This window comes from Rhinolophus hipposideros (assembly GCF_964194185.1).
Source record: "Rhinolophus hipposideros genome assembly, chromosome: 24".
Taxonomy (NCBI): Eukaryota; Metazoa; Chordata; class Mammalia; order Chiroptera; family Rhinolophidae; genus Rhinolophus; species Rhinolophus hipposideros.
In genome coordinates, this window is record NC_138070.1 from 24206432 (window position 1) to 24317173 (window position 110742).

General features: G+C 44.7%; 4 protein-coding genes and 1 pseudogene across 10 annotated transcripts; 3 read left to right on the forward strand and 2 right to left on the reverse strand.

Annotated features, from left to right (window-relative positions):
* The first annotated feature begins 38925 nt into the window (after positions 1-38925).
* Positions 38926-45447, forward strand: NRGN (neurogranin). Its single transcript, XM_081037093.1, has 4 exons — positions 38926-39108; positions 43745-43971; positions 44189-44206; positions 44642-45447. The coding sequence occupies exons 1-2, from the start codon at positions 39094-39096 to the stop codon at positions 43964-43966; spliced, it is 237 nt and encodes a 78-aa protein (XP_080893219.1). The 5' UTR covers positions 38926-39093; the 3' UTR covers positions 43967-43971; positions 44189-44206; positions 44642-45447.
* Positions 45448-45695: 248 nt separating this feature from the next.
* Positions 45696-59186, reverse strand: LOC308492276 (endothelial cell-selective adhesion molecule-like). Of its 3 annotated transcripts, none has more exons than XM_081037094.1 (14): positions 58956-59171; positions 55375-55562; positions 54127-54328; positions 53775-53930; positions 52402-52533; positions 52049-52175; positions 51703-51830; positions 49854-50015; positions 49339-49502; positions 48570-48777; positions 47602-47760; positions 46535-46654; positions 46278-46422; positions 45696-45885 (listed from the first exon to the last, which is right to left on the reverse strand). In XM_081037094.1, exons 1-14 carry the CDS (start codon positions 59023-59025, stop codon positions 45753-45755), a joined length of 2094 nt encoding a protein of 697 aa, XP_080893220.1. In that variant the 5' UTR covers positions 59026-59171; the 3' UTR covers positions 45696-45752. The 3 variants fall into 3 exon arrangements, with proteins under 3 accessions (XP_080893220.1, XP_080893221.1, XP_080893222.1); XM_081037095.1 differs by having other exon boundaries at positions 45698-45885; positions 49854-49991; XM_081037096.1 differs by lacking the exon at positions 49854-50015 and having other exon boundaries at positions 45698-45885; positions 58956-59186.
* Positions 59187-62296: 3110 nt separating this feature from the next.
* Positions 62297-92637, reverse strand: MSANTD2 (Myb/SANT DNA binding domain containing 2; the record flags this gene model as incomplete). 4 transcript variants are annotated; one of them, XM_081037976.1, is made up of 4 exons in its annotated part: positions 62297-64946; positions 68465-68525; positions 70078-70333; positions 92148-92633. In XM_081037976.1, 4 exons carry the CDS (start codon positions 92616-92618, stop codon positions 64094-64096), a joined length of 1641 nt encoding a protein of 546 aa, XP_080894102.1. In that variant the 3' UTR covers positions 62297-64093. The 4 variants fall into 4 exon arrangements, with proteins under 4 accessions (XP_080894102.1, XP_080894103.1, XP_080894104.1 ...); XM_081037977.1 differs by having other exon boundaries at positions 62303-64946; positions 70078-70177; positions 92148-92637; XM_081037978.1 differs by lacking the exon at positions 62297-64946 and adding an exon at positions 67464-67577 and having other exon boundaries at positions 92148-92618.
* On the forward strand, positions 74465-86787 carry LOC308492606 (endothelial cell-selective adhesion molecule-like; the record flags this gene model as incomplete). Its single annotated transcript, XM_081037779.1, has 4 exons — positions 74465-74476; positions 85216-85417; positions 85614-85841; positions 86714-86787. The coding sequence occupies 4 exons, from the start codon at positions 74465-74467 to the stop codon at positions 86785-86787; spliced, it is 516 nt and encodes a 171-aa protein (XP_080893905.1).
* A 3649-nt stretch (positions 92638-96286) lies between the features above and the next one.
* Positions 96287-106977, forward strand: LOC308492315 (small ribosomal subunit protein uS2-like; annotated as a pseudogene). Its single transcript has 3 exons — positions 96287-96307; positions 99585-100324; positions 106963-106977. The product of its transcript is annotated as a small ribosomal subunit protein uS2-like (transcript).
* The last annotated feature ends 3765 nt before the right edge of the window (positions 106978-110742 follow it).

Below are 110742 nucleotides of genomic sequence, written 5' to 3' on the forward strand. Positions count from 1 at the left end.
AAGATGGTGAAACAGCAGCTCGATCTGTAGCTGGGCTGCGGTGCGACTGACTGCCTCAGCCAGGTAGAGCATAATGCTCATAATACCAACATGGACCAGGGAGCTGTGTCCTCCACAACCAGACTGAGAACAACAATGGCTGCTCGGAGTTGGGGGAGGGGGAGGGGAAAAATCTGCCTCGCTGTATGTCTTCATCTATCACGCCTGCACTTAGTCATTTACTGAAAAATGTATTGAGCACAATTCATGTGCTGGGATTTACTGGTGAATATCTGTTCTTACATTCAGGCAGCTGACTGCTTGTATTATTTCGCTCTCCAGAACAACACAGAGTAAGGCTAAAACATCATATTTGAAAAAGAAAGAACGCTATCATAATATCCTAAAGACTCTTTTTCAGCTAAAACTTCCCACATTTCTTTATAAATGGTAGTATCTTCATCAAAAAGTCGCCAACCTTTTCTTTGTCAGTGAACCACTCAAGTCCCACTGCCTTATTTTTAGAAAGTTCAGTCTGTCCTTTTTGAGGCACCCCCTACCATTGAATATTCAGGAAACTGCAGGGTTCCTCTCTTCGACCAAAAGATACAGTTCCCTTCCCAAAAGAAAATGGGGAGAAAGTGGGTTCTTATCATTTAATGAATGCTGTTGCCTTCTACCACAATATGTAGCGGAGGCCAGCAGGCTGATGTAATGTCCTGGCTGGTTCAGATTCCCATCTGCACTGCAGTGCACGTCCCAGACTTTGATTCTAGCATTATACCTCTCAGTTCACAGTCACACGGCCACTGTTCCCCAAAGCTCAGTAACATGCCTGGGTGACTGTCTTGAGGAGCTTCTCAAAACAGCCAGATGTTATACATAACAAGAGGTCTCCTGCAAACACTTAGGTTCTTGTCTTAGACTTTCTGCAAAGGAGTGTTACTTCAGGTGCCACATGGCCCTTCCCTGTCACTGAACCCTTATCAGGCTCCACAACAGAAGTTCACTCAAGTATTCGTCACTTAAATACAGATGATTTATGCCAATGCTTTCGGTATTACGGCATTCATTCTCTAATCTCTCCTCAGCTCTGGGTAGTCATCCCCTTTCCAAGGTCTTGATGGCACTAGAGAACTGCATGCTAGCTAAACACAAGTCTCTAATATCCACTGGACCCTTCCTGCCATCCTTAACCAAAGGAAAAAAAAAAAAACTCTCCTCTGAGATTCCAGCTGCTCATTCCCCCGATTGCATTCAAAGCACCAGCCTGCTTTTTCTCCTCAAGCAAAGCCATCCTGTTTGGGGGATTATCAACAGGACCCAGAATTAATGTAAAGACTTAGCTTCCCTGTCCTGAAATGAAGACCAGAAGAGAAAAAGATTTTTTCCCCCTTGGGGGAAAAAAAAAAAGAGGCCAGTTAATTTTTTCAATAATTGTTATGCATGTAAAAGTGATTCACACTGTGCATTCCAGTACACACACACACACACACACACACACACACATCTAGTGGTGGTAATGCTTTTGGTGAAGGAGAAAAAGGAAGAGGAGAAGGTAGGGAGGAATGGGTGTGGTATTATCATAACACATAGGAATAGCACTTACTAGCTCTTCTGGTTTTCCTTTTATCTCTCTGGCTGCTCCTTCTCAATCCCCTTTGCTGGTAACTCTTCAACTTCCTAACTACTAAATGCCAAAGTGACCCCAGGCCCAGCCCTTGGACCCTTTTCAAGGGACCACACTCACTTGCTGATCTCCTTCAGTCTCATGGCTTTAAAAACCATCTACACACTGATTACCCCCAGGTGTATACTTGTATCTGTTTGACCTTCTCCACTCCAATTCCAAACTTGTATATTCAATTGCCTACGTTAACATCCCTATTTGGATGTAAGCAAACTCAGACTTAATATGTCCAACAACACGTTATTGCTCCTGAGAACAACTGATATTACCCCTCAAATCTTTAATTCCCTTTGTTTTTTCCCCATCTCAGAAAATGACCATTCTATTCTTCCGTTTGCTCAAACCAAAAGCCTAGAATTCATCCTCAACTCCTCTCTTTCTCTCACACCCTATTTACAATCTATCAGCAAAATCTGTGGGCTCTATCTACATAACATACTCAGAATCTGAACACTTCTATTATTACTACCCTGGTCCTACTTGCCATCATCTCTCTCATGAATTATTGCAATTACCTCTATACTGGTCAGTCATTGCCTCATTGCCACGTTGATTCTGCACAACCCATCCCAAAGTGAGGGATTTAAAAAGAAACAATTACTTTTTCTCATGGGTCTGTGGGTCAGAAGCACTTTAGCTGAGCGAGGCTGGACTCCAGGCTCGAGATTAGGTTCAAGTCTGCTCTAAGCTGAGAGTTTGTAGGTTGGCTGGGGAAGGTCCGCTTCAGGCTCTGAGTCCAAGGATAAACTGCAATGCCTGTGTCATGTGTCCTATTCAGAGCCCATGCTGAAAATGCTACCTATGGCATGCTCTTCTCATGACAGAAGCACAAAAGCCAAATGGAAGAATATTTCAAGCCTTTGCTCATAATACGTTCACTGACATCCCATTCACCAGAGAAAGTCATTTGACCCAGCCCAAAATCAAGAGGTGAGGAAATGCACTGCTTATCATGCAACCATAGGGAAGGTCTCATGTATGCATACTACTACCACAGGGCAGTGAGGAATTGTGAAGAACCAGTAATGCACTCTACCACAAGTCTGCTCTCTGGGCTATAATTATTCACTTTATTTTTACATGTAAAACACTTTCACACCTATCCCAAGACTCCTAAAATGTCCATCAAATATTTGAAATACAGGATCTACGTTAGGTCCAGATATGGCTCTTCCTGATGTAGAGACCTATAAATTAAAAGAGCGAGTAGGTATCTTCTTCTCATACACCCAACATACAACAAATGATGGACAGGAACAATATAGCCACACACAAACAATACTCTCGTTCAAAAAGGGAATAATGAAAGCAAACCACATTCACTGGTCCATAACAATTACTAAATCCCACTGAGTGAAGGTATCAGGTTTTTCTATTTAGGAGATGGGGGATAATGTTCCGTGATTAGGCATTGGTTCTGCTCCCTTAAAATAACTCTCCAGTCTATTCTCCATAGCTCTGGGTTCTACAGTCTGGGAAATCATTTTTTCCATCATCTTCCTTAGACATTTGGAAAGGGCATTGGAAAACATTTCCTTCTTGTTGGATAAATGGGTTTCTCAACCTGATTCCTGCCTGTAGAAAACTTGAGAGCCCAAGGTCTGCTTGTGTCTTACACACCTTCAGTCTCTTTTAGTTGTTGTTAGTTCTTTTGCCCATAGACTTTTCTTAAAAAATTTTGTGAATTTTCTGTGTTTGACTCCAGTCATCTCCACGTGCCAAAAGCTGCACCTACAATTTCTTTCAAGATATGCCTCCCCCTTTCTCTCTAGATTTAATTCTGTTAAAAGGGGTAATAAATTGGAACCAATATTTCAATATACTAAAGCCTCATAACTGTCATAAGTAGTCTCCCGCCTCCACCTTTTTCCACTTTCAACAGAGCAGCCAGAATGTCCTATTAGTTTAAGTCACATCATGTCCTTCCTCTCCTTAAAACCCCCCAGTGGCTTCTCATCTCACTCACAGTAAAAGCTAAAGTCTTCATAATGGTTTGCAAAGTTTTATGTGGATGTTGCCGCCTGTTACTTCTCTAACCCTTTTCCCTTATCTTTTTTTACTTTTCTCCTTGGTTCTGAACACCATCTAATATATATCTTGTTTACTGCCTGCTTCCTCCTGCTAGACTATATGCTCCATGAGGATTGATATTTGCTATTTTGTTCACTGCCTAGTACCTTTTGTACATGCAGCAGGAAAGAGTGATCATTTCTAGTGGCTCATACAGAAGTGGGAGGAGCCCTAACAAATATCTTCTTCGATCAAGTTAGCTTTGATTGGGTTATATATGTAGCCATCACTTAAGGAATCATTGAGATCGGGGAAAGAATATACTAATTAGCTTATGCCTATCACCATCAGAACTTATCTCTGGAGCAGGGGGTTCAGTTCTGCCCAAAAAACCTGGCTGAAAGTCAAGAAAGTTTGAAGTCCTTTGCAGGAAATAGAGTAATATTGTCAGGAGGAAGGGATCGTGAATGCTGAGTAGGTAACCAACAAATACCCAACACAGTACTTTAATCATCACATGGCTTCTCACTGAACTGTTTATTAAATTATTTGTCAAAACCAAAGGCTAGGGAAGTATCAAGAACGAAAGGAAAAACTTAAAACAGCAAATGAGGGGTTAACAAACATGGGAATGTAGAGATTTGAGTGGCCTGCCACATAAATTGCTATGTTAATACTGCCCCTTGGAGTTTTGCAATGCGAACAGGGCAATCTCCCACAAGAATGAGCTTTGGGGTCTAGGAGAGTATGAAAAAGCAAGTGAGAAAGCACTTAAACAGTTTTTAAAATATGTGTGAAAGTTGCTCTGTGGGAGGCTAAGTATGAGAGTTCATGAAACGTTCCTATGAGCACTGTACCTATAGAAAAGGAGTCTTCTGTCAAAATCACCAATCAGCCCTTTTTAATAACTATACGTCTAACGTAATCTGGAGTGACCTGCTCTCTGTTGCACTGTGATAGGAGCTTAGTCAGTGTCTCTGCGTGAGAGATAAACCTAAGATAAGAATCTGAATGGTTGTTGTCCTTCTGCCTCCAAACCTATGACATCATTCACTTCTGTTATCATCCTCAAGCCAACGAAACAGTGACTTCCCCAATTTGTCGATAAAATTAGCCCAGTAGTTTCTTTCTATTCTTCAAAACAATTTCAGTTTTCTAATACTTGGAAACATTTCACCAGGTACATTATTTCCTTCAAACTGTGGGTTTTCACCTGTGAAATTATTCCCATGTTCTTATTTTATGGGAGGGAGAGGAAGTTATACAGGAGCCACGTACTAATTGCCTACAGGCAGCTCTCTCGGCCTGGGGGTATTTCTAAAGAGCAGGTCACGCATGTAAGACCAGTACTTTGGCTCCTCATTTTCAGTCCTATTTTCCCTCTCCCGTGTATCTGTAACGAACATATAATGATGACCCACTTTGTATCAATTTATGATGTGGATAAACTCATTTCCAAGCTGAAGAGCTTATGACAAATATAGCTACTGAGATTGACAATTATTTATGCCTTGAGGCTCTCAGAAGACACTGAACATGCAAAATACAATACTTCAGAATGTGAAATTATTTTTGTGAATGAAATGTACTTGGGAGTAAGCAGTCTCCGTTGGGCAGAGCCAAAAAATAAAAGTCTTCTGGATGGCGATGTTGTCGTTCCTAAAATCTCAAGAGCTCCCACACCCATTGCCAATCACCTTGGCAAAGGATTGTCAACACTCCCAGACCAAGAGATCACCATGGGCAATGTATAAACATCCTATCCCAAAGGGTCAGATATAATGGAGAAGGTGTGAAGTCTGCCATTATTCTATCCCTGAAGACAACTGTCTCAAAGGCTTCTGACCAAGAACTAATGCATTTTGTTACTAAGAAGTAGGGCTCAGTTTGATAAAACAGGCATTAAGCCAAGTTTGGAAGCTATCAGAAAAACTTGGTTTTGACATCCTTGTATCAATAGGAAATATGCTGGCCTGGAGACGTAAGAAGCAATTGGTAGGGGAAAATAACCACTGTGGTGCTATCCCAATAAAGAGTTTAGAGTCCCTGGCTTTTAGATTGTTTGGGTAATGTGGTGAAAGCTGTGGTATGCTGCCCAGACCTGCCTCCACACCACCCCTCTTTTCCAGGACTAAAGGAATTCCTTTCTAGGAATTGCCTTCAGCATTGAGGAGCTGCCTCATCCTGGGTTTTACCCTCCCTGGAGGCAGTTTGCATCTAATGACTAGCCACTGCCATGGTACAAGGGCTTGGCCCCTTGTCTCAAATTGAGACAACTCTGCAGGGCCATCTCAGCTCTAACCCTACCATAGGATTTATCACAGTTCAATTGCATCCTCTATCCAACTCTGCTTCCCTACCATCCTTACAGGTGTTGTCCCAGAATTTACTTTCCAATAAACCACCTCTACTCAAACTCTCAAAACCATTAGTCTCAAAAACCATTCCCAGGAATCTGACCTATGATAGGTAAGTTGAAAATCTCTGACATATCTGCACATTTAAAAACCTTTTGCTTCCTCTAATGCCATCGATATAAAAATTCAGTGACGAGCATACCTGCTGACCTGGGGTTAATCTATAACAGAAAAAAAACATTTCTCTTACTTCTCTAAATGAATTATAATTACCAAAATTCCAAATATTGGGTTGGTGCAAAAGTAATTGTGGTTTTTACAATTACTTTTAACCTTTTAAAACTCAATTACTTTTGTACCAACTGTCGTGCGGGGCGTCCGGCGGGGTCTCAAAGCTCCCCCTCCCCACATAAGAACGCAGGACATGGCGAGGCCAAAAAGGAACACCCACGGAGCCATAGGTAGGGAAGTCATACCTCTATGGTCTCACTGGAGGCTGGGTTTACACAACGTGCGACCTGCTGTCCGCTTTGCTGCCAACCGACCAACTCTCCTCGACTCTCTTTCACTCTCCTCGGCTCCCCTCCGTAGCTGCGGCAGTTATATCAGTGGCCAATGGCTTAATGGCTACAGCTGATGGCCATCCACTATCCGAGCCAGCACCTCTCCACATGAGGCCGAGAGCCTGGAAACTGCTTTCTGGGGCTCTGTCCCCACACCAACCTAATAGTAACACTATGGAATGAACTGTATCTGCTCCAAAATTCATATGTTGAAGTCCTGACCCCCAATGTGATGGAATTTGGACGGGGGGCCTTTGGGAGGTAATTAGGTTGAGATGAGGTCATGATGATGGTGTCCTTATGATAGGATTAGTGCCCTTATAAGAAAAGACACCAAACTCTCTCTCTCCCCTGACTCTTTCTCTGTCCCATCCTCCCTCCCCCCATTAGAATGGAAGAGCTAATGGTGAGGGCTTAATATTCATTGATTATCAGATAATAAAGTGAGAGTAGAGTAGCAATGGTTACTTACCTACCACTTTGAGCCTTATATCAGATTCTTTTGGAGTGACCATTTCTTGACTATCCAGTATCACTTCCACCTTCTCCCTTTCTGCTAGTACCTAGGTTTCCTTTTTGGTTTCTACCCTTTGTAAACACAGACCAAATGTTGATCCAGCTCTAGAGATAAGTCCAGATTGGCTTAAGTCAATCAGCACCTTCCAACCCCAGCAGGCTTTCATTGTTTCTGGACCACACATGTGATGTAAGCCCAGCTAACAGCTCTCAGCCAGGGGAGATTTCACCCACCTACCCCCAGAAGCCTTTTGTCAACGTCTGGAGACACTTTTGGTTGTCACAGCTCCCTGTGGGGAAGAGTACCATTGACATCTAGTGGACAGAGGCCAGGGATACTTCTTAACATCCTACAGTGCTCAAGACAGACCCCCCACAAAGAAAGAATTATGCAGCCCAAATGGTACTCGTGTCAAGGGTGAGAAACCCTGAATTGAGCATCAAAAAGTCATGGAGGAGAACAAGCTTTAGAATAAAACTGACCCAGTAGGAAGGAGGGGGAAAAGACAGAAAGACATGTATCTATTCCTTTAGTGATCATGTCAGTGATCTGCTGAATCCAAGGAATTTCCACTTGTATGAGCCAATTAATCCCCTTTACTTCGAATAGTTCTCAGCTGTAACTGATATTCTTCTATATTTGTGAGTCCTGTATAAAAGAGTGGAAAGGAGAAATATAGATATGAAGACAAAGGAGAAGAGAGGAAAAGACACAAGCCAGTGACTGCAGGGAGCAGCAACCAGAGCTGGAGATGCAGAGAAAGACAAGGTGCTTTCTTTCAAAAAGACACCAGTTGGGTCTTTTTGACCTACCATTTGGGAGTTACTGGAATTAACATCATAGAGGAAGAAAGATCCTTTCCTCCAGGGAACACAGACATTCATCAGGGAGGTCAGACATACATTCACAACAAGAGTACAGAAAAGATAGAAAAAGAATTTTTTAAATATAACACAAAAAACACAAACCATAAAAGAAACATCTGATAAGTATGCTCACATTAAAATTTTAAATTTTCATATATCAAAAAACACCATAAGCAAAGTGAAAAACACAGCACAGAATGAGAGGAGGTATTTGCGATTCAAAATGCATAAAATTAACAAAGGATTAGTATCCAGAATATAACTCCTACTCAGTATGAAGCCTTTGCATAGGAATGGTAACACTAAATTCATGACAGTGATTATTGTGGGAGGAATGGAGGATATCAAGTATATATACATATATATATGTTGTTTTATTTTAAAATCTGAAAGAAATAAGACAGTGAATGAAGATAAATAAGACAATTTAATGAAGCTAGGTGACAGGAACATGAAGATTTTTTATATTATCTTCTGTTCTTATCTATATGTTTAAAATGTTTTACAAAAAAATCAGTGAATTCCTGCAAATAAGTAGAAAAAAATTAGAAAAATGGGCAAAAAAATATATAAGCAGAAGAGGAAATCCAAGTCCAATAGACATATGTAAAAAAGATGTCCAGCCTCCCACATAAGAAAAACATAAATTAAGCAATAGTGAAATACAATTTCTCATTCATAGATTGGCAAAAGCTAGAAGTTGGACAATACTAAGTGGGTGTGGTGGAACAACTGGAACTCGCTTATACTGCTCTTGGGAATGAATGTGAATTGGCACAATAGGTAATAAACTTCTTGATGATAAGTGTATACCTGTTAGTGTTTAAGAAGGTCAACGTACAATACCCTTGTCTTCCCAACTCAAATTCCAAACCATTTGAAGGACACTAAGGGGAAAAATTAGGATCAAATGGTAGTGTTTAGAAACAGAATATTCAGATGGGACTCGAAATGAATTCGATCAGTAATTAATATAGCTCAGAAATAGTGCGACTATCTCCCACATATAAATACAATTGCTGCTGTATTTGGACTTGTGTCTCCTCATTTTGGAGAGAGAATGAGAATGGTTTTATAAGAAGGTGGAAACATAGTGTTCATTCTGTTGTTGTATAGAAGTTTAAATATGCTTAGCAGCAGCGTGCACATGAATCTGAGTAGCCAAAAAGATAGACTATGCCAGTTATTAAGATAGTGTCTCTCAGTCTCAAGCCCACCTTCTAGCTGGCTTTGCGACACTGGGCTTGGGCTCTGCACACCACATTTCTCCTTTTCCAGCTGGATCTCTTTGGGGATCTGACAACAAAGACCATAGGGAGAGACTTCATGGCAGGAGCAGAAGGAGGGCACATGCTCCTTTCTGTTTAACTTCCTGTTGGCTTCCTCTGCCTGTCGATGCCACTCAACATTGCTTCTTCCTCACTTCAGAGCAGTTCAACCCAGAAGTAGCTGAGTCCAGCTTTCCAACTCTCATAGCCAGCCTCCTCATGCTCCCTCAGAGACACCAGCCCCAACCAAGCAGTGCTTCTCCTCAGAGATCTGAGTTTCAACTCGCGGAGGCCCTTTCACTACATTTCTAGGTATTAGTAATTCCAACTTCTCTTTGTTCTTCCAAGCCTAGGAGTGGTAGCTACTTCCTGCAATTTCTAACTTCATAAAAACTGAGTTTTCTCTTTTAGCTTTTTCAGTCAGTCACCATATTAACAATTCTTTATACCTGATTAACAATTCTTTATAATAAATTCTATCTGTTAATATAAGTATAGTGGTTTCAGTCCCCTGATTAGATGGTGACTAATTCTGATAGGAATTAGTTGGGTTTTTTCTCTGTTTTTGTTTCCGTTTTTTACTTAGAAGGGGGGATTGGAGACTTCTAGATTAAGATAAAAGATGGAACATATGCATCTAATTCTGTGTCCTTCAGAAACGCCATTAAAACAACCAAAAAATGAATTTTTAAAATTAAGACATGGTTCGCACAACAGGAAATGAGATAAAATCAACAAGTTTTGGAAGATGTTAACCAGATTCTTCAGAACACAGAGAGTGAAACACCAAGCCTCACGTGAAGAAGGCTGAGAACCAACATAATTTGCACCACAAATTAACGAAAAGCACAAGAATAGGCAGTATCTGTTAGCACTGGAACAAGAAGTAAAAGAGAGAGGGTTAAATTAAAGAAAACTGTGTAAAAGCTGTTGGAGAAGCAGCGAGATCCTCATTCATTTTCCACCTCTTACCACTGGGAACCTACCCCACACTCCATCCTCTCAGAGCTCCAGAGGTTTACAGTCTAGAGAGAATAGATTAGCCGCTAGACCGGGAGATAGCAGGCCCATTTGAGGACAAAAGCACCAGGTCCCAAGAAGAGTATGAGTGGCCATGTACATACCAAATCGCGAGTCCAGAGACTTCCAGCCCTCTTTCCCACTCATCCCCCAAGTATAGGTAGAAAGATCTTAACTTTCCAAATGAAATGATGGAAAGTCCTTCTCTGAAGAGTCTGACCTACATAACTGATATTGGGGGTTCTCAACAAATAGCCCATCAAATCACTTTGAAACTCAAAGTCAGCAAGACTATCCACATGATAGAGAGCATGACACAATCAGCTTTTTGGTTCCTCGTTCTTAACAAAATCACTCTTGATCAACCAAGGATTGTAAGACACAGGCATTTGGGCAAAGTCTCTAACATAGAAAAACAGAATTTAAAACAATGTATTTAAATGAACTTTATGAGACTGACTCTATAGGGAGAAGAAGTCTTCAAAAAAAAGTGTCATTGATATCCTCAGAGAAAAGAGATATTACATTCAATTTTTTAAAAAGAGAAATATTCAGAAAATGAAAAAAAGGGGGGGAGGTCTGAGAATGGTGGTAGAGTTTTAAAACTCAGTGGAATTTGGCATTTCTTCAAAAAGTAAACCGTAGAATTGCCATATGACCCAGAAATTCCACTTCTAAGTGTATACCCAAGAGAACTGAAAACATATGTTTACATAAAATCTTGTACTTGAATGTTCATAGCAGCATTATTCATAATAGCCAAAAAGTAGAAACATCCCAAATGTTAGTCAACTGATTAATGGATAAACCAGATGTGGTATAGCCATACAATAGAGTATTATTTTGCCATGAAAAGGAAAGCAGTATTGTTACATGCTAGCATATGGATGAACCATAAAAAGACTATGCTAAGAGCAAGAAACCAGACACAAAAGGCTACATACTGTATGATTTCATTTATATAAAATGTTCAGAATAGGTAAAGCCATAGAGACAGAAATTAGATTGGTGATTTCCAGGGGATGGGAGTAGGAGGGAATTGGGATTAACAGCTAATAGGAACAAGGTTTCTTTTGGGAATATTGAAAATGTTCTAGAATTTGATAGTGGTGATGGTTGCATAATATAGTGAATATACTAAAAATCACCAAAACATACACTTTAAAGTGGTGAATTGTATGTTATGTGAGGTATATCTAAATTTTAAAATGCTATTAAAATTATACTCAATAGAAGGATTGAAGGACAAAGTTGAGAAAATCTCCCAGAAAGAAGAGTAAAAAGACAAAGATAGAAAATAGGAGAGAGAAAATTAGAGATTTAGGGAAAAGGAGAGCAAGAAAACAGGATAGGTTAAATTATTATTTTTTTATTAGCTTCAAATGCACAAAACAACATACTGATTAGACATTTACACCCCTCACAAAGTGATAAAATATGTAGCTGTTACTATACCATTGACTATATTTTCTATGCTATACTTTACATCCTGTGACCATATAGGATAGGCTAAATTATTAATGAAATAATTCTAGAAACATTTCCAGAACGGAAGGACATACATTTACAGATTGAAAGCACCCTATGAGTGTCTATCAGAACAGATGAAAGTAATTCCACTGCAAGGCACATGGAGAAAATTTGTGAATATTTGGGGACCAGAAGAAGTTTCTACTAACTGAGGGAGAGATAAGAGAGAACAGGTCACACATAAAAGATAAGAGGTCAAAAGAATTTCAAACCTCTCAATAGCTACACTGAACCAGAAATTTATTTGAACTTCTGAAGGAAGTCATTTCAAACCTAGAATTCTCTATGCCACCAAACTATCATACAAGTATGAGGGTAAAACAAAGACATTTTCCATTTTCCCTTCCAAATCGTCATCCCGCTTTGTGCACCAAGAGAACATTTTAAACGGCCTGCCTCAATGGGCGCCCTTGCCTTCTAGGTTTGAGAATAAGAGAGCAAGGAGATAATATTTATCCCGTTTGCCTCCCTCCTCAGTTTCTATGGATTGTTTACCCCTCTACCAAAGGCTCTTGTCAAACATCCTCTCCTACAGTTGATCTCTCAGGTTCTAGTAACTTCTTCCTTTCCTTGAACCTGTAAGCCTACCATCAATATCTCCAAGGATCTGCCCTATCTCTTGTTGGTTTTTATTTATGCTAGTGTATCAGCTAGTTACTGATACACTAATACTGCACATTCATCACTCCAGGGTCTAATGTCTTAAAGCAGCCACTTGTTCTTCTAGATATGCAGGTCAGCTATAGAACTTGGCTGACCTAGGTGGGCTCAGTTGGACATCTTTACTTCATACTTTGGTAGCTAGAGCAGCTACGCTTCACACTATAGGTCTATGGGGCAACTCTCTTCCACATGTTTCTCATGCTCCTTGGACCAGTAGGTATGTTTCTCTCATGGTGGTGGCAGAGGCTTAAGAGAGCAAACAAAAGCATCTGATTCTGCTTAAGGCCTAAACTTTGAACTGGCCTGCTCTCACTTCTACCCACATGACATTGGCCAAAAAGTCTTATGACCAAGCCCAAATTTGAGAAGCAAGGAAGTATAGTCTACCCACAATGAGGACGTGAAAGGGTATATAATGATAAGTATGAAGAACTGAACTCAATTGTTCAATCTATCAGCCCTGCCTTCATCTTTATAAACAGTCCCTTTGTTAAATCTACTTCAATTACATTATTTGAATGTGCCATATGTTGCCTTACAGGCTCTAGGCTGGTGTAACAATAGATACCAGGAAGGGCCAAAAATAACAGACCTCAAAACAGGATCCTGATATTCTATTGTTCTCATGTTTTAGAAGCACACAACTAATCTCCTTACCAAGTGAAAATGATTTAATGGCAACGCATGGCATTCAGTGGCATCACAGTGACTCAACTTATCGTTAGTGGTGGCAAGGAATAAAGTTCTGGTGGAGGTAATAGAAATAAAGTGACTGTGATACTTAGTCACCATGGTGACAATAGTGATTACAAAGATTGTGGAGTCAGCTGGCTGCTTCCGATGCACCCAAAGAGAGTAAACAGGGAAAAGGACATATTTAAAGCCTTAAATACCCAACTCTGAGCCAGGTGGAAATGAGAAAGTCTCGATAGTAACATTAAAGGACTCCTCCTGTAGTCTCTGGACTGATATGGATGAGGATCAAGTCTAGATAAGGATTTTAATGGTCGTAGAGTTGCAAACCCAATTAAATACTCAGATACTTCCGTTTTAGTCTCTCACAGTAATCTGAGGGTACTGACGGGAAAGAATTGGAACTCCAAGATATGTGATAGAGACATTTGTGCAGGAACAGAAGAGACTGGGAACTTGAATGCTCAGATCCTCTTAAACCTCCCTGAATATCCTGCAACCCCATTTACATTGAATAAAAACATTTCAGTGATGGCACCCAGGAAATTCTACTTTCCTCTGAACCCACCTTCCCTACCCTCATTGCTTCCAGATCCTCAAAGAGAGTTAAATGGCAGCATAGCTCCGATTGTAAAATATAAGACCTGGGCCTAGAGGAGATTGACAGGATGCCAAAAGAGGTGCAGGACTTCATTAACTTGTATCAATAGGAGTTTGGGGAGCATGTATTTAAGTGGATTCTAATATGCTTATACCAAGAAAACCGTAACTTAAGACTTGATTAGCTAATTTTTTTAAATGAGTGCACAACTGAGAACTAGGATTTAATGCCATTGTTTGAACACTTGGGAAGTGATATCAATAGCCCACTAGGTTGGTCAATCTCAACAGTGAGCTACAGCCAGTAAGTTTGAAATGCCAGAACTTCCATGGCATACTATAGACAGAGAAGACGTCTAAATGCTAAAGAACACAACTGAATCTATTACAAGCAACCTGCTCGACCACCCCTAGCCATATTCCCTCAGGAGTTCTCAGAGGATGCTCCATTCTTTGGGGTATTAAGAAATGAATTGAACTGACACTAATCCTAAAACCTGAAATGCCACCTTCGTTCATTAGTCAGAGTGTGAAAGTCAGGCAAAAAGATGGAGGGGCCTGCCTGTTGGCTCAGATGGTTGGAGCTCAGTGCTCCTAACTCCGAAGGATGCCGGTTCGAGTCCTCATGGGCCAGTGTGCTCTCAACTACAAGTTGTCGGTTCAACTCCTTGAGTCCCGCAAGGGATGGTGGGCTGCGCCCCCTGCAACTAGCAACGGGCAACTGGACCTGGAGCTGAGCTGCGCCCTCCACAATTAAGACTGAAAGGACAACAACTTGAAGCTGAATGGCACCCTCCACAACTAAGATTGAAAGGACAACAACTTGACTTGGAAAAAAGTCCTGGAAGTACACACTGTTCCTGAATAAAGTCCTGTTTCCCTTGCCCAATAAAATCTTAAAAAAAAAAAAGATGGAGTTTTCATCCAAGTCCAGTGGGGCCGTGGATCTATTTCATGATTCCCAAGTTTCAGAAGGTATATTTGGAATAGATATACTTAGCACCTAGAAGAATCTTCTTATTGGTTCCCTGATCTGCATAGTGGGGTCCATTATGGCCAGAAGAGAGGTCTAGAACTGCCCTACCCCACTTCCCACTTCCCACCAACACACTTTTCACTATCAAGCTAGTAACCCAAGGGCAAACCCACTATCCTGGAGGAATTACAGAGTTAGTGCCACCATTAAAGATTTGAAAGAGGCAGACGTGTGATTCCAACCACATCCCCATTTAACTTCCTTCCTGGCTTTTCCAAGATGGTCTTGGAGAATGGTTGCAGATTATCACACACTTAATCAGTGATGCCACTTGCAGCCGATTATGGATGTGGTAACTTTGCTGGAGCAAGACAACAGGAGCCCTTGAAAACTGGTATGCAGATATTAGGCTAACACATTACCTCCCACTCCCAGTTGGTTGCATCGACCCACAAAAAAGAGGCACAATGCTTGGCAGGACTCTATGGACTTAAAGGCAACACACCCCATATATGAGTGTGTTGCTCCGACCCATTTATCAGGAAACTCATCATAAGGCTGTCGGTTTTCAGTGAGGTCTAAACAAGAGAAGACTTTGCAACAGCGGCTGATTGAGCTATCCTGCCACTTTTAATTGTATAGGACAAAGCTGGTCAATGGTAAATCAATAGGGTGGGTACTAAATCCTCCACAAAGATTATTTTGCACAGCTATGGTCAAGGAAGGCTTCTTGGGGGAAATTGATCATATGTCGGAAAGGAGTGGTGAGTCCATCCTAGTCAGGGAAACAGCTTAAAGCCTCATGTATTTGCATTTAGCTTTGTTTCCAAAACGCCCAGTCTCAGGAAGAAGTATCATTCTTAAATTAGAAAGGTCTCATGAAGCTCAGAGTTCCCTGTCGTCTGGTGACACAACCAGGTCTAGGGACAATGGGTGTGCGGCTACCCAAGTTCTTCCAAATCCCGAGGTGATCTTGAGTGTTTTAAGACTTTGCCAGCAGTGCCACCTCTGCCTAAAATGATATCAGGCAGTGACCCCAAATGAGGAATGTGATGTCCTGGGTAAATCTGCACAGTGCAGTGGCTACGGCCTCTCTTACCTGACATATCCAAGGATGGTTTTTAAAAATTGTTTTTCAAAAAAGAACAATGCTGGAGGTATCACACTGCCCGACTTTAGCTTGTACTACAGGACAACAATAATCAAAACAGCATGGTATTGGCAGAAAAACAGACACGTAGACCAATGAAATAGAATTGAGAACTCAGAAATAAACCCACATAAATATGGACAGACAATTTTTGACAAAAAAAGCAAAAAACATACAATGGAGAAAAGACATCCTCTTGAATAAATGGTGCTGGCAGAATTGGAAAGCCACATTCAAAAGAATGAAACTGGACTGCTATCTGTACCATGTACCAAAATTAATTCAAAATGGATCAAAGACTTATGCATAAGACCTGAAACAATAAACTGCATAGAAGAAAACATAGGTACTAAACTTACAGACTTTACTGCATAGAAGAAAACATAGGTACTAAACTTACAGACTTTGGCTTCAAAGAGCATTTTATAAATTTGACTCCAAAGGCAATGGAAGTAAAAGCTAAAATAAATGTATGGGACTATATCAAACTTAAAAGCTTCTGCACAGCAAAAGAAACCATCGACAAAATAAAAAGGCAACCAATTGAATGGAAGAAGATTTTTGCAAACAGTTCTTCTGATAAGGGGCTAATATCCAAAATATACAAGGAACTCATGTGACTCAACAACAAAAAAACAAACAACCCAATTGAAAAATGGGCAGAAGACCTGAAGAGACATTTCTCCAAAGAGGACATACAAATGGCAAATAGACATATGAAAAAATGCTCAACATCACCAATCATCAGAGAAATGTAAATAAAAATCACAATGAGATATCACCTCACCCCAGTTAGAATGGCTTTCATCAACAAGTCAAATAGTAACAAGTGTTGGAGAGGCTGTGGAGAAAAAGGAACCCTCATACACTGCTGGTGGGAATGCAGACTGGTGCAGCCGCTATGGAAGGCAGTGTGGAGGTTCCTCAAAAAATTACGAATAGAATTACCATATGACCCAGCAATCCCTCTCCTGGGTATTCATATTCATTGCAGCTTTATTTACGGTGGCCAAGACATGGAAACAACCAAACGTCCTGCAATAGACACTTTCTCCAAGTTGTGGTATATATACACAATGGAATACTATTTGGCAGTAAGAAAAGATGAAATAGGACCATTTGTGACAACATGGATGGATCTTGAGAATATAATGCTAAGCGAAATAAGTCAGACAGGAAAAGCAGAGAACCATACGATTTCACTGATACGTGGTATATGAAACAAACACAAAAGAATAAGACAAACAAATGAAAAACAAAAACTCATAGACACAGACAATAGTTTAGTGGTTACCAGATGGTAATGGGGGGGTGGGTGGGAGATGAGGGTAAGGGGGATCAAATATATGGTGCTGGAAGGAGAACTAACTGGGTGGTGAACACACAATGGGATTTATAGATGATTTGATACAGAATTGTACACCTGAAATCTATGTAATTTTACTAACAATTGTCACCCTAATAAACTTTAATTTAAAAAAAAAGGAAAAGTAAAAAAGAATTACTTTTCATTGTACGAGGTCAGACAATTAAGTTTGAGAACTCTAGTTCTAGAACAAGTGTTAGATATCTCATTGCTAAAAATCACTATGGTCACTTTCAAAGTACTCCCCTTGGGAAGCTATGCACCGACACTAGCACCTAGTCCACCCTTCAAAGAAATTTTGAAACTCTTTTTCTGTAATGGCCATCAGAGCTGTCATCGTATTACCCTCGATGTCCTGACTGTCATCAAAATGTCTTCCTTTCAATATTTCCTTTATCTTCCGGTAAAGGAGGAAGTCCTTGGGGGCCAGATCAGGTGAGTAGGGAGGGTGTTCCAATACAGTTATTTGTTTACTGGCTAAAAACTCCCTCACAGACAGTGCCGTGTGAGCTTGTGCATTGTCGTGATGCAAGAGCCATGAATTGGTGAAAAGTTCAGGTCGTCTAACGTTTCTTTGTTTGTTTGTTTTTAATTTATTGAGGAATATTGGGGAACAGTGTGTTTCTCCAGGGCCCATCAATTCCAAGTCATTGAACTTCAATCTAGTTGTGGAGGGTGCAGCTCAGCTCCAAATCCAGTCGCCCTTCTCAATCTTTAGTTGCAGGGGGCTAAGCCCACCATCGGAGGGAATTGAACAGAAAACTCTGTTGTTCAGAGCTCAGGCTCTAATCAACTGAGCCACCCTACTGCGGAAGGGGCTAACTTTTTCATGCAGCCTTTTTCAGCACTTCCAAATAGCAACTTAGTTAACTGTCCAGTTGGTACAAATTCATAATGAATAATCCCTCTGATACCAAAAAAGGTTACCAACGTAGTTGAAAACAAGTTTGCGAACTTAATATCCGACCTCATATAACAACCACTGTGCTCTGAAAAACAGACTCCTTCCTCCGAGCAGAGTATGGCTGTCCTAGAGGTGGTTTCTCTCTGGGCTCTTCCCTACCCTCTGCACTCAGAGGCCAGAAGGAGGGGAAGCATGGAAAGGGCGCCCTCTCTAGCTTTGCCTTCCCTCTGGCTGCAGGCGTGGCACGTGTTCCCATCTCCCTGACAGCTGGGAGGGTCCAGCGAACCGGCAGTGGATACCAGGTCTCATTTGGGAACCAGTAGAGAGGAATAGAGACACAGGCTGCAGTCCACCCCCACACCGCCCCTGCCCTTGCCGGGATTCCTCCCGGGAGAAATGGATCAGAACCTTGTTTGCCAGTGAGTGGGGCGGCTGGCCCGGCAGGCGGGAGCGCAGTGAATCCCGGCAGAGCGCCCCCTTCGTGGTGGGGGTGGAGGAGATGGGTTTGGAGAGCTGCAGGGGTCTGGCGGCTGAGCTCCATTCCTGCTCCTGCTCCTGCTCCTGCTCCTGCTCCTGCTCCGAGGAAAAGGGCCAGGCTTTCCAGTGCTGCCTGCGGACAGGGCAGCACCGCCTTCCCTGAGGGTCCCCAGCTCCTCGCAGCTCAGGGACAGCGGGGGACCGAGGGGACAGCGGGGTGGCTGCGCATGCCTGGTCAGGCCCAGGGGAGCGAGTGTGAAGCCCTTAGCTCAGGGGCTGTTCTGGGTGGAGATGATTAGGGGGAGGGGGTACCATCAGGCAATGCAACCACTTCTTTCTCCTCGAGCACACAATTGTTGGCGGCGGCGTTTTTATTGCCGTGGTTAGCACGTGGCAGCTCTCCCCTCCCTCACTGTACCCGGAGCAGCCCTCTCACAGCCCTGGCCGCAGGGACATGTGCCTCGGCCCTGCCCCGCCTTCCCCTACCCATACCAGCGACGGTGCCACTGCGGAGAGAGGCAGGCGATGCTAAGGTACTAATTGTATTAATGAAAACGGCAAACACATCCTTTCCATCTGGCGGCACAAAAGGAGAGGCTGTTTGGGGAGCAATTACCCACTATTAGAGAGCGGAAAATATTTGTCAGGTTTAGCCATAAAATTAATATCCCCAATTACTAGAACCTCACTAATGAGAAGAATACAAATTGCCCTTCCTGGTTGCAAAAGGAAAATCCTGTCGCATAAAACCCAAAGAGCCATGTTTCTCAGGAATCTGGGCCTCTGAGACAAGCACTTGCATGTTTGGGTGTTTAGAGTAGTGAAGCTGGGGACGATATTCGATGGTTGGTCACGTGTACCCTGACACCACGCACTGGGGTTTTGTGTGCAGGAATGTCGTCTGGAGCCTGTGCTTCCAGGACTTCCGAGGGCTCTGGACCATCCCCGGACATGCAGAACCAGTTGGCCAACGACCTCAAGTCCGCTGGCTACCCGTCACTTTTCCCACACCGTCTGTGCAGCCTTCCAGGTCTCCTGCAGCAAGTGGTTGTAGCCCACTTATGGCCAGATATTTCTGTAATTTCCGACATTTTTTTTCCTTCATGAAATTTGTATATAGCAAAAGCCGAGTTTGCTTTAGGCAAAGCATATGCTTCATATTTATTGGAATAAGTTTTCCAGTTCCTTAGCATTCTGTTCACTGATATTCCGTATGTTAAAAATATCTCTGCGTTTTCCCCTGATACTCAGTAGTAGGCAGCCACAGTTTTTCTTTATAGTTTTTCTGGTAGAAACCAGAACCCACTCTCTACGGCCCAGGGGAGTACGCTGAACCTTTGGAGAGGATGACCTGATTTCCCAGCCATGAAGAGAAATTTGATTTTCTTATTCTCCACTAGCTTCATGGATAATGATATCAGGCAGCCTGATTCCAGGGAGCGAAGACCCTTATTTCGGAAATGAAAAAGCTAAGGCCAAACACTTTGTCTCCCACTTAGGGATTCTGAATTCTGATTCCTCTTGCAAGTCTACAATGTGTTCAGTGTAGGAAACTACAAAAGAGGATCTGAACACTGCAGTGAGTATGGGACTCAAGGAGGTTTCGAATAAGCTCAGCAGGTGCACGCTTCCTGAGGGGAGTGGGCTGTAATCCCCTGCGGACCTCACATGCTGAGCCCGCAGCTATAACAGGCTCTGTGATTTCCCAGAGGTCCAATGGGTAAGCCATCTTCCCTGCCAAGCCCCCAAGAGCCAGGGGGAGCTACTGTCTCAGCAATGGGAAATGACTTTTATGACAACTCCAGCAACAAGAGAACAATGGATAAGCCAAAACTATTCACATTTAAAAAACAGAATTTGGAGTTAAGGGTAGACTCAATGTCCAAACTCATATGCGTGTGTGTGTGTGTGTGTGTGTGTGTGAGAGAGAGAGAGAGAGAGAGAGAGAGAGAGAGAGAGAGAGAGAGAGAGAGAGAGAGAGAGAGAGAGAGACACAGAGAGAGAGATAAAAGCAGAGAGAGACTGAGATGGTGGGGTGGGGTGAGGAAATGTTTACAACTAAGAGGCAAGAACAAACCACTCCTTGGAGGAGACCTCAGTTGTATATGCTCTCTCTTACCTGCTGAAACAGTGGGATAGAAATGAAGTGGCCAAGAAGGTCAAGGCTGACTTTCCACTGTACGGGCCACAGAGGCCTCTCAGAGATCTCCTGGGAAGATCTCTCAAATCCACTTCTAGGAGTGACTGCAGCTTGTTGTCTTGTCTGGCCCAGGAAGCTGTCCAGACCTGGGCTGCAGGCCATTGTCGGGTCAGGTACCCTCACAGGACCCTGACCTATCTTCTGTGGGCCTGACCTCAAAGGGAGTCTGTAAGCAGCTCAAACTTAGGAACGTTCAAATATCCTTTTGTAAGCTGGTTTTCTTTCACTTAAAATGCCTTTTCTCACATAAACAACGTGCTTGTTTATTTAGTGCCTACTCGACCAGGTGCTGGGAACACAATGGCGAAAAGCAGACATAGAGGTTATATTCCCAAATCAGTCCATAAAAAAAGCTATTTAATCAATAATGAAGGCAAACTAACTTTTGTGTGTGGGAGAATTATATTCTGAACTCCATCTTGGGCTACCTGGAAAATAGCATTCCCAGTCTTGGCAATAGCGGTTGCAGTTCCCACCTGGTCCCCAAGCAACTGCAACCACAAGTAAGAAGCGCAGAAAGCACTATGTGTTGAGTATGTCGGGCTGTGCTAGCACCTTATGTACAGCTATGAGGTATGACTCCATGCGACAGACACAATTGCTCTCAGTTTACAGATAGAGAATCCAATTCTCAGGAACTAAGTAAGTTGCTTAAGATCATACAGTGATTTTTTTTTTTTTTGAGAGCCCACTGGCCCATGTGGGAATCGAACCGGCAGCCTTCGAAGTTAGGAGCATGGAGCTCTAACCACCTGAGCCACCGGGCCAGCCCAAGATCATACAGTGATTTAAACGAGAATTTGAACCCAGGCTGCTGACACCAAAGACCATGTTCTTTCTTCTAGTCTTCAACTGACTGCCTCAGCTGGGGCTTTGGCCAAGGCGGGGCAGATTGGGAAGGTGGAGACTGAGGGCACCTTTCCAGGGCTTTGGCCACGGGGAAGGGGGTGGTACAAGGAAGGGAAGCATGCAGATTACACAGATCATTTGTAGTCAGGGGTTCTGAAATGGGGCTCTGAGTACAACAGCCATTTCCCCGACATGGTTGTGGCTGTGATCCCCCCGCTACCTATCCAGGAACTCTCAGGATTGACCATGTACGCAAGTCACCAAGACTCGGCTGGAACTAAGAACCTTTTTCTTCCACTGTGTTTTCCGGGGCAGATGTTGTAGGAGACTGTCTGGGGCACGGACTTCTTCCGGAGCCAGGGAGTGAGGATTCCAGGGTTCTGTTTCAAGTTCTACCATACTGGGATGTGTCCCCTAGAGTACGTCACCCCACCTTCTCCAGCTTCCTCCTATGTAACACAAGGTGATGCTCTTTGTCATGCGGAGCGGCCTGCGGGGTCTCTGCTCCCGCTCCCCACATAAGAACACAGGACATGGTGAGGCCAAAAAGGAACACCCACGGAGCCATACATAGGTAGGGGAGTCATACCACTATATTCTCGCTGGCGGCTGGGTTGGAGACACAGGAAGCAGGAGCCACGCCGTGCGCAACCCTCACTCTGCCGCTTGCAGGCTCAGCCACCATCTTCTTGCTAGCTTCCATTTTCTGCTAGTGTAGCCACCGCAGTTATATTAGTGGCCAATGGATCACTGGTTACAGCTGCCGGCCAACTAGCCACAGCTGATGGCCATCCGATCACAGTTGATGGCCAGTTACTACCTGAGCCAGCACCTTTCTATGTGAGGCCGAGAGCCTGGAAACTGCTTTCCGGGGCTCTGTCCCCACACTCTTCCTCCCCTTTCCCATTGAGAGACCCCGCAGAATGCTATGCACAGGGACCGCCAGCAGCTGTGTGCAGCCTGACATCCTTCTGTTTCTGCTTCCAGCCAATGCCTCTCTCATTGTCAGACGCTCACTTTGCGTGACATTTCACAGAGGTGGCTACCATTTAGCTCTCACATGTCTTTAGACTTATTTGATTGCCTAAGATGACTGGGTTTCTCCCCTCCCAGGCGCCCAGCAAGGTTATCATGGCTTCTAATTGTTTAGCTGTGTACAGAGAGCCAACAAGCTTCAACTTAAAATGGAGTGAGTCTCGACGTGGGCATCTGTTTTCTAGTTCTACCTCTGTCACTAATCAGATCTGTGTCCTGGGAAAGTCACTTCTCTGAACCTGTTTCTTCACCTGTAACAGAGGAGATTAAACCAAGTGTCTCTAAGAGTCTTTGCAGTTTCCCCGTTTCAGTCCCCCACCTAGGCACCTGAGTCATCTTACGCTTCCTTATATTTCATAACCTTAGGAATGACAAGGATCCAAGGGTTGATGCAAATAGAGACAGAGAGACAAATCCAGGCCCTTCCCTGTTGTGCACCAGATTGGACCCCTAGCGAGAAGCACCATTCCAAACACTGCCATCAGGTGCTGACTTAAACCAGCGGGGAGGGCTGTCTCCCCTGCCCTGCACCTTCTCCCCAGCGCACAATCCTTTGCCCCAATCCAGGTCATGGAGGGTTTCTTCTGCACAGCAGGTGGCTTCCAGCCAGAGAGTCTGTCTCTGAAATTAGAGGGGCAAAGCTGTAACGGGAGACTTCCTCACCTCAGCCACCCGTCTCAGTCCCTGGACAGTTTTGCTCTGCTCCACCAGCCCTGCCCTGCGTAGGCTGGCTCCTGTTGCTAGGAGAACCTGACCATTTGCATTTCCGCTGCTTTTATTTAGATCAGCAGCAGCACTGCTGCAGGAACACAGGGTATTTTAAGAAAGACAGAAATGGGAAGTGTGAGGGGAGCACCTAGCGTGGGACCTCCTTCCCAAATGCCTCCAAAACACTCAGACCAAGGTGGCACCTACCCTGCCCCCTTCAGGCCTCTTTCCTCTTCTTCCGGAATCAGTTCCATCTCCCAGTCTTGACACCTTCACGAGCACTTTTAAGGACAGAAACGAAACAACACAGTATTCTTCCAGAAAAAGGTCAGGCCTTGGGCTCAACCTAACAGGCACAGAGCACCAGTTTCCCCCTGTGAGCACAAATAAATAGAAACGCTTCTAGGGTCCGCAGCAATTCTCCAGCCATGCTGAATCTCCACAGACGGCTCATGTTTTCTCCTTTCTCCTTGCCGCCTTCTGTCCCAGTCACGGCCTAAAAGATGGGGCTTGACTTTTATTTCAAGGCCTTGCACAAATCAGTGTCACCTTCGCAGATCCCCCTCTATTCTATTAATCTCTCCCTCCCCATTCTAAAAATACCGCACCTTATCACAATTACCTGTGTTTCAGACGTGTAGTCTTCTACCGTCTCCCCCACCTGACCATGAACTCATAGAAGCCAATGTCCCCGCAATTTTTATTTTTTAATCCCTTTCTTATCTCTAGACTATTTCATTCACAGTAGATGCTCATTAACACTTTTTAAGATTTGTTCATCTGTATCAAACCCATATTGAGCCCTACCAAGAATTGCATATGATAGGTTATCACGAAACAGACTCTTATCTTTAAGAAGCCCTTAGCCCAGTGGAGGAAGACAGGTAACCGACTTTAAACAATGTGAAGAATGCTGTAATGAAGATATGTTCAGAACTGCAAGAACTTTCCTGAGGCCAGGGTGGAGGTGGGGTGGTGCATGAGCAAGAGAAATCGGCAATGGTTTGTGAAGAGGATTAGAAGTCCACGTGGGATGGTCCCTCCAATGAGATGAAACACCTCATGCACAAAGATCTCAGAAAAATGGATTGAATTGAATTTACCACCAGGTCCTCAACCAGTGGAATCTCACACTGGCTTAGTTCACCTCTCTTGATACCCACACCCCAGACCCATCCCCATTTGCATCTTTCCTTTAGAAGTAAAAATGCCTTCCCTCTCCTCAGCTACTGAGTCCAGGCTGTGGGAAGAAAAGTGCGGCCAGGAAGAAGGTAATAATGAGCATAATATAAACAAAGCCATTCCTAGACACGCACCACAGAGCCCCCTGTACAGCCACATTCCTCAGTGGAACAGGCACCCATTTATTCAGCCTCCTTTCAAACAGCCACTCTTGTCAGAGGCTAAGCCTGCCAACCTCCCATGGGTGGACCAGACTGTGGACCAGTTGTGACCTCAGGAGTGGCTGATGGGACTCGCGACAAAGTAGGCACTTAGATGCTCAGCCTTTGTCTTCAGTCAGCTTTGTCTGGGCAGTGAGCAAGGAAACCTAGAGAGATGGTAACTTCTCCCCTCTGGATAAGAGATTCTTGACCTTTAGTGAGACAGAGAATGTGGCAGAAATTCCTAGTTGTCTGCCATTCTCTCCTTTTCTCATGAACAAAAACACTGGTTTTATGTGGAGCTGCAACATGGTCAGTGAAGGGCCGTATTGCCCTCTCTTGCAGGTGGGTGTGGACAGTAACATGGAAATGGATTTCTGGGATAGCTCATTAATACGGGGACAGAAAATTGGAGTCAAGCTTTTTTGTCCCCTTTTCCCACTCCACCTTTCTCCTGCTTCCTGCCTAGAAGACAGATGTTAGGCTAAGGCTCTAGCCACTGTCTTGCACCATGAAGGATCCTCAAAGATGGGTACCACTTGCCGATGGTGACACCGTGGAGCATTATACCAGCTCTGACAGAAATTCACAACTCTCCCCAAACTGCTGTTCAAATGCACACACGCAGTTTTGCAATTTCCAGGGTTTCATGAGCACCAAAACTAATACACCCCGGGTTAAGAAACCTGCTTTAGAATGTATGGTGCCAGGCGGGTGCCAGACTTATGGGCAGGGGGCACTTGGTAAGTTATGTAAACGTCTAACCACTGTGCTGTACACCTGAGACTAATATAATATTGAATCTCAACTGTAACTGAAAAAGGAAAAAAAAAGAACCTTGCCTTAGAGATGTATGGAGAGCCAGCTCTACCCCAATTTCTTAGATCATTCTGGTTAAGGTGGGGAGAGACTAGGACTCAGTCGTGACCGTCCTCTGTGGCCTGACAAGCCCTCTTCTTCCCTTTGGAATTCTAGCACCAATCCCCTCCCTTGCCTCATTCCTCAAATGGTTCTGAAGCAGGGCTGCCCATCTCCCTTTACCTCCTCTCTCCTTCCCCATCCCCAGCTATTTACCCTGGGCTGCCAATCCCACTCCAAAGTCACTTTATACCAGGAAGAAAATTAACATTTGTGTTGGGACAGAAAGTGACACTGCTCAGCTCTCACTGTCATTCTGCTCTTAATTAATATTTAACTTCAGAGAGATTGTGTAGCAGACGGAAGTGGCTGATGGGAGCACACAGCCTGGGCTGGCTCTCCTTTTCAGCACTGCCTCACTCACTTCCAGATCCTCTCCCTGTACCTTAAGGCTCTGAAGGACTGAGGCAGGCACACGGGAAATAAGGATGAGTGGCAGGGGACACCCCTGAGAACCCTCTATTGTACTTTATGAATTGGATCCCTTGGATTTCTTGTCTAGAGAACCCTTCTGCCACAAAATGAGAGCAGCTGGAGACCAGAACCTGGTTCCCAGTGCCCAGAGCTAGACTCAGGCCTGGCCTGCTGGGAAGGATGAAGAGACAGGCGAGGGGGGAAGAAAAGCAATGCAAATGTGCCCCTCAACAGATTATATTTAATGCACTATTTTTAGTTGCCTTCAATCCCTCGGGGCTGTCAGGGCGGTTGCAGCCCCACTCCCCCGGGAGAGGAAATGACAGGCATTATTACCCAGCCCAGAACACTGGTGCAGCGCGTGGTGGGTGGGGGAGGTGCTGACTTGCCAGCTCCAAAATTTGGAAACAACTTCCAATGGAAAATTGGAAAGATCAGGCTCCGTACAGAAGGCCCACAGGACCCCCTCCTCCATTCCCAGCCAGCCTGCCAGACCGTCCCCAAATACATGTCCACTGGGCTCAGACCAGGAGTGTGGGAGTCTCCTCAGTCCCCAAGCATCTTGAAAAGTAGGTTATACAACACGCCTCATTGCCAAGTTCTTCCTTCTCTCTAATCTTAGCCCTGCCTTCGGTCTAAGCCCATTTCCCCTTGCTTGTCACCATCCTCCAGCAGGAGAGCCCTACTTTGTCTCAAGAAAATGATTCTGCTTCCTCTGGGTCTTCTCTTCTCCAACCTGAGTCATTTCAGTTATTTTAACCTCTGTACACATGTCATGTTTTTAGCTCATCTCCTTGTCACTCCTCGAACCCTGCTCTAAATATATCTTCAAGTTCCTCCTTGGAAGCTGAACAGACACTGGACCTTCTCCAGCTGAGCATCAATTTAAATGGAAGAACTTATCACATACTGTCTTGAAGAGGTTTGCTAGATGTACTGGTTTCCTTGCCTCTCCACAAGACCAAACTCTCCTTACATATCACATCCTCTACTTCTGTGACCCCCCTCACGTCCTCTACACCCAGCTAAGTGGAAGGCTTACAAGACATGGTACATACATCTTCATTGGGTTTAAGTTTAAATGAGATGCACATATGAAATTTTTCAGCAAAGCAGTTATCAATTACTTTCTAAATTATACAGTGGTAACTAAGTGGTAGCTTTTATTGTGGTGCAGGCCAGACCTCTCAACACTCTATGGTTTAGAATGCTCTAAACCATAGCATTCTATTCTATTCATTCATTTGATAACTATTTACTGAGTGCCTACTATATGTCAGGCACTATGCTAGATGCTGAGATGTCACAATAAAAGACCAAATTCTGGTTCTATCGGTGTTCATAGCCTAGTGAGGAAGAGGGGATGTAAACAATTACTGGGCAGTATGGTAACTGCTAGGAAGGGGCCAGGAGAATGTGGACAAGGAGGGGATTGACCACAACTCCTTGCTTCCTGTTTCCACTTATTTGGCGTTGATGTGGACACGTTTAGGACTGCCAGCATCCTGTCTTAGGCTTGACCCAGTCCATGTTGTCCTGGAGTATTTGTCAGTAAGTTTTGCACATACCCAAGAAGGGCCATGCAGAACCCTCGGGATATGGAGAGAGAGAGAGAGAGAGAGAGGCACATTCTCTTTTTCTTTGATAGTTTTGGGCCTGTCTGCAGCCTTCTCACCAGTCTGAGGGTCAATCTACACAGAGAGACTTTGGGGGAAGCACTGCTGAAAGATGGAAAAGGAAACAGACCTCACAGTACCGCTCTAAGCCCTTGTGTCCAACCCAGTTAAGTAGAAATCCTTGTTTTGCTTGTTAGTAACTCTCGAGAAATCCTTGTTTTGCTTGTTAGTAACTCTAGTAGAAAACAGAAGCCTGGAAAGAGTCCTCAATCCCAAGAATGCCTTTCCTGAAGGGGAACAGCGGCATAGAAAGTTGTGGCCTAACTTGCAAATTTAGAATAATTTGTCTGAATAGCTCCATGACTCTAAGATACATAGATCGAGGACAAATTCTAGGCAGGGAGAGGTGGCCAGATCATACAGTAGCTGTGGAGTGAAATCCCAGCTCTGCTGCCTACCAGCTGTGTGACCTTGTGCAAGTTCCTTAACCTCTCTGTTTCCCCACATGTTCCTTGCCCATAAAGCATGGATAATAGTATTTGTTTCATTGGACTAGTGTGAGCATTATATGACATAAAGTACTGAGATGGGCATACATTACTTAGTCAGCCCGGTCTGAAACAATCCCCTTTCTTTTGTGGAACTGCTCTTCCTCCACTCTAAACAAATGGTTCTGGAGGGCACAGCTAATCACATAATCCAGCTGCCCACATGGTTGTGCCACAGGTTGGGTCAATTATAATACTTCATCCTCATAGCCACAGGGATTGATTGGTGCAGGGATGGGTATGTGGCCCAGGTCTGGTTTATCAGACACCTCGCCTGGGAATTTTGAAATTATTATTAATGAATTTGGGACTGAAGAATGATATTTCCTCTTTGGTCCCAAGGGTATAATGATTTAAGTTCAGAGCTGCCTGCGGCCACATTTCCCATATTATGGAGATGACTGCATTATGCAGAAGGAAGCAGAGACAAGGGATAAAAAGGGAAGAGAGTCTTGATAAGATTTTGTATTACTAAATCTGGTTGTTTCTGAAACCCCACCTCCGCCCTTGTACCTCTACCCTTGCAGTGAATTGTGCTGACACTGATGGAAGTTGGGTTTCTATTCCTTACAACCAAAAGAGTCTTTTTTTTTAATTGGGGAATATTGGGGAACAGTGTGTTTCTCCAGGGCCCGTCAGCTCCAAGTAGTTGTCCTTCAGTTTAGTTGTGGAGGGCACAGCTCAGCTCTAAGTCCAGTCACCGTTCTCAATCTTTAGTTGCAGGGGGCACAGGCCAGCATCCATGTGGGAATTGAACTGGAAACCTTGTTGAGAGTTTACACTCTAACCAACTGAGCCATCCGGCTGCCCCACAACCAAGAGAGTCTTGGTCAGTATGTCATAGAGTGTAAAGCAGATTGGACATAATAAAGGTTTGGCACAGAAAGTGCCCCCAGGAAAATGGTTTAGATCTCCCAGATTATGAAATCTCTAAGTTAAATTCAGAAGTCCTTGTATACATGTACTGGTTTACAATAATGATAATGGATAATCATAAGTGTCCTCCAGTGTCCCAGAGGTTTCTGCATATGGGTACAAGCCATTCCTAAGTTGTGCTTAAAAGTAATGCCCATTTGAAAGGAGACAAGCCTATTTTAGCCAAAGAACTGGCAGCGAATTTTTGTCCTGAGGCTATCCAACCCTTCAGAATATCAGCACTACTAGATGGGTAACTCACGTGCTGTCTGAGGAGCCATGTGCTGAAAGAGCGCTAAAGGCTGTACAAACAAGAGATTCTGGATGGAGACCCGCTCTGCTTTAAATCTCTCTCCTTCCAATGCCCACTTAGGAGGGTTTTATTTTGATTGAAAGAGGTGGGAAGATTCTTCATTGGGTGGTGTGATGTGGTTAATCCCAGTTCTGTTAAATACGTTCATGTGTTGATGATTTCTGCCTACAGAGCTAAACCAGGGGTCTGTTGGGTGGACGAAGACCAGCCTGTCACTGCCATTTAAAAGGAATCCAGGTTCCACCACTTATCATTTTTTAAAAACCAGTAGAGATCAGCCATCTGGCTAGAGATAAAATGCCCAAATCTACCCAGTCCTCATCTATCTGAGTTCTCATCTCTGTCATAAGGAATTTTCCTTAATCGTCAGTAAGTCTAATTATAGCAAGCCCACACACCAGACATGGGACAAGTGGGAGAGGGTGATGTGACTGAAATGCTGAGAGAGACCAGGGGACAAAGGATTTGAGCGTGACTGCAGGACCTATAAATGGTCACTTAAAATCCTCCAATGGTTTCTTCAATGAAGCAGAGCCAGTCTAGGACAACCAATTGGGAAGGCAAGCTTCACAGGATCGCATAAACTCGTGTCCGAATTGTCAACTCTTCCAACTTAAAATTCTCAGGGTCTGTCAACAAAAAATCCAGGAAAATCACCTACACATGCAGCCCCAATATCGTCAGAATGATAGGTACACTCGTCTGACACACTCGAATACTTCTTGTATCATTATGGCTTGTTAGAAATTCATTCTTGTAGAAAGCCTGAATGATAATGGCTTAAATATGCAAGTTGTTTCCCTCATGATTTTAGCATTTGACTTCTTGCTTCATGTCAAAAGATAGCTGACGCAGCTCTAGACTTCAGGTCTGTATTCAAGTCAGAAAGAAGGTACACTGGTGGTGCCATCCACGTCTGCTTCCTCCTATCCAGAAAGCAAAAGCTTGCCCAGATTTCTCAACAGAAATCTACATATATCTCATTGACCACACCTGGGTCTTGTGACCAGCCCTAGCTGTCATAAAAGCAAAGAAAGGGGAAACAGGCTTAGACTGATTATAAAGCATTGTCAGGTACAAACTCATGACTGCTCCAACAAAATTACCATTCTGTTAGCAAGCAAGAAGGGGCGGAGGCATGGATATTGGCTGGGTAACTAACAGTGTCTGCCATGATGGTTCTACATATCCTCACATAGTATCCCAAATGTAGGACTTTCCTGTTATTTGAACTGACGTATGTTCAGCAAATCATAAAGTAGCGCAGCTCAACCATGCTGTTCTTGGTAGAATAGAAAGGACAAAGCTTTATATTCTTTCACTTCTGAAGAACATCTACTCCATAGAATTGTGTCTAAAGCACTCTCTCTTCTCTAAGGACAAAGCTTTATATTCTTTCACTTCTGAAGAACATCTACTTCATAGAATTGTGTCTACTGTACAGATCTTTGATTCTGATCACCTGTCGAAAGACTATTTAAATACCTTAAGGCTTCAGGGTTAAAAGGACAGACTGGTTTTACCTAGCATGCCTTCTCTCTAAGCAGCAGGAACATTTCCATTAACAGTCCAATCCAAAAACAGCTCATGTTCCAGCACTCCCCACCCTCACGGCACTCCAACACACAATCCCACGGCAGGCAAAGCAGAAATAACAAGTGTATCAACCTAAATAACTATCAGTACTTACCTAGTAGACTTAAATGCTCCACCCAAAAGACAGAATAGCAAAAACTTGTAGTTATTAACCCTTGACGTTCCAGTGCTTCAGTCTGACCAAAAAGGAAAAAAATAAAAAATACAGTCAAACAAAATAAACATTTTGTTTTGTCTAATCCCAAGATTAGAGCCAGAGTTAATCTGTGTAGATCTACTCAAAGACATTTGACCAAATGACCAAATTCTGCGTCATGATCTAGACCCAAGGTTGTGTTACGTGTCTTCCATGTTGAGTGGTGCCCTTAAGGAAGCTTCCTCTTGCAGGTGGCCTGCCACTCAGGCCCTCCAATGGCTGAGTTCTCATATCTGTTCACCTATATCTTGGATGATAGACTGCTGGGACAATTCTGTCAATATTTCCTTCCTTTGGAAGTCCAAAGGTAAGAGACCTTTCCATACCAATACTTACTGTCCTCACAGAAGCTCATATGAAAATTCCGTAGAAGACAATGGTTGGTAACACCATCTTCAGCCACGTGGCTAATCTTTATTGGTTTAAAGAAAGTGACAGATGTTAGGCTCTTGATTCCTTATAAATGGCAGTGGCAGGCTGGTCTTCCTCTACCCAACAGGCTACTGGTTTGACCTGGTTGGCAGAAGTCATTACCACATAAACTTCAAGGGCGTTGGGGTCAAATATGTCAGACCACCCCAATGAAAGAAACTTACCACTTTTTAAAATAAAAATAAAACCCTCCAAGATTATCAATGGAAAGAAAGACTCCAAGAGGGATGGAGCACCAACAGCACAATCTTGACTTGATCCCTGAGAGCCAGCTTCCTGTGGAGATACCTCACGTAGGAATGCTGCCACCACGTTGGCTGTTCCACGTTGGGCTCTCTGGTCCAAGACTGAGTGCAAAACCCTTCCTTAAATGTCCCCTTGCATAGCTGAGACAAAGTTGAAATGCTTAACTAAAATGACGGAAATAATAAAACGGAAATAGAAACAGTAAACTAGATAAAATCGTTTCCAGGCATGGCTCCTTGCCAGGCTATCAGATCCTGTCATGTTCTCTCATGCTGCTCCCACGAAGCGGGGCCACTTCGTGTGTCTATAAACATGTAAATACTTGACTACACATCTCAGCTTTTCAGAGTTAAAGGACTGAGACCAGATGCACAGATTGCTTGCCTCCCTCAGGCCCACTTACTGAATTCTTGTGGGGCCTCTGGCAGAATCATAGCCCACTGCAAACTGGATCACACCTGACCACAGAAATATGAACTTTTCTTTACCCCTTGCTCCCTGATGATAATATTATTTATTCACCCCCTTATTCAGTCCATCATTCAAAAAATATTTGTTGAGTATCTGCTATGTCCCAGACATTGTGGTAAGGCTACAGTGGTTAAAAAAAACTTTTGTTTGCTCTAATCTCTTTCCTTTTGGAGCTGTCAGTCTAATGAACATATGCTTTAAAAATAAGTATTAAAGAGTCCTTATCTTTCAGAGACACTTAAATATGAATGAAATGATAATGGGGAAAATCATTAGGAATATAAATTAAATAAAGTTGGTGATGAACTGAGAATTATTGAATGTGGATACAGTGGAGTTCAACATACTACTTTACCTAGTTTTGCATGTGTTTAAATTTTTCTGAAATAAAACAAAAGGTTGAAAAAGTATTAATACCTGGCAATAATTGCTAGATGCCAAATGAATGTCAGCCATGGCCAATGGATCCAGAGCCAAACCACCACCTCAAGCTCTCAGATTAGTGTCAAACTGGAGGAGTGTGGGGGTAAGCTACTGACCACATACACACACTCCCAGAGACGCTCGTCCTGGATGATTTCAAGATGGTCTCCTTCTCCTGGATAAGAGTTTCCCCCTTCTGCCCTGAGGTACACAATGACGGGGAGAATGGCCTGAACTTCATTTGACACACATTGCTGGTAGAACCAGAAATTTCTTTTATCTGACTATCTAGCTCAACCACAAAAGGAGAAAGGATCTAAAGAATAAGATAAGAATTATACCTTGTGTAAGTCTTTTTATTAAAACAAACATTTGTCCGGACCAAAATTGAGGTAGTTATTAGGTTTGTGCTAGAATTTATTATTAAAATATTAACAAAATGGTTGTTACCTTGTCGTAAAAATGATTGTGTTGGTCCAGTGTTCACAGGTGGGATGTGCAGGCCCAGTAGATACACACATTACTTGGCCATCACTAGCTTTTATTCAGAGACAAAGGTGGGCGAGCAAACTGACGAAAAGGAAGTGAAGTGGTATAGAACAAGTAGATGTTTGGGGCAATATAAGAACAACTTTCAAACCACATCCATGACTTTGGACGACACTGAGACACAGAGCAAAAGGGGGTGGAGGTGGACACCAGACACCTAGCATACCAGTCGGAGCGAGGGGTAGGTATATGTTAGAGCTCCAAGGAACAGCAGGGCTGTGGAGCAAGCGTGAGCACCCATTTAGTGTATACGTGGAGGTCCTGGCAGTCTGCAAAATCACCATAGATTAAGTCAGGATGCTGAGTTTTAGACATGAGGGGAAGGATATTGGGATTGCTGTCCCCAGAGCCTTTCTGAACTGGGGTAGCATAAGCTCACAGTGACACTACATGCCGTGGCTGGCTCACAACACTTGCCCTCGTTTCAAACACCCTTCTGCCCATCCCCAGCCCCCTCCACTTCTCCAAGTCCTATTCTTCCTCTAAACCATCTTCAACCAGGAAGCCTCCCTTGATCAACCAAATTCTAGGCATTTCTCCCACATCTCACCTCCCATAACATTTACTATCTGCGTCATTCATTTGGATCTATCATTTATTACTGTAGGAGATATAAATATATTTCATACATATATACATAAATATGTAGTTATACAGATATATGTATATATGCACGCATATACATATATACATCTATCATCAGATTATAAGACCTAAGAGGGAAGAGACTATGTCTGATTTGTAACCGCTATAACCCAGTCCGTCTAGCCCAGCACAAGTGCTGAGAGTAGTACACAGCCATTTAGAGATGAAAACACACAAAATTCAAAGTCAGAACTCTGGCACTTTAGCCCTAGTCTTTACTAGAAGTCTAATACTGGACAAGTCACAAGTCCCTTAACTTCTCCAGGCTTGTTTCCTCCTCAGGAAAGAGGTTAAAAATAGTAATAACCCTATGCTAAGTGAAATAAGTCAGACAGAGAAAGACAAATATCATACGATTTCTAAAGAACAAGATAAAGGAACAAACAAAACAGAAACAGACTCATAAATACAGAGAGCACACTGATGGTTGCCAGATGGGAGGAGGGGGTTGGGGGGCTGGGTGAAAAAGGTGACGGCATTAAGAAATATAGATTGATAGTTGCAAAACATTCACGGGGATGTAAAGTACAGCATAGGGAAAATAGTCAATAATATTATAATAATTGGTGCCAGGTGAGTACTGGACTTATTGGGATGATCACTTTGCAAATTATATAAATGTCTATCTATTACTTTGTACACCTGAAACTAATATAAAATAATATGGAATATCAACTGTAATTGAAAAATAACAAAATAAAAACACTAAAAAATACTAAAATACTAAAATAACAAAAATATACTTCTCAAGAGCACAAATTAAATCATGGATGTGGAAGCACTTTGTAAAACACTAGGTATTCAGATTCAGGATAATGTTATTCTTTTTCTTTTTTTTTTTTAGATTTAATTGGGAAAGGGGAACAGGACTTTATTGGGGAACAGTGTGTACTTCCAGGACTTTTTTCCAAGTCAAGTTGTTGTCCTTTCAATCTTAGTTGTGGAGGGCGCAGCTCAGCTCCAGGTCCAGTTGTCATTGCTAATTGCCAGGGGCGCAGCCCCCCCTCCCTTGCTGGAATCGAGGAATTGAACTGGCAGCCTTGTGGTTGAGAGCCCACTGGCCCATGTGGGAATTGAACCGGCCTTCGGAGTTAGAAGCATGGAGCTCTAACCGCCTGAGCCACCAGGCCGGCCCATGTTATTATTCTGCTCTGAGGTTTAATCTGGACTCTTCCATTTAATGGCTGTGTAGCCTTGGGCAAGTTACTAACACCTAAAAGCTCTCGCTTCCTCATCTGTAAAATAGGCGACATAATGTCCGCTCACTGTGTTGTCGTAAGAGTTAGACGAAATCACATACACAGTGTGACTTGCACAGCACAGGGCACCCCGTACTCACTCAGAAGTGTTGGTTCCCTCCCCTGTCTTACCAAACACGTTGTATTAAGCCTTCATATTGTGTCCCTAGCAGCACCCTGCACACACAGAAGGTCAGAAATATTTACTCTTCGGGATAATGCTGCTGAAGATAATGGTGCTGATGATGATTAATAAGGGCTATTGTTGAAGATGAATTATTAGTTGCTTAATGTCCAGCAAACTTGATTTTACATTTGAATGCATCCGTTGAGCTGTGTGCTTCTCCCCCTCTCCTTATGACATGAGGGTGAGAGTAGGAGGCCTCCAGTCTGGCAGAGGCCCCTTTAAAAATGTGCCCAGGCTCCTCCTCTGCCAACCAACTTGCTAAAAATATTACTACAGCAAAAGCTGAAATATTTGCACAGAAAACTGAATTTCCTGATACCCCCACCCCTTCCACTCAGATGGGTAAAATCCTGACCTAAAAAGCCCCCAGATCAGCTCCACCAAAGGCACAGGACTTTTCTGATCATGGAGTCCCTCTGTGGGCTCGAGCTGGGATATTGTTTTCAGAACATGCCCATTCTGAGGAGAGGAAGCCACAGCATTGGCAAATAGCTTGCCATGTGCTATGCCTTTTCTTTCTGCTTACTAGGACCAACTCTCTCCAAATCCCCTCCATCTGTCCCAAGAAGGTTCTACATGGGACCCCAGAACTAACCCATTTTCACTAACCCATTTTTTTATGCTCTCGTTTGCCTAACCACCACCTCCTCTCTGGGCAGGGGTTTCTAGTCAGTGTCCCTCCTGCTCTGTGCTCCCTATTGGATAGACGCCCCCCCACCCACATGTCCAGCTCTCTCTCTCTGACCTGGCCCTCCGGAGCTTATCTGCCTTCCAGGCCTGTAGGCTTTTCCTTTAGTAGCTATAGGGGCCAAGAGCTTTTGAGATTCCAAGAGTGAAGGAGAACAATGACAAGCCCAAGCCCAGCTGGTTAATAGGTAATATTCCAAAAGCTGACTTTGGTACCCAGGTACCCTAGGCCAAACAGTCCTCTGTGGGGAATGACATCTGGCATTGCTCTGTCAAGGTCCAGAGCTTCATAGAGTGAAGCAGCCTGCTCCTCAAAGCAGCCAGACCCAGGCATTCTGTGCAGCCCACTGTCCCTTTTCCTAACTCATCCATTCCAGAATCCAAGGCTCAGAGTTCCACCCAGCCCATCTTGCTGACACACCCTGGTCACCTGGTCCAGAAGAGGAACCCCTTACCCGGGGAACATATGTGCCCTTGATGTGTGGCGGAGGAGCGGACCACTTCTGCAGACATCTTTGGATGTCCTTGTGCGGCAACGCGACCACTGTATTGTCTCTGCGGATGTGTGTGTTTCTGTGCCTCTGGGTCTGTGCGTGTGTGTCATTTAAATGAGATCGTACGTGTTGTTGCTCCTGCCTCCTAATATTTGAGTTCACGAGTGTCTGTCTTCTCATTCTGGTCTCTGCCTTCCTCCCTATACTCCTTTTCCTCACCTCGGAGTCTGCCCATCCCCCAGGGCAAGCTCTGTGGCCAGTTCTGCGTAGGCGCCTCAAGTGGGCTGTTGCTGAAATGTCTGTTTTGCGGATGGAACTGACAGTTGCCGTACCTGTTCTCCCAGGGGCCCGCCAGTGTTTAGACACCCTCGCCCCACACAAAGGTGTCTTTTAGGAAGAGGGAAGGGCTGTGCTGCCTGTGTGGGAGTTTGTGGGGAAGCGCGTTGTAAGATATTCCCCTACCCACCCACCCTTCAGCTCTGACCAGCAGGAAGAGGGCCCAGAGGCAGCGCAGGCTGTAGAGGGATGTTGCCTAGCAACTTGGGAGACTTTACTGCAAACTCACTAAATCCCGAATTCCTCAGCTCTAATTTGGGAAGAGAAAAGCTCAGTCCAGGCCTGATATCCACTCTGCCCCCAGTTTCCTCCTTTTTTTCCTCTCCTCTGGATTCTGGGGTTGAAGTCCAACGGGAACTGGCAGAACTTACGGGCCCAGATGTGCACATCTTTTAGGCAAGGGCCTGAGTTCCCCGGATATCCTGCCAGCTGGTGGAGGTGGGGAATGGGGGATGTGCCAGAGGCAGATGGGGGAACAGATTTTCAGTTACAAGGTGGGTGGGTCCCAAACAGGCTGGGAGAGACACCCCTACACCCCAAACCCTGGAATCCCAGCCAGCATCCAGCTCATTTGGGGGGCCCAAGCTGCCTAATCCTGTCCCCATCATGAGTGAATTTACCACCACTGGAATTTACCTCCCATTCTTTTTCCCTTTAGCAAACAAAGACCACGGTGCAAACGGTCAAAGCTGTGGGTTCATTGCAGTGCTGTTTCAGGACCCCTGTCCCTAGCAGAGCCCCAGGGTATGTTCCCCTCCTTGCTCTGCTTCAGTCAGCAGACCAGTAGCAGCCATCCTTTCTTCCTTCCCTTCCGTGAGACCTGAGCTGGGAAAGTCTCTCTAGTTTTCTCAGAAATGGCCCATCCCATCCACTTAATATGCAACACTACCAGCTCTAGAACCTTGACAGGTTGGGGGAGGCTAGAGACCACAAAAGTGACAGCTGCTCCTCTTAGAGGCTCCTCCCATGTCTCCCCTTCCCAGCCTCTCACCAAGCCCACATCCTTCCTTCACCATGGACCCAAAGAACAATGAGTTCAGATACTTTCCTATACTGAGGTTTAGAGTATTCTTCTCCCCAGGTGGCTAGTTTTTGTCTTATTCTGAAGCGGTGGATCAAAAGGTTAGGCAGCGTCTGGTATGGGGAGTGGGAGGGAAGGGTGTTTTTACCAAGTCACTATCCATGTAGAAACACATGTAAAGTGGGCATTGTGCACACGTGACTTGGTCTGTTTGGAGCAGGGCATACAGATAGAGAATAGATATGTAATTCTGACATTTCTGGTAGGGTGATTGCTCTTGTAAGCGCACGCGTTTGTCTGCATTTTTCTGCACAGTGTAGGTCTGTGTAGTTATTTTTGAAGGTTGTGTATGTAGTGTGTCTGCATGTTGAAGTGCACTTTTCACTGAGCCTGGGAAATCATATACAGGAGCTTTTGTGTTTGTGTGCCCAGCACCGGGTTATGCACCGACAGCGTCCTCCATTCCACAGCAGAGTGGTAACGGGACTTTTTAACCGCATGTTTTGGGGGCTTTTCTTTGAGGACTGAGGGGGGGGAGAAAGCTAAAGGAGCCCTCTTCAGGACTTTGGCTAGGTTGTGGAGTATCGGGAGGTGGTAAAGGTGCGCGTTTTTCTGTATATGGGTGGGAGGGTGTTGTGCCCAGATGTGTTTGTGCCCGGGATGTCGGGGGTTTCCATCTGCCAGGCAGTCTGCCGCCTCAGCAGCAAGGGGCTGGGTTTGGGAGGACGCGTGTGTAGGAGGAGTGGATGGAAGTGTGCGGGCGGAGGGGTTGGGGCAGGAGCAGGAGCGCGGCGAAGAGGGCGTGGTCATCCTCCAGTCTCCCCGCCCATCCTGCCCGAGGTGGCTCCTGATTGGCTTCGCGACCGCAGGGCTCAGGTTACATTCGCGAGCGGAGCCGAGCGCGGGAGAGCTGACCCCAGAGCGCTGCGGAGGGCTCGGCGCGGGTCCGCGGGCGCCGGTCAGCCGCGGAGTCCCTACCCGGCACCACACAGACCCAGCCCCGCCCTGCGCCAGCTCCGCCCAGCCGAGGACCCTCAACACCAGCATGGACTGCTGCACCGTAAGTTAGAGTGCTTGGGGGACGGGCACCCAGCTCGGTCTGGGGCAAGGGCTCTGAGAACCCCCTGGAGGATGAGGGAGGGAAGTGGGTGCAAAGACCTAGGAGCTGAGACGTGGTGGTAGGTCGTGAAAGGGGCCCGCCTGACTTGGAAGCTCTGGGAAAATGCATCCTAACTCGCGGGGGCGTCTGGGCGCCCATCCGCCAGGCAGTCTGGGTTGGACTGGGAGCTCCGCAGGGCTCTGCAACACGGAAGGGTTAGAGGAAAAGAGGAACTTCCCCTAGAGAGACGCTGGAAACCGGCTTCTTTCCCCTGGCTTTCGGCCCCCACCCCATTTCTCATTCCTCTGCCGCCGCCGTCGCTGGGCAGACTGCTCGCTCCTCCGGACCCTCGTGCCCTGTATGGCTCAGGTGGGATAGTCAGTTCATATTGGTTAGCTTCGTAGTGATGATGGGCAGCAAAGAGCCTAGTCAGTGTGGTTCTGGGGAGGAGCTGGCTCGGCCCCCAACGCCTTCTAGCCCTGGATGGGGCTGGGTGACCGACCGAGAGAGCGCCCTGCTGGCGAGGGAAGGAAGTGTCTGCAATTTGCCAGCGCCCACGGAGACCGGGATGCGCAAGTGCCTAACGCCAAAGTAGGTTGCTGTTAAGGCGCCTGGCTCACCAAAGGAGTACAATGATCATACATATAGAACATTTATTATTTTAATTATTGATTTTTAGCCCCTACGTATGGAGGAAGGCTACTACAAAATCCTTGCATTATCAACCATTCAGTCAACCCAGCTAATAGTAGAAGAGCTTATGTCTTTGCCTGGTCCCCACCCCCCACCCAATGGCTTACAAAAGAAAACAAAAAGTGAGATTTGGGAGGAAAGGATAGCCCAGATTATAAGAGATGAGACTTCCTTATGTCTGAGTACCAAGAGGCAGAAAGAACTTACAGGCAAATCGTTGTGGTTATTATTATGATTTTAACTCATATTAATATCAGTAATAGTTGTCAATTTGTGAATGCTTACCAGATACCTAACACTTTATATTTAATTATCACAATGGTCCTGTGAGGTAGATATTATTTTCTCCATTTTACAGATGTGCAAACTGAGGTTTAGAAAGATTAAATGATTTGTCCAAGAAGGCCCAGCTTCTAAGTGTAGTGTGGAGGCAAAATTCGAACATAGCCTTATCTGATTCAAACACTTTACCACTAAATATTTACTATTTTTCCTTATTACAAAGGTAATATGCTCCTAATAAAAAATGTAAAAACTAAAGATAAGTATAAACAAGACACATGTTAATCATCTACAATCCTACCCCCTGGAGAAAATCCTGATAAGATATATTTCCAGTCTTTTCCTGTTTGTTATTCTCCAGGAAGCCATTTTTGGTTGTGATAGGAGGAATGGGCTTTTAATGGAGGTTCTTGGGCTTCACTGAAGAAGAGCTCCATTATTTTATAAAGTAGAGAAAGTAAGTGCATATGTATATGGTGGGGGTGATATTGCTGGGATGGTAAGAATGATGGGGAAAGGAAGGCAGGAGGAATGGTCAGTGGAAAGAGGTGAGAGCGCAAAGATTCCAAGAGGCCAGGAAAGGAATGCAATTTGTCTCCGATGGTTACCTGCAGGAGTTAATTAGGGTAGAATGTTGGGTCCCTGCCTATAGGCCCTGGTCTGCCCTGACCATGCCTTGAGTGCCTAGGAAGCCAAACTGAGTGATTGGTAGGCATGGTTGGAATGAGTGTCTCCTAAAAAAAGGAGAATCTTTCCGTTTTTTACAAAAAATACAGAAGAGGCAAATACACAATTATCCCAGTGGCCCAGAGCCCTGGGATACTTCCTCCAGTGCATTCTGGACATATGAGCCTTACCCTTTTAAGCCCTGTCCTAAGTTGTCAGGGCTAAAGGGCTGAACAAGAGACAGCACCATTGTCAGACTGCACGGGGGGGCAAGAAGAGACAGAAAGGGTAATGGGGCAGAAGGTTGGGGCAAGGCTGGAACTGAGCATGTTTCTACTCCACCCCCTTCTGTGGAGGACTGCGCTCAGTGCTGGAAGGGAACTGGAACTTGTGGGGAGAACAGTGCATCTGGGAGACCAGAGGCAGGTCCCTTTTCATCTTTAGTTCTGGGCTCTCCTTGCTGACCATCTGACCTGTTGTTTGGGAAACACCTAGTTCTGCCTTATTTCCTTTTTTCACCTTGGTAAGGAAGCTCAAACAGAAATAATAAGAAGAAAACAGATCAGCTTTTTTTTTTAAGAGACAGCTGTTGATGCAAATGTACCAGTTGCTGATTTGCATAGCCATATATATATATATATATATATATATATATATATATATATATATATATATATGACTTTTCTGCGTCCACTTAATATGAAAAGCAAATAAACCTTGGCGGGCGTGGATCCCACTCCTTTCTTTTGCTTAGGCTAGTTGACTTGGTCCAGCTGAACTCATAGAAGTAATTACCTGCCCTGAGGCAGTGGTTAACAGCACAGGCTTCTGAATCTCACCACTATTTGTCAATTCTGTGACCTTGGGTAAGTTACAAAATGACTGAGACTGTTTCTTGACCTCTAAAATGGGGATTAAATGGGGTAATGTGTCCAAAGTGCTTAGCACAAGGCCCAGCATATAACAAGCAGTAGGCAAGGATAATTCTTAAAGCTTTTAGGATTGGGGAGCTGAAGGAGACTATTTATCTAGGTCAAGTTCTAGTTGCAGCTGAGGAAACTGAGACCCTCAGAGGTGAAGTGATGTGCCCATTTGGGACCAGAAGCCATGGCCCCTGTTTTGCCCACCAGTGCACTTTACATTTCCATGCCCACCAGTCCCCCAGAAGCTCCTCAGTTCATTCGGAGCTCTCAGGTCCACACCATCTAATCTTGGTTTTGGAAAGCAGAAGCCCAGACACCATGACCCTTTCTGAATTCCTTTTACTCTTCCTCCAGTTCTGCCTGTGGACAAGCCAACTAGCAGCTCTGCCCTGAGAATTCAGCTGGAGGGAGAGGGAGCCAACACTATGGGAGGAGCATTGTGTTGGGGGTGGCTTTGCCTGTTGTTCCAGGTTTCCATTCTAGATCCAGCTGGGGTGGGTGGTGACAACAGATCTGTCTTAGCGTGGTCGGGAAAGAAACCCCTTCCTCCTCTCAACCTCCACAGCTGTGGGCTGAGGAGAGGTGGGTCAGGAATGGTTTCTTTGATCATCGTCTTCTTTTGAGGAGAAGCTTCACTGTTCCCTGAGAATGTCCCAAGAAAGGCGTGAGCTCTGAGAATCAAGGAACCAAAAAGCGTTGTTTTGGTTTATAGGTAGGGAATAAGATGTCAGGGAGAGAGCACTACACCAAGGAAAGACAAAAAGTGTTCTGGGCCCTCCATAATCACACTGGTCTCTTCGTAGCTCTTTTTAACTGCATTTAACTTAATTGTGGGCATCTTGAGCACACACTGAAGAACTCTGAAACCCAGGAAATGAAGACAGCCTAGGGAAGCACAACGAGGGAAGGCATTTGTAAACTTGTATTTAGGCATCTGAGGTTTACATCTGAGCTCCTGGGGCAGAACCTGGTCGGGGTAGTGATCCTGAAGCCCACTCATACCCATCCCACTTCTGTGAACTGGATGGGGAAATGAGTAGAACTAAATGACTACGTGAGACTTTGGTCATCTCATGCCCAGGAAGCAAAACACAGTAAAAGCAGTGGAAGTCTTCAGACCAAAAAATGAGAGCAAATTCCTAGAAGACGGGGTCAGACCAAAGGAGAAATGTCTGTCTGACTACATAGTAACCATCAGCATCCTAGCCCACGTTAAGGCTGTGAGCAACACCGGCGGTGGAGGGGTGGGGGGTGGGAGCTGAGGTCCTCTCCAAGCCAGAGCCCTGCCTCTGAAATCAGTACCATCAGTTCCCTGCCCCTTTCTACTTTCAGCTGGGGCAGGCTGTGAGAGAAACAGAAACCTGGGGCATGGGGATGGGTCCGTTACTATTAGGTTGAAACATATGAAATTGTTTTTACATAACCACTTTTGGCCTATAAAAACAACTATTTCACATCAAATTATTATTCAAAAGAATTGTAGTAATAGCTACCATTTATTGAACAACTAGATTGTGCCAGAAACTTTATGCATATCATGTTTATTCTTCCCCACAACCCACAGAGGTAGATATTATCCTGATTTCAGAAGGGGCCCTTCTGAGCCGCAGATACCTCTGAGGATGGGGAAGAGGCAGCCACGTCCAGGAGCTCCGCCTGTTCACTTTGCTCCTCCAAACGCCCCTCCCGTCCGCTCTGCTGCTCCCTCAACCCAACTAAAGGCGATGGGCCCTTGGCTCAGGGCTGTCTGGCTGCCTTGCATGGCTTTCTTGGATCCCACCGCAGCATGCACTTCTCTTTCCTGAGTTGGGAACGCAACTGTGTCCACTTGAACCTGAACCTTCCTTTTTACCTGCCCCTCCCCAGGAAGGACACAGACACCAGCACACCCACCATGCCTTAGCCCTTTTCCACGCCCTCTCTGCAATTCCCACTCGCGTCGCCCTCGTCTCAACCCCCAAGGCTCTACTCGAACCCCACTCTCGCGGGGTCTTGGCCCAGCCACCCCACAGGTATCCCTGCCCCACCCCCAGGAGAGCGCCTGCTCCAAGCCGGACGACGACATTCTAGACATTCCGCTAGACGATCCTGGTGCCAACGCTGCCGCTGCCAAAATCCAGGCGAGTTTCCGGGGCCACATGGCGCGGAAGAAGATCAAGAGCGGAGAGCGCGGCCGGAAGGGCCCGGGCCCCGGAGGGCCGGGCGGAGCTGGGGGCGCCAGGGGAGGCGCGGGCGGCGGCCCCAGCGGTGACTAGGCCAGGTGAGCGGGTCCTTCCCCAGTCCCGGGCCCGCTGAGAGCGCCCGCTGCTCCGCGGAAGGAGCCAGGAGGACGGGGCGGGCTCGGCGTGGAGAGGGGTGCGGGGAGCTAAGGTTGGGGTACTGTAAATCCTAGACGGGAGGTGCGGGGCGCTGAGGGCGCTGCGGACCCGAAAGCTCACCTGTTTCTCCTCCCTCCCTTCTGCACCCCCGGATCGAAGAATTGAGCATTTTTTAAGGTAATGGATACGATCCCGAAGCGGCGGGGGGTGGGAACCCTGAGTGGGAGAAAAGGACCCAGTCCCCACCTCCTTACCTCTGCACGCCATCACCACGCCTCCCAACCGGGGGGAAAGCACCCTGCGCCTGCTGCGGGGTGTCTGATACACGCCAGAGGCGGGCTGCGACGGGGACACTAATGGCCCGACACAGATACGCAGTCACCCCGTTTGGCTCCGCGAGCCTGGCGGCGGGGAGGGTGTTCTAAGAGCACCACGGCACACACACGAACCGGCTGCGGCTCGGTTCGGCTCAGTGGCTCGGGGTGGGAGGGGTGCAGGGTTCCTGGGGACCCCCCCACCCACCCCCCGGCGCTCAGGCCAGGGTATCTCGGTCCGGGAAGGGGGGGAGGAAGTACCGGAGAGGGCAGGTGCTCAGACCTTCTCTGTCCTCAGTTCCGGAGGAGAGATGGATGCCGCGTCCCCTTCGCAGTGACGAGACTTCCCTGCCGTGTTTGTGACCCGCTTCCTCCCACCAACCTGCCGGCTTCAGGAGCCTCCCTGCGTCCCCAGAGACCCTGTACCAAGCAAGCTCCGTGGAGGAGCCTCTAAGTCCGTACCCTTTCCGTTAGTTTTCCGCTCTCGTCCTGGAGAGCCCTTCCTCCCCACCCTAGCTCCAAACCTGGCGCTCCCCAATCGTCCTTCTTTGCTGCTCGACCCTTTCCCCGCACCAGCATGCAGCTCTGCCACCGCAGCCTTGCGCTCCCCTGCGCGCACCGCGGAGGGCGCCATAGCCTCTGCGTCACCGGAGGACAACCACTTAAAACAACCACCACCAAGTCCTTTCGCTCCAAGCGCAGCTAAAGGGGGCGCCCTTTGTCTTCGTGCTGTTCCCGCTCCCGCCCAGCCCCAGAACTTTCGATCTGGAGCGAGGAGGGAAAAAGGATTTGTATGGTGTCGGATACCCCTGGCTCGGATGGGAAGGAAAGTTTCCATTTCACACACGACCCCAAGCCTGCCTGTAATCCGCCCTGCCCTCTCCCGAGCACACCGTGAGTGTCACCCTCCCCAGCTCTCTTGTTATGCAAACGCCGAGCGCAGGGAGGCTCGGTGGGAGGAGTCTGCCGTGGCCCCACCCCTGCCCTGCTGGCCCCATCCCGCCGGGCTCTTGGGGCTGTGGCCGGAAGGTTTTTTAATCTCCGTTTGTGCATGTGACCGTGCTGGGTTGGAATGTGAACAATAAAGAGGAATGTCCAAGTGTTCCAACGGTGCCAGAGGGGAGGGTGCTTGGGTGCACAGGGCCACCGCTGAAACTTGAATAAGTCTCCTTTGACCAAACCAAAATGTAGAGGGGTAGGGGGAGAGGAGGGACCTCGGTTAAAACCCACCCTTTGGGGCCAACCAAGACAGCATCACCTCAGGGATTTGAAACCCATTCCTTCCCTTACTGGTAATACTCCTTGGGCCACCTAGAGGAATTTGCTATACTGGCCGAAAGAAGAGGAAGGCAATGTGGTACCCAAAGGCTTTAATTGTTGATATTTCCCCTTAGGGATCAGGAGGGAAATTAGACAACCATAGGCAGCTTGGACTTGGTGGTCGTCACAGTGCTGGCAGAGGGGGGCCTCTCCAGGAGCCCTCTGCTGGAATCAGCCCTCACAGAGGTTTGTTCGGAAAGCCCAGGAGCCATGGCGTCCTCCCTGACAGATATAAGCACATTCTTAGTGAAGACTGGAGGCATCCTTCAGAGGACCCCCTCACCCAACCCAGGGACTTTTACACCTTTCCACGCCTGAGACTCATTTGTGGAACTTGGGTTGAAATGAAGATCCAAGCCCCATCATCTCCAAACACACACACACACATTCTACTTCAGGATGGGTAGGTTGTGGCCTGAATCTCAGTGTTAAGCTCCACCTGTACACTGTTCACACACTCAAATGGGCTACACTGCCACCCTCACCACCAAATCCCAGGGCTGAGCAGCGCTCCCTAACACCCCAAAGATGTCAGAGTTGGAGGACTGATATCACCTACCCTTACCCCAAGCCCTTTCCTCCCTCTCCGCACCACCCCCCAGCCTCCTGCTCACCGAAGGTCACTACCCCCATGTGTCTCCGAAGGCCTCTTCCTCCTGTCTTTCTGGAACCTTATTAGGCAGAAGGCAGCGATGGACAGGAACAGCACGCCCAGGAGCGCCCCAATCACAGCCCCGGCCACTCGGCCTTTGGAAGGGTCTAAGGATACACAGGATCCTCAGAACTGCAGATCCTCCTTGGCCCCTCAGACAATTTCATGCAGCCTCCACACCCCAGGCCTGCCAGCATGGCCTCTGCCCAGTATCCCTACCAGTCACAGAGAGAGTCAGCTCACAGGACGCACTGCCCATCTGGTTGGTAGCCACACAGCGGTAGGTGCCCGAAGAGGCCAGGGAGAGATTGGTGAGAATGAGCTGGCCAGACACCTCATCTTAAGGGTAAAGAGGAAGTGTTCCATCACTCGTTTGACTCACAGTGAGCACCTACTATGACGAAAGCATATTTCATTTTATCCTTACAACCATCCTGTCAGGAAGGGACTAACCTCATTTTATTAGCGGAAAACTGGCTCAGAGAAGAAAAGCAATTGTCTGGAGTGACCCAGAGAGGAAGTGCCAAAGCCACTGCAATTTCGGTGCTCTTTCCACCCTACACAGCTGCCTTTCCAGCGAAGGGGGAGACCGCCCACGCATGTGCACCCGGTTCAGAAACTGGCAATGGAATTGGAGTGGGGTGCTCACTGGCTGATGTCAAGTTTCTGATTGGGGTAAAGGCTTCATTGCTAGAAACTATCCTCTGGGATGGTTCTAAGCCGACCAAGTGCTTTTCTAGGTTGCTTGCCTTCCCTTTGAAGACAGAGCACACATCAGGAAGTGACCTGCGGGCTCTCTGGCTTGACAACGGGGTTGGCTGGGGCTGGGGGGAGAGACAGGGCACTGGAGCCAGCACAATGGGGCTGAGAAGCCAAGGCTCTTAGCCAGTTATACACTTCCTCCAGAGAAACTGACAGAAGGATCCAAGATAGTCTGTACTACTCTGCCTCAGTTTCCCCTTTAGGAAATTAGGAAATGATTCATGATCCTTAAGAAATCCCCCCAAAACAGACAAATGGGAATCATAGAATGCCCCTGCCTTCCACTCTCTTCCAGGATATCAGGAGTACGTTTAGCTTGAGAAATGCTCCCAGGACCATGCAGTCACAGACTGTTCAGGAAGACAGACAGGAGGGACCAATGCAGGCACCAAGGACGGAGGGAGAAGGTACAGCGTGTGTCTCATACCCCCAGGCATGGAGCTGGTACTGTGGATGTGTGGGGTGTAGAGACCAGCTTTACCAAGGTCCTCAGTCCCCTTTTCTGTGATGCTCTTAGCCCTTACCTTGCATCATGCTGCCAGCAGAAGGTGTAGGAGAAGATCCGAGGCGGGCCCAGTTGTACACTGGCCTGGGGGCTCCCTCGGAAGAGCTACACCTCAGTGCTGCAGAGCCCCCCACAGAGATTTGACCAGTCTGACTGCACAGGGGGCTGCTGGGCGGCACTGCAAAAGTCACAGAAAGAACAATCAGCACTGTTCTAACCCCATATCCATTAAGTGCTATAGATTCCCTGCTTCAATAGGCCTACCAAATAGTGGTCCACTTCTGTTCATGTACCACTGCATCCCCAGGAAATGATTTCCACTACTGGAAATTCTGATTATTAGAAACATCTTCCTCATGTGGAGCCATAATCTGTGTTAATATAATATCCACCCATTGGTCCCAATTCCTGCCCTCTGGGCCCACAAAGAGAAATGAAAAATCTCTCCTCCACAAGACAGCCCTTCAGATATTTGAATGCAGCTCTTATACACCAACTACTACGTCTTCCCTTTTCCATCTAAACATCTTCAGCCTATGTAATAGTTTTTCTGTTTGCTCATCTCTGAGCAGGTTCTAGTGTGAGGTGAGATGAAAACTCTGGACACACTGCTGATGCTTAGTTGTAGGACCTTTTGTTCCTTTACTGGCTACTCCCTTTCTCTGCCACAGACCTGGGGAGGGACAGAATCTGAGCTACAAATGGGAGGTTCCTCCAAAGGAGGAATATGTTGGGGATATGATTCAGCCCCTATACATGGGACCTTTGTTACTAGGGACTGAGGGAGGAGCACTCTTTAGGAGGGTGAAGCAGGAGTATGACCATCTGGATTAGAAGAGTTTGGGCAGGAGGTATTTTCCCTTGGGGTCCCTAGCGCAGTTGTGTGCTTGGGCCAGAACTCAGCGTGTGGGGGATTTAGCAGGACCAGTGCAATCATACAGGGTATGTGCATGGCTGGGTGGCTGGTGGGTCCCCAGCTTGCCTTACCTAGCACAGTAAGGTTGATTAGCCCCAACCCATTGGTGTAGAAATCTGGTGGGTTGTTAACATGGCAGAGGTAGGTTCCAGTATCCGAGGGGTGGACATCAGTCAGTTTCAGGGTGGCCACCCCTGTTGTGGGGGGATTCTGGAGCAGGCTGGCCCGCTTTGCCTTAGAACCAGTTGGATACAGATGTCCACTGGTGAAGTACAGGATCTGGGGGAAAGCAGAAGACACACATCCACACCTTTTCCTGCCTGGCATCAACTCTACAGTCCTTTCTCAAAAGGGCCCCTTCCTTACACCAGGCAGGGAAGCTGATACTCTGTAGCCAGAACCGTGAAGGTCTGTCTCTAAATACCATTCCTTCCCAGGTGCGAAATGAACTAGATTCATTGCTTTCAGCTAAGTATGGCTCTCAATTTGGAAATAATAATAATAATCATGGAAGGGGCAGCATTTTATCCTTTCACTCACAACAGCTGAGCATCAATGGCATTATTAACTGAAGCTGGGAAAGCACTAACACAGGGGAGTTGCATATGGGAGAGGAAGGTGGGTATACACAGCCATACACATGATCTGGGGTTATGCAGACTGCGGGCCTAAGAAGATCTAGAAAGAGTCCACTTATTTGTTTATCCAAGGATACTGATATCCCTATGCATTCTCGGGTTCCTGTGCCCTCTTCTTGGGTGGCCCCCCTGTTCCTGCCTCTCCAGGCCAACCTGGCCACATGCTGGAGGACCCCCGCCCCCACCCCCACTTTCAGCTCACGGGATGGGACTCAGAGATGGGCTTCCCAGGCTGCACAAAGCTCCACTCCAGGACGAAGGTGTCTGTCACCGACGTGCTGTAGCTGCAGGTCAGCTCTGCAGTCTTGCCCACTGGCGTACTCAGGGGCTCGGCAGGCACATGCACCTCCACGGCTGGTCCTGGGTCTGGGGACGCACCACACCGACAAGGGCACTCAGAGGGCCAGCCAGGGCCCCAGCCCCAAATTCCCTCCGTCTGGCGCCTGCCCCATCTGGTTCCCACAAGGAAACTGGGGGCTCCCTCCCCCCAACGCCACCCTTCTCGAAACCTGAGGTTCCGGGAGGGAGGAGCCCACGTCATGGTCAGGTTTTGTGGGTGAAAGGGCCAGATTGTCCAGGTATGAGGGTGTGTTTGTCGGGGAGAGGAAAACAATGGCCCTGCGACTGGCTTGTGCGCCCTGTCCTCGCCCTACCGGCCCTGGACGCCCCGTCCCTGGCCTGGAGCAGTCCCCACTGCAGCCCGAGCCCCCTCCTCACCAGTCATGCAGAGCAAGCCCAGCAGCGCCCCGCACAGCAAAGGCCGCAGGAGTCGGGCCATGGCCGCGGCCCGCAGTCTGTGGTCTGGTATCCCGGTCAGGAAAGAGAAGGTGGCGCCCACAGGGCTGCCTCCTCGTGCTGGGCAGGAGCGAGACTGCCTATCTCAGAGCAAACAAGGAGAGAGGCCGGCTCCCACAGCGTAAGGAAACGCCTCTCCCTCCTCCAGGCCCAGTTCTGGAACCACTCTAGCCCTACTCCCTTTTTCCGTCCTCCTCCCCTCAATTTCTGAAGCTGTCAGGCCCTGGGTAAAGGGCTGGGCTGGACTGGAGGGACTGGAAGGGAAGGGGTCAGAGCTGCAGCTCCACACAGGAAGTTCCTGGAGGAAGAGGTGGAAGAGGCAGGCGTATGGACAACTTGAGAGCTGGCATACGGCATCACCACTTTGAGGCTGAAAACCCTTTCTGACCCCTTCAGAGATTCTTGTTCCTTCCAAGCGCCTCCTCTTCTCTCTCAAATCCCTTTTCTGGCACTTTTATCACCACTGGCTGAGGTAGGAGTCTCCATGGAAACTACAGCTTTCTCCCCACTCCCAGCTCCACTCCCCTTTATGGGCAGAGAAACTGAGACTTGGAGGAGCCCCCCACCCCTTGGTAGGAAAGGGCAGGGCAGCGTTGGGGCACACACCTATGCCACATCCTACACCCAGCTCTTCTGCACTACCGGGGGATCACGGCTGGCTGGGCAAAATGTGTTTGTTAAGCCTTCAGTGGTCTGGGAGAGCCCCAGTCAGGTTCCTCCCCCAGCCCTTGAAGAGGAAGCGGGAGAGTAAGTACACCTACAGCAAACTGCAAGCATTCAGGCTCCAGCAGAAAGGGTGCCAATTTCACCCCCTTGGGGCTCAGAGTGGGTTAGAGTATCCCCAGCTTCCAGCTCTTTGTGCCTTTCCCGGACCATCTGACAGCAAATGACCCTTTTAAAGCTCTAGAAGAGCTATCCTGGCCAGTAAGGCGGAGACTGTGTGAAGAAGCTGGCCTGGGTACACAGCCCAGGTAGGGGACCTCTGCATCATCTTTAACTACTCTTGGGAATTTCGAGTTTGAAAAGATGATTTGATTATTACTTTCCATACAAACACAATGTATCTTTATTAAAATTTGTAAAATAAAAACAAAACAAAACATTTCAAGTTAGTTTAACAAGTATCTTCCCTATCCCTTGCCCCAACAAAACCCAACCAAGCCAGCAGGACAGGTTATATTAATGCAGGGAGCTGAAGAGGGAAGGAAAGATGGTGTTAGATAGGGGTAGGGTACAGGTCAGGGGGCCTGGAGGATTCATTGACTGGCAGACCCCAAAGGAAGGGGTGGGGGTAGCCAATCTCAGCAGCATTCCTCTGCAGTTTTAGGGAAGCCCCTGGAGGGGATGGGAACTCTTCCTAATTCCAGGTCCATTTCCTCTTCTTCTACTTCCTGGAACTTTGGGTCTTAACTGAGACTCAGTTTACCCATAGTAAAGAAAGGTGGGGGCAGAGGACTGGAGATCTGGAAGGTAGCCACCCTCCCAGACTCAGGCCTCCATGCTAGGGTGACCCCTGTAGTGATCCCTATAGGAAGGAGAGAAACCAGGTGGCTCTGCCAAAAATGTCTGGGCCATCACACCAGAGACCCAGCATGATTCTGGGTGGGTACCATTACAGGGACAGCACCCATACGGCTCAGAGCAGAGGAAGAGACGCCACCAGGGTTGGAGGATGTTGGCTGAGAGGGGGGTCCATCTGTCCAGGGAAGCCTTGGTGAGGACCCAGCCTGACTGGTGAGGCTGGGTGTGGGGGTCGATGCATACGTATTACCAGGCTTAGGAGGGCCGTGGGGTGGCCTGAGGGCTCGTGCGGAGGTAACAGAGGAAAGGGTCCCGTTCTTGGAGAGCGTGTCTGAGGCCTTGGGCCAGAGTAAGGTCCGGGGAGCGGTGGCATCTTCCCTAGTCACCAAATAAGCAATGAAGTCAGAAACGGTAAAGGGGAACGTTTTTACATGCCTTGTCTTATTCTCCCTTCCCCCCACTTCAACTCTCCTCTCCTTTAAAATCTGTCCATAGGAATGATGTTTCAGCCACTGCCCACTCTTCCATGAGATGAGAGCTGCTTGTGTAAGGGGAGCTAGGAGAGCTGAGTCTGGGCAGAGACCAGGGATACTTACTTGATATTGTTGGCAGGCTCCTCTATGGCCTTGTCCCGGTGTTGGTACAAAAGGACCAGTCCAGCCAGCAGCCCCAATCCAATCAGGGTGCCCATAACAGCTCCTGCAATCACCGAAGCCCCAGGCCCTAGAAAAACCTTGGTGTCAGAGAACACCCAGCTGTTCCTCACCCCTCTCCAACCCCACTAGCCCACCGCCACCATACACGCTTTCTCTTTTTCCTTATTAAGAAGAGGTGGCTGTCAAGCAGAAAATGGTCACTGACGAAACATTTGTACAAACAGTAGACCAGGACATTCCTCTCTTGCAACCCCACCCCCACCACTGACCAACCTTCTCCTAACCACACTTACCAATTGACCTTGTGCTCACTTCCAGGGTCACATTGCACTGGGCACTGCCCACCTCATTGTGGGCCTTGCAGATATAGACTCCAGACATGGAAGTGGAAAGGTTTTTGAGGCTTAAAGACCCACGGATGGCATCTGTGGACACAATTTAGCCATCAGGCCAGGGATCCTCTTTCCCATAAAAAAAAAAAACAAATCCTGCCCCTCCTCTGGAATATTCTCTTTGACTCTCTGGGAGACTCAGCCTGATGAGGGAAAAGGTGTGACAGCCAGCACACTGGGTTCTTCTCCCAGTTGCAGAGCTGCTAGCCCAATACTGCTCACTATTTCCACTGATAGCATCCCCAACTGATTGGGAAAAGAGGCTGAAGAAGCGATACCCAGAAAAACCAAAACATGATTTTTACTTTTACTTCTCAAAGGCAGAGAACTGTGAGAGAAAGAACATTAGGAATGAGAAAACCTGGGTTCTAGAATCGGCCGTGTGACTAAGCAAGTTACTTGCTATCCCTGGGTCCCAATGTCTTCATCTGTGAAATGGAGTAATATGTATGACCTGCTAGATAGTGTTGAAAGGATTATATGAAACAATCATTGTAACAATTAAAGTTAATTGGCTACTTAGTATACACCAAAGACTACATGTTCTTGACATGTACTAATTTAGGAAAGTTTCACAAGTCTATGAGGTAAGGACTATGTAAAAAAAATAAAAAGCTTTTGTTATCAAAGTGCCCAAATAAAAAGTAGAAAGAGGGACCAAATGAAAATCCATATATCCACCACCTCGACTTAACAATTGCTCACATCTAGCTACACTTATTTCATTTCCCTTTCTCTTTTTTTTCTGGGATATTTTAAAATAAATGCTTAACCATGAATCTCCAAGAAAATGAGGACACTGCCCCATTGCCATACCTGACAAATTAATAATTCTCTAAAAGCATCTAATATTCCAAACTAAAAATGTTCCATCAACTCTCTCATTAAAATTGAAAAAGAAATGTTCCAATTGCCCCCAAATGACTTTTATAGCCGGTGTGTTCAAATCAGGGTTCCTGATATCCTGGTTTTACAAATGAGGAGATGGAGGCACCAGGTCATACAGCCAGTGAGCAGCGAGCTGGAATTTGAATGCAGATTGCCCAGCTCCAGAGCCCCCTTTAGCAATATAGTTATAGAGCACCGTGGAAGCACCCAACAAGGGGGTGCACCTGGCAGGCTCTTACTCCAGGCCCCCACGCCCTCCCCCACCCCCCTCCTCTTCCTCCCTGGTACCTTTCAGCATTGCCTTCCCTTCTCACCCCAGTCCCTCTGGTACCTCTCATCGTCCCAGACCCCAGCTACAGTCTCAGCTGTCTCCGGAAGTCCCTCACCTAAAACCGGTGCAAAGAAAACCTGGGCAGATGGGGGTGGCCGCTCCCACTGGTATTGAGCAGCCGGCTTACTCCTCGGGGACTGGCAGCTCAGGGTCACGTTGGTCCCCACATGGGGCGCTCCCAGTAGGTGGCAGGATGGGGGAGCTGGTGGCACTGGGGGAGGGGACACTGGTTAAAAACTCACACCCAAGAACCCAACAGACACACACACCCCCAACTCCCACACGTATACCCTCTGTCACTCCATTTGCCCCTCCTCCAACCTTCACACTCAGCCATTTAGGGGAGAGACCTGCCTGACCTCCCCTGGGGGTGGGGAGGTGTTGGAAAGTGTGTGCTTCTCACTTACCCAGTACATTGAGTTCTAAAGTTTTGCTGCTGTAGCCCCTGCTCAAGCCTTGTCTGTCTTGCACATTCACAAAACAGCTGTAGGACCCGGAGTCTTTCTCCAGGAGGCCCTGCAGCCGCAGGGACACATTCCGGGAGGGCATGGAGTAGACCAGGGATACTCTGGGTTGGCTTGACACGGTTCCATTGATGTACGACAACACCTGGTGTGGGCATAAGGCCTCCCCGTTATTACATGCGTGCACTGTGCCCGCAGGCTCAGCCAGTCCCTATCCCTTTTTATCTGTACCAGCTCCCCATTCGACCCTATCTCCTTAGCCACCCTCTTACCACACCCCAGGTCTTCTTCCCCAGAACGGTTCTTGATCCCCTCTACATTGTCTCTTCATCTTCCCCTTGTGGTGTTTAGAAAGTTGGTATAATAGGTGAGGGTAATGTAAGTAGGGGTTATGTATGAAAGATACTTAGATTGCAGGGGTAGATGCAAGATTTTAAAAAGATCTTTTATCTTCTTTTTCTTGAAGATGCTCCCTCCCCGCCCCAAATGAGTAAATCCAGGCCCTATGAAACCTGGATTTACCCCTGCTGTCTTAAGTCTATTTCCTACATACCCCCTAGTTACCAAATGACCTCTTGAACACTTTCTAGGGCTTCGAAGCCATGCAAGTAAGGGGCTCTGCAAATGAAGTGTCCTTGACCTCTGGGTGCGTCTGACTTTCAGTGTAATGTCAAAGAGGAGGCGAGGTGGGAGATGTGGGAGGAATCTGCCCCTTGCCTCTCAAGGTGGGTACAAGAGGGAGTGGGACAGATAATCATTTGGGAAGTGGCCTGTGGCAGTGTCCAAAGCAGATAATGAAAACTTGAAGATGTTCAACTTTTAAAAGTTGTGCGATACTCACACTAATCCTTCCCACCTCAACCTCTAATCATGGATTACCCACCCACCCCCACAGCAAAATAAAATGCCTCTTCGCTTTTTAGTGTTTTGTGTGCGGGATTTCTAGGGAAAATTGGGGAAAAAAATTCTTTTGGGACGCCTTCAAGATCGGAATAAAATTGAACTGGTGAGGAGGGCTCTGCTTTCCCCTGAGAACTCCTTCCTGCCCGGCATTCCCGAGCCGAGCCGACCCCCAGCCCCTCACCCTCCCTCCCTCCCCTCCCCTCCCCACCCCACGTTGCCAGCTGTCAAATATTCCCTCCGTCCCCACGTGGCGCAGATACTCTGGGCTAAGACGCTTTCCTCCCTCACCTGGTTCAGTTCCTTCCTTTCCTGTTTCAAGAACCACTGCAAGGTGAGCACCTCCCACGGCTGGGCCGAAGACACCTCCCCTCGAAGGGTGTACCACGCCGGGAGAACCACTTCCGCTCCCTCCACCGCCTGCAGCCTGGCGAGGCCCGCGGGCACCTGCAGCTCAGGCTGCACGCGCGCAGCGGTCGCTGGGGACAAGAGCGAAGCGGCGTGAGCGCGGACCTGCCCCTCCCGCGGAGCAGGGGGTCAGGAAGTCCCGCCAACGGAAAGGACGCCCGCGCGGGTCCGGCCCACGGAGGCTCGGGTCCGGCCCACGGAGGCTCGAAGACCGGCCCGGAACCCTAACTTAAGTGCCCGCTTCCTTGTCACCAGCGCTTGTTCTGCGCTTCTCCTCCCCTTTACAGACCCTCAGGCCATGCCTGGGTTTGTACAGGGGAGAGGGACACATTTCTGTGTATTTATTTGTATCCAGAGCCGCAGATTTCGGAGCACCTAGAAGAAGGGGCAGATTTCCAGCAAGAAGGAGAAGACAACCAAGACCACGGGCAGGCTTCATACTTTTGGTGCACGCTCTCCGTAGTCCACTTGCTCCCCTAATTTACCGGGGCGGGAGCCCAGGATGCAGGGAGTGGCGACGCTGGTCACCATTTATGTTCCTCGCCCCCCTGTTCTCCACCAGAGGGAGGGGCGGGCGGGGTACCCGGTTACCCGCCGCGGCTTCAGGACCGGCCGGAGCCGGGAGCCGCCCAGCGACCGCCGTTCGCCGGACTCCCGCTTACCCCCGACGCCTGTGCGCCCTAGCAAAGATGAGAGTGGGACCCATGGCAGAGCTGGAATACGAATGAAGGTCCCCAACAATCAAGTACAAAGATGTGTCCGCTGTCCAGGAGGTGGACTGGGTTGTTGGTTTCAAGGAGGGGACTATCCACCACTGCTGGCACCGTGATACCTAGGCACACGCACTGTTAGCCCTGCGAGGAGGCAATGGAGCACCCGAGTCCTAAGCCGTACGGGGTAATAACCTCGGGCTCGTATGCGGCCGGGCCTGAGGATGCCGCCCTAGGCCTCGGCCTCGCTCCTGGGCCGCGGCCCTCTGCAGCGTCCCCTCTCTGCAGCGTCCCCTCCGCGTGGTGACCAGGCGGCCAACGCACCGGCAGAAGCCGCAGACAGACAAGGCTCCTGCCCTCCTGGAGCCGGGCTGAAGGCCTCTGAGGCCAGGATCGGATCAGCCAGGATGACAGCCACCCCCATCCTTTCCCGCTGCGTGTCTTTACAGAACCCTTACCCCTATTCCTAGCCTTAGGAGCACCCCCCTTCCTATTTCCTGGCGGATCCCTGAGGGCCAGGCAGGAAACTTTTGCCCAGCGATAAGCTAGAGGACAATGACGGGGGAAGGGGGGCACAAAGCCGGAGGCTCGACGGGCGGAAATAACCGCCGCCTCAAGGAGCCCGACGCCTCCGGGGACCCCACCCCCACCCCACTTGGAAAGGCCGAGCCCGGAGGCCCGGAGGCCCGCGCGGGCGAACGATTCTCCCGGCCTTTCGGCTGCGCTCTCGGCGGCCAGGCAGTTGTTAAAGGAAACCTGCTGTAGGTGCCCTCAGCGACCTACTCCAGGTCCCCATGTATAATTTCACTGTGCAAAAGGTAGGAGGGTGGTTAAGCTAGATAGTAATGGACACACTTCAGGGCAAATGCTCCCTGTCCTACCCCCCAGTCAGAAACCAGGAGCTGAAGTGGCTGGAGGCTTCCGCCCTGGGTCCCGGGTGTCCGCTGGAGCAGAAGCCCCCAACTCTTGGTTTCTTTCGCTCCCAGGGTCCACAGTGGGTGCCCTCGGGAGAGAAGCGGGTAGTTGGGTCAGGCAAAGGAGACGAGCAGTGCAAGAAAGGGACCCTCTGGCCCACTCCCCAGAGTGAGGAAGCAGGCAAGGGCCGAAGGAGAACCAACACGGACTTGCTCCCCAGGGCTACTATTTTTAGTCTCCCTCTTTCTCTGAGAAACTCCCCCCGCAGGCTTCTCACGCCCCAGGGGCAGCAGCGCTGAGCCACTGAGGATCGCGGAACAGAAGGGCCTCCCCGACAGCCCGGGCTGGCAGAGCCCAGAGCCCGTGCCTGCCCCAGCGCCGTGGTCCCGAGCGCCATTTAACCCTCGCGTGGCCAGGGGAGCTCGGCGTTGAGCCTGGGCGGTCAGTATTAAAACTGAAGCTGAGTTAGGAAAAAGGAGGGGTTACAGGAGAGCTGCAGATGATGCCCAGGCGGCCAACTCGCATTTTTCTCCCTTGCTTGGGAGACCCCCAACAGGAAGGAGGATGGGAGAATCGGGGGACAGAATACAGAAGGGAAATGCTGAGGTTGACGTTGGAGGGGGGAGGGGTACTGGAGCAAGTTCACCAAGCCTACAGCGGCAGGGAACTGTCCAGGCTTTGGTGCAGCTAGTGAGCTGTTCTTGAACCCCACTATGTCGGGGGACCCCAATACTTTATGCCCCAATACCCTTGCAGCACAGACCAGGCCAAAGGGGACACGTTGAGAGAAAGGCGCTCCCATCTCAGTCCCCATCACTATGGCTTAATTTCATTCTACATTTTTCCAAACCTTACTTACCCTGGCGACTTCCACTGCAGAGAAATGAGTTCAAATTGACCTCATCTAACCCACCCTTCACCCCACTTGGGATCCTTGAAGAAAGCCTGGGAGGTGGCAGTAGAAGAGGCTTAGTTTCTGCTGGGTCCTTTTCTCCCGAGATCTCACATTGGGCCACCCCCTGGGAGCTCCTGGGTGCACCCAGTTCCTGGGTCCTCCTGGAAGGCTGTAACACTCCACAAGCACTTGCTCCAAGGAGGTGCCCTTCCTGACTTTCTGAGGCCCTCATCTCTATTTCCTTTGTCCCTTTGGCTCTGGGAACCCACGAGGGTGGCGGACCTCTGGGGGGGGTCACAATCTGCTCCTCTAGGCATTCAAACCCCTCCCCCCATTTCCTGTATCCTAAATGACCTCAAGGTCGTGCTTTTGGGGCCCCTCCCTTGATTCCCAGGGCAGGAAGCAGGAGGAGGGGGCAAGAGGGAGGATCCGGGCTGGGGAATTGACGTGAAGTGCGGGTGTTAAGCGCGGGACCAGGGAATTCCCCTGGGGGCTCTTGTGCATCAGCTTGTGTGTGGGGTGGGGGCGGGGGAGGAGCAGGAGTTAAGTCCTTAAGCTCTTTAGCCAGTGTCTCATCTAGAAGCTCAGCTCATCCAGCTCTGCTGGGTGGAGGTGGGGAGTGGGGGTGAGGAATGGTTCCAATAATTCACCCCAGAGTTCTACCGGTTGATGCCCTAACCCTCTCCACCACACACACACCACACCCTAAGTGGGAACTGTCCCCAAACATTGGGGATAGAGTCAACACCAGCAGTCATGCCCTGGGTGGGAGGGTGTGTGTGTGTGTGTGTGTGTGTGTCTGTGTTGGGAGAAGGGGGCAAGAGTCAGAGGCGGGAGTCGCGTACCACCCAGTCCTCATCAGGCCCCAAACCACCAGCTCCCTCAGGGTCGGAGTCACCCCATCTCCCATCTGAAGTTCCCTCCTGGTCCCAGGTTTCACTCACCGAGGGCACTCAGCCCCAGGAACAAAACCCGCAGCAGATTGGTCGCAGAGGATCCGGGCAGGGACATCATGGCCTTTGCTGGCCCGGATGGAGTCAGGGGCGCCGGCTCCGGGACGCACCGACCGGCAGGTGCTGAGGCCGCGCGACAGCCAGAGTACACGCAGGAGTTGGGCCACTAATACCGAGGGCGGCTCTAGCCAGAGTCCGTGTGTGTGTGTACGCCGGTGGCAGGGTGGGGACCGAAGGGGACAGGGGGCGGGGCATTCGAGGGGGCGGAGAGGTCGCCGTCTTTGCGGGCGGGGCGCACGAATGACCCTCCTCGCTCTCGGACGTCGGGACCTCGCAGCCTCCGCGGTCAGCACGCAGGGTGGGGTCGGGTGAGCCCGGAGCGCTCGTAACCTTTCCCTGAGGCAGGGAAACAGAAGGATCCTTATGGTCACAGACAGTGTGGCCTAAAACCTCTCCCTCCGCTGGGTGGGCGGGAGAAGGACGCAAGGGAGGGAGGTTTGGGGATTCCCCGATGTCCAGGGGCCACCCGAACCCCTACACCCCTAAACAGCCTGGCTCTGGCCTGGCTAACGGGCTCCATGCCTAACCCGGGAGGCCTTCCTGAAGGAGGAAGAGCGGAGCCGCGTTTTCCCGGGGCCACTGGCTCTCCGCAGTGTGGGGGGGCTGGCAGGAAAGGGGCCAGAGGGCCTGGCGAGCGGACCCCGATTTTCGGCCCGAAACGACCCCTTTCCTAGGGCCGGGGTGGGGGCTGGGCCGCGGGAGCCGCGCGGAGGAGCGGGTAAAGGAGGGGGGGTGGTTATAGCCAGGCCCCGCCGGCCGCTGTCGCGCCCGAAGCCTAGGGCTGCCCCGGGACGCGAAGGAGGCGCCGGCGTAGGGACGAGGGGACCGTGTTCATCTCTGGGCGGCGAGGGCAAGGTTCGCAGCAGGTTCTCGGGGAGGCGCTAAACCCAGGCTCGAGGGTCACTCGGTCTTGTGCCTCGTCCCCTGAGCTGGGGCAAGATTGGCGTGAAGACTCCTCGGGAGTTGAGCGGGAAACTGAGGCAACGAGAGCCGTGTTCCCAGTTGCTTACCTCTGCAAACACCAGCCCATGGCCTATGCTGCCTGGGGAGGAGGGGACCGCGGGGAGACCTGACGGAGCCCCTCCGAGGCTTTATTTCCCGTCTTCACCGTCCCCACCTCTCCTCAGGCCCGCTCTGATCCTTATTCCCAGGACCAGATCTTCGCGCGAAATTAATACAACCGCCCCTCTCCCGCCATCTGCGCCCCCTGGCGGCCACGGCCCCTGACGGGAGCACACGCACCTGTTCCTGCCTCTCTTTTCCAACAGCCAAAACAAAGATGCTTCAAACATCCGGGCCCAGCTCACGCTCCACGCAAAGGCCACGGAGGGCAGAAAGCATAACCACGAATTCCTGGCGCTGCCTGTTCTGAGTGGCAGTGGACTGGGAAGGAAAGCAGCCAGGCCTCCTGAATTCGTTTATTCCAAACAGTTCTGTTTTAACGTTGAGTGTGTACCTTGTGCTCGTACTGCACACAGACCCTCCGAGCTGCTTCTTCCTAGCGTGACTTGCCTGGCTGCTCTTCAAATACCTGCCAGGCAGTGGCTTTGAAAAATGCTTATGCAAACACTATACTACCAGTGCAAATCATGGAATCTAATACTTGGCAGCTCAGTGGCCGCAAAGGCAACAGAAATAGATAACTGCCAGTCTCATACCTTTATGCAGCGACCTACAAACTTGGAATTGTGAAATAGACTGTGTGTGTGCGCTGATTTGGTTTTTCTATTCTATCACACTCATATTTTTCTTGACTTGAGCCTACATTGCAAACCACCTCTTGTAAACATCTCTCCTTTGTTTCCAGACCAGGGTTAAATCACCCCAAATAAGTAATTCCTTCCCAGAAATGCAGTACAAAGTCTCTTGGTTGTGTATCCCAGGAATACCAAAGCACCTACACAGGCTGTGCTCATCCTTATTAAGTGCTACTCGTAAGACAGAGCCTCAACACTCACTCTCTGTAGCTAACTTTTCCTTTAGAATTCGGATCCCAAATAATCTGCAGCATCAAAAGTAAAGCTGCAACCCAAGATCTGTAGGTGGTCAATGTTTCCAGGTGACACAAGGCCCGTCTGTTCAGGACTCTCACTGCCCTCACCCCAAAGAGCTTCCACTGTCTCCTATTCCATCTACTTCTCCTGACCCAAAGGCAGGCAAGTGGTAGTAGTTAGCAAAGCAGCTCCATTACCTCAAGTTTTGCCAAGATGCGTTTTAGGGTAAACATTGCTCTCTATTCTTGTGTAAAATGAGAACATTGGCACAGATGAACTGTGAGTGACATGTAGCGTGCAAGAGATAAGTTCATAGTTCCATATTGTAAAAGACTTAGCATTTCTTCCAGTCATACTTCATCTTATCTCTTGTACAGTGTTTTCTAATGCTGATTCTTATCTGTGAATATAGTGTCTCTATCCCTTTGTATCAGTTATAAAGCTTCATGAAGGTCTACATAGTCCACGTTTTGTTTTTAGCAATGCTCATGTAGTTGTCTGACACCCTGCTGTCCTCTTTTCTAGAATGTTCTGACCAAAGAGACTGTATATTCAGTATCGGCAAGCTACCTTCTTTCCAAGTCTCCATTTCCCAATGCTTAGCTTGGTCCTCTTGCCCTACCTCTCACCCATTCCAAGCCCAATGTGAAATCATGGACTAGATCAGTCTTTGCAGTCTTCCCCATGCTTTCACAGTGGCCTGGCAGTACCCCATTTTCAGTAATGTGAGGTGGCTCTAACACATCTCACTCAATGTCCACAAAACACTCTGCCACAGCTACATACCCAACAGCAATGGAAAGTGGGATCAAGAAAAAAAAATGCACAAAGCATAATGTTAGTTTTGGGGTTGATCAGTGGCAGAGTTTTAGGGATGCCATGCAGTATTCCTGGTAATAATGCTTTTTCCTGCAGCACTCAGCACTGAATACTGTGAAAGTATTGCTACAAGACGGTCAATGGAGCCTCAGCCTATAGGACTATAATCCTAAATTCCAAAGAAGAGCAAACACATGACAATTTCCTCGGGCCCATAGCTGTAGACTGGGCCCAAGGAGAAGGGGTGCTACACTCAAACATTCCTGAATATTTATACACGTCCTTAAGTAACACGTTTTTAGCAGCTCACTTCAGTAAACAGCCAACTCCATAAACCTAGACTCAAATGACATTAATAAAAATCATCTCCATGATTATAGGCTCTCTAACCATTAGATATGTAAGCATCAACCAACCAAGAGGTATCAGTATGACAAAAATCACTGATTTGAGACCATTCAGGGAGCGAGGAAAGAATATTTTTTATTAATATGCAATTTTATCTTCTGTAGTATAGAAAAATGGAGAGAATTGTAGCTCGTTCCTAGATTTGCAGTCCATTTAAAGTAGAGCACCTGAGAGATGTGAGGGAATCACTGAAAATAAATAACCAATCGACCAAGTCCCCACCGTGACACCAAGGTGATCCCTGACTTCCCACTAGCAAGCTGCTCTTACCCAAGAGTACTGACCTCTAAGCGGAGTACTGGATGAGCCGCAGCAATCTCGGAAGGATATAACCGTGGTAGGTCCCTGCCTAATGAACTGATAGCTCACAATGTCCTCTGCTATGGATCACTTAAAAACTTCTTTAGATGTTTCTATTGGCTCTTCTCTCCTTTTAACATGCAGTATGATGACACTGATTTCTTCACTTTACTCCTTGAGAGCTGCCCCTGATTACTTAGTGTGAAAATGAGGAATGAAAGTCTCATACAGGGGCGGACGGGGTGGCTCAGTTGGTTACAACGCCAGCTCTGGGCAACGGGGTTGCCGGTTCGATTCCCACATGGGCCAGTGAGCTGCGCCCTCCGCAACTAGAATGAAGTCAATGAGCTGCCGCTCAGCTCCCGGGTGGCCAGATGGCTCAGCTGACTCAGCCACAAGGTTGCCGGTTGGACTCCCACCAGGGATGGTGGGCTGCGCCCCCTGCTACTAACAACAACAACTGGACCTGGAGCTGAGCTGCGCCCTCCACAGCTAAGATTGAAAGGACAACAACCTGACTTGGAAAAGTCCCGGAAGTACACACTGTTCCCCAATAAAGTCTTGTTCCCCTTCCCCAATAAAGTCTTTTTTAAAAAAAAAGTCTCTTATACATTAATGTACTTAGGGTCAGAAGGAATATCCTAGTCATTTAAAAAAAACAACAACAACAACGAAATGTCCAAAATGTCCAATGACCTTTGGTACATTCTAACAAGAAATAATGACATTGGTCAGTCAGGTGCAGAGAACAGAAGAAAGTGAAGGTATCCTGCTTTTTTTTTTTCTGTTCATTCTCAGCAGTAAGTCAGAGCACAGTCCCCACTGCCAGTGCAGCCATACTCTGTTACAAAAAGCTCAACTAGTATGCCAAGAGGCCAGGAATGACTTTAATTTTTTTTTTTTTTAAAAAAAGTTTAAACGTTAACACAAACGTAAAGCTGGTACATCACAGAAACAAAGGTCTTTGCAGGCAACACTGATTGGGAATAGCAAAACACTTGGTTGGTGAAAAAAATGAAACTCTAAATTATATACAATAGTAGCTAAAGGTGATATTGAAAAACAGTCTTATTTACTGTGACTCAAGATTTAACTTGCCATTATCTATTGCTTATTTATTCAGGGTTGTAAATAATACTTATATAGAGACAGAGAGATGTGTAAAAATGAAACATTGTGAAAAAAATACAATTCTTCAATTTCATATGAAACTCAAAGTATAAGTTTTGTCCAATATGGAATGTACCTACATTTGTTTATATTAGGGCTCTAATATCCATTTAAAAATTATTTTTTGTTTTAAAAAAGAAACAGCTGACCCACTATGCAAGTTCGCTGTATATCTTGCTTGCTCAAAATGAGCATTTTCAGGTGAGGTCTGTTGTGTTTGCTCAAAGTCTACTGTGATTCCTTAGAAGTTGTACTGGCCCAATCGTGGAAAGAGTTTCCATGACGAGTCTGATGGCAGCATCTGGATGAGGGACAGTCTGGGCAATGAGAAGTTGAGAAGAGGGAGATAAGAGCCCCAATCTTTATGAAGGATGACATTCAGTTGTTAAATTTTAAGGGGTATCCGATGGCTTTTTCCAGGCACTCAACTAAAGAGCCAGCGGAAAGAAAATCTCTCTCTACTTCCACAAACTTGATGTAGATGGATTTGGGGGAGACTCCGGGATCCACAATACAGTTCTGAGACAAAAACCCATTAATACCAACCCAATCTTTGCTGAAGGTTTTGGTGTTTGCTTGGAAATGTAAAAATAAGCATTGCTGCAGAGTCCTGACCTCAGCAATCCCGAGGTAGCAATAGATAATTCGGGTGGGTTCTATTTCCACCTGTAACGAGGCTTGTGCTGAAAGGGTTTCTAAGTCAACCCGGCCCTCCTTTCCTGGGTCCAGGGAACTTGACTCCATGTGGGGTGAGGAGGGCCTCTCAATACATTCTTCATAGCCAATGGCATAAAGGCCTGGGCTTTTGGGAATGCCTCCTGGCAATAAATATTGAACAACGTTCCCACCAGTTGGTTTGGAGTGGGCAATGGGTATCCAGTCAATTTCCATGTGCAGCTCCAGGCACCTAGCTTCACTAATAGTGATCTCTAAAAATTTGTAGTAAACATTTTTCCAGTTCATTTTCTGCACACGGGTCATAATGATCCGTCCCTCAGGCTTCTCAGAGTTGAAGTACTCCCGGAGTCGCTTGCCAAGGGGCACCTGGGAGCTGATCTCAGCATAATGGTAGCGGATATCCTCTTTCCAACGGGTGTTATAACCAATTCCAAAAATGGCCAGTTTATTAGAAAGATGAAGCCTTGAAAAGTCTGTCCAGCTCTGAAACAGTTCCCATTTCAACTGTACTGATTCCAAAATCTGAACAATATTCTGCATGATGTCTCTCTTCCTAAAAAGAGAAGTGAAAGTCAAATTCCTCAGGTGCCTTGATCAGCACTGTTCAACAAAATTTTCTGTAATGATGGAAATATTCCATATCTGTGTTGTCCAATACGGTAGCCATTAGCACTTAAAATGAGGCTAGGGTGAGTGAGACATTAAATTTTTAATTATAATTTGAAATTACGTTTAAATAAACACATGTGACTAGTGGCTACCATATTGGACAGTACAAGTCTAGATAATCATAGTATTAAAATCTGAGAAACACCAACTCCCCCGCAGGAAGCTTCTAGAAATTGATAAACTGCTTTCCATTACTTATAAAGTCTGGCTGTATTAATCTTAGTAACTATTGATACATAAGACCCTAGGACTTCAGAAACCCAAGGATCACAAAATTTTTAAACTGGCTGTTACAATGTGCATGATGGACTTCAAACCTAAGTACCAAAAGCAGGCGAAGGATGCTATACTCGGAAAGGTATCCAGTCTCATTTAAAATAATGAACAGCTTAATTTCTAACCGGGAAATTCTGAAAGTTTAATAATTTTGGCCCATACATGCTTGCTGTAGGAAAATAGATGACTGATTATCAGTCATAACCTGATAAAAAACAAAATGACGTTTTTTCTATTTGTCTGAAATTCATTACTACTATCAAATTTAAAAGAACTGTTTAACACAGAATTAAGACCCAAGAATTCAGGTGGAAAAGGTCCACATTAGGCTTAGCTTTTAAGAGAAAAATTCAAGATAATGAGATTTTGAGACTATTCTAGAAAATATTTTATAAAGGGAAGCAAAAGAAATCTCGATTTTGATTTAGACAGTTAACAGAGTAAAAACAGAAAATGTAGGAAATTCTTGTTACACATGCTGCTTAACTCATAATTGTAACTGATACCTCATGGTGATAGACAGATAGATAGATAGATAGATAGATAGATAGATAGATAGATAGATAGATAGATAGATAGATGATAGATAGATAGATAGATAGATAGATAATTACAAGTTTGCTTTTCAGGTATGCCAAAACTGATACTGGAAGACTGAAGTTTGTTAAATCTTAACTTAGCAACAAACTATTACCCTCTACATCAATCATAGACTTAAGCTACAAAAATACTCAGCTACCACTCACATACAATCAAATGTATGCAAGGAAGAGGGTAGATGCGCTGGTTTACTAACAGCTTCTTGGAAGGACAGAGACCCGGGAAACTTCCTATTCAATGCTCAAATGTTCCAGAGGGGAAGCTTTTGGAACAAACTGGGGGATCTTCCACACAGTCATTCTCAGTTTGTCCTTTTACTCTCCTTGACTTTTTTTGTCAGATGACAAAGAGCTCACATTTTGTTATCAGCTGCTTCTTGGAGCTAAAAACTGTGCTGGATTTATCCTCTACCCTTTAGTTTGTCTTGAAAGTTTCTCGAATATCAGAATGGCCATCTACATGAAATCACTGCATTCCTGGTGGCTTGTCCCTCTTCGCAGAGTACACAAAGGCACTTGATTGCTCTTCTAATATTTATACTGTGGTGCTTGTGAGGCTAAGTAAGATACAGAATCATGTTTCCGCATGGGTCAATGCTTTAAAGAGAAATAGCCACCATCCTTCCGTGTCCTCTTTTGAAGTATTTCACTGATCTCAAGGAGGACTAGTCTAAGGAATTGGGATGGAGGGCAGAGATATATGCTTGTTTTGCTCAATGGTGTATCACAATGCCTGCCATACAGCAGGTACTTGATACGTAAGTGTTGAATAAATGAGTAAAATAGGTGACTCTTCTTTATGGAAGACTATAACTATAGGTTATGTCAGCTCATTCAGGTTGGTCCCCCCTGTAACACACCTACAGAGAAAGAATACCAATGCCCAAATGCATTATTGTACCCAGCGCTATCACGGCCCCAAATCATCAGTGAAGAATAGCGCTGAGGAAACTGTTGCACTGCAAAATCAACTGCCTATTAGGAACTTCTATAACATTTCTCACCTTGCGATCTGAAACCTGGAGAAGGAGCAGCACAGGCTGAGTATTTCTGCAGAGCCTGTCAGTTTCCCGCCCTGCTGATCTGACCTCAGTCTGAAGCTCCCTGGGCTTAAGACTCATTGTAAGCTTTTCAAAGCCATGGGGCACAATGAGAACTAGACCCAGTTATTGAAATGGTCCTTGAAAACTGTCATATTTCCTGATTGCTGACGTTCCAACCAGAGGAAAAGTTTGCATAGTTTGAGGTTGGTGACACCAATTCTGTGAAGTTTGAGTTCATCCCCAGTTACATTAACAGGGTCCCGAGTGGTTAAAGGGAGAAATGGGACATTTTAGTGAAAGATACCATGGCCTCTTTGGAGAATAGGGGTCCGAAGGTATAGGCTTGTAATAACTCATTTTTGAAAATACTCATCAAAGTTTCCCTTCCTTTGGGATATTTTGATGTCACAATTTAAAAAGAGACCTACCTCCCAACAAGAGATGGCCTCAAACTTACTGATCAGAGTCACAAACTTCTTTTTTGAGGAGTAGGAAATGGTTACAATTTGGGGGAACAATTCTTGATCCCTAAACTTTCACCCTCGCCCCAGACATGGAATCAGCTGACACTGGGAATTCTTTGGTTCCAGAGATACTCTGAAAAAGGAACAAGCGTTTTAAAGGGGTGTTGGTGGCGGTGGAGGTTTGCTGAATGAAAACAACTAACAGTGTTTCTTCATTACGTGGCTTATTATCTATCACAGTCCTCTCCACCTGACTCTTCCTTTTTATTTTTCCTCCACCATCTCTCAAACATCAGGATTACCTGTGTTGCGTGAGGTATACCAGAATAAGTGGGTGCTATTATTGCTCCACGCTTACCAGGTGAAAAAATGGTGGTCCTCACATTCCTCCATGTTTATCTTTTAATATATTCTCCTCAATAATTAAATTCAATCAGAGATTTACTTAAAGTTATTTAAAAGAACTGAAAACATGATATATCTGGAAACTCAAAGAGAACGGTGATGTTCTTATAAAAGAGATACTGCTAAACTCTCAGGGAGTAGATAGGTGACACGAGCCAGTGGAAGGTCCTGGTCCTCGACCTTTTCAGTCTTTCCTCCAGTTACTGCTTCCTTTCCCACATGTATAAATAGGTCATCGAAGAGCTTGCTTTTTGATTCCCCAAATGTGATATTATTTAAGAAATTTAAGTATCCCTCTAGCCCTTCTATCATGTCACTTAACTCCAGATAAACGCAGGGACCTGTGACTCATCTTTCTATCTTATTTAAACACCCACATATCTCTATCCACACACAGTACACCACAAACACGCTTATTTTCACGTAACGTACATCTTTCTTCTTCTTGTATACAAAATTCTCAATGTGTTAGGTTAACCACTGGGAGGCTTCTGCTAAGAAGATGAGGACGAACGACTAGACATGCTTCCTCAGTGAAATGGTTGAAGAAGCACCTTCCCAACGGTCGTTCAACTTAGACAAATACACTTGGTAAAAGGTAAAGCCTCTACTTACTGTGCTTCTTCAGAAGATTCTTGTTTTATTTTTAATGTTCTCTTTGTGACAGGTATTTCATCTGAAAAACAGTGTTTGACACAAATTATATTTTCCTAAGTGGTGGAATACATTTATGTAGACACATAGCTGTAAGTTTACTGTTCATTCCGTACTTTCCAAGTTGAGGACGTAATTCTAGTTTCAACGCCAGATTTATAAATATAACTCTTACATAATGAGATGCATACATTCATATGCAAGATCAGAAACTAGCTCTGTAAATATAAAATTCTTCAAGGTCACCATTAAATTTCTAGCTAGCAGCTTAAAGCTGAATTTCACTGCAAATGTGATTTTTAAAGAAACAAGAATGAAAATAATTCTGTGCTCTTTAGATGTTCTAGGTAGGTTTTTACATCGCAATTATTCCCCCAATATCAGGATCAACAAACTCTGCATGTTATTTTTCCCAAAAGGTTTGGGTGACTTAACTTTTTACAGCAAAACCAGAGTTATACCAAAGTAATGAAGACCTTATTACTGTTTTGAAATTAAGAGGTAGTGATCACTTAGCATCTGCTTTTATTTCCTTCCAATCTTTAAGTCTCTCTCTCACATCGTGTTCGTCTTAACAGTTTTATAGCCTCTTTCTTCTCTCCCTCTCTTCCAGTATTTGAGGTTATTTTTAAAAACAGCAGTTATAAGAAATATTAACATTTAATCTTAATCCTGTTTCTTTTGAATTAGCATTTCTCCGTCAGCAGGAATTCTGTAAAACTATGTCCCTGGACATTTATCTTGAGCTGGGGAAGCACACTGATAGTGCCAGTCCTCCTGTACTTCCTTGGGGTTGCCTGAGAACCTCACTGGGGAGTAACAACACTTACTTGTAAGTGACTACTCATCACACAAACTACTATTAATGTACAGTGGCTATAGCAGAAACGTGATTAGTACTCCTAATTCATGAAAATCAAAATTGGAGCATTTGCTACAAAAAGCAACTACATATACTCTTTTATTAGGCCATACAAGTTGAGATTTGATGGCCAGGAGTTTCATTTTCCATTTTTAAGGCTAAGACTGGATAAATCACTGTAGCTATTGTTGGGATGGGACCTTTACAAAGTCTGAAAGAGTATGATCACTGATAAAGCTCAACTATGAGCTCTTTTCAAGACAAACCAAGGCTTCCCTTCATTTTTTGTTCAGATTGTAGTCTGGGAGAGGATCTTTTCCAAATCACACACAGAAAAGAAAAAGGATTTGGGATGAAGGAAGAAAAAGATATAGTTACATCTGTAGCAGTTGGGCCAAGAGTCAGTGCTCGTGGCTGTCATCTTAGAACTAGGGGGTACAGGATATTTAAAATTGCATAGGATTTTGTTACTGAGCTTCCTGTGTAGCTCAGAATGAGGAATTCTATGTCTTTAGGTTTGCTGATACCCGTATCACCAAACGACCAACACCAAGCACTAATGGGCAGGTGAAGGTGAAACCAAGGATGCCCAGAGTGCCCCACAGAGGGGCTCTGCCTTGTGCCGACCCAGGCATCGGTACCAATCCCAGTGCACACAGAAAGGTATATGTACACACACACACGAGTAGCACACATATGTCAGCTTTCTTACCCAATTCCTGATCTGTTGGGTAGCCATGGAGATCCTGACTGTGGTTTCCCCAGTCCTCCTGTGAATACTCCTCCATAGTGCTGCCATCTGACTCCAGCTCCTGGTACAAGCCACTACTGTTAATAAGTACAGGCTGGCAGGGCTGAGCATCCCATCCTCCCTGACCAAACACCTGTTCCAACTGTTCAAATGTGTAACTGCTCTTTCTTTTCCCAACACCATGTTCTTTCACCCGACTGTAACACCTGCGAAGGGTCTAAGACACAAAGTCTTTTGTTATTCCTTTAAAGCTGTACTTCCTCTTCCAGGTACGGACCACAGATATTAATTACTATTAGACAGACACAGACAGACAAACATAGACACATTGTTACAGGATTGCTAGATTTCAAATTCATTATTATATTAGAAAAAATACTAATTTAGCATTTACTCAAACATGTTATAATTCAAACAATTATTTTGCAATTAATTATCCATTAAACAAGAAACATTACAACATTATTGCATATACCCCATACACGTTTATGCCCCCTCCCCCACTTCAAAAGAATATGGGGGGGAAAAAAAAAACAAAAAAACAAGAAAACAAGAAATACCAGCCAGCCAATAGGATGTACCCCTGCCACAGAAGAGAAAGAGCTGCTGTTGTGCCAGAATTTAGAAAAAGGGAGGAAGGGAAGACAGAAAGAAGAATTCCCAAAGCAAAGAATATCACCTTCCTTACTCTCGATTAAGAAGGATTACAGGATAAAATCAATTGCCTAAACGAATCAGCTAGTAAAACATACTACTTACATAGTCCATATTCCTTACTGACTCATTCTGTCTTTGGGAAAGTTGCGAAAAGAGGTCAAATCAATAACGCTACAGATTCCCAGTCTCAAACATCCATTATCAAGAAACAATACACTAGGGGCAGCCAGTTAGCTCAGTTGGTTAGAGCGCGGTGCTCGTAACAAGGTTGCCGGTTCCATCCCCACATGGGCCACTGTGAGCTGCACCCTCCACAACCAGATTGACACAACTACTTGACTTGGAGCTGATGGGTCCTGGGAAAACACACATAAAATAAATAAAAGTTAAAAAGAAAAAAAAGAACAACACACTAATACCTATGTCTAAAAACGAGCCAATAAAACTAGTCTATTTTCCAGCTCAAACTGCCAGCTAAACCAATTTCACTTCTCTTTCTGCCTCATGGCACACAGCAAATAAATATCATTATGCAAGTTCAAAGATAAAACCTGGATAATTTTATTATCTTGCACAACCCTTCAATTTTCTTCATGATCTTCTAAGGCATATTTCTGATTACTAGCCCAGTTTCCTTAGTTTAATGGTACATCTTATTCTATCTTACACAATATTTCAAAAGATAAATGAAGGACTTAGTCCCAGCTTCCAAATTTAGTTTAGTTACACTGAGTCTCTATTCCATCTCTGCCTTCTGTTGCTCCTTCTACTCTAGTGGGTTCCACTTGGAATTTTCTGGAGACAAGACCCTTTATCTCAGGTGGCTCCCAAATGCTTTCTAACCTAACTGTGCAAAACCAGTTCACCTAAGACGTAATGTGTATGCATTATCCAGATTATGAATTTCTCCTGAGATTATTTTCCATAAGATATCACCTGTTCTCACCAAATGAAAATAACTCAAAAATCTTTATAGCGCCTCATGAAAGCTTAGTATCTTTAAATTACAGTTGACAAACCACAAGAAGACAGTATCTTAAATACTTTGTGGATCTGTCCCTTGATGCCAGAAATCCAGATGGGCAAAGGAATAATAACTGTATGACACATACGATGATCTTTCTCAGATATAAAGAGAGCAGTGAATAACGTCACCCTGTCCATCCTAAAACCGGCCAGCCTACCCCCTGCATAAGCACCTTCCTCATTCTCCCTCTCGAAATCTCTTCTGGTGCTTTAATTGACTCCTTCAAGAATGAAGGTTTCTGATATTACACTCTTTAAAAGTACTCCTTCCTTCTCTTTGTAAAGGATAGTCACAAGTACCTAACACTAAACTTTCTAGAACAAATCAGAAATGAATTTGGGCTATGTGTTGTCAGCAGCGCTTCCAATGGAAGGAGACAAATGCTGGCAGCAGACCTCATTGGACTTTCTACAAACCCCCCTTTCCCAGTGCCCTCTGCCCTCCTGGCAGGGATTGGAACTGGAATTGCAAACATCTCCTGCCAATTTATTTTTATCTCACAATGTCTAGCTGCTGCCTCTAAGAACACCCCAACCACTCTTTTCGACTCCTCCAAGGACCGTAAATGGAGAGTCCTAGCCGTGTCCCTTTCACCCTTGCAAGGCCATAAATAGAGCTGGAAAGCACGCCAATGCTCACAGCTGACCGGCTGCCTTAGAGAAGAGCCCTCAGCACACAATGGACCCAGTCAGCTCTGTCACTGAGGGTCTTCTCAGAAGTCAAGGAATACAACTAAATTCCTTTGAAGAAAGGTGCCACACTTCTCAAGATGGAGGCCTAGCAAAGCCACCACACTCTGACAATACACATGGTGGGAAACCACAGAAAAGATTTACTTTCTTTGAAACCACCAAATTGAGCTGACGATTTCACTTGGCTTATGTTAACTGTGAATGAGAAAACTAGTAACATCCAATGGTTTTAGATATGGAAGAACAGTCAGATGATATATTTTATATTTCTTTGTAGTGTACATATGTAATACACTTTAATAGTTAACATGCTGAGTATGTAAAACATCTATTGGGGGTCTGAAGGAAAAATACGTGGTAATCTTCCATCATATGATAAAATCTGATGTAATGAAATAATGTTAAAAAGATTTCCAAATTGATTTTTACTCTCTGAAAATATCAATACACGAGGTACCTTCTGGGTTCAGTAAACAACACTGATTCAAGGAGAGGCTGTTTACATAGGACACATTAACTAAGAGAGAAAAAAAGAAAGAACTCAAACATCAGCTTGACTGCTACTGCAAGAAAACACTGGGATTTAAACTAGAGGGACTTTAGGAATGGATAAAGAGGACATACGGACACCTTCCAATTCTCAGCACCCATAATAAATCAGACAGGTTACACTTTCCACACTCTGAATGATTCACCAAAGCTTATAATTAAATAATTGTGTGTCCAACAGTCCTAAACAAGCCAACTCTAAATCTGAAATTAAGATAATGCTCCAAATTCTAGGAAAAACGAAGTCTCACTTCCTATTTTGGACAGCTGCACCAAACTCAACAAGAACCTCAGTTGAGCTTTTCTTGGAGAACCATTTCCTATTTCCTGCTCAGCATAAAAACCTTGCTTCCCTTCCTTCTTCCTTTATCTCACTCATCTTAGAAATTTATAGTAACTTAAACTCTAGCATTTTTAAAAACATTAAGATCTCAGGGGGAAAGAATTGGCTTAAAATTATTAAAGACTGTTCATTCACAATTAAGAACACTTTCCTTATTGTGAGAAATTTGCATCGCAAATCGAGGCTACTGTCTCCTCCCTGGCGGAAGAGCTGCATCTGGAATGAGGTCACAGGGACAGAGATCAGGAGGAGTCCAGAAAATCCGGATAGGAGAACTAAAGTGTAGGTAACAAATTGGTTAGGTGGTCAAATCAGAGTTCATAGGTATTTGATTTGGAAGAAATGCCAGGCGCCAAGTGAATGCTTCCTAAAGCCACCGTGCCAGTTGCTTAATGACTACAAAAGGAGAACCAAAGAAAAGACTCGAAAGATGTCCCATTACCAAAGCAGGGAGAAAAATGATGGCTGACAACTGACAATTTCTAGACAGAGGGCAAGTTTTGCCCAAGTTTTTAAGATTAGAGTGAAAAGAAATGAGAGAATAAAGATGACATTCATTGTGGATGAATGTAAGGGGAGTCTACGGGGAGGGAGGGGCAGGTAAACAAAGGCAGGAGTTTTAGATGGGCAGGATTGGGGGGTTCAACGGCAGCGATGCAGAGAAAGACCCAGGGTTACAGTACACGTAACATTAAATACAGTGCACAACGCAGCTATCTTGCCAAAGTAAGTAAATCCAGTATTGGGTTGTATAAGCAGAGGAATCACATGTAAGCTATGAAGGTGGCTCTTCCTCTCTATTCAGCACCGGTGAGGCCACAGCTGGAGCACAGCATTCAGTTCTGGGCATCGAACCAGCTACAAGAGAGGGAAATTGTAGAGTTCAGAAAAGGGCAAATAATATAATGAAAGGCTTGGAAAATAAGATCTGTAAGTACGCCAGTGGTTTCATCAAAGCCCTTTCTGACATTATATAAGCTACTTTGGGGGTAAAAAAAAAAAAAAGTTTGTTTTGCGTCAGTGTCCTCCAATCCTTCCCTCGACTGTCAGAAAGTGGGAAGAACTGAATTCTTCCGTGGTATGTATGGCAAGGTAAGAAGCAAACTCAGCAAATCATATGGGCACGTGCCAACCAATTCTGCTAGTGGCTCAATCATTTTCTCAAAATTTGCCCCATTTCATACAATCGTGAAATAAGCACCATGACAAAACCACTGTTCTAACGAGTGGGACAGGGTGGTAACAGGAGGAATAGAAATAAGGCATAATAGCTATATAAACGTGTTGTGTAGAAAACACTGGCATGATCAGTCTAAGATGTCAGATGAAACAATAAAGTCCAACTGCAGGGAGGAGAGCTTGGTTATAACAGCAGGAAACAATGTTATAAGAAAAAAACAAGCAGTGAAACAGATTTTCAAATGTAGTTGTCAAACTGGCCATACTAGAAATGGATTGCATAGTTTATCTTAACCATCTTCGAACTAAATATGATAAATTTGAGATTCTTTGAACCCAAACAATTAAATAAAGAATACACTCATTTGCAAACAAAGTCTTAAAAATCACATATTATATTCCATAAGAGAGAGAGGGGAAATTTACATTGGGAGCAAGTCTCCAGGCAATGATGGTTTATAAAAGCGCTGAAAACAATACCTCAGCTTAAGCAGATGTGTATTTTGAAACAAACAAAACAAAAAAAGTCTTTGTTAAATTATCTTCTTCCTTTAAACTAAATTACTGCTTTATTTTAATTTACAACTCGTTGCTCTTAGTTAATTGAGGCAATAAAACAACACCGAGTTTATTTCAGTATCTTTAAGGAAGACTCAAAATTTCTTTAGTTTTGTTTTCTTACTGTGAGCACAAAGTAGGAAGAAAAAAACACCTGAAATAAACACATTTCTGCAAGCAGTAAGAGGATATTAAAAATATACATAGTATAAATTGCTGGATATATATACACACAGAGAGAGATGTACCACTTAGTGATTAGGAAGTCATCTATGGCAAAAATCCATCTGGGGGCCAGCAGAACTTTTACTACCTATTTTCTTAGGTTTCCTATAACTAAAATCTGGCAAACTGACTTGCCAATCACCTAAACCCTTTAAAACCAAACAAACAAAACCACAATAAAACAAAAATACAGCACTTGTTTTACACTCCCCCAGTTCTCAAAGCTACATAGGAAGTTTTGGCAAATGGAAGATCTATTCTTAAATTTTCCTGTTCTTTTTCCTCTCCAGAGAAGAGGATCTCAACTTTTTGGGGTCATAGATCCCCTCCCCAGAAAAATGCACATACAAAACTGTTCCCTGCAATTTCAAGGGGAACGCGGACTCTCTGAAGAGCCTATTTGTTAATAAGAACTTCAGATTAAAAAAAAAACTCTGCTCTATATCATGTGGCTATGTCTTCCATAAAAGAATATAATAAGCATTAGTCAGAAACCCTAAAACAAGGTAGACTTAGGTTTTGCAAGGAATTCTAACGATTGGGACACCAGTTTAAGTACAATTTGTTCAGTTTACTCAGTATTCTGCCCATTTAGATCAAGCAGCATTCAATATTTCCTTTAAGAGGTAAATTAGCCAAGTTTCCGTTTTTTGAAAGAATCATACAAGGGTGTCAACTCACTCTTTACAAAAATATAGCATTTTCTATTTCTTGGGGAAGAAACCTTTTTCTGAAGTGCAATCAAGCAATCTTAAATGATTCATAAGTTACGCTGATTATCTGTTTCAATTGTATCACACAGTACTTGACCATTATCTGATTAACTTAGTGATATAGAATCTAGATAAATTTCCTAAGGCAACAACTTGAAACAGGGAAACTCATACATCTGGAAGCAAGTACGTTAATGTAAGTTGTGACCACTTTCCTTTGTAGTCGCAATGCCAAATATCTTTCATAAAACTTTCTGTAATATACTGATTGACGGGGGCGGGGGGTGGGGGGGAACTGCCCAAGGCTCTAATGGCAAACCAGGTTCCAACTTCCAACACATTACGGAAGTTTTGAGTAGAAAAGAACCTTCAAGATCATCTAGTCCAACTTCCTCCCTTTACAAATATGGAGTCAAGGCCCCAAGACAAGTATGTCTTCAGAAGGGATTTGGCATATAAAAATTACCAAATGCCACCCACAAAATGTTGTTCCCAAAGAGAGCTATTCTACTAGCCTGTGAGCTCCATGAGTAGGGGTTACATCAGCCGTGTTCACTGCTTCCCTGAGCCCTGCATACTGCCTATCACATAAGTACTGTTCAACATATTTTAAGTAAATGAATTAAGGTAATTTAAAAGTAGTAAATCACTAGCAAGAAGATCAAATTTTTCTTAGCAAAGAAAATCAATAATTCCAAGGTGGGAAGGGCTCCTAAAATACTGAATAAAAGCAGGAACAGAAAGAAAAGGGCCTAAAACATAATAGATACAGCTATAATTAGCAAAGCAAATTAGTATCTCTGTAACAGAAGAGGGCTAATGGCAGAGGACAAGGCTGTTTTAAAAGTATCTGCTGGTGGGATTGCAGATTGGTGCAGCCACTATGAAAAACAGTATGGAGGTATCTCAAAAATCTGAAAATGGAACTACCTTATGATCCAGCAATTCCACTCCTAGGTATCTATCTGGAGAAATCCAAAACTCTAATTCAAAAATCTTTATGCACTTCTATGTTTATTGCAGCACTATATACAATAGCCAAGACATGGAAACAATCGAAATGTCCATCGGTAGATGACTGGATTAAGAAACTGTGGTACATTTATACAATGGAGTATTACACAGCCATAAAGAAGAAATCTTACCATTTGCAACAACATGGATGGACCTAGAGAACATTATGCTCAGTGAAATAAGTCAGACAGAGAAAGACAAATACCTTATGATCTCACTTATATGTGGAATCTAAAGAAAAGAATAAGTGAATGAACTAATCAGAAACAGTTTTGGAGACAAAGAGGAAAAACTGAGGGTTGCTAGTTGGGGGGGTGGGGATAAGGGGGAAGGTGAGGAGATTAGAAAACAGTCGGCAACCACAAGATGGCCAGGGGTTTTTGAAAATTAATTTGGGGAAGGTAATCAATAATGTTGTAAAGATTTTGTAGGGTATCCGATGGACACTTGTCTCATTAGGGAGACCACCTCAGGGATGATGTAGATGCCTGATCACTGCACTGTACACCTGAAGCCGAAGCTGAACAATAATAAATGTCAACTACAAGTTTATATGTATATACTTACAAGAAGCAGAGTACAGCATTAGGAATAGAAACAGTGGAAATGTAATGGCTCTGTGTGATGTCAGAGGGATAGTGGATGGGGGAGGGGGGTTCACACAGTGTGAGGGATATAAATGATAAACGTCTAAGTATTACTTTGTCTTGTGTACCTGAAACTAAAAAAAAAAAAAAAAAGTATCTGCCATTCTTGTTATATTTTTCTCTGGGGGCAGGTGTCACCTGCCAAATGGAGCTCTGCAGCTCTGTCCAAACTTTATTATTTCTTATGCCTTACCACCTAAATAAATATGAAAAATATACAGTAGTTCTGTCAAAGGTAAAAAAAAAAGGAAAAAGACTGGAATTGTTTCCTGGATTTTTGTAAGGTCAAACGGAAGGACTACCAGAAACCGAGATCTTACCTCTCTGGAGCTCCGGGCTCCCTGGGCTGAATTCTACCAGCTGTATTTCTTCGGAATCTGGCTATCAACGACTCACTTTTGTGTCTATAACTGGTCAGTACTGTCTTCATGAAGGAGAGATTCTTGCACAGAACTTATAAATAATGCAGGAAATTTTGATGCTCAATGCGTATCCAGTCCTCACTTTTCTGGTTTCCCCCATGCTAGCAGCTGAGGGTCTTGCCTCAAGGTGGACAATACTAATTGTGAAACCCAAACATCTTCCATTGCTCAAGGAACTATATTCATGTGGCAATAAAGTTGTTAATCCTATACCAGTGGTAAATCACAGGTACTCATACAACAGCTCCTACTTGCAGCAGCACAATGAAAGCCACACCCAGCATGCGTGGTCCTGTTTCAGGGCTTCTCTGGGATACAAGAATCCTTCTAGACATGGAATCCTCAAAGTGCTTTTCTATTTAAAAGAAGACAGGTCAAAAAAGTGGGTATCCTAAACTACTTAACTACTTCAGACATAAGCAGCAACAGGTGGTTACATTCATCAGACTGTCAGATAACAACACTGTTTGTCTCGAACTTCCTCCCCATAAAAGGGGGAAAAATCAGTTGTTTGGGGAAGAACTGCCTTGGGCTGAAGGTGATTTTATCTGCCCTCCTCCATCACCTCTGAAGTTGCTATACTAGCATCTCTGTTGAATTTTTTTTCTCAGTACTTCATACCCTGGAGCACCACCTCAACCTGGTATTCGGATGATGTTATAAATGTTAACTTTTATTAGTATGTGATAACTGAGAAAACACATTCAAGAGAATTATCTAAAATGTCTAGGATGGCAGGGAAGAATCACTCATCTTTTAAGTCCTCCCATACAAACACCCTGCCTTACGTACTAACTGTTCCACAATCATCACGTCTAAAAATGAAGAATTACACACGCACATGGGTACATACACACAAATTACAAAAAAGGTCACACAGTTTTATCGTTACAATTCTGTTGCTCCCTAAACACAAAGGTACTTTCTTCTATTCATGATACTAATGTTTAAAAAGGAAATTGTGCAGAGAAGTTCCTGCCCCCACCCCAAACAGTAGGCTACTTTATTCCCTTCATATGATGACCATGTGATTCTCTCAGTTTTGTAGCTATTTTCTTACTAAAAACCACCATCTATAATGCAAAGATAACCTATAATAATAGATTTCTCCATTAAGTAAATTTTATGTATTTGGTTGTGGGTAAAAAAAGAAATAATCTTGACACGGATAAAAAGTAAGGTTATTAGAAATCCTCCATCAAGATATCTGGATACAAGCATTAAGTCAAGATTCAGCCAACTGTTTTTAAAAAAAGGGTAAATACTGAATTACTTCAAAAACTTTTTTTTTTTTGCATTTACATGGTGTAAACTACAAATCGTGAGTGCATGAAAGAATACATCTTCATATTTGTCACATACCCTTCCTATGAAAAACATGAAAATAATGATGTTTTAAGTCTCTGCATCTATTCTTGGGCAACCTGAAGTTTAGAAAGCTGTTAGAAAGAAACTGAGGCAATCATAACACTTTTTGTAGCTCATTTGGCAGTATTTTTATATTTTATTCTTACCTTTATAAAGATTGCTAAAAGCAATGGTTGTATGAAAAAACGTTTGTTTTTTCATACAACAGAAATCAAACATTTTCCCTATGTGGCTCAATGTTTCGTATAACGAAGGTAAACTATAACTACCATTTTCTCATGCCTACTGGGTGCTGAGATTTGGTCTAAGCAGTCTACAATTATTATTCCTAATGTTTACAATAATGCTGAGAGGGTCCCAGAAAACAGCCTGAGGAGACTGCGTGCAGGTTTACTAGTGAGACTGAGAGGGACAGGATGGGCAGAGGTGTCAGCCGATCCCAGAGCGAGGGACGGAAGTTGGATGACCCTTCAGAGTTGTCCTGACTTGAAGCAAGGAGGCTGCACCTTTGCATTTCAGCACTGACCACTCAGTGGATTCAGGCTGCCACCTGAGAGGGAGCCTAACCTTGGGGGAGACAGCTTCCTTGGGCACAGAGAAGTGCCTGGGAAGAATCCAACCGGAAGCCATCATCAACCAGCGCTCCAGGCAGCTGGAAGGACGGGACTGACCCGTGTCTCATTCCTGGAGGTGGGGTCTAGGCAGTGTATCACACATGTGATGCATCCTTATTTAACAGAAGAGAACTACGAGAAAGGTAACAACTGGTCCAAGGTCAATATCAGAGTGTGTCTAATGTGAGTTAAGTCTTAGGTTTCAAGACTAGGACCTACTATGCTTCTCTTTAGCAGCTGACATTAAAAAGTATGGGAAAATCACCGGATTTACCTTTTGCCAGTTGCTGGGAGTCATTTTAATATACAGCTGAAGTAACCATATTTTCCTGGATTACTCCTATTCTCCCTGCATTGATTTCTTATTTTCTGATTCTATTTTTAGCTTTCTTCACAGGCTATTTTTAGCTTTCCTTTTGGGTATATTTATTTCATATTTTACCAAAAAAATTTCACATTTTAGGTATATTTATTTCATCTCATCCCCATCATCTCTCAGGAGAAGAGTACCCAAACCATTTACATTAGGTTACAATGGCAGGCGTAGGGTAAGGGACATTCCCTGGTATCCTTTGTCAGCCACACCTTTACCTGCTTTTACTGTCAAAAAGTAACTCTATTCCTTCTATAATTCAAACTTACTTCCTTTAAGAGGAGTTGGTAGTCCAACAAATACCATCATTTATAAAAGACTTGAATGAATGACTGAATAAGTCTTCTATAATAAAAATTTTATTTGTTTTAAATTCTTCCATGGGACTTCCAAATCAATGTTTCTCATTGTGTTTATCATCTTAGGACACCATGAAGTAATCTGCAAGAATTTTTTTAAGTTGTGTTTTCATTTCTATAAGAACCATGTATAAGCATAATGATGGCCCTCTGGGTGGGTGTTGCTATGCGATTTTGGTATTGCATTTATGACTATTTATGATCACACTGTTGCCAAAATACTATTTCAGTTGTCAAAATGTAATCGAGGTAGGCTGATGATTCATCAGGGAGCATTATAATCAAGTGGTTAGGAACAGGGAGTCAGACTGCTTAGTCTAGCTTCCCCACTTGCTAGCTTTGTGACGTTAGACAAATGAATCTCTTTGTGCTTCAACTTCTCCATCTGTAAGGCAGGGCTAATAATAGTACCTCATTCATAGATTTGTGTTAAATGAAAAATATAAGTAGTGAATTTAAAACAGTGTCTGCCTAATAACTTGCTCTCAGTAAATGTTAGCTATTATTATTACAAAATGACAGTCACACTACATGGAGATCAAGGTGCCTTATAAACAACGGTTAGTTCAAGTAGAGAAAAACAGCAGCAGTTTTATTACAAAGTACATGGCAAGACGAATAAACTCAAAGAACCCTACTGTAGCACTCAGTATCAGAAACTTGTTTTAAAAAGCAAATAGGTTTCAGCTAAGCTGTCCTCCAATATTAAAGGAATACTAGCTTAATTTTCTTTTTATTAGGACTTTTTATTAAACTTAATTGTTTTTGTATGCTAACATGTGAGATCTATGAAAGGCATCTATATGTATTTAGGTTTGTTACATAATAAGTAACATTGTTATATACACATTTTTGCCCACACATTACTCAAGTTTTAGAAACACCTGGCTGTATCATCACAGCTTCTTCAACTTTTTGATCATACTTCTTTTATAGAAAAAAAGCCAAAACTATTTAACAATTTTCAAAGGTTTATATGGCAGGAATAAGGTGCCTAAAATACTGACATATAAACGAAGAGAGAAAAACAGGAACCCAGAGCGAGGGTTCAGCCTTGCTCACTGGGCAACCTGTTCATAAGAAGCAGGAGGCAGGCAAAACTTAGCGTGAATCAAGCAAGAAGTTCCAATAATCCATATATTTTCTTAGAGTTCAGTATTACAAAAAGCATGCAGACTTCTCATCCAGTTTTTGGTATATGGAAATTTGGTGCATGGAGTTAAAAGATTCACCAACACTTTAAAAAAAAATAATGTTTCATAGATATGTATGTGGTTATGCTAAAATTAAAATTTTTCTCTTTATTTTTCCTCTTAATTTTGTAATGTGGTTTATAATACTTATATAAAGAAAAACAATTTACACTGCTCTAAAATTAGCACAACTCTGATCTCTCAAAGTCCACCTATGAACCTAATTTGCACACAACAAGGAACATTACCTGCTTTTGCTGAATCTTTGGGACCCGGCACAGGCTGCTCATTATCTAATGAGTGAATGAATTCTAACGTGGCACTTTGCTGCGTGGCAGGCCAACTGGACACATCACAATACAAAGGCATAATATGAAATGTAAATCATTCTTAATAAAGCAAAGGCAAATGAATTTCTATTTCTTGTGCATAATGAAAAGTAGAGAGCTCAAATTTTCTAAGGTCAATAAGGCTGATATCAAGGAATAACATATCTGAGAGGTTTTCTAATTGTGTTTATTGTTTTAAATTAATATATTTTAAATTTTATTTTCTATCAGAATTTTAAATTTTGTTTTCTATCAGAATGTAAGCTCTTTGAAGGCAGGGTTGTTTTGTTTGTTTGTTTTTCCCCAGTTTTGTTCACTGATGTATTCCCAGCACCTAAATCAATGCTTGGCATGCAAAAGTGGCTTAATAAATTTTTGCTAAATGAATGAATGAAATGAAATGCATAAAAATTCCTTAAGATTTCATATGGTAGTTGGGAGGATCAAATATAAGGTTGAGGTACCTTTTGACCAATTACACTCTTCTTTCTAAATCATAAACCAGCTCTTTTCACTTAGAGAAAAGTATTTACAAATTTAAAATAATAATAATAAAAGCAGTTTTTGGTAGATATAAACTTTATTCTGGTTTTATTAATATCAATCACAAACATAATTGAGTTATTTGGATAAATGAAGTAATATGAATGTAGATAGTAGAGAAACAATATTGTGAGTTTCAAAAATTCAGGCTATTACAACAAAGTAGTCTTACATAGGTTGAGAAAATGCAACTAGAAAACATATCTAAATAAATAACTTCCATTCTACTGCATCAATTTATATTGAATGAAGTATTATTTGGTTGCTCAAAATATGTAATTTATGAATACAGCCAAGAACACATATGTAAAAAAATAATGATGGCTGTTATTCCTAAAATGTCTGAGAATAAACACAGGTTTGTATTTTCCTAAGGAATAACAACACATCCCACTAAGTGACAAGATAACACTCACTTGATTAGTGCCAAGAAAAAAATTTTTTTCCCATTGGCTCTCAAGGACTCTCTCAACTAAAAATAGGTAAGAATTATACAGATTTAAATACATGCCTTATTCCAATATGTAGACATTTTTCAATTATTCAGAACAATGCAGGGGGAGGAATACTAGGCATAGATGACAAACTCCAGGTAATTTGTAACATATGCATACGAGGCACAGATTCATTAAGCCTTCATTTTGAACACTGAATGAAGTTTTTGCAATGGCAAATAGCAGGCAGAACACATTGCATGAACCCCACAACAGAAATGAAATTAAAGAGTACCTAATCACAGCAATTCTAACAGCTGTTTAAAATCTAAAGCTCTTTATGATACTGGTCTTTGCATTTGAAACTTGAGAAGTTTTTTCTCCCATTTTCCAAAAACATTACACAGATATAACTTTCCAAAGGGGGGAACCCTCAACCTGGTGATTTGACCATATACTTCTGAGTGCCCGGTGACAATTAACATTTTAAATTTTAGATCTGAACGTTAGTTCTTACCCTATGGTAATGTTACAAAAGAGGAAAAACAGAAGGCAGAATAACCCCTTCTGAAGACTGGGGAGCAAATCAGAATGCGAAAGAGTCTGTCTGTATAGAGCAGGGGTGTCCAAACCGCGCGGCCCGTGGGCCAACTGCGGCCCACAATCCATTTTTTATTGGCCCACAGCAAATTCCAAAAATATATTGAGTTTACTTAAATAAACCAGGTGAGGCAATACGTACTTCACCTCAAGTGAGTGGCCTGGCTGTTTGGGTATTTTACCGCATATGGCCCTTGGTGAAAAACGTTGAAAAAAGTTTGGACACCCCTGGTATAGAGTGTACATTAGAGGTAACAGAGGCAGGACTGTCCTCAAGTGGTGTTTTATTGGATCTCACTGGGTCCTAGAACCAACTCTAAAAACGTAAGCTATGAAGCAGTGTGATGATCCTTGAGGATACAACAAAGAATCCTCTGTAAGTTACAAGAGCACTGAACAGCTGAGTTGTGTGTCAAGTTAAGATCTAACAAATCCTATAAATTAGAATTTTCAGATTCTCCAAACAGCTCCACTGATACTGATATATCTGAAATCGATTCTCTTCTATTCATTTTCATTGCCACTGTTTTATCTCACCGTTTGTCTAGCTTACTGCAAGAAGCCTCTAAATGATCTCTGTGCTTCCAGTCTTACCCTTTCCAATTCATTTTCCACATTACAGCCAGTTTTAGAACCTCTTTAAGATTAACCATGTCACTCCCCAGCTTAAAATTCTTTGAAGTCCAAACTCCTTAGCACATCATCTGACCTCTAGTTTATGTCTCCAGTCTCATTTCTTACTACTTCCCATGTCCTTTCACCCTCTTCCTTCAAACCCTAGGCTCCAGCTACCTAGAACTACATAATATATAAGACATTTCACCAGAATAATACGGGACATGACTGGTTCCAAATTAATGGTATTTCTGGAGTTTTGATACCTTAAGTCTAAAAGAGCACAATGACTGAAGAAACTTGATCTCACCTCATTATCTTCTAATTCTCTTTCATCCAACTGCAGGTCATGACCCATTAGGGGGTTGGGAAATCAATTTTAGTGGGCTGTGACCGCCTTTCTAAACACGGCAAGGGGGAGATGAAAAGACAATGTATAAGGAATCAAGGACCGTTCTGGAGAGGAAGACCCCGGGGTGGTGAGAGGGTGGCGAGGGGGTCGGAGTTGAAAGGGGAGTACAGGTTAGAGGGGTTGAGTGCAGATAAGGGGTATCTGAGGATTGCCAGCTTTGGATAGGGGAACTGGCTGAGCCTGCGGGCACAGTGCACGCATGTAATAATGGGGAGGCGTTATGCCCACACCAGGTGTTGTCGTACATCAATGGAACCGTGTCAAGCCAACCCAGAGTATCCCTGGTCTACTCCATGCCCTCCCGGAATGTGTCCCTGCGGCTGCAGGGCCTCCAGGAGAAAGACTCCGGGTCCTACAGCTGTTTTGTGAATGTGCAAGACAGTCAAGGCTTGAGCAGGGGCTACAGCAGCAAAACTTTAGAACTCAATGTACTGGGTAAGTGAGAAGCACACACTTTCCAACACCTCCCCACCCCCAGGGGAGGTCAGGCAGGTCTCTCCCCTAAATGGCTGAGTGTGAAGGTTGGAGGAGGGGCAAATGAAATGACAGAGGATATACGTGTGGGAGTTGGGTGTGTGTGTGTCTGTTGGTCTCTAGGGTGTGAGTTTTTAACCAGTGTCCCCTCCCCCAGTGCTACCAGCTCCTCCATCCTGCCACCTACTGGGAGCGCCCCATGTGGGGACCAACGTGACCCTGAGCTGCCAGTTCCCGAGGAGTAAGCCGGCTGCTCAATACCAGTGGGAGCGGCCACCCCCATCTGCCCAGGTTTTCTTTGCACCGGTTTTAGGTGAGGGACTTCCGGAGACAGCTGAGACTGTAGCTGGGGTCTGGGACGATGAGAGGTACCAGAGGGACTGGGGTGAGAAGGGAAGGCAATGCTGAAAGGTAGCAGGGAGGAAGAGGAGGGGGTGGGGGAGGGCGTGGGGGCGTGAAGAAAGAGCCTGCCAGGTGCACCCCCTTGTTGGGCGCTTTCGCTTGCTGTGTAACTACATTGCAAAAGAGGACATATGGCCTAGTGGTTCAGGAGCTAGATTACCTGTGTTCAAATAGAATAGAACATACCAGAGTGTACTGCATATAGTTAAGTACAGTGTCGTTATGTTGATTAAGTAAGTTAATATTTGTAAAATATTTAGAACAGTGCATAGCACACAGTGAACGCTACATAAGTGTGAGCTATAATCGTTATTTGTGATATTTGTTTCAGTTGTACATATACACTATGTGAGTACTAGGCCACAGGGTAAAATACATTTCTTCTTGTATGTTCAAAAAGATGCATTGCTTTGGTTTTTTCCTTCTAGCATATAAATTTAAGAGGAAGATATATAATGGATATTTGCACAATTGCAATTCAACACTATAAACGTTATTTATCAAAACATGTAAATTATCTAGAATTGGTATGTCCACTCTACTGTTAGCCCAAAATTGTCTGCTCCACCCTTCTGCATGCTTCTTTACGACACCACCACCCATTCATCTGCAGCTTCTAAATCAGACCTTCACCATGGTACTTTGTCTTTGATTGAAAGGCATGACTTTTTAAACAGCTGATCACTTACAAATTTTCTAGAACAACTGCATTATTTGGATGTTTCCAGCTTTGGATTCTTGGACAAAATATATTTTACTGTCTTTACAGTTTGCATCATCTTAAGTTATGCTGCCTGCCTCTGGGCTTTTTACCCCAACTGCCCATCTGTCTCTACTCCCTTCTGCCCAACTCAGCTCCATTTCACCTTCAGGACCCACCTCCTGACAACCTATTGCACACCCTTGCCGTGGGCGACTGTAACACGTGAGCTTAATGGCAACACAATACATATAGGCCTCGCTCTCAATACTGTAACTGGTGCTTTAGCAGCCTGACTCCTCCACTGGAAGGTGGACACCTTGATGGGAAGTGGTACACAGCTGTATATGTAGGGCCTACTGCAGGAGCCACTCAAACTATTTGTTGGTGAATGATTAAAAAAAAAAAAATAGTTGTTATTTCAGACCTTAGTATTTATAGAAACCCTGAGACGAATCTGTCAATTGAGTGTGATTAAAGGGAATGGGCAAGATCTCCAAATCCTCCCCCAGCCACTTGTAGTCAAGAGTTAAGCTCCACACCTTTCCTGTTTCCTAAGGGCCGTGAAATGCAAGGGCCGCTCTAATCCAGTCAAGAAGATGCTGAAAAGATGCTCAGAGTTCTAAAGCAGTGCTCTTCAAAGGGGGTGCCCGTCTGCCTCCTTGAATAATTGATCGAGGAACCTTAAAACAGTAGGGATTCCTGTCATTCCCAGTCTTCTATGCATTTTTTAAGTGTGAAGCTTGGCCCCTTAATTTAGAATAACCAAAGCAATATAGGTTACAAATATTGTTTCTTTAAAATGTAAGTGGAATTGTCTGATCATCAACATTTTCAAGATATATTCGATAAAACCTACAGATAAGAACATTGGGTGGATTTTTCAGATTCAGAGTACATTATTCAATAAATTTTACAGGCAAGCTTCATCTCATTCACCTCACACTAGATTTAATATTTCCTACATCCTGTTAATGCCCTGTAAACTTCAAACATACGATGAAACCATTTTAATGTCAGCTTAAAAATGTTCTAGGGAGTACATGGATTTCAAAACTCTATTGGGAGTACATCAGCAAAAAAGTTTGAAGACCATTATTCCCAAGATGTTCTGGCCAATACAATAGCCACTAGCCACATATGGCTACTTAAATTTAATTAAAATTACATAAAATTAAAAAAACTCACTGTCACGGTCACACTAGCCACATTTCAAGTGCCCAACAGCCAACCGTGGCTAGTGGTTACTGCACAGTGTCTGTTGGACAGGGCAGATACAGAAAACTCATATCGTCACAGAAAGTTCCATTGGACAGCACTGTCCTAGAGAACCAAGAATATGGGTTTGTCCTAGCCAGCTGAGGTGATAATACTTGATTCCTTGCAATAAAAGGGCTTCCTCCCACAACAGTGGACCATTTTTCTTGACTTCTGTCAAGGTTCCTCCTACTCAGGAGTAAAGTGACAGGGACGGCAAGAAAAAGGAACCTTGAGCTCCCCACAGAGCTTGAGTGGGTAGCCAAGAGAATCCTTTCATAATATACAGAGTTCTTCAACACTCTGAATGACAACTTTTTACCTACACTGCTCAATGCAGTAGCCACTAACAATATGTAGCTATTCAAACTAAATTAATTAAAACGAAACTCAGAAGACTATTCAGTCACCATTTCAACATGTGCTTGTTAGACCCCAAACCTGCCAAACTGAAAGCCTAAATACAGTGCTACCTCGGTTTTTGAACGTAATCCGTTCCAGAAGTCTGGTCGAGTTCTGAAACGTTCGGAAACAGCCGACAGCTAGGCCTCAGGATCTTGCACTCAGCAGAAGCCGCGTCACATGTTCGACTTCTGAGGCGTGTTCGAAAACCAAAGCATTTACTTCCAGGTTTATGGCGTTTGTAAACCGAAATGTTCATCAATCGAGACATTCAAAAACTGAGGTACTACTTTATAAGAGAATGGTTGGTAGCCTAAGTCTACAGTCACGCACAGCTCAATGCTGGGGGTATGTTTTGAAAAAGGTGTTGCTAGGCAACCTCCTCACTGTGCAAACATGGGAGTGAGGGCACTGCCTCAAGCCTGGTACAGCCTACTACACACTACAGCCTACTACACACTACAGCCTACAACAGCCTACGACAGCCTACTACCCCTAATCATATACATAGGCCAAATAGTGTCATAGGTGGTCTACTGTGGACCAAAACATTGTCATGTGGTGCATGACTGTATACTTGCAAGATACACAGCAAGCCCGTCAGATTCACAAGCAGACAAGCAAACTGGAATACACAAGCTTTCGGGTCACAGTGGCATGGGAACAACAGAAACTGACTATGTGAAAACCGGAAGAAGGGGCAGGCAGGTTGGCTCAGTTGGTTAGAGTGCGGTGCTCTCGACAACAATGTTGCTGGTTCCATCCCCATATGGGCCACTGTGAGCTGTGCCCTCCACAACTAGACTGAAACAACTACTTGACTTGGAGCTGATGGGTCCTGGAAAAACACACTTAAATAAACAAGAGTGGTTTTTTTAAGATACTAAACTCTATAAATCTTTAAAAAAAAAAATGGAAGGAACCAAGTCTGAATCTTTCTTACGAACTACCTGAGTGGTATCCCATATTTATTGGCAATCTTTCAACGATAACGCAAAGGGAAAATCTTGTCTACAAACACCAGAGAAAAGTCTTCAGAGGTGGGCAGAGTCCATTACAATGATTATACAGGGACAAGGGTATCTTTTGGCTCCAAGTTATCTTTGCCCTATTGTTTCTCACAAATAATGACAAGGCTTAACAGCAAAAATAAATGACCAAATATACTATACTGTGATTTGTCTGCTAAAGTATGAAATTTGCTTCAAAGATTATGACAATTACTGATGAATAAATCTAAGCAATGTCCCTAAAAAATTAATCATTATGTTTGCTGGGCAGAAAACTCCCTACTACTTTTGAGCCCATTTGATGAGCACCAGCATTGAGCCAGCAAAGACAAGTGTTTTGGGTCATGCAATCACCTTGCATTTCACCTTCAGGCAGAAGCAGAAGGACACATCTGTTTCAAAGACATAAAGCCCACACTCAAGAGGCAAATGTTTGGAGAAAACCCAAAAATATGGGACTTGAGAATGAATTTTGCAGTGTATCAGATTGACTGACGGAAAGTGTGAATATATATAGCATGCTTTCAGAAGTGAATGCTTTCATAAATTCTAAGTCTAGAGATCTTTCAACTACTACAGTGTGGACTGTAATGAGATCTCTCCCTCTTTTGAAGTCATCACACTTATTGTCTGCTTTAGTATAACAGTGAGTCATTTTAGTATATGACACTTAATCAAGTATACCGTCCCGTGGGTTGTCTTGTACAGCTTTTTAACTCTGATGTCTGTATATAGACTTTGACTGCCCTGAAGCTCTCAGATGGTATATTACAATTTCTATTCATCCTAACATCTAGCAGACAGCCCTGTACACAGTGAGTGCTCAAGTATTTGGTGAATGGAGGTATAAAGAAAAGGCTTATACAAAAGGAGCAAAATCATGTAATGACTAGACAGAAAACCACCTATTTGTTTACCTGGTTCCAAAATTAGGTTGGAATTGTTAGCAGACAAATTTTCTTCTGGCAAACAAACAAAAAGCAACAAAGCATCAGAACCAAGCAATAATCTGTGCAGAACAGTCTCAAACACATCCATTTTATCCAAATGACTGAACAAATATAAATAACGGGACATGTCAGACTTCAAAATGAAACTCTCTGCAGCAATAAACAAATGTTTGTATCTGATTTTAAGTAAAATCCTATGCACTTAGAAAGATACATGTTCACTGGATAGTAAAAATTGTACTTTGGTAGCAAACCCAAGAGCTCTTAATTCAATTTCCATATTTACAATTTGAATACTTCCATTGTACAGATAAGAGGAATGAGGCAGTCCAGACAATGGAAGTGATGTGCTTTGAGGTTATTCAGGAAGGTGGTCAGGGTCCTAAGAGGCTGGAATAAGACTCAAGCTTTCTGACACCTTCGGATGATGAGATGAAAGCAGTTACATCAACATGTTGAAACTGTAACTAACAGAAAGTTTCATGAAAAAAACTGGTTCCTATGTATCTCTCCCTCTTTTCAAACTTAGAGGAAATTATTTACTGAGTTTTCATAATTTAATTTTGGTAGGTATTTCATGTACATGAGACCACAAACGGTGTTTCTTCCCTGTGAACCTCTGTTTCTATTTTGAAAAATCTAAAGCAAAAAGGATTACCGAATTTCTTTTTGCAAGTCTCATCAACACAATAAAGGGAAAGAAATTTCTGAGTTAGTTGTTCTAAATCGGCATTTTTGAAACTGGAATCTAAAGATTTGTTTTCAGGGGTGTGGGATTCTCAGAATTTTTTAAGGTTGTATTTGTGTGTCCATTAATATAATCTGGATTTCTTGGATATCCATCTCATAATTGTGTAAGGCTACGATTTCAGTGATCACATTTGTTTCTTTGCTTTCGATTCCCAAGGAGTTTGGGCAAAAAATGCCATCCCTACCAGTAAAGAAGTACACAGATATTACGACTATGAGCAAGTAGTTGAGTGAAAATGGCAGAAAGAATACTACCAGGATCTTTTAGCAGACACTATGGTAAAGGAACTCTTACTTAAAAAAAACACTTCCACATCATCTTACAATGCCAATCTGAACGCCTAGATTAAAAACCAGTAGAAACAGCACAACAATAATCTGGCTGGTGGTAAAATTCCTAACCCAAATTAAGCCTCTGTATTTAAACATCCAGGTACACAGCATAGCCAGATGTACACTGAAAGCTTTACTTGTCCCCACATCCGGCACAATAACTAAAGCAGGGAAAAGCTGGCTTTCATGAAGGAGCTTAGTCCGAAACAGACTCCAAGCCAATCAAACTCAGGAGGCATCGACACTCCAAATTCCAAACCAACTCTCAGCCAGGCTAACTCCGTGAAAACAATGCACTATCTGGCTGCAACCGAGCCTTTCCAATTCTCCAAAGCATCTCCAGTCTTACTGGTCCTTCACAGCTCAAGTCAGCAGCAAGACGACTGACACAAAAGCCGGCCGTCCGAAGGCGCTTGCTGCACGGCTCAGCCACTGCCCTCGTTGGAACATTCCTACACTGGGGGCCCACTGCCCCCCCTCTGCTACCCTTCCTCACCCCGCCCGGACCGTAAGCCTCAGCCTGGGCGCCCCTCTGCCTGGAACAAAGCGAGGCGGCGGCGGCGGCGGGGCGAGAGGCGCCCGGGCTCGGGGACGCCCACGGCGCACACAAGGAGAAACCACCAACTTCAGAGCGCAGGGACGTCTTCCATTGGCAAGAAAGAGGGGCGGCGGCAGGCACGCCCAACTTCAAACTCAGGAAACCTACGGGCTGGCGGCCATCTGGAAAAAAACCTCCTTCCCAGGGAAAGAAGAAAAAAGCGGCGAGATGCGAGTGGCCCCCGGGGCCCGGGAGGGCGCCCCGAGCTCGGACCGGCCCCGCCCCCGAGGCCCGCTCCCCGCCTCCTCTCTGCCTCGGGTTCGCAGCCCCGGGCCGGGCGGCCGGTTACCTTGATGCGTTCCCGGCACTGGGACGGGGTCCGCTCGTAGCCCAGCTCGGCCAGGGCCCGGGACACGCGCTCGTACATGGCCGGCCCGGGGGCCTTGCTGCCGAACACCGTGCCAGCTCCCTCCAGCTGCTGGTACCGCGCCTCCACCAGCCGCTCGTTGCCCCACACTGCGATGAGCGCGTTGGTCTCGGCCGGCGTCCACGACATGCCGCGGCAGGCGGCGGCGGGGGCCCCCCAGGACGAGGCGGCGCTGCGGCCCCCCAGCCCCAGCCCGAGACCCCCGGACGCCGCTGCCCCCGAGCCCGCCGCACTGCCTGGCCCGAGCGGGGAGGCGCCCCGAGGCGTGGAAGGATCGGACAGCGAAGGGTTCCCGTCGCTCAGGCCACCAGGAGAGGCCGGGGAGAGCACCTCCATCTTCGGGATTTTGAGCGGCGAGTTGGCGGGCCGCTCCGAGCCACAGGGCGCAGCCATCTTCCTAGCGGCGGCCACTGCACCGCCCGGAAGTGACGCGTCTGCGCTTCCGGCCGCCGCGGTCTCCCGGGTCGCCCTGGGGCCCGGCTGGCCCGTGGGCACGCGTCTTGGGGTACCTGGTGCGGGGCGCGGGCCAGCCGCTCCCGGCGGCTTCTCTCCGCGCGCCCGCCCGCGCCGCGCGCGCCTCTCCCGGGGGGAGGGCCGCGGAGGGGGCGCGCCGGAGCCCGGTGCCGAGGAGAAGGGCGGGGGCATGAGGTGCTGCTGCGCGGACCGAGCGGAGCCTCCCCACTTCCTCTTCAGTCTCAGCCCCCGCGAGGGAGGGCGCCGCGTGGGGCCGCGGTGAAGGGGGACTGGACCGTTGCGCGCCTCTCCGCTTCGGCTCCACCGCCCCTTCCTCCCACCCGGGCCCGGGCGCAGGGCCGACGTCCAGGTGGGGGCCGGGGGGCCCCCGAAGGTGTATCCAGGGGGATGCCCGGGCCGGAGGGCGAGCATCTCGAGGGGAGGCTTTAAAAAGCAGGTGACCTGTAGGTGTTCAAGAAACCCAAACGCATTACATCACAGCAACTCTGCTTCCAGTTATGATCGATTGTGCGGCCGGTCTGAGTGGGTGTGCCCGTTTGTAAAAGAAGTCCACGTCTTACCGCGTTTGTCCAGTTCGTTTGTAGCTGTCATATGTTCGAGCTCCGGAGCCCAGCAGAAAAGTTAACTTTCCAACACCATTCTCCATTCTCCTTGATTTGGAAGGCGAATTGTTTTCCCACTGTTTTTCATACTCTTCAGTGTCAAGAGATTACAAAGAAGACTTCGATTATGACAGCTCTTGTGACCAACGATAATTCGTGTATTAGTCAGTGTAGAACACTCCTTACCTCTTTCCTTAAAGTGCTGCAATTTAATGAACCAAATCCATTACGTGGCTGTAAGGTATTTCAATTTTCTTGAAAGCCAAAAATCTAATTGTTTATCTTGGACCTTTGACTTAAAAACCTCAGCGGATGTTTTTTTTTCAAATTTGCATAAGCTATGCAAAAAAGAAGTTCCAGAATTTATACTATCTCTTCCTCTTTTTCTAAGGAAAAGATACAGTCCAGCACCTTGGTTAACAATATGGGATTCTAGAGTCAGAATGCTGGGCTTCAAATTCCACTTCTGCGATTTCAGCCAACTCAACCACACTCTCAGTGCCTTCATCTATAAGATGAGGATGACCTCACAGCGTTCTTGTGAGAATTAAGTGAGTTAATACAGGAACTCCTTAGAATGGTGCCTAGTTGACAGTTAATGTTGTGTGAGCACTAGCTATTATCTCACTTTGCCTATACTCGAGTTAATAGAATCTTCCCTTTGTCACTTTCTCTCCACCACTGGTGTTCTATGTTCTCGTTTTCAGTTGTCTTAAGGGCTGTAGTGGAATCTCAGATATCTATCAAAGTAAATTCACTCTCATTCAGACCAACAGTAAGTTTTTTAATGTCATGTTTTGTGTGTATGAAAGGGAGAATCATGCCAAAATCACATACTAAATCAGACTCCAACGAGTTTTCTTTTTTAATTTATTTTCAATTACAGTTGACATTCAATATTATATTAGTTTCAGGTACACAGCATAGTGGTTATATATTTAATTCACGAAGTGGTCCAAAGAGTTTTAAAATCACTGCTTGTCCCACTCTCCTTTTCTCACAAGCCTAAAAAAAATCCTCCCTCCTTTTATTGTTAATTCTGATGATTCTCAAATTAACTCTGACTGATCAGGAAGCCTTCCTAGATATGTAAAGTGGGTTGACAAGTCTCCCCACAAACTTCTGTTTCTAGACATTATTACCTGTATGCTCCCCCCTTTAGTCCCACGCTCATCATTTTACCTAATGAGAAAAAGTTGTTTCAAAAATAAAATTTCCAGTAACACCCTAAAGTTAAAACGAAGGCAATGATGCCGAAGTTATTGCTGTGTAGTACGTACATAGGACAGAGGCATTGTTATAGAGGCAGCCAGGATCATAGGTATGTGCCACGTCAGCTTACGGCTGATCCTGGGTTCCAGGCTTGTGTGGTGTGCTTGTTCAAAACTTCATAGTTCAATCAGAATTTATGGACTAGCTACTGTGTTTGAAATGACGTGCTACACCTTTTATTGGGATCTGAGTGATAGTTGTAAGTTGATAAAAATCTATTCAAGAGATAACGTGAAATATCTCAAAAAGAAAATAATGTGCAATAGGGGACAGAACCATCCACACTAATCTTCTACCTATAAACTATCAGCTACTCCTCTTAATTGTATCATCCCTTCATCCTTTTCCTCCACAGTCTGTATCAAGTCTTTGTTTTCCCAGCTTTTTTGTGAAGCCTCCCCTAACCAGTTGGACAGAAGTCTTCCAGCTAACACCCATTCACACAACCTAGTACTTCATATTAATGTTTTCTGTTTTAAAAGCTTAGCTAACTCTCTTGCATATTTTCTGTGTTTTAGGATGATCAGCATGTTTGTTGCTTCATCTTTTTATTCCTTTATGTTTCCACGTCAAGTCCTATTACCTTCTAAAATATTTCCCAAATCTCACCACTTCTCAGCCGTAATAGTCCAAACCTCCATCATGTCTACTGGACAAGTGGCCTTTGTGCTTGCACACTTGCCTGCCTTCACAGTAGCCAAAGTGAACTTCGTTTTTAAAAAACATTTCCTTGTGAAATATGCATATAGAGGAATACATAAAACATACATGTACAACTACTACATGAATTACTATAAAGCAAATATTACATAATTACCATCCAGGTCAAGACATACCGATGGTGCCAAAAAAAAGAAATGTATACATTTTAAGAAAGGAAAAAACTATTAAAATTGTAATACTCAATAGATATCAATAACAAAAGATGACTACAAGTAATGTTTGACTTCTGTAATTACAAGAGGTGCTCAGAGTGGTTACCATCAGCATCCAGACACTTCTGATTACAGCAAACTACTGCTTGAGCAACGTTGACCAAAGTTGCCACTTGTATACATTTTTTTGGCACCCCCGGTAAGGTATAGCCAGCACTCTAGAAGCCCCACTTCACAACCCCTTCCCATTGTTAACCCATATCTCCTTTATACAGATAACCACTATCCTGACTTACCTCTCTTTATAGCTTATCACTTTGTTTTTTCAAAGTTTTCTCTGGTTTTGAATGTTATGTAAATGAAATCACGTACTCTGTGTCTGGCTTATTTCATTCAATATTATGTTTTTAATTGGTTCACCTATATGAGGCTTTGGTTTATTCATTTTGTTGCTGTAAAATTCTCTATTTTATGAATATGTCACATTTATTCACCCTAGTGTTGAATTTTTGGATTGTCTCTAACTTAAGATATTATGAGAAATGCTGCTACCAACATTCTTGTACATGTCTCCCAGTGCATATTTCTGCAGAGTGTATACCTTCCTCCCTCCCTCCATCCTTCCCTTTTCTTCCTTATTTCCATGTGGATATCCGATTATTCCAACTCCATTTGCTGAAGAGACCATTTTCCTTCCCTCTTTGGCAATGCCATTTTTGACATAAATCAATATCCATATGTGTATGGGTCTGTTTCTGGGCTCTTTTATTAAATTGGTCTATTTGTCTATCCATTTTTCTATTTGTGTTCCTTGTGGCAATATCATATCACCCTAACAATGTATCACACTGGCTTTATGGTAAGTCTCATGTCAAGTGCAGAAAGCCCCTACTCTTCCTCTTCTTCCTCTTTCTTCAAGAGTGGCTTGGTATTCTTAATCCTTCACGTTTCCATATAAACATTTTAAAATTAACTTGTCAAGGTCTACAGAAAAAGCTGTGGATATTTTGACGGGTATTGTATTGAATCTATGGACCAATTTGAGAAAACCTGATATCTTTATAATTATCGGTTTTCTGGTCCTTGAAAATAATATATTCATTTATTTAGTTTTTTGTTTCTCTCAATAAAGTTTTATCATTTTCTGCATAAAATTCTTATACATTTTTTGTTGGATCTATTCCTAGGTAGTTGGTATTTGTTTTACCACTCTTGTAAGTGGTATCATTTTCACAGTTTTATTTTCTAATTGTGTTTACTGGTACAGCCATCAGTGTTTTCACTTTCTGTGGTTTCAGTTACCTGTGGTCAACTGCAGTCTGAAAATATAAAATGGAAAATTCCAGAGATAAACAATTCATAAGTTTTAAATTGTGTGACGTTCTGAGTAGCATGATGAAATCTCATGGCATCCCATTGTGTCCTGCCAAGGACGTGACTCATCCCTTTGTCCCCCGTCTCCACACCGTAGACGCTCCCCAATAGTTAGTCACAGAGGAGCCCTCTGGGTTATCAGATGAACCGTTGTGGTATTGAAGTGCTTGTGTTCAGGTCACCCTTATTTTACTTAGTTATGGTCCCAAAGTTCAAGAATAGTGGTGCTGACAATTCGAATATGCCAAAGAGAGGCTGTAAAGTGCTTCCTTTATGTGAAAAAGTGAAAGTTCTTGACTTAATAAGGAATGAAAAAAATGTATGCTTAGGTTGCTAAGATTTACAGTAAGAACGAATCTTCTATCCATGAGATTGTGAAGAAGGAAAAAGAAATTCGTGCTACTTTGGCTGTAGCACCTCAAACTGCAAACGCTATGACCATAGTGCATGATACATACTTAGTTAGATGGAAAAGCCATTAAATTTGTGGGTGGAAGACAGGAACAGAAAACGTGTTCTGATTGATGGCAATGTGTTGCCCCAGAAAGCATTGAGCCTATACGAAGACTTCAGCAAGGCCCCTAGAAAGACACCAAGCCATTTACTGCAAGTAAAGGATAAAGGTTACAATAAGACATTTTGAGAGACAGAGACAGACCCCCACATTCACTAACTTTTATTACAGTTTATTGTTATAATTGTTCTATTTTATTAGTTGTTGTTAATCTCTTAACTGTACCTAATTAATAAACATTATGTAGGTATGTATGTATAGAAAAAAACCAGCATATACAGGGTTAGGTACCATGCATGGTTTCACGTGTGTCCTAGCAGTCTTGGCATGTATGGAACATATTGGCATGTGCACACATTATTTGATATTCTTCCAACAAGAAATCGAGTCTGTGTTCCCTCCCCCTTGCACCTGGGTGAATCTTTGTGACTACCTTAAGGAACCAAATGTGGACAAAGTGACACTGACTTTTAAGGCTAGGTTTGGAAATACCCTGAAGCTTCTGTCAATTTCTGTTCAGGTACTTTGAAAACCTCCAGTTTTCGTGTAAGAAGTTGGGCTACCTTAAGTCTCCGTGGAGAGCCCACAGAGAAAGAGAGAAAGATAGTCAAGTAGTCAGGTATGTTCCCGCCTCCAGTGGTTTGTCTCCCTAGCCCAGATTCTAGACATGTGATTGAAGATGCTTTGAGATGACCCCGGGCCCAGCCACCACCTGTCTCTAACGACAGGAGAGACATAGTGAGAGCTCCTAGCTAACCCCAGGCACCTGTGGATTCATAGGCAAAATGAATGATTGTTGTTCTGTGCCACTTTTAGGGTGTTTTGTTATGCAGTGAGGGGTAACTGGAACAATGACCTACATACAATCCTTTTCTACCTACCACACCTCGACTCCCACCTTAAGTAACCTCCAGCCACACTGGCTTTGTCTGTGTCCTATCAAACAAGCCAAACATTTCTGTTTTGGGGTCTTTGGACTTGTGTATCCTTACCTGAGAACACTCTTATCTTACTTAGCTCCTCAAAGCGATAGCCTCCTCCTCATAATTCATCTCCTCAAATGTCACCTCCCTTTAGACAAGCCTTTACTGCCTATTACATTGCCATTTTATTTGGTCGACACACATTTTCTGAAATAATTCATGCATATTACTTTTTCTTTCATGTGTTTATTATATGCCATCCCCCTCCAGAAGGTAAGCTGTTTGAAGCCAGGGATTTTCTCCATTTTGTTCACTTCTAATAGGTCCAGCACTTAAAATAGTGCCAAGCAGCCTTTTATCATTGATCAAGATGGAATAATGGAGACTGAATATACCCACCCATCTTAAATAACTAGAAAACCAGACAAAATATATGGAACAGTGAATGTCAACACATAGGCCATCAGACAATGAAGGACAGTGACCTCTGAGAGATGAAACATGAAGTGATTGTGACAATGGTTTCACAGGTTTGGGCATATGTTACAGATTATTAAGTTGTGCACTTTAAACATGTACAGTTCCTTGCATGTTAATTATACCTCGATAAAGCTGTTATAACAAAATATTTCCAGGCAAATAATAAGCATTTAATAAACATTTGTGGACTGGCCACTGACTTTCTTGGACTGTGATTTCTTAGTGGTCAGGGATTGATTTTTCTATACATGTTTATGTAATACCCGGCAAAGTACCATGTCGGGCTTTTTCCACGCTACCCAGAGAGGGACCCATACTGCGCTGTTCTCGGTTCCCACGTAACTTAAAGGGAATCTTTCACAGTGTCCAGAGCCCTTGATGTCCTGTAAATGAAGGAAGAGGATGTCCTCAAATTCCTTGCAGCGGGAACCCTCTTAGGTGGCACCAACCTTGACTTCCAAATGGAGCAGTACATCTACAAATGGAAACGTGATGTCATCTACATCATACGCTGTGGGGACAAGAGTCCCAGAGAGCAGTTTCCAGGCTCTCGGCCTCACATGGAAAGGTGCTGGCTTGGGTAGTAGATGGCCATCAGCTGTGGCTAGTTGGCCATCAGCTATAACCAGTTAGCCATTGGCCACTAATATAACTGCCGTGGCTACGCTAGGGGGTTGGTTGTTGGTTGGTTGGCAGAGAAGTGGACGGCAGGTTGCGGATCGTGTGGCTCCTGCTTCCTGTTCCTCCAGCCCAGCTGCTAGTGAGAATATAGTGGTATGACTCCCCTATCTATGGCTCCGCTGGTGTTCCTGTTTGGCCTCACCATGTCCTGCGTTCTTATGCAGGGAGCAGGAGCTGAGACCCTGCATGGTACCCTGCATGACATATGCATAAATCTGAAGAGAACCTGGGAGAAGCTTCTGCTGGCAGCTCGTGCCATTGCTGACACTGAAAACCCGGCTGATGTCAGTGTCGTATTGTCCAACAATACTGGCCAGCGAGCTGTGCTGAAGTTTGCTGCTGCCACCGGAGCCACTCCTGTTGCTGGCCGCTTCACTCCTGGGACCTTCACTAACCAGATCCTGGGAGCCGAGACTCCGGGTGGTTACCCATCCCCGGGCTGACCACCGGCCTCTCACAGAGGCATCAGGTCAACCTGCCGACCACTGCTCTGTGTAACACTCTCCTCTGCGCTGTGTGGACATGGCCATCCCTCGCAGCAACAAGGGCGCTCACTCCGTGGGTCTGACGTGGTCGACGCCCGCCCGGGAAGTTCTGCACATGCGTGGCACCATCTCCTGCGAGCACCTATGGAGGTCAAGCCTGATTTCTACTTCTGCAGAGACCCTTAGGAGATTGAAAAGGAAGAGCAGGCTGCTGCTGAAGTGGCTGTGCCCAAGGAGGAATTTCAGGGTGAATGGACGGCTCCAGCTCCCAAGTTCACTGTTGCTCAACCTGAGGACGCAGACTGGTCTGAAGGCGAGCAGTGCTCTCTGTGTCTACTCAGCAGTTTCCTACTGAAGACTGGAGTGTCAGCTGCCACTGGGACTGGTCTGCAGCCCCTACTGCTCAGGCCGCTGAACGGGTAGGAACAACCACTCAGTGTCCTAAGCTGTTCTTCCACAAACTCTTACGCAAAATAGAAATGAGGCTGACAGAAAATAAACAGTTTCTAAAAGTTAAAAAAAAAGTATCACGTGGGCCGGGCCGGTGGCTCAGGCGGTTAGAGCTCAGTGCTCCTAACTCCAAAGGCTGCCGGTTGGACTCCCACAAGGGATGGTGGGCTCCGCCCCCTGCAACTAGCAACGGCCACTGGACCTGGAGCTGAGCTGCGCCCTCCACAACTAAGACTGAAAGGACAACAACTTGACTTGGAAAAAAGTGCCGGAAGTACACACTGTTCCCCAATAAAGTCCTGTTCCCCTTCCCCAATAAAATCTTTAAAAAAAAAAAAGTATCACATCAGAACAAGTATTCAAAAGCTATTTTATAAATATTATAACAAAACATTATTACATATCAATTTGATTAGTCATTTAAGTGGGACAAAAGATAATATATTTTTCCTGACAAAATGTTTAACTTCATTAGCAATTGAAACAATACAAATTAAAATAATGAAAATCTATTTTTAAACTTTCAATTTGCAAGTAGTTTTAAATGACAGCATAAGCATGAGTATTTTTATGTTCAGAAGGAAAAAGAAAGCTATTTCCATTTCTAAAGCATTTTGTAAAACCTACTTGACAAGAGATTGGGGAAATAGGTACTCTCTCCTACAATGCTAAGAAGAGTGTAAACTGGGAGAAATTTTCTGTAGAACAATTTTAATAAAGGTCCAAAGCTTCAGAAACATAACCGTTTGATCCAGCTATTCCACTTCTAGAAATGTATATTAAGAAAATAAGATTGCACACAAAGATTTAGTTACAAGATTGTTCCCCTTTACGTTGTATGCAATACTAATGATTAGAATGGACCTGTAGACCCAGCAGTAAGAGACTGCTTAAATGGACACTGCAACCTTCATTCCAAGAAATATTATTCTGACAGGAAAAATGATGTAGTGAATGAATTAACTTAGAGAGATGTTCACAATATTTTTTGTTAATCAAGAATAATAGACTTGTTAAGAGAATGAAATGACAAGTCACAGATTGGGAGAAAATATTTGCAGAACGCATATCTGTAAAGGACTTATATCTACAATATACAATGAACACTTGAAACAACAATGAAAAACAAACAACCCAATTAAAAAGGGAGCAAAAGATCTAAACAGACATATCAGCAAAGAAGATATATAGATGGGAAATATGCCTATGAAAAGATGCTCAATGTCATATGTCTTTGGGGAATTGCAAACTGACATAACGAATACCATTGCACACCTATTAGATTGGCTGACATCCAAAACACGGACAATACCAAATGCTGGTGAGGGGGTGGAGCAACAGAAACTCTCATTTATTGCTGGTGGAAATGCAAAACGATAAAGCCACTTACCAACCTCAACATAGTCTTACCATGCTCTCCAGCAATCGTGCTTATGTCTACACAAAACCTGCACATGAAGGCTTATAACAGCTTTAGTCATAATTGCCCAAAACAGGAAGTAACCAAGAAGTCCTTCAACAGGTAAATGGAAAATCATTTACACAATGGAATGTTACTCAATAAATAAAGGAAATTAGCTATCAAGCCATGAAAAGACGCAGGGGAATGCATATTGCTAAGTGGGAGAAGCCAGTCAGGAAAGGCTACATACTGTATGATTCCAACTATAAAATGTTTTGGAAAAGGCAAAACTATGGAAACCAAAAAGATTAGTGGCTGCCAGAGTTTCCTCAGGAAGGAGGAAAGGATGAATAGGTAGGTGGAGCACCGGGTTTTTTAGGTCAGTGAAACTATTCTGTATGACACTGACACTCACATGGATACATAACATTATGTATTTGTCAAAACCCATACAACTCTACAACACAAAGAGTTAGCACAAATGTAAACTATGGGCTTTAGTTAATGACAATGTATCCGTATTACTTCACCAACTGCAATAAAGACACCACAGGAAAGCAAAATGTTAAGGGGAAACTGTGGGGGGGCGGGGGCATGGAACGCTCTGTATTTTCTGCTCAGTTTTTCTGTAACTACTCTGCAAAACAAAGTTTATTAACAATTTGCTTATAAATAGGCTTACATACATTTATTAATTTTTAAAGAGGTTGAAATATATATGCAACAGGTTTTAATACTGGTTACATGTGATGCTGGTTTTAATTTTTGTTGTTTATCTTAGTTTCCTTACAAAGAAAGAAATGATGGTTGTGTGATATTTAAGAGAAAAAAACAGTTATTTTAAAAAGAAGAGTTGGAAGAAATGATGCAATAATCTTTCCTCTCTCCCACTGCTGCAGCACCCTTGGGACACTGTAACCCTAATGGTAGACTGTGTCAATTTGTTCCCAAATTGGGACATAAAGCATGCCTCAGAGGGAAGTATGAAGCATAAATAAGACAATGAGGAAGGGCAATTTGCATGGAGCCTGGTATATTCCAAACACTTAATAAAAGGAGAGCTGTTGCTATTTCCTCTCATCTGCATGCTGCTAAGGAAGGCCTCCCACCCCCAAACCCCAACCCAATGTTGACAGCCTTGACACTGCTATCTGACTTGGGACCATCAGGACTAATCTCATCATGACCTTTACCTATTTAAGTCACTCACTGTAAGAAGCCCAGGAAGCCCAGGACATTCTAAATACCTTGGGATTTAATGCCTGTGGGCCTCTGTAAATTCTCTTCTCTGATTCTATTACTCAGCCCTCCAGACTCTTGTGTCCTCTGGTGTTTGTGATCAATGATCAGAAAATCTCCCCATGTCCTCAGTCTCTTCTCTGACCATTCTTTATACCTTCTCGCTCTTACTCAGCCTTGACTGTCCTCAGATCCCCCTTCAGTCCTTGTAAATGAGGGCTATTTTACTTAGACCCACTTCTTCCTTTCTCTGTAGGACTCCTTGGCAGAATCACAATCCTGTTTAAATCCAACTGTATGCCTACTGCACACCCACACCATACAGTTGCTGGTGGTTGGAGAAAAACACAAAACCGGGCTGACTGGTCTGCCTTGCAATGAAATTGTGATCACTGACCTCAAGTGGGCCCTTGGTATAGTTCAGCAATCATTTAATTTCTCTCATGCATTCTCTCACTCACCTGTATGACTGACTGTCTTATGCCTTTGTTGGTCTCATATTAAATTGTGACAAAGGTGTCCAACTTTTATTTTTTTATTTTTGCACCTGGATTTCCAATTGTCCCCACACTGTTTTTAGGAAAGTCTATTCTTTGCTGATTGAATTGTAGTGGCCTCCTTGTTAAACACCAATGAACTACGTATTAGGTTGGTGCAAAAGTAATTGCGTTTTTTGCAATTGTTTTTAACCTTTTTAAAAAATTTTTTTTCTGTTTTCTTTTATTATTAGGGAATATTGGAGAACAGTGTGTTTCTCTAGGGCCCATCAGCTCCAAGTCGTTGTCCTTCAATCTAGTTGTGGAGGGCGCAGCTCACTGGCCCATGTGGGAATCGAACCGGTAACCCTGTTGTTCAGAGCTCACACTTTAACCAACTGAGCCACCTGGCCACCTGTTTTTATCCTTTTAAACCACAATTACTTTTGCACCAACCTAATATAAATGTGAGGGCTTCTTTCTCGATTCTCAATTCTAGTCCATTGATCTACGTGTCTCTCACTATGCCATTAGCACACTGTCTTCATTATTGTAGTGTTAGAGTAAGCTTTGAAATTGTGAAGAGCAAGTTTTCCAACTTTATTCTTATTCAAGATTGTTTTGGCTATTCTGGGTCCCTTGTATTTCCAAATGCAGGTATTAAACTTTCCAAACAATGAACATAGAATATCTTTCCATTTATTGAAGTCTATTTAAATTTTTTTTCAACAATTTTTGTGGTTTTCAGAGTATAAGCTTTACACTTCATTTGTTAAATATATTCCTAGGTATTTTATTCTTTTTGATGTTGTTCTGAATGGAATGGTGTGTTTTTTCCCCTTGGCTTCATTCAGAGTTTAAATCTTTTTTTAAATTAAATTTATTGAGGTGACATTGGTTAGTAAAATTATATGGGTTTCAAGTGTACATTTCTATAATCCATCATATATGTGTTGCATTGTGTATTCACCAAACAATTCACAACTCCGGAATTGTTTTCTTAATTTCATTTTCAGATTGTTCCTTGCTAGTATCTAGAAATACTATGATATATATATATATAACTGATCTTATAGCACGCAACCTTGTTGAACTTGTTTATTAGTCCTGATAATTTTTCAGTGAATTCCTTATGATTTTTGGTATACGAGAGCATGTCATTTAAAATAGAGATATTTTTACTTCTTCCTTTCCAGTCTGGATGACTTTCACTTCACTTTCTTCCCTAAGGACCCTGGCTAGAGCCTCTAGTACAATGTGGAATAGAAGTGGCAAGAAAGTATATCCTTGTCGTATTTCGGATCTTAGGGGGAAAGCATTCAGTCTTTCACCATGAAGGATGATGTTAGCTGTGAGTGTTTTGTAGATGTCCTTTATCAGGTTGAGGAAATCCTCTACAATTCCTAGTTTGTTGAGCATTTTTATTGTGAAGGGATATTGGAGTGCTGGATTTTGTCAAATGCTTTTTCAGGGTCTATTGAAATGATCACGTGATTGCTGTCCTTCTCTTGATACAGAATTAGACTAATTGACTTTCAGATTTATTTAAACAACTTTGCATAGTTGGGATAAGTCCCACATTGTTATGATGTATAATCCCTTCTAACTGATGCTGAATTCAGTTTGTTAGATTTTTTTTGTTTTTTATATTTTATTTAATTTTTACATCTATATTCACACTCAACTTAGTCTTCACTAATTGCTAGCTGATTGCTCTATTGTTTTCTACAATGACATGGGGCACAAATTATTCCACAGTCTGAACCAGTTAAATCTGGTCCTCTGTGTAGGGTAATTTTTGAGGTCAATCTATGAGGATGGTCCTGCCCCTAGTGGGGCTGTTCTTAGCTGTCTCTTTCCCTGGTTCTCTCTGGTAAACTTGGTGGCCTTATAGTTCAGCTTACTATCCTCATGGAGCTACCAGCCTCCTTTTCATTGCTCACCACAAAAATCTCCAGTGTTTTCAAGAGTGCCTGTAGGCTCAAACTTCCCCACATTCTGTTTCAAATAAAGTCAGTTACCTTGGGGAAAGCCTTGACATTCTCTGTTCTTCTGGCCTACCTCTCCCCCTGGATAAAATCTCTGCACTATTGCTTCAGAGCTGGTGGCAGGGACAGTGGTTCCCGTGTCTCAGACTGACCTGCCTCTGCAGGACCCTGCGTGGGGGTGGCAAGTCTCTGGTCTTTGAGGCTTGCCTCTTGCCATTTGGAACCTCTGCCCTATGAGTGAACTGGGTTGAGGGTGATTGGGCCCCATTAGTCTAGACTGTCCTGCCTGGATAGAGCCTCTGGCCTATGAACGGGGGCTTGGTGAAGAAAAGAGAGCTCCCTACCTCTGGGCAGCACTTCTCCGGAATTTGGCCTTTGCCACAGAGTTTGGATGCACGAGAAATGCTGGTGGTCTGCCCTGCACAGGGAGATAACGTAGTCCTTGACTGTGCAGAGTTTCTGTCATGCTGAGCTAGGGGAGTGGGCCAGAGATTTGGTAGATTCCTGAATAAATATTTCTTCATTTGCTGTATGCCCTTAGGACAATTTACAGGGACTTAAAAGTTATCTTTTAAAAAAAAATAATTTTCACCAGTAAGGCTTGTTACACTGGAGAGAGTCTGCAGAGTTCCTCACACTGCCATCCCAGAAGCAGCCCTCTTTCCCTTCCCTCTTGAGCAAACCTTCTCAAAAGTGTTGTCAGCACTTCAAGTTGAATTCCTGTCTTCTTCCTCCTACTCCCTGCCGAAATCTTTCTTGAGCCACCTCCAATCAGGCTTTGATCCCACAAACCCAATGAAACTGCTCTCGTCTAAGTCACCAGTGCCTTCCATGTCGCCACATTCGAGAGTCAACGTCTCATTTTCCTCTTACCTGACCTGTATTTGACACAACTGAGCTCACTTTCCTCCTTCAAATGCTTTCAATGCTTAGATTCCAGGACCCTACACTCTCTTGGTCCCTAATTTTCTTCTGACCACATGTATTTCTCCTTCTCAGTCTCCTTTGCTGGTGCCTTAGAACCAGTCCTTAGATCTCATATCCTTTTTATCTACACTTACGTCCTTGGTGATCTCATCCAGTCTCATCAGTAGGCACCCACATGCTGATGGCTTTCAGATTTGTACCTCCAGGTGAGGCCTCTCTTCCAAACTGCTCACTCATTCAATACACTGCCTACGTGACCTCTGCACACTGTTTCCTAACAGGCTTCTCAAACTGTATGTACAAAGCAGCTCTTGATCCTCCCGTCCAAGCTTGTTTCTTCCTGTCTTCTGCATCATTCCAGTTGCTCAGCCTAAAAGCCACTGTATTTCCTCACTCTATGTCCAAGCTGTCAGCCACTCCTTTTGCGTCTACCTTCAAAATGTATTCAAAGTTTCTACTGCTGTAAGAATTACCATGATCCCTTGCCTAGATTATTCCAAGAACTGCTTCTTCCGACGTCTTCCTGCTTCCATCCAGCTACCTCTCTGACCTCATCTCCTGTTGCTGCCCCCCAGCGCTTCTCACACTGACCTTCTTGCTCTTTCTTGAATATACACGGTTGATGGATGAGCTTCTTAGGTTGGCAATCCCGTGCATATTACCATACATCGATGCCAGGACAGAACTACATTCTTGAGGACACAAAAGTTTGCATTTGGTACCCTCTCAGTTCTAGATTCTGCCATGGGTGTCTCTTCCTTTAGCTGCTTCCAACTTGTATCCTTTCATGATAATAAAACTATAATCAGAAGTTCCAAGTTCTGTGATTCATTTTAGCAAATTGTTGAACCTGAAGGTGGTCATGGGAGCCCCCTAATTTGTAGCCAGCTGGTCTGAAGTGAGCGTGGCCTGAGGGATCCCTGACTTGCAGCTGGTGCCTGAAGTCCTGGGCACACGTGGCAGGCTGTGCCCTTGACCTCATGTCTGAGTACTCATGGTAGCATTACAAGGGGTTAGGCAGGAACACCTAGTATCTCAGGTTGAGAGAAATAGTGGTATCCTGGGGGCAATGATGTATTCGAACCTCTGAGCTTGCACAACCTGCATTAGATCCTAGATGGCATGCAGTACATCAGAGCACCAAATATTTGTACAATGGAGCTTTGCAAATTGCTTTCACATTTGAGCTTCAAAACCGGTGATATCACCCTCCTTTTACAGACGAATAAACTGAAGTGAAGGGGACGACACTTGGCCACGGTCACCAGACTTCAATGCAGAGTCTTTACACCAGCGCCCACGAACGGCAGATGTCAACTACAACACAGATGCAGGGGGGTTCTCCATGGTCAGCTCTCTTTTCGCCTGTTTTAGGAAACTGAAGCAACTCCAGACTTAGGACTCGGGATTCTCCACTCCCCTATGTGATTTTTCTCCTTTTGGAGCAGTGAGATGTGCAGGGAAATCTATAGAAACGCAGGTCTTCTCAAAATGGAGAACCACGTATTCCCTTGGAGCTCCTCATAGTCTCCTCATACCAATGGCCCTTCCCAAGGGAAAAGAGAACTTGTTACCCTCAGCAAAACCAAAATTGGGTAAGCAAGGAAACTTTTAATCCAAAGACTCAAGAGAACCTGCCCCAAAATTGGTATCCAAGTCTCCATTACTTATACCTATAAGTTCTGGAGTGCACTGAAAGATGATGAGCCAAGCCTACAAACCAAATGGAAAAATAGCAAACATAAAGAGCCAGTTTCAAGAAAAGAAAATACAATTGGCTCTTAAGTAAATAAAACATGCCCCATGCCACTTATAGTATGCATAATACAAATTAAAACTATGAAAAGATGTCATTTTTACCTGTCAGATTAGCAGAGAGAAAAATCGGATAACACATTGTGTTGTGAGATCTGGGGAAAGCTCATCTGGCACCCTCATGTTGCTGGTGGGATTCAAAATTGCTGCAACCTCTCTTAAGGTGACTTGGCAACATTTCACGAGTACATGTTTGCATTTGACTCAGCAAGTTCACTTTTAGGAATTTATTGTAAAGATGGATCCACATGTTAGTGTAAAGATATCTGCTGTAGGTTGAAAAACATTGTCACCATATTTTACAACTCTGTTCCCCCACTCCCGTGAGTTTGGACTGACCCTGTGGCTTTGCTCTGACTGATAAAATGTAGCAGAAGTGATGTTATTCCACATCCTAACCTCTAGAGTCTTGTAGCTTCCACTCTCATGCACTTGGAATCTGCCCCCGCACCAGCTGGTGGTTTGAAGCTGAAAGAAAACCCTATGAGACTATTAGCAAAGACTGGAGGGATGGTGAACAAACAGTTGTCGGAGGCTGGGAATGCAGAGAGAGAATGGTTATTAGAAGCTGGAGAAAGGACGACTGGTGTTAGATAGTGATGGACTAATCTGCAAATGTTGCCTGTAGAAACTTGAAAGACAGAAAATGTACCTAATAAACTTTTTAAAAATATGATAAGAAGGTCTTCAGACAAGATGTTGAGTATGGTTGGGCTTCTTCTAACTGAATGTCCAGGGAGAGAGAGATGAGCAGAAGGAACTGTGCAATTTACAGGCAGAATCTAGAGGAGATATGGAAGCCCAAGGATTTTCCGGTTTGGTGAATATAACTATCTCTTATCCCCAGATTTTCCAGCTGGTAAAAATTTCTCAAAGTTAAAGGAGTCTGAGGCCAAAGTCAAATCAAGGGTATGGCTGCAAGAACCCTTGTTAAAACCCCTGAATGACTTAAGGTAATGCCCAAAGTACTTTCTCTAGGACTTCTGGGAATCTTAAGGATGTTTTCCCACAGCAGCCTCAAAGTATCACCCAAAAGATATTGATTATCTTGGTACATATAACACGGAGCACCACAAGATTCCCCTATTTTGAAGGCATTATGTTAATTGGCTCACCTGAATACAGAGGGGAGGAAATAAACCCCAAAATGATTCAGGGGCCTGCCATATCAACGAAGTATTTAGGGGCCAGTTGTCTGGGGCAGGCCAAGACATCCACTCTGAGTTTGAGGACAATTGTTGTGCTTTGCTCCTCCTACCACTCAGAGGCATTGTATTAGTAGGCCCCTTCAGATGTTGGAGACAGCATATCTGACCATTGGGAATATTGCTCTAATTGATATATTGGGTGACTTCGAAGGCTACAAGGGTTTTTTTTTTGGGGGGGGAGGCAGAGCAAGAACAGACTGCAGCAGGTTCTGGATGCAGTTTCAGTAGCCATGTGACCAATAGATTCCATGGTGCTAGTGATTGATGTTTGTTGTAGATGTGTATGCCACATAGAGTCATATTGTGTGTGTCATGTTGTGTGGCCATGCCTGCAACAGTTAATGTTCCCAGAAGCAGAGCTTAACCAATGATGGAGGGAGAGTTGGTAGATAAATATCCTAATTTCCTTGCTCCTCACATGGGATAACTCTGAGGTATGTCCTACACTAGCTCCCAGGATTCCCTGATGAGATTAAATCCCAGTTATTCACAATTCACCCTTTATTGGCTTTCTTCCTTTTTCTCCCACGCTTCTATTTTCCTACTGGTGATACTTTTCCCCAAATAAACTCCTTGCACTCTAATCCTTGTCTCAGTGTCTGTATCTGGAAGGACCCAAACTAACCAAACAATGTTTAGAAGGGAAAGTGTCTTCTACGCAAAACTGAGCTTTTCCCCAGAATGGAAAGTTCCTACGGTGTAGTACCCTGAATTACTGACAGCTCAGTGAGCTTTCTGCAGTATTGCAAGTGCATGAAACTCTGTTGATCACAGTAAAGGTCTGCCAGAAGCTGCCCGAAGCATGAGAGGTGAAGTAGGCTTCTATTCTCACAGGACTTTGGGTCTGGTGGATACCAAGAACTTCCACTCACTGATGCTTTCTAGTAGTCGCCATACTGAGCATTTTCCATGCATTATCTTATTTAAGTGTCACTTCACAAGTGGTTAGCCTTAGCTCAGAGAAGTTGTTACGTTCTCCAAATCATATCACTGGGAAATGATAGATCTGAACTTTGTTTCTGGGACTGTCTGACCCCAGCTTACTCTCTAAACCTAATACCACTTTCCTATGTCAGTCACCACAGTTCTACCATTTAATAGAAAGCATATCCTTTTAAGAGTAAGACCTTCTGCTCAACTCTACTCTTTCTCTCTCCTCTTCCCCTAAGAAGGTAGGAAACACAGCAAAGAATTTTGAATTGGACAGTGATTGCAGAGAAGACTCGGGACTAGAAGCATGAAACAGGGATAGAAATAGTGGAGATCCTGCTATAACCAGGAACCATCAACAAGACTCAACAACTCCCTCGGGCTTTTCAACATGGGGGGGGA

What these genes read in the sequence shown, in the direction of transcription:
- LOC308492276 (XM_081037094.1), bottom strand. Translation starts at nt 59,025, where the DNA reads ATGATGTCCCTGCCCGGATCCTCTGCGACCAATCTGCTGCGGGTTTTG. An exon ending in CCTGGGGCTGAGTGCCCTCG is followed by an intron (nt 55,563 to 58,955) that starts GTGAGTGAAACC and finishes TCTTGTCCCCAG; the next exon opens with CGACCGCTGCGCGCGTGCAG. An exon ending in TTTAGAACTCAATGTACTGG is followed by an intron (nt 53,931 to 54,126) that starts GTAAGTGAGAAG and finishes CCCCTCCCCCAG; the next exon opens with TGCCACCAGCTCCCCCATCC.